Source organism: Lissotriton helveticus, chromosome 1_1 (assembly GCF_964261635.1).
Source record: "Lissotriton helveticus chromosome 1_1, aLisHel1.1, whole genome shotgun sequence".
Taxonomy (NCBI): Eukaryota; Metazoa; Chordata; class Amphibia; order Caudata; family Salamandridae; genus Lissotriton; species Lissotriton helveticus.
In genome coordinates, this window is record NC_136057.1 from 1,222,454,270 (window position 1) to 1,222,598,448 (window position 144,179).

Sequence of the window (144,179 nt, forward strand, 5' to 3'; positions counted from 1 at the left end):
CCATAGTTCCACTGATTACTCACCCTTCTATTGCACTTACGGTTTCCATCCCCGAACCATTGTAACACCTCTTTCTGACTTTTGCTCAACCCCTGCTGTTACAGACTTTGTTAAGGAATTGCAAGAGGTACACAAAAACACACAAGTAAACTTGGAATGGGCCAAGGCTAGTTTCAAGACGGGAGCGGATGTTCACAGATGCAAGGAGCCAGGATACAAACAGGGTGATGAGGTCTGGTTGTCCTCAAGAAACTTGACATTGAAAGGATCCTGCAAATTTAAACCCAAGTACATAGGTGCATACAAGATCTGTAAAGTAGTGAATCCTGTGGCTATGAAACTAGACCTTCCTGCTTCCATGAAAATACATCCGGTATTTCATGTCTCCCTCCTGAAACCAGTAGAACCGGGTACACGTCTCCCGAAAAGCTCCCATGCCGGTGATGGTGGATGAAGAACTGGAATATGAGGTTGAGGCGATTGTAGACTCACGTAGAGTGAGATGTAAACTTTAGTATCTGATACATTGGAAAGGTAACGTAATTGATGAACGTACTTGGGAGCCAGCCAGTCAAGTTCATGCCCCTCGGTTAATACGTCTCTTTCACAGAAGACATCCTGACAAACCCAAACCAGTAAGAGGGTCTATTGGGGGGGTGTACTGTCAGGCGTGCGCGAGTGCGTGTTTGAGCCAGCATTGAACTACAACGCACGCAAGTACAAGAACTACCAAAATGGCCGTAGGCTCTATCGCGCATGTGCGGGAAAGATCAAATGCTTCATATCCGGCATTTCCGTGGCGGCAAACGCTTTGCGTTCTTTCCCGGAGGGTCGCTTACTTATCTGCTGTTTCTCCAGAGGCTGTACTCTCCGGGGCAGTGCAGCAGGCGACATAGCGGTGTTTTCCTCAGTTTCGGCGGCTTCTCTCTCTCGTCTTGTTTCAGCAAGCCCACATCAGTCTTGGTTTCCTCAGGACATTTCCAGTACCGGCATTTCTTCTCTGCATCCCTGGAACTTCGGACCTGCATTTCAAGGAAAAAAGAAGACTTTTTAATCAGAATCATTTCTGGTTTATAGGGTAACAGTGCTCCTGTGCTGCCTATATTTTTGCTATTGTAATACTTACCTTATCTTGCGCTGTGGACCCGCTCTTTTCTTGTTTCTGGCACCTAAAGAAAGAATCAAAGCATCAAGCTAAATATTACCTGCATTTAAGGAAAATGTATTTACATTAATTTATTTTTCATTTGGAGATAGTTTTCAGTGAACTCCATGAGAAAAAGGTACATACACAACTAGCTTATACATACCATTAACCTGTTACAAGAAAGAAGGTTGTTGTATTTATCATTTTCTATTTTGTTTCTAGCACCAGAGATAGTTCTAATCTTTGCAGAGGCAAAAAAGCAACATACATAGAAGAAGGGAAACTCAAGGTAGTTATGCAAGAAGAAGTTAAATATACAAAGATCCAATAGATGTTATACCACTTTTGTAATGTGCCACCCTTCTCTTGTTTGCAGCATCCTACTTTCCAGACGGTTCCTGCGGTGCTGAAGAACAAATTATGTCTTATTTTCCTTTATTTCTTGTTTTGTTTTCCTTCTTCCCCGAATTACCATTTACTACCCGGTAGTTACTAGTGTCAGTGGAGAGTGGTGAATTGGCGAAGTGGAGGACCATACCCCGGATCCATGACATACCTGCGAAAACAAAATAGGTGAGATCCTTACACCCCCTTACCTCCTGGCCCACAGACACGGGACCTGGGGGGCACCTATGGTGTCCCCCTACATATTTCTGCACCATGTGACAGGCACCACATGGTGCTTGCCACGTAGTGCAGGGATATGTGTGGGGTGTTTGTTTTGTACTGCGGCGGGTGCTGCAGAGCCCAACACCCACCGCAATACAAAACATGGACAACACGACTGCCACAGTGGCGGCCTCATCCTAATTTACCCTGTGGGATCTCCGCCTTGTAGGCGGGTGGTCCTAACTATGAAATGATGGCAGATGAACTGAGGTCCGTCTGCCATTGTTATCGGGCCCTAGGTAAGGCTCTCTAATCAAAGTACCTTAAATCTGGGTTGAAAGGTCCTGTATCGAGGATGTCTTGAGTAGTTGTGGCTGGCAGGTCCTGCATCAAGGAATGTGTAGTGTAGGGGCTATTCTGAAGAGCTGCCCGTCCTGTGCCAGGGATGTGTCTCATTGTAGCAGTTCTGATGTGAGGCTGCAAGGTGATGCATCTTGCTGCAGTGGTACTGCACAAGCGACCAAAGCTAGGCTAGCAGAGAAACTTCAAGCCAATTTCACGGGGTCGAGGACTAGTGTGGCACCACTTGGGGGCCAAGACTCACAGCAGACAGAGTCCAGATGCTGGTTGGAAAATATTCTTCCCCTGAGGCACTGATCAGGAAGCCAGCCAACTAGCCTGTGGAGTCTTCTTTGTGGTTTCTATGTTCAAGATCCAGATCCAGTCCTACTCACTCAGGCAGCAGGACAGCAGAGTAGCAGAATAGCAGTCCTTCTTGTAGGGTAGCACAGCAGTCCTTCTTAGTCTTTCACATGTCCAGAGGTTTTCAGAAGAGTTGGACATGAGGGTGACATATTCATACTTGGTTTCATCTTTGAAGACAGTTCTGGAGGTTTCCACCCCACTGGTGTTTGGAGTTTCCGGTGTTCCTGCCCTTGCCACAGCTTGTCTAGGTGCACATAACGCTAGTGTGAGACCCTATATGAGTGTGCTCAGACAGAGGCTTTATGATGTTCCAGTGTGTTAGTTGACCGCTCCTCCCCCTATCAAGTCAGAGATGGCCTATCCTGCCAACACCAATTTCAGTTTTGTTTCACTGTCTGGGAGCAATACACATCGACCAACTGCCAGCTACACACAGTTCTGTGAGCTACTATACAGGCTGCAAGCACCAAATGGTTGGGTACAAGAAAATGCCAACATTCTAAAAATGGTCCCAAGAACAGATCACAATCAATGTGCAAATACACCAAGTCATCATTCTTTCAATTGTATTTAAAATACATTAAAAACAATGTGACGTCACAATGAGTGTGTGGTGAGAAACACGCTTGGTGCTCTCAAACAAGTGATTCACACATGTGACAATACGTGATCAAAAGTGTGTTTCAAGTAAGAACAACAAGTCCCATTTTATTCTTATTGAAGGATCATCATCAGGACTCTAAGAACAGAGGAATTTGAGAAAAATTGAGGATGGGAAACAATCAAACACTGTAGAAAGAACCAATTGGCTCAATTTGTCTACACCTGTGCAAGGATGGTGTAATCTCCCAAATTCATCAACAATTGACAATTAAGTTTTGATGGGGTCCAGGGGATCTGGCAATGTGAGCGGGACAGAGGGACCCACTTCTAGAATGTAAAAGGGCCTCCAGAGGAGTTTTGCATGATCTTCCTGGACAGCAGACAATGCTGCATGAAAGGAGAGCTGAGCGAAGTTGGCTGTGTGTCCTCCAAAAGATGGCTGCTTATCCAGGGTCGACCCTGCGTCTTTGGGGTCAGAAAACAGGGGGGTAAAAGCAAAATGTTTCGGGATGACCCTGTAGAAAGGACCAAGTTCAAAAGGGGCAATCCTTATGATGTGCATGGTGGTACCCATGTAACCACCCATGGGCTTTGATACAAACTATGATCTACAATTTGCCCCAAAACTCTGCACCTCCTTGAGGCAGGCGGAAGGAGGAAAAATTGTTCAATTTAAGTTCTTTTTTGTAATGGAAAGTGCCCCTTCCAGTAAAAAACTGTGCTTATCAGAATGCAGACACCCTTGCACTATGCTGCAAATGTAGCTGCACTGGTGCAGGGCAGCCAACACCGAGCCAGCACAGAGAGAGAGCAGAACAGTGCCACATCTTAGTAGGTATGGCTCCTTTCAGTACATGCAACAGACTGCACCAACCTTATTTGCCGCTCTATGTTGCATTAATTTTTGGTAAATCTTGGCCACAGTGTTGAGTACTGAATCAAACAGTGCTCCACTCTGGTAGTATTCTAGGAATTAATTATTTGCAAACTAAATTTGAGACTGGCCAAGATTTTCAATGGTGATGACAACTACTCACACTACTTTTAGAAAGTATCTAAAACATCACATTTTTATTCTTCCCTTAACTAAAGTTTTTTCATATTTTTCAAATCAAAAATCAGCAAGATCTTCCCAGCTCAATACTGTATTTTGAAAAGTTACTATTCAAATTAAAGGTCTTTTCTATGAAAATATGGAACTTCTGACTCTATCAATGGCCTCGCTGTGTTGGATACCTATGCTTTGAAATAATACTAATAGATCAGAATTCTAATTGTTTTAAATCGTGGTCCAAGTAACAATATTGCCTTGTATTCAATGTAATCCTATGAGATCCTTGTAAAGCATCCTTTTATTTAAATGGCATAGACACATTAGGAAAACACAGTTAAATAAAGAAAAAAATAGATATGTAACAAAAAACATTCTCTTCAAGTTATTCAAACATCTCTTGTTGGCCAGTGATTAGAATCCTGTGGCATCATTACCCTTGCCTTGATGAATTCTAACTGGACCCTTCAATATCCATGATAGAACTCAAAATCCTGCACTTTACAAAATATGCCCCACAGTAAAAAACATGAAGAAATATAACTTTATGAATTTATTTCTGCAGGTTCAACCTCTACTCCATTGTTAGTAAACTCTTTCAGCAGTTTCCTTTTGAGACCCTGTAGCTGATTCCCACTTTACCGGATAATTTTCAGACTCTCTGTTATTCACAGCCTGATCTTCAACGTTTTCTTCTGCTTCTAGTGGACTTGGGACTCTTCATGTATGACTTGCATGAATCCAATTTGGCAAGCCACCACACTCACTGCTGTTGTTGTCACCAATATCACTTGATATAGCCCATGCCAACTTGGTTCCAAACAAGACTTTCTCACATGCTTGTTCACCAGGATCCAGTCACCTGGACCTAGGTCATATTCTTGCTCTTGATGTGTTGTGGTTGCAACCTCTCCAACCTGATGTGTTGTGGTTGCAACCTCTCCAACCTGATGAAACAGAATGTATCACATCAGCCAGTGCTTTGAAATAATCGAATACTAGATCATCAGTAATTTTTATCAAGCCTTAGCACAAGGGGGAAGGAGGCCTAGCAGCAAAGGGGTTAAAGGCTGCATATCATCAGATTAGAGTGACAGATAAGTCAAAAGATTTAATGGCTTTCTATTCCTTACTCGTTTTGGGACTTTTACGTATCTGAAATTGCCCTTTGGGTTAGCATGGGCAACTAGCGTCTTTCAAAGACTTATGGCTGGATTGTCAAAGGGATGGATGGTGTAATGACCTACCAGGATGATATTCTTATTTTTGCTGCTAATATGACTCCGTCTGATTTTATTTTGTGCAGTGTTAAATGTCCTTCAGGAATGTGGTATGACCATATGCAAGAATGAGTGCAGGGATAAGTAAGTGAGATTGAATGTTGAGGCCACTGAGTTTCTGCGAGAGACAATAAATCAAAGGAAAGCTACCTAAGAGCAATTAAAGAGGCCCCAACACCTAAGGATAAGGACAGTTTATGTTTTTTTAAGGACTTAGTGAAAACTATGAAAGGTTTGTCTGTGGGTTCAGTGTGATAGCTGAAAGTTTGAAGAAGTTGCTAACGAAAAAAGATAAATGTTGCTGGTCAGAGGAACAAACAGGAGCATTTGAAGAGGTGAAAAAGTTGATTTTGAAATGTGATGCTTTGAAACCATTTATTCAAAGAAGACTTGAAGTCACAGCAGATGCAAGTGTGTGTGGTTTAGGTGCTGTATTAAGTAAGATGGTGAATGGAAAAGAGAGGACTATTGCTATCATTTCTCATACCCTCAGTGGTGCTGAGTTAAAGAAAAGCACCATAGAAAGGGAAACCCTAGCTTCCGTTTGGGCTATAAATACATTCAGAACATATTTGTGGGACCAACGATTCGAAATTTTGACAGATCATAAACTATGAGTGTGAGGGATGAGGGAGTTGCTCAGTCATTCTCGTGATTGGTTAGATTGATAACTTCACTATTATCGGTGCCCTGTAGTTTGAATGTTCATGGCTACCGGTGAGGGTAGTGATATACGTGATGAGAGTTTGTCAGATGAATGTGTGGTAGCTGCTGTGGCTGCAGTTGAGAGGTGTTGTGCTGCGATATCTACAGAGGAGTGGCATGATGAATGTAAGAAGGATAGTCAGTACCAAGAGCTTCCTAAACAAATTGTTGTAGTGAATTCAGAAACATCAGCAATGTTTCTGGTGACATCAAGGATTTATTCCATGTGTTACCTTAGTTGAATGTTGAATCTGGAATCATTCTCAGGGGTAATTTTCTTGAGCCACATGAACCTCTGAGGAATAGGTTGGTAAACATAGCTCATGAGGGGTATCTAGGTCTAACGTCTACAAAGAAAAGTTTGCACAGCCATTACTGCTGGCCTGGCACCGACACCATGATGAATACTCATATATAGAATCTTGTCATGAATGCCAATTATCTGATAAAAGTTGGCATTTTAGTAAAACTCCCTTGGTTACGTTTAAGTTGCCTGAATAAACTTGGGTTAAAATATTTGTTGATTTTTTGGGACCCTTTGGTTGCCTACCAAGTGATCAGAGAAAGTTAATTTCCGTTATTGACTATTTTTAAAAATGGATGCATTTTAAACCTGTGATAGAAATCACTACTGATGCAGCAATTGAGTTTCTGGAGGATATATTTGTTTGAGAAGGGGGACTGAAGATCTTAATTTCGGAAAATGGCACACAACTAGTATCAACAGAAAAGTGTGAGTTTCTTTAAAATGATGGTATAGCTAATTATAAAGTTGCTCTTTATTCTTCACATTCTGGACTTGTTTAAAGGCCAAACCGAATCATCAGAAGGGATTCAAACGGCTATCTCTGCTAATTTGGATGCACATAAATATTTAAAATGCAAAGTAGTTGTTATCACAATACCCTCCAATTGGAGCAACACCGTTTGAGCTTTTGTAGAACAGAGTAGGGTTTTCAGAAACATTTCTGCCATGGTTGGCATCTGAAAACAAATTAAACACTTAAGTATTCTTCAGAAGTGAGAAACAATGTACAAAAATGCTGTCAAAAAGAGATATGTACTATGATAAGGAACACAGGGTTAAAGAAAAGAACATTCAAGTTGGAGACTGTGTACTCATAGAAATGACCAGTTGGGTTCCTAAAGTCATTTCCAAATTTTAAAAAACTGCTTCTTGATGAAAAAGTGGGAACACGTTCAGTGTTCTAAAAACATAGGGGTTGGTGGAATTTGAACAAAGTTATTTTGATCAAAGATTCCCAGGCACATAGTTTGTAGGGTGGGTTAGATAGCAAGGCCAGTGAAATAATTCAGAAGAAATCTGGTGAGCAGTGAAGTAGCACCAGTCATTTACAGCAAGGTGACGAAGGAACCAATGTTTTAGGCAATGCTACTTGTTGTAGGGTGATGAGTTGTCTTAATAGAAAATCTTCCCATGAACAAGGCAGGGGCACAGTAAAAGAAAATATTAGTGTTAGATTTGGTAGGAGAATTGTGCTACAACAATTCCAAGATTTAGCAATATGAAGAAGAGACCATTTTATTTGTGGGGATGGGAGATGTGGTAGGCTGAAGTATTGTTATGTTATTAACTGTTGTATGCTTTTACTGTTCTGTATCTCTGCATCAGTCTGCTTGTGGTGTAACATAGGTGTATGAGTTCTGTATGTGGAATGATGGATGTTAGGATTCTGTGATGCATATGGCCATGTCTGAACTGGGGTGGCAGAGTAGGCTAAAGAACGGTGATGGATTAAACCCAGATCTGTTGATTGGGTGTGAGTATTTGATTGGTTCAGATGCTCCGTCCATCACCACCCCCTTTTGTACCACTCAAGCTCAATTCCGACAAGACTGAAGTCCTCATCCTGACCCAAACCCTTCACCTGGGATGACTCCTGGTGACCTACAGCTCTCAGGGCCCTCCCCCAACTCAGGCACAAAACTTTAGCATCATCCTAGATTTCTCGCTCTCAATGAACTGCCAGATCAATGCTGTCTAGTCCTCCTGGCTCCACATGCTCTGAAATATCTTCAAGTGGGTCCCCTTTAAGACAAGAACAACAGTCACCCACACACTCGTCAACAGCGGACTCAACTACAGAAGCTCACTCTACACAGGCACCATGAACAAATTTCAAAAGAAGCTGCAAAACATCCAAAATGCCTCAGCCAGAATCACCCTGAACATCCCTCGCCCCAGCCACATCATCGACGACCTGTGAAACCTCTACTGGCTCCTGGTCAACAAAAGGATCACCAAAAAGCTCCTCACGCATGCCTACAAAGCCCCCCATACTGCTGTACCCGCATACCTCAACCATCACCTTTCCTTCCACACCCCACCAGACATCTCCGCTCTGCACATCAGGCCCTGGCCACCATCCCACGGATCTGCAGGAACACCGCTGGAGGAAGATCCATCTCCTACCTAGCTGCAAAGACCGAAAACTCTGTCCCTTTGAATCTCAGGCAATCACCATCTCTGCCTCAATCCAGGAAGGACCTCAATACCTGACTTTTTGACTGAACAGCAGACCCCCCCCCCCACACCCCTACACCCCCCACAGCACCTTGAGACACTTAAGGGTGAGTAGTACTGATTTACAAAATCCTGATTGATTAAGGTGCAATGTGAGGAGTTAACTAACCCAAGCAGATTTCCTCCCACCCCTTCTTTTTTCAGGAAATGTCAAACACTGGTAATGGCTCTGTTGTATTAAGAGGCCTTTGATCCTCCTGCTGGCCAGCAGAGTAATTAACTTGGCCCAGTAGAGAGGACAAAGGCCCAGAGTCTGATTTTGGTTGAGACAGAAAAATATGACAATTTGCTGTGTAGTTCCTAAAAATACAGAGGATCTGTACGTTTATACAACATAAACTAAGGGATTGGTGTCCAGACTTATTCCATATACCCCCAAAGGATATGTTAGCCTTTAGACCAGCATGCTCACAGTGCCACCATAAGTCCCCTAACCTTACCAAGGAGCGAATAATTTCTGGCAACTATCGAACATGACAACCCTTGAACCTGAAAGTAGTACAGTACTTGTCACTCAGTCAATCGGGCTCATTTAATCTCAGAGATATACAGAGAATAAACGATGGGGACGCTTTCAATGAGCCTTTACTGAGCTAGCACATTCTATTATAAAACATTTTTGCCATGACAATCATAAGACAGGAACAGATATAGAAGATTGTAAGCACCAACAGAGTAAATAAAAGATAGAATTCTACCATGGTGCTAAAACAGTGACTATATGCAGACATACAGATAAATGATAGTAATCAAGCGTACTCCTAAGATGCAACCCCTACCTAATTGTACCTAAGAGTATCAGGCATGTATGTGGGTGTAAAGCATTGAATTCCCTAGGAAAGAGCCAACCCCATTACCGATGGAAGAGAACAAAGGACCCCGTCTTGGTCTCGAGTTGGACACCCGGCAAGGGATGTCAGACCCCTGCATTTTGTAGCTTCTGTAGGTAGGACCTCAGTCTCTCAGTCTCTAGTGTGAGCGTGTAGTGTCAGCCTGAAGCTTCTCCTCTGCCTATCTAGTCTTGGTATGCTTCTTTTTTACCACAAAGATAGCCTCGGGGTTCTTTTCATAATTGATGTGTTGTGAATACAAATAGGCCTAGAACAATACCTGCGAATATGCAAAGTAGTTCTTTTGCCCTAGGTTGAAAATCACTATGACTTTTATGCAGAATGTGCTCATGCTGTTATGTACGTCATGTGCAGGGACTTTTCTAAGATTGGCTCCAATTCACAACGGCATGTGTGAGCACATGAAGCAATACTATAGACCCTAACACTAAATTAACTTTTCAATTTCTGTGACTGTCCTCATTCTTTCGGCACACATGAAAACTATTTCTTCATTTTTGTCTTTATTGCAAACTATGTGGTCAATTTATTTACAAATGTATTTTTGAGTTCATGAAGTAGTATTGCAGGAGTAATACATCATGTATTCATAAATGCCTTTCTGAATGGGCCCCCTTTGTAGCTAAGAAAAGGGAGCGTGTGAATCAAAACATGTATATATTGAGCTTCTGCTTGAAAGCTTTTATTTTGTCTTTGTGGTGGTACCAGTGAAGCACATGTTCTCCAACCAATGCCCTTGGAGACCAAACATGCTCTCTTTGAATTTACTGAAATTAATCAATTATGCATGCTTCAATAATGAAGAATAATTTGGGTCACAAATCCTACCGTAGGAGCACGAGAACAACAAACTAACATAGAGGGAGTGGCTGCTTGCTACTGCTGTTAGTGACCTGTCGCATTTAGTGCTATTTGCGTGACCCAAAATGCACCCTCTGGCTCATTTTTGATGTCAATGCTTTTTGAAATAGCACGAAATGCTGGATTGCACTTCTCACATAATTATGCATAATTAAGAGTAATGTTGTGGTAATTACACTACAGAGATTTACAATAGTTACACTGGGTAGTTTGCGCTTGGGCACCCATAACTTTTTGGCCACATATGGTGTCCATGCCAAATTGGCATCCTTTTCTTCTGACATCCTGAAGATTCTAAAGGCACCCAGTTTTGTGGATTCCCTTGGAGGGGACTGAGAAATTAGCCAAAATACAACGTACTCTTGTTTTTTGGTTGGAGGGAATGAGAAGAAAGTGCTGCAGAAGAAAGTGTTTGTTTTTTTCTCTGCAAATGGTATCAATGAAGGATTTTCCCAGCTTTCAGAAACAGGCAGACCTTTGTCAGAAAACCAAATTGTGTCTACACATTTTTCACATTTTGCTGGGACATAGCCTATTTTTCCTATTTGTTGCGCTTTTAAACTTCTTCCAGTTAGTGGTAGAAATGGGTATGAAACCAATAATCTATCCTTGGAAGCTATACACTTATATAGAAAGTAACAGTGGAAATAAAAAAAAAATTTAAACTGAGTTTAAAAAGCAGCTATTTGTGCCTATACTTTTACCTGTAATGTTTTTTAACTATGGCATATTTTTGAAAGCAATATACCATTACGTCTGATAGACCCTTCTGGTTATGGGGATATATAGAGCTTGTAGGTTTACTAAGAACTCGAGATACCCAGAGCCAATAACTGAGCTGCATCTGTAATGGTTTGTCATTGTGTACAAGGAATCATATGGTAAAATATAAAGAGTGAAAAATAATCATCAAGGAAACCTATTTATTTCTGAATTGGGAACAAGATATGGAGTTTTGAAGCAGTGATAATTTGTATACCTCTGAATTTGTGGTTACCCATACCAGCAAGTGAATTAGAGGACATTTTTCAAAATGATTTTTTTTCACACTGTCTTACATTTCAAAGGCAGAAATGCATAGAAAAACAATTGGCAATAACAATTGTTCTTCTATTCCGTGTTCCTCTAAGTCTCTCAATAAAAATGGTACATAACTTGTGTGGATAGGCCTAGTGCTCGCGACAGGAAATGTCCCAAAACACAACGTGGGCACATCACATTGTTTCAATGTATCTAGCTGTGGATTGTGGGGCCTAGCTCATCCGGCACTGATGGAAACCTAGCAAACCTATACATTTTTGAAACCTAGACACCCAGGTGATCCAGGAAGGGGCGGCTTGTGTCGCTCTCTCCTGGTACTGTTACCCAGAATCCCCAATAAACCTCAAAATGTGTTTAAAAAACATATTTTCTTTACGTTTCTGTGATGGAAAGTTCTGGAATCTGCAGGGAGTCACAGACTTCCACCCACCCAGCATTCCCTAAAGTCTCCCAAAACAAATGGTACCTCACTGGTGTGGGTAGGCCTAGTGCCAGTGACAAGAAATGGGCCAAAACACAACTTGGATACATCACATTTTTCCACTGAAAACTGACAATTTTTTAGCAATGTTCCTAGCTGTTGATATTGGGCCTAGCTTAGCCGGCACCTAGGGAAACCTAGCAAACCTTCACTTTTTTTTAACTAGACACACAGGGTAATTTAAGATGAGGTGACTTGTGGGGCTCTCACTGGTTTCTGTTTCCTATAATCCCACGCAATCCACAAAAAATGTGTCTAAACAAATACATTTTCCTCACATATCTATGACAGAGAGTACTGGGATTTGAGGGGATCCACAAACTTTCTTCCACACAGCATTACCCCTAGTCTTCTGATGAAAATGGTACCTCACTTGTGTGGGTAGGCCTATTGACCACGATAGGAAACGGCCCAAAGTGCAACGTGAACACACCGCATTTTTTCACTGGAAACTGACTTTTTTTGGCAATGTGTCTAGCTGTGGATTTTGGGCCCTAACTCAGCCAGCACCTAGGGAACTCTAGAAAACCAGTAAATTATTTAAAATTATACACTCAAGGGAATCCAGGATGGGGTGACTTGTGTGTCTCTCACCCGAGCCCGGGACTAAAATGCAAGAGACCCTTTTGCAACAACGGGTTGTTTTGTGATAGATAGGGGGCACCTGGGCTTTTGTTCCCAGGCTAAGCAGCCATCTAGGGAAACCTACCAAGCCCATATATTTCTGAAAACTAGACACCCGGTGGAGTCTGAGAGGTGTGGCTTGCGTGGATCCCCCAATGTTTTCTTACCCAGAATCCCATGCAAACCTAAAATTTAGCTATAAAATCTCATTTTCCTCCTTTTTCTGTGTGGTATCAGTATGCTGGAATAAATTCCATACCACCCAGCAACCCCCTCAGTCTCCTGATAGAAATGATACCTCACTTGTGTGGGTGGGCTAAGTGTCTGCAACAGGGAAGAGCCAAACACATACAGAGATTGAAGGGGCACAAAAGCTTGTCCATAAGGGAAGTTTTTTTATACGATTTTAGGCTGACTCTGCTTTGGCACCCACATCAGTGAGGTATCACTTTTATCAGGATAGTAAGGGGAGTGCTGGGTGGTAGAAAATGTGTGCCGGTGTGGTGTTCCTTTAAGTTTCCCACACAGACATGTGAGGAAAATATGACCTTTTGACTAAATTGGAGGTTTGCAGAGGATCCTGGGTAAGAACACGCTAGGGGATACATGCAATCCACATCACCAGCCAAACAACAGTCCACACAAAATGCCAGTCAAGTGCAGGTCCATGCACACCGCCAGCCAAGCTCTATCCACACACACCGCCCGTGAATCGCCATCCATGCCAAGCACCATCCAACGCACACTGCCAGCCAAGCGCCATCCATGCACATTGACAGCCTTGAGCCAGTCATGCACACTGTCAGCCAAGTGCCAGTCCACGCACACCACCAGGCAAGCACCCGTCTAAACAAACTGCCACCCAAGTGATAGTCCACACACATCACCAGCCACGTGCAAATATACACACACTGCCAGCAAACTTCCAGTATACACACAGCCAGCCAAACACCAGTACGTGCAGACAGTCAGCCACAATCTAGTTCACACACAAAGACACTTTCCCTGGTATTTAATGGTTTATGCCTTGGGGGCAGATGAGTCTACACATAATGCTGATCTGCCCCCCAAGGGGGCAGAAAAGGTTATAGTTTGTGTATACTGAATGAGGGAGTGGCCCTTCATTATAGGCCTCTCCCTGGCATGCCCATAAACATTTCACTGTTACCTAGTTGCCATTCTGCCTCCACTTGGGGTGGGGGCAGATCGGGTGAATTAGCCACCATCTGCCCCCTCAGGTGGGAAAAAGACTGAGTAAAAATAGTTCCCTGTGTCTAGTGGGTTTTCTGCCACCTCACAGGAAAGATCCCCCCTAGGAGGGGCAGAAAGACTGTGTCCATTTTTTGGTAAGTGTGGGGTATTCGCATGCCCATTCTTGGCAGCCCTAACTCCTACACAAAATAAAAATAATCCTTGATGTCTTGTTGGCTTTTTGCCCTCCCCCCCAAAAAAATGGCAGATCAGGGGCTGTTGCCCATATTTGCCCCAGGGGGCAGAAATACTGTGCATATTTTTTCAGGTGAATGGGGGGCATTGGCATGCCTATTCTGAGCAGCCCTGACCCCTACACTAAGAAAAAACAATAGTCCCTGGTGCCTAGTGGGATTTCTGTCTCCCCAGGAGGCAGATCGATGGCTATGGTCCCCATATGCCACCTGGGAGGGCAGAAAGATTGCGCCCATTTTTTTGGCAGGTGGGGGCATTGGCATGCCCATTCTGGGCAGCCCACACCACTACACTAAGAAAGAAATCCCTGGGGCCAAGAAGGCTTTCTGACCCCCCAGGGCATATCAGGGGCTATTTCCTCACCAGCACCCTAGGATAGGTAGAAAGGCTTTGGTCCCATTTATGTGGGGTGAAGGCATGGCCATGCCCATTGTGGCCACCCCCACCTCTCTTTTATAAAAAGAAATCCTGTGGTCAAGTGGGCTTTCTGACCCTCCGAGGGGGTGCAGGTCTTACAACAACCAGAAACCTGACCCATTTTTGTTTGAGGGTGTGGAGGTATTGACATTCCTATTTTGGGCAGCCCTCGCCCCTACATATATAATAAAAGTATTCCCTGGTGCCTAGTAGGCTTTCTAGCAGAAATACTTTTGTTGCAATTCATTTTGGGTGGGGTAATGGTCTTTTCAATGTAGGCAGCCCCCACCCAAATATCTCTGGTGTCTATTGGGCGTTCTCCCCCCCCCCCCGGAAGCAGATATGGGGTAATAATCCCCATCTGCTCCCCAGGGCAGGCAGAAAAACTGTGCCTTTTCTTGTTTGGGTGTGGGGGCATTGGCATGCCGTTTTGGGCAACCCACACCCCTACATATTAAATCAAAAATAACCCAGGTAACTTGGTTGCTTTCTGCCCCGCTGGGTAGGTCAAAACAGTTTCTTCCTCAACACATGACCACTGTGCCTGAGAACGGAACAGTTCTGTCCTCAGCATGGAAGGGGTTACGTTGATGGTACTAAAAATACATGCATCTCCTATTTGTGCAAGCATCTCCTGTATTTCTGTAAGTGGATGACATTCCACAATGACGTTCTTGTTCAGAGAGCAAAGATCTGCACACAACCTGATTTCTGATTTATTTTTCTGTGCAACTACAATACTGGAAATCCATTTAGAACATTCCACTGGAGCAATGATCTTATGCTCAGACATTTTAGGTAGCAATGCTACACTCAAAGGCACATTTTTGCCCTCACGGACGACTGGTTTCGAATTTTCTTTTAATCTTATATCATGTAAAAATCCTTTCAGACAGCCAAGTTCATCCTTGAACACATTGTTATAATCTCTCAGGAAAACCTCATTGTCTTTCATGTTAATATTCAATAAAGAAGGTCTAATACTAAAAGACTCCAAATCTGGCTAGTTCATCTAATCAGGGTCCAAATGTACAGGTTCAGGTGACCCCAGTTTTAAAATTATTCCAAACCTATCCTGATCCATCCAGCCAAGCTCATCCTTGCCCCCAACAGCAACATAAATCTTCATGAGAATGTTCCTCCACTTAAACTGTAATGTATCCTCAAACCAACCAGACCATTGCATCTCAAACCCATCAAAAGCTTTAAGTGAAATATCCCATTCAAACAAGTGCTCATCGTTCCAATTCTCCTCAAAGTGCATAGATCAAAATTGTAATGAAATCCTGAAACAGCCATTACCAGCACTTGTTTGGTACCAGTGCCAATAATACAAAATGTTTCTTTACTCCTATAATCATCATTGGATGTAATAGTAAAGACAACTTCATCACACTTGTTGGGTTTCCCAACCTACAACCTTTTCTCTTTTTCAGTATCCACATGTACTGCTGCTACACTTGTTTCTTCTTTGCTAGTTGATAAAACTTTTTATGATAGAATAGATCCTTCTACCCCTTTAGTTATACCAACTTACTCAGATAAAGAGGGATTAAAAGTGCTTAAAAGTCTTTCCTGTAATTTTTTGTTGAAGCAGCCCAAGAGTAGCTGATTTTGAAGATATGTGTCTATGCTACTCCCTGAGTCACAATATGCTTCTAAAAATCCTCAAACTGGCTATAAATTCATCAAACCTTTCACCACTACTTTGCTTAAGTGAAAAGAAAATTTCAATCACCACATTTGGTTGTTCACTAAATAATTTAACCAAACATGCAACAGTTTCACACAAGCCATTCCATGGTGCGTCCTCATTCTCAGGTCACTCTATTGTAAGACAACATAACTTTATATGCAGGGATGTAGACATATTTTTTAATTGGGCAATGAGTGGTTTTCTGAAAAAGCCAGACTTACTGAATGTGCGGCCTTTTTTAGCCCTCCCATTCCTCCTTGTGATAATAAAGGGTCACTAATATTAAAACACTGCTCCATCTTGAGCTTTTCATTAAACTGTAGTTAGCTAGATGAATGTTTCACAGAGCATAATGAAGGCTTTATCCTGATGGGCAGCATCATTACAGCTTTGCCTGAGGAGCAGAGGTAAGAATAATTCCTTACTAATATTTTGATATAATGGTAGTTAGGTGTATCAAATATTTATCATGGGCAAGGATATGGATATTGGGAACTACATGAATAAACTCCTTGAAATATTGTCTGGTGGGCTCGAGATCACCACGGAGCACAAGTCTGGGGGCAGACTGCCTCTACCAGAGGTCTGATAGGCGAATTCCCACCAGGAGGTGGCCAGGCTGTTTGATTGTCCCAGGAGCTGCTTAACAACTCCCAAGCACTCAAGCAGCATGGGGATTGAGAATGCAATGGAGCACCAGTCTGATGGCAGACGACCTCTACCAGAGTTGTGAGTGGCAACTACCCACGAGGAGGCGACTAGGCCATTTTGATTGGCCCTGGAGCTTTTAACAACTCCGCAGCACTCCTGCAGTGTGGGGATCAAGAACACCACAGGGTACCAGTCTGGGGGCAGACTATCTCTTCCAAAGGTCTGAGCGGCAACGTCTCATCAGGAGTAAGCAAGGCCTTTTGGATTGGCCAGGGAGCTGATTAACAACCCTGCAGCACTCTCGCAGCACGGGACTCATGCCAGCATACCTGAACACAGCCCAGGCCAAGGTCAGGCCTGCCTCCTCCTGTCTGCAGCTGGACTAGGCTGGGCCACCCCTCTGTCAATGGCGATGAGTGGATTATCGTATTTTGAAGTACTTCCAGGTAAGTAAAATGTTTTTCCTCCTTCAGTATCATGGGAGAAGGAAAATCTGTTGGGAACTCTACATTATTACATTTGCCTACCAACGTCATTACAATGCTATGGAGAGCCATAGTAGATATTGTCAATGAAATAGAACTAAGTGAGCATAGATTGCCCCTGGGGTGCAGGAATGGTCCCTGGAAAATTATTCAGGGGCTGGTATGATGACTGATGCACTAGACAGTTTTCCGGATTACATTGAAGAAGTGGACACTAGGGGTACACTTTTGACCACATCCACAAATGGTAGCCTCCATATCCTCCCAGCCTCTGCTACTGTTACAGTTGATAGCCCTAACTCTTCACCAGAACCAATTGTAAAATGGAAGAAAACAAACTATAAGGCCTCACACATGAATATCAGAGGCAAGCAGTTACCTTCTGAGAAGGATCTGGGCCTGTTGTGTGTGGGTGGTATAAACCTTGTGAAATTGTGCACAACATTTTCTGATATACTAGAAAAGAGACTAAATCCCCTGACTGATCTCCCGACTGTTATCAAAGGCCAATTAGCAACCATAGCAACATCTTTTACCCTGCTGAACTGCGTGTCGAGGCACATGAAGGACTTTACACATTTTTTCACTTTTCATAAACAACCGGAGTCCTCCACAGGGCAATCTTCTGTGGATCCATCAACTTCCTGCAGTGGCAAATCAAAGATTTGTATCAGTAGAACTCAGGCTACTGTCACTTCCACCCATGATTTGAACCCTACAGGGCCGGGCAGCATCTGCAGATGTGTGACCAATAATCCTTCAACTGCCATAACTGGATCAAATCAGACACCCTTAGATAGAGAGGCACAGGGATCTACAAATAAAAAGGCGAGCTCGAGATCAAATATTTTGGTTCTTAATCTTAGCCCCAAGTCGTGTCGCTATGACCTGGTAATGGCAGGGGTGCAGCTCCTCAAGAAAAACCAAACTGAATCGTAGGATCAGGTACTCAATAAAATTCTTTTTTGGCTTGGTGAACTCCGGAAGTTTAACAATGTAAATGTGCATGACATTCTAATGATATGGCAAGTAGATTGGGTCGCCCCTTAGAAAAAGATATACAGGATTGTAAGGTTATTAACTTTAGGCACCCCTTTACTGTGAGGAGAATACTTGACATGAACATTGCAATGAGGCGGAAGAGATCAAACATTGTCTTATTTCCATTGGGGTACATTTACAAACCACCTATAAGGAGGGTGGACTCTATCATTATTCAAGCCACAGCACCAACTCTTCTTAAACTTACCCTGCAATAACAGATATGCAGTTCTTTCAGACTGCGGTGATATTGACTGACAAAGTGTGCCCAGACCATCCAAGGGGATTATTACGTTGAGTAGAAGTAATGTTGCAACAGACCACCCAAAGACGCCACAGCAACCTACCCCCTGGGCGTATCGAACACTAATGCTTACTGAATCCCCCAACATGCCAGTGTGTACAGTGTCTATAGAGAGCACACTTCCCAGGAGTTACTTCCTGCCAGCCAATCCCGCCCCACCCTCAAAGCGCCCACTTTGAATAGAGAGTTGGAACATAGCTGATTTACACACCAAGGTAGCCCTTCCAGATTGGCATATGTTCATAAAATCTTATGATATATTGTTTTTGCATGAAACATGTGATACAAAATCCATATTTTGCAAAGTTTCCCTCTCACTCAGGCCGAGCATCTGGTGGCCTAACTATAGGGGTCAGCCTACTGCTTGATGGACATGCAATGGCCGTAAAAATCCAACTAAGTGACATCCAGGTAATTCTTTTCAATGGGTTTCTAGCTCTTTATTTTATACATTCTTATAATAATGACCTTATCAATGTCCTGAATCATAGCGAGTGTTTTCGATTATGTTTCTGCTATTGTGGAAAAAAGGTGTTCTTAAAGGACCACAAAAATATATATGTTTGGCTGGAGATTTCAATGCCAAGTTGCCCAATAATTGTGGGAGAATATGCACGATAGTGATGTTGGGGCGACCGAAGTGGCAATGAACTGGGAGCCTTGCTCACCTCCTCAGACTTGTCTAATGTACTTGATATAGCTAGCACTAATAATTTAGCATTGCCCACTTACAGGGGAGAATCTGCTCTTCAGTGATTGATGATATATTTGTATATCAATATTTAACTAATTTGTTACATTATGGTACTCTAATTAGTCCAGATTTTGGAGACCACAACCCAATAGAAATAGCCCTTGCTGTCCCATTCAGGGAGAATTTCCTAACCCTTGCTGCACTGAGTGATCTATCACCATCGACTGACAATTTGAGACTATGTTGGAAACTAGAAACCTTCCTGATTTTCTGAGTAATAAATTGCTGAGAATATCAATCTAGTCATGGGTTGCTTGAGGGAGGAAGGTGCGCACAGGGTGATAGTTGACTCTTTTGTCGCACTGTGCTCCAGAATTCATCAGTCCCTCCCCAAATAGCCTAGACCTATGCAGGGCCGGACTGGCCATAGCGGGCACCGGGCGTTTCCCTGATAGGCTGCTAGGGTGGGGTCCATTTTTGTGCCCCTGGGGGGCCGTTTTTGTTACCGTGGTCGGCAATATCGGCCCCTGTAACAAAATCGCCCAAAACCGGCCATCGCAAACTGCTCGGCTGCATTCCCCCTCACCCCAGGGGGGGCCAGCTGAGCAGTTTGCCAGGGCCGGTTTCTGTTCCCAGTCCGGCCCTGGACCTATGCAGCAGACCCCATGGTCGTTCGACCACGACTGTTCTGTGGCTAACCGATGCTCTGTAAAGCTCTAAACCAGGGGTCTTCAAACTGTGGGGCGCGACCCCCAGGGGGGCCGTGGAGTGGTGTGAAGGGGGTCCCATTCCCAGTCACACTCCTGCCCTGGCCTCCAGGGCTTCAGCCCCCTCTTCCCCCGTCCTGCGTCTCAGCCCAGGCTGCTGCAGTGAAACTCGAGCTGCTGGGGGCTGGGCTGGGCAGTGTCTGGAGTCTTATCTCCAGCAGGCACGAGTTTTTCACAGGTCTTTAAAGACCATTAGCATATTTACATGCCTTTGTAAACTGGTTACAGAGGCTTAATGTTTTTTATGGTTCCAGTACCCCCCTGGGCCCCCACTCTGACTATTCCTTACATTTGTATTTTTACACTTACTGCTGTAATGTGAGAATGCATTTAATGAAACGGAATATAAAGTTGGTTTGCCAAAAGAAAAATGCTTGCTCTTGACACTAAATAGATTTATAAATAAAAAAGTATCTATTAATTAGCTATGTGACTTTTCTGTCTTTGTTCTCTTTAACCCCTTCGGTGCTGATGACAAAGCCAGCTCGTCATCAGCGTTACCTGCGCTGCGCGGATGACAAGCTGGCTTTGTCACAATCAAGCCATTTTTGAAATTTCAGCGCACGGCGGGAATTCGCGGTAGCGCGGAAGCGGTTAATTTTCAGTCATGGATCATTGAGGCAGCCCTAAAACACAATTAAAAGTGACACAATTAAAAGTACTTTCTATTTATATTTGCTGTTCTAAGTATTCACAGATGAGTGCTAAAAATACAGCTTTAGGTGACTGCTTATTTCTGGGCCATCAAAATAATGAGCTGGTAACCCTAATCATAAGACTGGAAGTTTGTTGCAGGATCAGCACATTATTTATTTCCTCTACCCTCAATCCCTGATTAATGCCATTATAGCAATAGTTTAACTTATATCTGAAACCCTACACTTCAGGTTTCTGTGAATGCACCCTCCTTTCAGACAACTCACTTCTCATTCTTGCCTTCACTTTCACGCTCACCCTGCACTCGCAGCGATCACAATGCACTCACTCTGATCACCATGCACTCAAAGCGATCACAATGCACTCACACTGATTGCCATGCACTTACAGCGATCGCCATGCACTCACCGCGATCACAATGCACTCACACTGATCACAACGCACTCCCTCTGATCACCATGCACTCACACTATACACCAGCTCACCCTGCACTCACACTGATCACCGTGCACTCACACCATTCACACGCTCACCCTGCACTAACACTGATCACAATGCACTCACAAAATTCACCGTGCACTCACAGTGATCACAATGCACTCACACTGATCACAATGCACTCACACCATTCACCTGCTCACCCTGCACTCACAGTGATCACAATGCACTCACACTGATCACAATGCACTCACACTGATCACCATGCACTCACAACATTCACCCGCTCACCCTGCACTCACAGTGATCACAATGCACTCACACTGATCACAATGCGCTCACACTTATCACCATGCACTCACAACATTCACCCACTCACCCTGCACTCACAGTGATCATAATGCACTCACAGTGATCACAAGGCACTCACACTGATCACCATGCACTCACAACATTCACCCGCTCACCCTGCTTTCACAGTGATCACTCTGCACTAAAAATGTGCTTGCATTGTTCACTCTGTTCCTCACCCTGCAGTCACACGAGCACACTTCTCATACTGCACTCATGTGACACTTCAATCACCTGTCCCCCCCTCACTGCTCAATCTGTAGCTCATCACTAGCAATGCACTAATTCGTCCCACTCTGCACTTACAGCCGAACCCAAATTCATATGGTCACCTCACTCAACCTGTAATCACTCCTTTTACCCTTCTCTCACACTGTTGCATTGTTCTCTGTGCAGTCACATGGGCACTCGTCACCCACACAGTGCAGAAGGTTAAAGTACCTAGTACACAGAAGATGTACCATTCACAACACAGAACTGAGTGTGAGTAAACTATGAGTATTTTGTCAGACAGGTGCTATAGAGAGATGAGGTGTATTGTTGGTGAGTGGTAGTGAGGGAATTCATGGAGAAGGTGGAAAGACTGTTGCACCGTGTGCGACCAGTGCTAGGGCCAGCCCTGGCTGGGAGTGTTAAATCCCCCCGAAGTTCGGGTTTAGTGGATCCCCTGCTTCTGCCTATTATTATTTACATTTGTAGTGCCCTACTGTTACCAAAAGGTGTCCTGGGGCTGATAACCATCTGCCTGCAATGTGAGAGAGGGATCCGGGGTTGGGAGAGGAGAGAAGAGAGGGATGGAAGGAAAGGGTGAGAGGAAAGGGGCATGGGTAAACTGCTTAACTCTACACAAGACCGCCAGGGTTTGAAGGGACCCTTGCTGCTCCCGGCCATGGCCAGGTCAGCTTCTAATGTGGCTGCGCGTATTCCTGTGGAATGGATGTTAATTGCTGTATTTTGGTTATAAACTGATACTGATGGGGTGAAATCTTACCTCAGTGTTACTGTGTTTAAAACATTTCTAAATAATAAAGCAATGCTATCCCAAAATACGCAGCATCACAGAACATTATTTAAATTTTCTACTCACACAATTTAGTCAAGCCTGTCGCATAATTTGGTCCTCACCTGCCTCATAATTCCAGTAGCCCTGCCTAGAGGTTTAGAAATTTTTGTCAGGAGGGGGTCCTTACGCCTTTAAATGTTGACAGGGGGGTCTCGGCATCCAAAAGTTTGAAGACCTCTGCTTTAAACGAAGCACCGAGGGATCATACTGCCATAGCAATTTTGAGGAAAAAATGTAAGATAGTGACGATGAAGAGGAGAAATGAAATCATTTCCCATCAGTGGGATACATTGTTGCATAAGACTCACTCTAATGACAGTAAATCCTTTTGAAGAGCAGTATCTAGCATCTGCTCCCTGTCCAGACAACTACCACTATCAGATGTCACATCAGTAGCTTGGCGTGGGAGTCTCATTTTTCCGCAGTATACTCAGACCCAGAATCACCTGCTAGCCCTGACCGTAACACCAGATTCACCCTTAACACCACAGGTCTCACTACAGGAAGTGATTGCTGCCATTCAGCAGAGTAAGTGTGCTCTCTATAGACACTGTACACCAGGGCCAGATGGCGTCCCAATTGACATAATCGAATGCAATCTTGCAATCCTGCATTTAAGCCATCAGACTGTACCAAGCTCCTGTGGGTATGCTCATTGATTGTTCCAATCTTAAAAAAAGGGAACCGGTCTAAACCACATTGTTATCGCCCCATATCACCGATAGATATCCTAGCCAAAATTCTAGGTATTATCTGAAATAATAGGATACTGGAATGGGTACTTAACTGCAATATCCTAAATACTTGTCAGTATGGGTATCACATTAGGATTGGCACTTTGGAACAATGCCTAAATGTGAACTTACTCATTGGGAGATATACAGTGGCTAAGCAATCCTCTATTGGCCTCACCTTTATGGACCTGTCAATGGCACTCGATTGTGCCAACAGGGCAAAGTTGTGGCAATTGCATCTGGAGAGGAACCTAGATAAAAAAAATGAGTGTCTACTTATTTCCTTACATAGAAACATAAAGGCAAGAGTCAGGCATGGCCAAAATCGGGTGTATCAAAAGAGATCTGAATAGGATAGGGGGCTGGGCAAGATGGGTCCTTGCATCATAGTTGTTTATTCTTTATATTAATAAATTATGCACAGAGCTGACATTGAGCACCTCCGACGTACCAAAAAAAAAACGGCATACCACAACCCGTTCTGTAGTGTGTGGATGACGCCGTGCTTACGGCCTGCTCCCCTAAGGCGCGAACTTCACTCGTGCATCGTTTGTACACTTCAAGGCCGATATCAAGCTAACAACTAATTAGTTAAATCCTTCACTTTGTCCTGTGGTCCTAAGCTCATTAAACTTACGTCCATACAAGCTGGATCCCATTGGCTAATAAGCAATTTGGCACATTTTCTTATTTGGGTGTAACCTTTAGCTCCTCTGGGTCCTGGGCTCCTCACATTGCACTATGCAGACTGAAACTGGCCAGAGCACTGGGTTCCCTTCTTAACCTCCTATGCCCCCTTGGAAGCCTGGCATTGACCCCCATATTACAGATTTATGCTGCCAAATGTGTCCTGGTATTATCATATAGGGCAGAAATATATGGAATAAGTATGTGATTGTGTGCTGTTACAGAGGGAAGAAAATCATTTACTCAGGAAAATTCCGTCCCTCCCCTTTTCTACCCGTCATTATGTTTGCCATAAGGAACTGAACTTGAACTATCTATGTGATCTTATTCATATTAAACTGCCTCTACTGTGGGTATCAATCTGGAAAAAAGAGGGGGCAGCTTTAACCAGGGACATAATAAATGGCTAACTGGCCTGCGACAAGGGGCTTACAGTACCATGGCTGACGTATGTTAAAAAATCACTTGATGAGGTAGGCCTATCCCGCATTTTTTTCAGACAGAGTATCTCATGACATCCCTGATTGGAAACAAGTACAACCTTTGTTGATAACCCAATTAAAAGTTGATAGGTTAAATGGCGAATGCCAGAAAATAACTGTTGCAAATTATTTTTTTTTTGTTCAATAAGTTTATTAAAATTTTAAAAAGTATAAGAAATAGATAAATACAGTACATAGTGATACAATCGAAATCCATAGGCACAGTGTTTATGATTGAATCAATTACAAATAATTCCCGCAAACAATATAAAGGTAAAATATAAGAAACCCATAAGGGAAATATCAGTGAACCAAAATATCCGTAAACGGTATCACTATTATGAATGGAAGAAGTAAAAAGAGAGAAAAAGGAAAAGAAGACAGAAGAAAGAAAGTAGAAAAGGAGGCAGCAAGAAGAAGGAAAAAGAGAAAGGGAAGGATCCACTGCAGTACTACAAACACACACTACACAAATAACAAACAGCAATCAAGTAGATGACACAAAAGGATACTGATCAACCAAACCCTTCGAGGCCAAATCCATATAAGCGTCCAGAGTTTTCCAAACATTACTAGAAATAGTAGGGGTAAGATGAGCCTCATCAACTGAAATGTGTGCGCTTCGTAAAAAAAGAAACCCATGCCCACCATGTATGATATGATACGGAAGAAAAAGACTTCCATTCCATAAGAATTACCTTAACAGCAACTGTCAATAAAAGATCAAGCAATTGCAAATCTAAGGTATCCAAGGGCAAAGGCACTCGGGAAGCTAAAGGGCCCAATAGGACCATGGGGAAGGAAAGCTGAAAATCAGTATTAAAAATGAATATAAGATGTTTATTTATGAGATCCCAGAAGGGTTGTAAAAGAGAACAGGTAAAAAACATATGCAGATAATCGCCAGTAGCCAGACCACAGCTCCAACAGAGATCATCTTTCTTCAAGTTTAGCAAATGCAAACGCACAGAAGTCCAATGGAGAAGGTTGAGAGAAAAAAATTTAGATTGGGTTAAAGAAGGGGCGATCTTATCACGGAGAGAAAATTTCCCAATCAACTGCCAGGTTTCCGGCGCAATATGGTCAGTAAGATCCTCATCAAAATGATGTAACCATTTTTGATGGGTAACTGTATGTAAAGCAGATAAAGTAGAAGACAGAAATTTATAAATTTTTGAAGCCACATGACCAGATCGAAGCCACAAGGAAAATAACATAACAGTAGGAGAATTGGCTCCAGGCGTACTTTAGCAAGAGCTACTTTAATTTTTAGAAAAGTATAGAAGTCCAAATTGGAGAGCGAGAACTGTCGAGTTAAAGAGGAAAAGGGCAACGGATCATTATTGGAGTCATACAAATGACGAACTAAAGTCACTCCTTTAGAAGTCCAGTAAGGGATCAACGCAGGATCAATAACAAATTTTAATCTAGGATTACGCCATAAAGAAGACCACCTCGATTTATGAATCGGGATAGCCACTTTCTTATCCACAGAGTTAACAGCTGCAATAGTATCTAAGATAATTGAGCGGGAAAAAGGAATAGATAAAGTGGATGTGGTTAAAAAGGAAGCAAGTGGTAAGGGAAATGAGAGATGTTGCTCAATAAACACCCAAGAAGGCGTGTGAATAGGAGTCGAGGAAAACCACAAAGCGCCTTGGGAAGCTAAAAAAGCCACCTAGTATCTCTCCCAATCAGGAAAATTACAACCACCCATCTCATAAGGTTTCCTCAAAGACTTATACGCAATTCTAGCCCTCTTATCACTCCAGAGAAACTTAGAAGTAATGGAGTCAATCTCACGAAAAAAGTAAGAAGACAATTTCACCGGAAGCATAGAAGAAACAAAGTTAATAATAGGAGTAGTCATCATTTTTAGAGTTTGGATACGACCCCACCAAGAGATATGTTTAGGGGACCAAGTAGCTAAAAGTTGCCGAACTTTGAGAAGAGTTTGCGCCTCATTATATGCCACCGTATCATAGAGAGTACCACAAAACCAAATCCCTAGATATTTGAGATGTTTAGATTGCCACTTAAAGCCAGCGGCACCCATATGCGCAGGGAAACAATAAGCATTCAGGGGGAACATCTCAGTCTTGTCTCTGTTAAGCGTATATCCAGAGACCTTAGAAAAACGAGCAATAATATCTGTAAGCGCGGGAATAGCTGAAACAATATCATCCGAAAAAATAAGAACATCATCCGCGTAAGCCGCTGTTTTTATGTAATGCGGACCAAAAGTAAACCCCTTGATATCTGGATGTAGATCAATTATTCTAAGAAGAGGATCAGTAGCTAATAAAAACAAAAGCGGGGATAAGGGGCAGCCTTGACGGGTACCTTGACGAAGACTGAAAAACTCAGAAGTAGCCCCATTGACACGGATATTAGCTCTCGGTTGGGCATATAAGGACATAACCTTGTTAACAAAAGAGTCACCAAGATTATGTGCACGAAGAACAGCATGGAGAAAAGGCCAAGATACCTTATCAAAAGCCTTCTCGGCATCTAAGGCTAGAGCAGCAGCTGGAAGCGTAGACCGCTTAGCTGTACCTAGAATATGGCAGAAGGTACGGATATTATCTCTAGCAAGTCTACCCTTCATGAACCCCGTCTGAGATGAATGAACTAAAGAAGGAATATAAGATTCTAACCGCTTGGCAAGAATCTTAGCAAAGATTTTAGCCTCCATATTAAGAAGGGAAATAGGGCAAAAGTTTTTAGGGTCTGAGACATCTTTCCCGTCTTTTGGAATTACTACAATAGTAGCATCTGCCGCAGTACCAGAAACCGCGCTCTCGTGAATAAACACATCAAAAACAGCTTTAAGACGAGGAACCATAGAAGGGAGAAAGGTCTTGTAAAACATGATGGGAAAACTATCCGGCCCAAGGGCTTTACCAGACTGAGTAGACTTGATAGCATGTATAATTTCAGCAGATGTGATGGGGCCACCCAATTTCTCTCTATCCGCTATAGAGACAGATTGAAGAGGAATAGTTTTTAAAAATTCCTGGCAAGCTTCAAACGACGACTGATTATGGGGGTATAGAGAGAAATATAAAAATCCCGAAACACCTCAAGAATTTCCTTAGTCTGAAATTTTTTAATACCCGATCTGTCAGTAATAGAAGACATTTGAGTGGATTTAAAGCTAGACTCCTGAAATTTCAAAGTTGCGGCTAGAATCTTACCAGCCCGATTCTTCAGGAGTAACTGTTTTTCTGGGCCTGAACCCCAATATGAACTCTCTTGGTAACGATAGTGTTGTAGGAATATTTCAAATTTGTAATGGATTGCAACAATTGTTTATCATTAGTACGTCAAAAAAGAAGCTCCTGTTGTTTAATACTATCTGCTAACTCCACGAGTTCCCTTTTGATGTCAGCAGTTCTTTTCGCCACAACTTTAATAATGTGTCCCCGGAGTATACACTTAAAAGCGTCCCATAAAACCACCGGCGAACTAACTGAGCCTTCATTATCAGAAAAGAAATGTTCAATCTCATCTTGTATATTCTGAACTTGAACAACGTCATGGAGAACTTCCGTATTAAGTCTCCAAGAGGAAGGTTTACTCTTAGAAGCGAGATTTAGGAGAGAAAAAGAAACAGCCGCGTAATCAGAGATAAGAATAGAATTAATGTACGGCGACGACGAGTGCTGCACTAAAGACGAATGAACTAGGAGATAGTCAATACGGGAAAAGCTAGAATGAGGGGGGGGGAGAAGGAAAAATCACTACCTGTAGGGTTATGGAGACGCCAAATATCTTGGAGAGTTGCAGAAGAGCACATATTTAACAATTGTTTATGAGATCTAGGAGGGCGGAAAGAGAAAGCCGAATTTCTATCCAGCACTGGATCAAGTGGTAAATTAAAGTCACCACCAACGATCAAATTCCCATTATGTGGAGTAAGAGCTAATTGTTTAATGATCTTTTGCCAAAAAGAAGTATCATCAGCATTTGGGGCATAAATGTTCAATACATAAAGATCAGCAGAGCCATTAGACAATCGAGATAACAACCAACGTCCCTCAGAGTCATGCTCAGCAGAAATGACTGACAACCCAGATTTTTTAGAGATAAGTGTTATGACCCCGTTCTTCTTGCCAAGGGCATCCGAACACATCATATCAAGAACCCACTCTTTCCAAAATAACAACGCTTCTTTATAGGAGACCTTCGTTTCTTGTAAGAATACTAAATCCGAAGACAGAGATTTACAATAATAAAGAACCTTAGCCCTCTTAACCAGATGAATTAATCCCTTAACATTAAGGGATACCACATTCAAACCAGACACAGTCTAACACAGAAATAAGATCCGAGCAAGAAACATGATGGAAGGAGCAAAACACCAAACAAAACACTCACAAAAGACCAACAGCTATCAACCCAACAAAAAAGCACTACCCGAGGATCCAAGAAGAGAAAGAGGAAGAAAGAGAAGGAGAAGAAGAGGAAAAGAAAAAGAAAAAAGGAAAGAAAAGAGAGAAGATCAGAAAAGAGAGACAGAAAAACCAGAAAAAGAAAAACCACCAGGGGAGGTCTAAAAGAAACCCTACTGTTGCAAATTATTTACATTTAAATCCTGAAGCTCGTTATTGTTCAGCTGAAGATTTGATCTTGCAAACTATTTGCTTTGTTTCCCGCTTGGGCACAAACACAATTTGAACGTAAAGTATGTATTTATAATAATACATTCAAACAAATCAATGTTACATTTCCTTTTTTTCTGTGACGCTTATAAAATTTCCACTAAGAGGTACTTAGTCCTGTTCATAAAATGTAGGAACCTTCGGCACTGCGTTCAGGCTTACTAATATCTCGACAACTTTTAGGCAAGGAGTCCTGCCTCTGTGTAAGCTTTCAGCAGTACGGTCACATGTCGCTATGCAATCAGATTAATTGCATTTCTACGATTTGTATATATACTCTGAACAATGCAAAATGTTTGAGATATTTATTTATGTGTTTGTACAATGTATTCGAGTGGCTACTGTTGATTTTATTTTTTATGCATTTTATGAGTATGTATGCTTTTATGGTTCAAGCATGGACCGAATAAAGTTATTTTGAATTTAATTCATGTAAAGTCGGATTTGTAACAAATATTTTAGAAAATATACTTTTAAAAATTCACTTTTTGCCTGACTAATGTCTCTAGAAGCCCATTTGCATGAGTCCCAACTGTCACTCAGGAGATTAATAGGCTTTTGATGAAGTGTGAAATTGCTCTCAGAGCTGAGACAAAGGCCTTGAGTTTGGGGTGAGGTTAACCTTCCCTTGAAAGGATAGCCTGGGGTTTGTTCCCAGCCACTTTCATCTTCAAAGGATGCCTATGATGTTACTGGCAGATGTAGCTCATACTTGGGCCTGCCTCTCTTTAGTCTTCCTATTCAGGCTGGTTCAAAGCCAGTGGGACGGGGAAGCTTCCCTAGAACTGTTTTAGAGTGACCTGAGGGAGGGTTTGTCAATTTCCATAGAGACACCTCTGGGTGGGCACAGGGACCTCTGCACAGGAGGACGGTTAGCCCATTTTTGTTTTGTATTGGGAGGTGCAGTAAGGAATTGTAAACGGCTGCAAATGTGAAATGGATAGGGTTGCCCCTGGGAGCTTTTTCCCTTTTGGTTGGGGAGGGGCCAGGAGTCATACCCATCCACAAGCTTGTGCCAAATATGAATGTGGCACCCCTGGGTACCTTTATTAGAACACCACTGGAACTGAGGAAGGCTGAAGATGGAATGCACCCTCTTTTGAGAACGGTGAAGAGAACTCCAAGAGCTGGACCTGCTCCCACCTGTACCCATGCCAAAAACTTGGAATCCAAGGGTGAGTTCTCCCATTAAACTACAGGGACACAAAAGCTGTATGAAGCCCTTTTTCTTAAAGAGCCCAGCTGACTAGTTTAAACTGGACCTGCCTAGAACCCTGCTTGTGGCTTCTGTTGGATTGAGCCCTAACCCTCAATTGCTGGTCCTCAGGTCCTGGAACCCTTGGCTTGTGTCAGAGCACACTCATCGCTTCTAACCTTAAAACCTGGAACTTAAAAACGTTTTTATAAATGATTTGCCTGTAGAACAGTCCAAGGACAGGGACAAACCTGCCTCCACCGGGAGTGCATCGCTGGTGGGACTAAATTTACTGTACTTACCGCTATGATTTCTGCTCGACATTAGAGTCCATCAATGTAGTGGCTCCCTTGACTCAATCCTACAGCTTCCTCAATGCCACAATTTACAAGGACACCATCCACACGATGACCTCCAAGGCACAGAAACTCAAACTTCTCCTGCCTTTGTAAATGACCGTATCGGGGCTTCCTCCTCTTGCAACCTGTCGCCATAGAACCAGGCTACAACTTAAATCTGCTGCCTTCGACACCATTTAACCCTGTTTAACCAATCGCGGTAGGCCTTAACTTTTGACTTAACGTCCAGGGTGACTGCTTACCCATCTTTGGCATTCTGCATTTTTGACACTATTTGCATCTAAAACCTTTAAAAAAACAGCCATATCTCTGGTTCCTAAAAAAATGGATTTATGATGTTTTGGTGTCATTTAGGTGGTGGGTGTAACTTGCATAATTCGCGTAGAGTAATCATGCAGAATTACTCACAAATTCACAGAGATTACTCAGAATTACATGAGTAGAGTAATTCTGCATTTAGCACTATTTTCGTAGTAAAATAAAAAAAGGCCCCTTACGTCATAATGGACATTGGAATGCATTTTGCTCTTAGAAAAAGCTCTAAATGCAACAGAACAAGCTCGCGCTGGCTAAATGTGCACTTGGGGTAGGATTTTCCCCGAACGCACTCCCAGCATTTAGTGCTAGTTTCTTAGCACAGAATGCACCGTTGCTTCCAAAATGGATGCAAGAATGCATTGTGGGCTAAGAAAATAGAGCTAATTGCAACAGAACGTAAACATCAGCACAAGCAGTGTCTTGCACCTACTAAATGTGCTGTAGCAGCAGGATTTTTATCCCCCCCATAGATTGCTTTTAATTACACAAGCCTGGGTAATCACATCATTATCAGTAATTCTGTGTCAAAGAGTAATGCAGTATTACCAAAATTACTCTCATTACTCCGAAGGAATTGAAATCCTGCCCAGGCCTTGGGTCTTTTTGTTCATTAAATATTCTCAATGTTTATATATTGGAGTTGGCTTTACAGTATGTTCATGTGTTCTATGATTTAAGTGTTTTGGTACTTCTAAATGCTTTACACATTTTCTTATGTTAGGCCTGTCTGCTCTGTGATATAGATACCAGGGAATGACCTCATGTTTAAATTACTGAAGCCTTTACTGGACCTAACAAGCATAGTGACATTGTAACTTCTGGTTGATAACCTGCACTCCAACTAGTAATCCATGTTCTCACAACGATCATGTCATATTTAAATTAACCAGAAAAATAACATATTGATCATTAGAAAGTCATCTAGAAGAAATTACACTAGAGTATATTTTGCTTTCGGAATCGTATTTAATAATACAAAATAGTCACTATTCTGAGGAATATATTATTCTATTTATCGAGTATATTTGAGACAAAGATGGATCGTCAAGGCGTCCACTTAATAACAGAAGAGCAAAAGAGGAATGAATAGGTGAAAAACACAAACTATTTAATTGTTACGTTTTTGAAAGGCAACTCCCATTTGCATACTGCATATATTATCATGCAGTTTCCAACATAATACACGGAATTCATCAATAAGAGCCAAAGTCAAGGTATTTAAAGAAATATACGTTTTTTTTAATAGGTATTGAATTTGATATGTCCGTAGTCTGTATTTTCATACACACAATGTCCAAAAACAAGTCTTCTGATAAATAGTTTGGCAAGGAAAAGACTTCAAATATTCGTGCTGAGCCCTAGTCTAGTCAAAAACCAAACTGAGATGAAAAGGATTAACAAGAGAAACACGTTTATTATTACTTGTTAAGTAGCTACTTGACTGAAATGAATTGATTCGTCGGTCCATTAAGCTGTCTGTCTGAGCAATCTTGCTTTACATTCTCCCCAAACAGAAAGGCCCCTTAAAAAGTTTCTAAGCAAGAGGAAAGAGCTTGGTAAAGTCTTCATTAAACATACAAATTCCGCTTTTCTGAAACTTTAATGAGATTCCACATTCTTCCACATTGAGGGCGTTTTGTGAAGAGCTGGCAACACTTCGGACTTTGAATCGCTGCCCTGATGGAGGAAGTGATGTAAACTCCTGTAGTCTTACTAAGTGAAAGCCCCTTTGCAAACATCGAGGGGAACAATGGAAAGTTAACAGGGAGGCAAGAGGATGAAGCCATCTCTCCCCAACACGTAGTATTTCTCTTTCATGTATGTTTTACATTGGAGCACACTACACGTTATAATTAGTTCACCTCCATTATATAGAAAGTGATTCCTTACACACGTTTGTTACTCTTTAGGTTGTGTTTCTAGAATATGTGGCATTTTCACACAATGGAACACGATTCACAAAAACAACTGAAAATAACAATATATGTGTAGTTCACGGTAACGATGTGAGCTGTTAAACTACAGTTAGAAGACGACAGTGCACCGTGGGGAAGCTACCAGTAGAGCAGAAGGTGCTGTGGTCTTGGAGCCCAGTGTACTATGGATCCCTTCATCATCATTGTGGCTTTAGTTTTTTACTCTAAAGGGGCCGGGTGGCCCAATCTCCTTGCTTGCATTATGGCTATGGCCCCTATGGCTTACTCAGTGATGGCATGCACAGAGTAAACATAAGGATATGATGGGCGGAGCTCTGGAACTTTTCAGACACTCAACCCCAGTCACAGATCTGGCACTCTCAGTCACAGATCTGGGTTGAATCCATAATCGTTATTAAGCTCACTTTACCACCCCAGTTCAGAGTAACACCCCTCATCAGCCAGGCTAGCTTGAATCCAGTGGCAAAGTGAGCAAGAGACCCACGTCTGGGCATACCCTGCCAACTTAGGGCAAACAGAGCAAACACAAGGAGATGCACAGTTTACACAACAGTGAATGCACTGTGTACTCATACATTGCTTGTATGCATGCATTTTGACATTCTTTGAACCAGGCAGAAAGGATGCATGCCTAATGTATGGCTTTTCCCGGCTTCTCCAGACGTACATTGAGAGTGTACTCCCTGCCCAATGAAGAGTAAGCTCTTACGGTAAACTAGTCGGAATATAGCATTAAAGTTATAGTGCAAAGTTGTTAGCATGTAACACAGTTTACCAACTGTTCCGAAACGAAAGGTTACAACAAGCTTTGCCACAATAGACCTGTCCTTGACAAGTCTGTCATTTCTAAAACTATTCTTAGCAAAAATTTGCTACCAGCACTAAAAGAGTACACATTAAAAAAGTAAACCATGTCACAGGCAAAGGTGGTACGCATACATTTGCACAAAAATAAGTTAAACATCACCGATCACAAAATGCACTAAATCTGAAAAAAGCAGAATTAAAAGCAGGGACTGACCCGTCAGTATAGGCACTGAATTTGGCTTCTTTTCAGGCGGATGTGCACATGTGCACAAGTTAAATGTTGTCACTCATTGTGAAGAGAGCCAACGGCTTATGTAGTCTGACCCACTGACCGATAAAGTTTACAATCTCAAGTCAAGTCAAGTCAAGTCAATAACATTTTTATTTCGGTCAATATGACCATAAAAGTACAATTAACAATACATGTAGATACATTTAAGACTACAAGGAGAGTTGGATGCATATAATAAAAACAGTTGATGAAAACAGAAGTAGGCATTGCCTGACACACGAGTTTGTAGATGGATATTGCCTGCCACAGTTTTGAAGTGCCCTCTATTCAGGTTACTTCACCAAAAGATAATCACATCAGATATAGCAGTTAATTGATCAAGGCTAGAGACAGTACTGGCATTTGAAAGTGCATAGTGCAAGGTGAATAAATAATTTAAAAAGTCAGTTTTTCCAAAAACATGGTCACAGATACTACATACAAAACATTTGTTTAAAACGGGAGTATGCATTGCATGACACCCGAGTTTGTAGATGGGTATTGCCTGCCACAATTTTGAGGTGCCCTCTATTCAGGTTACTTCACCAAAGGATAATCACATCAGATATAGCAGTGAATTGATCAAGGCTGGAGACAGTACTGGCATTTAAAAGTGCATAGTGCAAGGTGAATAAATAATTAAAAAGTCAGTTTTTCCTAAAACATGGTCACAGATACTACATACAAAACTCGGATACAACTAGCCATTGGGCAATAGGTCCTGGCTATAAGAAAGGTAGATGGATGCATACTATTTGCAGATAGATGGTGATAAAAAGGGGTCCTGAAAGGAGCCCCATATTGTTTGTGCAGAGCCATGGTCTATATTTTTTTAGATGGTTTTAAAAGGGCTCTGCGGGTACACCACATAGAAAATAGGAAACCTGCTACTGAGTATACTATCGGAATCCTACAGTCATGTTTCAGTATCCTGAAAGCCTCGCAGCAGCGCCTAGTTCCTAAATTTCTATAAATCTGTATCAGCCATTGTTTTCTTACCTTATGATAACCGGGGCAGCTAAAGAACACATGGAGGACTGACTCTACAGGGTAGTCGCATACCGGGCACTTTAAAACTGCGGACCCCCCAATTGTGTGTAAAAGAGCGAAGAGGCAATGCCCCATGTCTTAATTGTAGATAGAGCTTTCTTGCAGCTGCCAGCTTAATATCATTCAGGGCCGCCTGAAGGCTGTATCTTTCTTTAATTTCTAAAAAGGCTGAGGTCAACTTGCCTGCAAGGGGGTTACTATGAAGCTGAGCTAGTTTAAACTCCCCGTAGTGGTCTTTTAGCGATTTCCTCGAGAGTGAGGCGCAGGCGAGCTCCGGGTCACCCCAGAGTTCTCCCCGCCCCAAACTAGCTGTCATGTGTTGTATGTACGCAAGCCACGGTAGTTTGCCTGCCCCCCATAGATTCATCACCTCTTTTAGTTCCTCCCTGTACACTGCAAGTTCTGGAGTGACCCACAGGCACTGCCAGTATAGAAGGGGTCTGAGATTAGATTCGTCGGCGATTGCCCTTACTCCCAGGTACAGTCAGAGCGGGGTGAGAGGGGTGCTCTGTGGGAGGTTGAACTGCTGCCTGAGAAAGTTGTTTTCTGTCTGGGTGAGGCTCTCAGAGCTACAGTTGCCCCATAATTCTGCACCATATAATGCCCCTCCCCTGGCTTGAACCTTATATATTTCAATAGCAGGGCTCACCGGTTTGCGGCTGGACTTACGAAAAACCTGCATTAGGCCACCTGATGATTGCGCCAATTTCAGAGTTGATTTTTTGATTTGTGCCCCCTAGTCCATAGCCTCTGTGAAGGTGATGCCGAGATAATCAAAAGAGGATACTCTCTCAAGGGGTTTACCGTTTAAGGATGGATTTGCTTGGGTACTTTTGGTGGTGTTAAACGCCATGAATTTGTTTTTCTGGGGATTGACTTCTAATCCTCTTTCACTACAGAGCGCTTCAAATCTGTTAAGTACCCTCTGGATCCCCATGGGTGATTTAGATACTAGTAAGGTATCATCGGCAAACATCATTGCTGGGATTTTGCGTGATGCCAACCTAGGGGCATCAAGATCTTTCTCTGCAAGCAGAAAGTCTACTAAGCCATTTATATATAGGCTGAAAAGGGTGGGGGCAAGCACACAACCCTGTCGGATGCCGCGTTTTATCGGGATGGGGGCTGTTAGCTTTCCCACCTTGCCAAAACTGATTTAGGCATAATTATCCCCATGCAGCCGCTTTATAACTTGGGATAGGTGTTGGAACCCCCATCTCGTGGATGGAAAACTACACACAGCTTTTCCCTTTGGACCAGGTCAAAAGCTAACCTCAGCTCTACAAATATTAAGTAGAGGCTGCCACCCTCCAGACACACGGTCTTCCTGTGTAATATTTGTAGCCTGAGGATTTGGTCCAGGGTGGACATTTTTTCTCTAAACCCTGCCTGTAAGGGGGTGAGTATCTTCTGTTCCTCCATCCAGCTATGCAGCCGGAGCAACAGCACACAAGTAAAGATTTTTTACGTAATGTCTATGAGGCTAATCGGCCTATATTTAGTAGGCAATAGCAGTGAGCCCTTTTTGTGGATGAGGATTAGTTCGGCTCCAGCCCAACTGGCTGGGATCTTCATGCCTTGGAGTATGGCATTGAATAACACCCAAAGGTATGCTGTCCATACAGTCAGTTCACTACAAAATAGATCCCCAGGGATCTGGCCTAATCCAGGGTCTTTGCCTGGAGCTATTTTAGAAAGAGCGCCACTAATCTCGTTTAGAGTTATACTGGGAATATCGCCTTCATTTTTATTGGTATGCTTTGTTACGGTCGAATGGTTGGACCCCCCAGAGCATCCTTTGGTGATCTCATCTTCCAGTATTACCCCCCACTTTGAATAGAGGGACTCAAAATGGTCCCACCAAACATCTGCCTCCAGATTCGGCTCTATCGGTGATTTGGCACCAGAGCTACCTATATTAACATCTTTCCAAAAGGTCCTCATGTCCCTGGAACCCAGAGAACTTATCAAGATATCCCACTTATCACTTTCCCACCCTTTTTCAGCCTCAGTAACTGTGGCCTTATAGGCCGCTCTTGATGTTTTGATTAGGGAACGATCACTGGCCTTGATGGACAATACCAAAGTTGATTTAGATTTGCGGCTTGTTGTAGCAAGGATGGGGGGCTTCCAGTTTGGCCTGGTAATTTTTGTGGGATAAAATACATCTAATGTGACTTCTCCTAGCTTGCTATGGTTCAAGGTAACCATCTGAGGATCACCTCTGTCCCCATTGGGAGATTTTGAGTTGTTTGCAGTCAGAAGCACCGGAATGATGGCTTCATATTAGGCGCTAAGTCTATCTTGTGGCTGGCTAATATCTGACCATTGCACTCTTCTCCTACAGTTTGAGAGTGTCAACCTGTCATCAATGGGGGAATGTGTACTTGTGACAATCCTGGGATTAAGCTCATTAAGTTCTAATACTGGGGCATTATGGTCACTATCGAACTGTGGTATAACGTTAAAGTCGATTAACCTGTGCCAGGATTTGGAGTCAATTAAGATATAGTCCAATAAGGAACACTCGCTCATTACTATGGAAGGTGTAATTACTAGATATATCAGACAGTGTTCTGCCATTCTAAGCTCTTGAGGAGTGTTTAAGGACAAGACAGTTCATCTGCATCACCAGAGGGCACAATCTTTTTACTGGTGGACACCTAGTCTCCATGATGGCCCAATATCTATCCTCATCATAAAGGCTATCATGAAGCATGCCCTCAAGTGGCTTAAACTGGCAATTAATATCCCCTCCTATGATCACCATGTGATAATCTGCGATGGTGGCTAAGAAGGTCATTAGATCTTCCAGTGTTTTTGACTCCTTGCCCTGGATAGCTGGTCTGGAATACACATTTAGAAGGGCTATAGAAGTCTTTGGTGGGAAATGCAGAATGACACACAGAATATCGTTAGATGCTGAGTCAATCTGTTTAGCTGTACAGCCTAGATGGCCTCCTCCCCATGTGTTGAGCCCTCCTGATGGTCTCCCTTTTCCCCCTGATGTTGCAGGAATGTTAAAAGTGGCGAAACCCAATTTTGAAACATCCCCTCTAGCCCACATCTCCTGGAACATGCAGATCTCATGTTGCAAATAAAAAGGCCCTAATTGGGGTCATCTATCTTACTATTCAGACCTGCTATGTTCCACGATAGGACCCGTGTCCTTGGGTGATCGGGGCAGTTGGATTTGTTTCCACTACGGTGGTTAGTTGTGATGGGGTCTTGCTCCGTCCGATGTTTTCCTTCAGATCGGTCCCTTTGGTTGATGGAGATTTTTGATTAACAATCAGCACCATGTCCCATCCATTGTGGGGGGAACCTGGGGAGCCGCTCATGCTCCCACATTGTGGGGGAACCTGGGGAGCCGCTCATGCTCCCACGAGGTTCTTCTTCCCCACACGGCCTGCAAGGTCTGAGTCGATAACCCTGGCCCTAATTTCCATTTGAGGGGGCCGTGGTTGGGCTTTAATATTGGGGGCCTGGTCCTCAAGTCAATCTACTCCTTCTAGGCTACTATACCTATTTGCTGTAGGAATATTAAAAATAGGTTGCCTTGGCCAGTACTGATCCGGGGGAGCTAACTCACAGTTGTTGGTATCGTCTCTCCAACCCTGCCCATAGTGCCTTATATCTTAGTGGACCCTATTAGGGGGATACAAATAACCTAGTGGGAGGACTTGGGTAGTGCCTGATTGTTATGTTATGTTATGTTATTAAATCATTTATTGAGCGCACTAACACTGATTAGTTTCTTGGCGCTAAAATTGACAGTAACACAATCGGGGGTGAAGAGAAAAAAGTAGATTAAAAAGCTTGGCTAAAAAGCCAGGTCTTCAGTGCTCTCCAGAAAGGTAGGAGATCTTGGCAAAACTGGATCTCCAAGGGAAAGGTGTTCCATAAGCAAGGGGCACGTGTTGCAAACCTACGTCCACCAGAACGTTTAAGTTTGAAGGGGGGAGTCTGGAGAAGGCCTAGGTGGAGTGAGCGAAGGTTGCGGGAGGGAACGTATCTGGTGATTAGTTGGTTAATGAACTTAGGACTTTTGCCATGCAGCGACTTAAAAATCATACAGCCTGCTTTGAAGGTACAGCGTTGTGTGACCGGAAGCCAGTGCAGTTTGATGAGAAGGGGAGTCGCTGCCTGCCACCTTGGTTGCTTTAGGATCATCCTAGCAGCATAGTTCTGCACCATCTGGAGACGCTTGAGTAGATAGTTTGGGAGACCCAAATAGATGGCGTTCGCGTAATCCAGATGGGACAGAACAGTGGCGATCACAACCTGGGTGATAGCTTCTGGCGTTAGTAGTCGCCGGACCTTCCTGATTTTTTTTAGCTGGTAGAAGCATTTGGAAACCACCTGGCCCACTTGTGCTTTTAATGAAAGGTCACTGTCCACAATGACTCCAAGCGTTTTAGGCGATGGTGATGGTTACGGAGCTTGACCCAGATCTAATGGCCAATAATGGGGACCCCAATGCTTAGCACTATCCCCAGTCAGTACCAGTTCGGTTTTACCTGGATTTAGTTTCAACTGATTTTGATCCATCCAGGATTTAATAAACCTCATGGTTGACTGGAAATGACTAATGGATTTTTCGGAGTTGTCAATGGTGAAGAGAACTGCAAGTCATCTGCATAATTAAATACTCTCACCTGTTTGTCTCTCACGATTGTCTCCCGTCCTCTCTGATTAAAATTTCCTGGGCCATCAGAGGATTTCTAAAATTAATCACTATGTTAGGTCCACTTGTAGCGCGCACGGATACTCATGAGTGTCCCGGCACGAAGCCTGAGGGGAACAAGAGGAAATTAACAAACAAAGAAGTGGATCTTAAGTTTCTTTTTAAAAATGGAAGGGTTCTGAATCGACCGTAAGCAGAGGGGGAGGGCATTTCAGGCCAGGCTGGCCTTCACGACGAGGGAGCTGCCCCCCATCCTCTGAAGCCTGAAGCGAGGCACCCGGGCAAAACATTGAGTCGCAGAACGAAGAGCAAGAGCCGGGAAATAGAAGGAGAAACGCTTCTGAAGATAGAGGGGACCAAGGCCATGGAGGGCGCAATGGGCCAGAACTAAAGATTTAAATCTGAATCTATCCGCAACAGGAAGCTAGTGAAGAGAGCGTAGTTGAGAGGTCACACTATTCCTAGCAGAGAGGCCCAATAGCAATCTAGCGGCCGTATTCTGGATTACCTGAAGTTTTTTAAGCAGATATCCAGGGGACCCAGCAAAGAGAGCATTGGCATAATCCAGGTGGCAAAGGATCACCGCACAGGTGACAGTTTCTCTAGCCGCTTGGGGAAGGAGCGGGAAGAAGGTCCGAAGGGTCTTAAGGAGACCAAAACAGCAGCCTGCCAGGTTCTTAATATGGGTGGAAAAGGAGAGACTCTCGTCAAACCACACTCCCAGGATTTTTTGCAGGCTGTCCCGACACCGGTGGAAGTGGGGAGTCAGGGGGCCACAGCTGTTCGCGGAAATCAGTGGGAAAGCTGCCAAACAATAAGATCTCATATTTATTTTTGTTCATTACATTTCAGCTGAGCATCAGCCAGCCATTTAAAGATGGAGACTAGGCACTGTTGGGCTGCTGCAACTGAGCTGGAAGTCTTATCCCAGGTGAACAGCAACTGCGTATCGTCAGCGTAGGCCATCACCTTGGCCCCAAGCTCCTCTGCCAAATGTAAGAGAGGCGTAAAATAAATGTTAAAGAGGAGCGTGCTAATGGAAGAGCCCTGAGGGACTCCGGTGGTGACCAGCTGAGGGGAAGAAGAGAAAGGGGGGAGCCAAATTTGCTCAACTCCCTCTTCCAAGAAGGACCTAAGCCAACCCCAAACCGCTCCGCATACCCCAATCTCAGCCAGACGGGCCAGAAGAAGGGCATGAGGGACTGTGTCGAATGCAGCCGAGATGTCAAGCAAGATTAATGCAGCCCTCCCGTCCGTGTCCAGACACTCCCGAATAGCCTCCACCACCTCCACTAAGACAGTCTCAGTGCTGTGAGAGGTTCGAAACCCTGATTGTGCAGGATGCAGGAGACCCTCTGTCTCCACATACTCTGTGAGTTGGCTGTTAACAACCTTCTCACAGACCTTAGCAATGGCCGGGAGAAGGGAGATGGGATGATAGTTCCCTGGAGTAAGAGGATCAAGAGAGGCTTTCTTAAGAAGCGGCAGTATCTTCGTCTGCTTCCACCTCGGAGGAACCGCTGCAGTCTGGAGGGACAAGTTGACAGGTTCTCTATCTGGGACCTATGCTCTTAAGGCACCCGATTCTATAGACAGAGTATTTCAAAACCAATGTGAGAGGCCAATGATACAATGTAAAGTCCATACGTAACTCAATGAAAAAACACTAAAACATATGCAATCTAAAGCTATTCAGTTTCTCCAGTAAAAAAAGTTTAAAAAAATAGCGTATAGCCTTATATAAACACATCTTTCAGTCAGCTAAAAACTAGCGGGGTCTAAACCCTGAGGAAAAAAAGCGCAACGTGGGAATATGTTTAGCAGCAATAGGGTGTGAAAACACAGTCCATAAAGTGCAAGGCGCTAGATATTAACAGAGTCTGACCCGAGAGGACAAAACCACAAAGTGGTAATAAATTTAGCAGCAATAGGGCATAAAAACTCAATCCATAAAATAAGGGGTGCTAAAAGCTAGCGGGGTCTAAACCCTGGGGACATAAGTACAATGTGGGAATATGTTTAGCAGCAATAGGGCATAAAAACACAGACCATAGGGTGCAAGACGTTAGATGTTAACAGGTTCTGGCCCCTGGGGACAAGAGTGCAACAGGATAGAATATTTAGCAGCAAAGGAACAGGTGAGCACAGTCACTGGTATGCAAGGGGCAGAAGGCTATCAGAAACTGGCCTGAGGGACAAAATGTAACGAGTGTGGTGTTTAATCAGCTATGGTGGACATGTACACAGGTTACTATTGGGAAAGTACATTGAGTATTGTCCCAGTGTTAGCTGTTAAACAAGTCCAATAGGGTACAGTCATCCAGCTCCAAAGTAAATGAATATTTAAATTAGTGATATGTCCTATCGGGTAGGCTGAGAAAAATAGAACCAGATCCAACTCGCTACAAGGGTTGCACTGTTCACTGCAAACACAGGGGATGTTGCGAAGGATGGTTCACAGTACCTTTCTGCCGACTCTTGTAAGACGCGGAGACCTGGGCCCTAGGATGTAAGGGGGGGGTGGCCCTGCCCTGCCTCTTCCTGGCTATGAAGGGCAAGGACGGGCCTGCCCTTGGCCCGGGCAGGCCCATGTGCATCCCGCGCTGCGGGAGGTGGACGAGCCTTTTGACCTGCCCCCGGGCGCGAGTGCGGCGTCACTGTTGCAGGGGCTGCTATGGATGGAGTTCTGCCGTTCCCCTCATGGCAGGAAGGTAAGGCCAGTAAAGCCCTGTAGCGTCTGTATGCAATTCTATTATTAATGTTTTAGATCACGAGGTTGGAGGGACAGCCAAACATGTTTCCCGACCACCTAAATATTAGACTCATCTTACTTATTGGTACATTCCACTAGGCAATTGATCTTTATAATAAAAAGTGTACACTTTATACTATGATGACTCCAGTCCTTACAGATGAACAACCAACTAAGACAAGTGAATATTGCCATTTTATCTCACTCATCCCTAACTTTAGAAAAGTGCCAAAAACTGGTCCTAGGAAGTTTGTTTCCGGTTCAGGGAAGGCGTGGCTTGGCAGTTCGGGCTGGACTGTTCCCATGAGGCACAGGGTCAGACTGATTTGAATATGGCCATGTCTGAACTGGGGTGGCAGAGTGGGCTAAAGAACGGTGATGGATTCAACCCATATCTTTTGACTGGGTGTGAGTGTTTGATTGGTTCAGATGCTATGTCCATCACCACCCCTTTTTGTACCGCTTTGATCGCCATAAGTTGGCAGGGTATGCTCAGACGTGAGTTCCTTGCTCACTTTGCCACTGGATTCAAGCAAGCCTGGCTGAAGACGGCTGAAATGCCAGAAACCGGTCCTAGGAAGCTTATTTCTGGTCCAGGGAAGGCATGGCTTGGCAGTTTCGGCTGGACTGTTCCCATGAGGCACAGGGTCAGACTGATTTGCATATGGCCATGTCTGAACTGGGGTGGCAGAGTGGGCTAAAGAACGGTAATGGATTCAACCCAGATCTTTTGACTGGGTGTGAGTGTTTGATTGGTTCAGATGCTCTGTCCATCACCACCCCCTTTTGTACCAACAAACTTAAAAGCACCAATAATCTAATCTTTTTTGGCTCGCGATTATTCTTACTTTCTCTAATTTTTAAAATATCTTTGAGATCAGCGTCTGTTAGAAATATTCACCCTCAATTTTCATAAACGTTTTTCTAGGTCTTTACTCCAGAAAGCCTCACGTCAGACATTCCATTGTTGGCAGCAAACTTTCATTCTTTTCTTGCACCCTAAAATCCCTGTGGGGAAAATTCCCAAATACTTCTTTGGCAAGTCATTCGTTCAACACGTAGAACTTGTAAATTCTAAATCGTACCTTAACCAAGGAATTCACAGGTCCTAAGCTAAAAATTGTCTCCTAGTGAATTCTTTTCCTCTTTGGCGTTCTGTAGTCTCATAAGCTATGAAACAATCGTACTGTCACAGGCGCTGCTGGGAGATGGAGTTCTGGCGTTGCCCTCATGGCACGATTTTCAGCGTGCTGGTTGTTTCCCTCACAACGCTGTCTGGAGAGTGCTCGCCATTTCCCTCACGACGGGTGCTAATGCCAAAAACCCATTCCCCTCACGGCAGGAAGGTAAGGCCAGTAAAGCCCTGTAGCGTCCCGCACTGATGGAGGTGGCCGACCCTTTTGACCTGTCCCCAGGCACGAGTGCGACATCACTGTCACAGGGGCTGCTGGGGAATGGAGTTTTGCCGTTGCCCTCACCGCGTGATTTTCAGCGTGCTGGCCATTTCACTCACAGCGCGGTCTGGAGAGTGCTGGACGTTTCCCTTACAGCGTGTGCTAATGCCGAAGAACCGTTCCCCTCACAGAAGGAAGGTAAGGCTAGTAAAGCCATGTAGCGTCTGTATGCATTTCTATTATTAATGTTTTAGATCGCAAGGTTGGAGGGACAGCTAAACATGTTTACCGACCACCTAAATATTAGATTCATCTTGCTTATTGGTACATTTCACAAGGCAATCGATCCCTATAATAAAAAGTGTACACTTTATACTATGATGACTCCAGTCCTTACAGATAAACAACCAACTCAGACGAGTGAATATTGCCATTTCATCTCACTCATCCCTAACTTTAGAAAAGTGCTTTACATAAATGTTGCAGGTTGAATACATCAAACACTGGTTGACATCCTTCAACAGGATTGTCTGAAGCATTTTGTTTGGTTTTCTTAGAAATAAAATCACCATACATGAATACCTACGTCGTAGTCAATCGGGCATAAAGGTTCCTGAGATAGAGCCGATCAATGTTATTAAACTGCAGTTCTATATAACTGCCTAGGCTAAACGAAGTTTACTAAGTCGAGCACATGGTATCACTATAGTATCCAGGCTCACTGAATGGTATGACAAAATCCAAACTGGCTAGCTTTGCGTGCAGTTTCACTCGAGTACTTTGGACGCCCATGAGGGTTCCACGTTCTAAGCTTTAACCCGTGGACAGTCATTCTAATTCTCTCCCCTAGCATGGTCAGTCCAACTTGCTTCAGGCGACATCACAGAAATGTGTGTGATGTTGGAGGGTTCGTTAAAAGCTTCACACTTCTGTCTCTGCACTGAAGGGATCTATCTGTATCCGAAGAAACACATTAATGGGCACAGACTTGTGAAAAGGAGAATTGCTGATCAGTTTCTGCTGGGGTTTTTCAGCAGATGCAGCTCTACTATTTCATAACAGCCGCACTGTGCCTATTCCTGGAACAGTACCACACTTGTGTATCTGCATTACTAAACACAGCCAACAGTCATTGTATTTTGTGGTGGTTGTTGGCCACAGTTTTATTACTCATTACATATGTCATATTTGCACAACTCCCCCGGACACCTTCTTGGGGCCGGGGTCATAAATCGTTATCATAAATTATCTTAAATTGGGTATCACTCAGTGTTATTTGTACATCAAAAATCAGGGGTCATAAATCATCGGATATCGTAAATCATTCTGCTGCAACCACACTCTGCCTGATCATCATAAATCAGCAGCCATAAATCATGGTCATAAATCATCGGGATGTCATTAATCATTCTGTCACAAATCTGTCATCATTTTGTTGTCATAAATGATTCTGCATGAGCATCATAAATCACCAGCCATAAATCATCGGTTAGCCATAAATCACTGGTTTGTCTTTTGCTCATTTGCATCTCTTAGGGTCGTAAATCACCCTGACAGCTCGTATATTGTTCTTTGTCGTTTTCCACGACCCTTTGCATGTGGGGGTAGCCTTTCCCAGGAGTTAGGCCCCAATTCGCTACCTTGCTAGTCTCTTTTGTGCCCTGCCATCTAGCGGGGGCTGGGCTGCGAGTGTTGTCTCCGTTTGCGTCCCCGATTTTTGTCAGGCATACTCACCCACTTGTGAGGCATCCCAGAGTGAGTGGCCCTCTTTCTAAACACCGCCCTGACGGTGTAATTCCATAACCAAACCAAGACACTTTTTGTTTCCACCTTTTTTTGTTGGATGTGCACTCTCTTTTCACTCTCTTCATGAAGGGGTAGCTTCTTCTTGGATTTAGGCTCCTAACTCGCTACCTTGTTAGACTCTTTTGTACCCTGCTGTCCGGCAGGGGCTGAGCTACGAGTGCCGTCTCCATTTTCTGCCCCTTTTGTTAGACCACTTAACTCAGCCGTGAGACATCCCAAAGTGAGTGGCACCACTTCGCACAGTCGTGAGGCATTCAAAAGTGAGTGGCCCTACTCCCATACACCGCCCGTCACTGTGTCTCCATAGCCATCCAGTGTACCATTAGTTTCTTTTGTCCCTGTCAGAACTGCAATGCTGCTGTTGTAGGTGTGGGTGGGTGGGACTCAAAAATCATTGGTGCTGCTCCCCCAGCTCCCTGATGTGAAGGTGAGCTGCCCAGGGGGAGCATCGCCTTATATTCTCCTCCCCTTCCTCTCTTCCCCTTGTTCTTGGAAGGGGAGAGAGGGCCTCAGGCGTGTTTCGCTGCGTGTCCTTTCCTGGTGGCACAAATCAGCACCAACCAGATCCGTTCCTTTGTGGGCTCTGGGCGCAGTGATGGCACCGGCCCTCAAGGCCCCCTTCAGTGGCGGCCTTTGCTAAACTCTGTTCACCAATCTCTTGTTTGTCATTTCACTGCACCATCGCACCAATAGTTGTCAGTACCTACCTCTTCTTGCTCCTTTACATGCTATTGTCTCATTTGATTGATATGAGGAGGTGTGTTTGGGTCATCTATATGTATAACCTCAAGAGGTAGAATTGAAGTAGATGTCTTTTGTGGAGGACCACAGCGAGGCAGATCATTTCAAAGGAAACAGCTGTTCGTGAAAAAGGAGATAGAGTTTTTTAACCTTTTCGATGCGTCGGATGGCCCCCAACCGTCCGACGTCACAGTGGACGTGTGCGTTGGATGGCCGGGGGGCATCTGATCTGCGCACACGTCGGATTCGGCCACACCCCGGTGGCATGTCCACCGTGGTGAACCAGTTAATTTTGTTTGTTATCGATCTGTTTTATTTATTTACTTGTTTTTGTTTTCAAGTGCTTGTAACAAAAGGCCACTTCCTAGTGCTGATGACACAGAAGACCAGCTGGTTCTATCCTGTCATAGACATTGAAGGCGCCTCCCTGCTCAACACCTTTTGTATTGTGTTCGGCCCAGAACACTTATACAGAAGCAGAACCTAGCCACAAGCTGCCCGCACAATGTTAAAGCTGTTGACAGTGAGTTAGAGACCTCAACAGATTGCGCTAAAAGGGGGAGAGTGCTAAAGAAAGGATAGTTTGAGTTGTCTGCTGGTCAAATATGTGATCTTACTTTCTTTCAACTCAAACTCCTATTAAACAAGCATAGATTTGCATAGATTTGCCCCTCCCTGTTTTGAATAATTGACAGGAGTTGATTATACCAATGTACAATGTTACTGTGCACTCCCAGGGAGCAGCCATCAGCAAGAACAAGATGCCTGCTACCAACAAACCAATAATCTAATCTTTTTTGGGAAGGTTTTTGGCGGCATCTCCGCAGGCATCTCCGCAGGACGCCCAATGCCAACGACTTGGCGTTGGGCGTCCTGCGGAGACGCCGTCGAAAAACTTCCAGTGAAACCCCTGCGCCATATGGCAATTCATCAAACCGAGCAAATCCCGGGACTTTGAGCAGGAGAGAGCCTCCCGTGTTATCACCACGAGCTTAGCGCCATCATTTGTGAAAACCCCTGTCTAAAGAGATTCTGGGATTGTCAAACAAGAGAGAGCCTCCCATACTACCGTTGTGAGCTCCGCGCCATCCTTTGTGAAAACTCCTGTCCGAAGAGCTATTTCTGAAACCTGGGCAACGGCGGCCTCACAAGAGGGGAGTATTTCCTGACGAAACTTTCGGCCTCGAAACCGGTGAAACGATTCAAACCTGATTCCTTGGGAACCGAAATAAGCCTTTGAAAGCAGTATGGAGGCTGTCTGATAACTCGGGTGTATCCACGGACGGCGTGCTTGATTTTGAGACTTCCGAATGGCTCTATTTGAACCTTCTTCTTGGATTTAAAATAAGTGGTGTGTGTCCCCCACACAGTGGTACCTCCTTGCCCTGACAAAGGAGTGGTCTGAATAGGGCCTAACACCGAAACGCGCGTCGGCATGACACTAGAGAGTGGCTGATCCGCATCTGAATTAGATGTCCTGTTTCATCTTATTCTGCCCCCTATGTGTTTTTTACACATAACGACTTTATCCATCTTAGTTGTACCAACTGGCTTTGATGTACCTCTGAAATGAATGGATGTTGGAACTATTTGAGAGCGGTCTAGTGTGAAAGAGATAAATGTGATTTGAATGTGGATTGGTACGATGTGTGTGGGACTGTAATTGTTGTTAATTGAAAGTTTTGGATATGTATATTTAATGTGTCTCATTCTAATGAAATAATAGTTTTAGATGAATTTGATCAAATAACAAATAAATAAAAAGTAATATAAAGGTATTTTTGTGTGTTTGGCTCCAATTCTAGTTTGTCAGCCTTTATTTAACTTGTAGGATCCCTTTGTAGGACCTGTATATATTCATTGGGCAGGGTTTTGTGATTCTTTCTTTGCCGTGAGGAGAGTGATCTCAGTGTTGTGAACGCTTCTGAAGCCCAATTGGGAGAGGTCCAGGATGTGGTTTGTTTGAATGAACTAGGAGAGCTGGGCATCGATGGCCTTCTCCATGACTTTGGCTGGGAATGGGTGCCGAAAGAGGGGTCTGTAGTTCTTCGGGACCGTCAGGTCGGCAGAGGGTTTCTTCAACAGGGGGTTGATGTCTGTGTGTTTCCAGTCTTCAGGGAAGATGGCAGATTTGATGGAGGAGTTGATGGTGCGGCAGAGCTCGAGGTGATTGAGGTGCCGCCTCTGGTGAAGATGTGGTGAGGCAGAGATCCTAGAGGGCTCCGGAGTGGATGCTTTTCAAGATCCTGAGTGTGTCATCAGAGGTGAGGGAGATCCATTTGGGCAGGCTCTTCTGGGGTCAGGAGCCTTTGGGTGCTGTGGTTGCTGGTGGGGTGGGTGGGTATTGGGTTGCAAAGCTGTCGTAGATCTCCTTGTCCTTACAGTGAAAGAAGGTGGCAAGGTTGTTGCAGAGGTCTTGAGAGGGGGATGTCTGCTGTCTCCGTGCTGGATTTGGCAAATTCTTTGACCATGGTGAAGAGATCTTTGCTGTTGTGTGCAGTGGCGTTGATGCATTCCTGTATGGCTATTTTCTTTGTTGTTCTAATGAGATGGTGGGGTGCGGTGATAGATGTTTTGAAGGCTGTCAATCAATCAATCAATCAATCAATCATGCCATTTGTATAGCGCACTACTCACCCGGGAGGGTCTCAAGGCGCTTGGGGGGAGGGGTATGCTACTGATCAAACAGCCAGGTCTTGAGCCGGAACGTGATCCTCTTGTCGACGGGGAGCCAGTGCAAGTTCCTCAGGTGGCTGGAGATGTGGCTGCGTCGGGGGACATCCAGGATGAGTCGGGCGGAGGCGTTCTGGATGCGCTAGAGTCTTTTCTGTAGCTTGGCTGTGGTTCCGGCGTAGAGGGCGTTTCCGTAGTCCAGTCGGCTGGTGACGAGTGCCTGGGTGACAGTCTTCCTGGTCTCGGTCGGGATCCAGCAAAAGATCTTGCGAAGCATACGCAGGGTGTTGAAGCACGATGAGGAGACGGCGTTGACTTGTCTGGTCATCGAAAGGGAAAGGTCCAGGATGATGCCCAGGTTGCGTGCGTGGTCGGTTGGCTTGGGTGCGGTGCCCAGGGCTGGGGGCCACCAGGAGTCATCCCAGGCGGAGGGCGAAGATCCCAGGATGAGGACTTCCGTCTTGTCCGAGTTCAGTTTCAGGCGGCTGTCCTTCATCCACTCTGCGACGTCTTTCATCCCTTCGTGTAGGCAGGTTCTGGCGGTGTCGGGGTCTCTGGCGAGGGAGAGGATCAGCTGGGTGTCGTCGGCGTAAGAGATGATGTTGAGGTTGTGCTGGCGTGCGATGGCTGCGAGAGGTTTCATGTAGATGTTGAAGAGGGTGGGGCTGAGTGAAGATCCTTGCGGGACGCTGCAGATGACTTCGGTGGCCTCGGAGCGAAATGGGGGAGGCGGACTCTTTGTGTTCTTCTTGCGAGGAACGAGATGATCCACTCCAGTGCCTTCTCTTGGATACCGATGTTGCTGAGGCGCTGGACTAGGGTGCGGTGGCAGACCGTGTCGAACGCAGCGGAGCGGTCCAGGAGGATGAGGGCCACTGTTTCCCCCTTGTCGAGCAGGGTCCGGATGTCGTCGGTGGCTGCGATGATGGCGGTCTCGGTGCTGTGGTTGGCTCTGAAGCCGGACTGCGAGGGGTCGAGGGATCCGTTCGTCTCGAGGAAGGCGGTCAGCTGTCTGTTGACGATCTTCTCGATGACTTTAGCAGGAAAAGGGAGGAGCGAGATGGGGCAGAAGTTTTTGAGATCGGTGGGGTCCGCTGTAGCTTTCTTCAGGAGGGCGCTGATCTCGGCGTGCTTCCAGCTCTCCGGGAAGGTGGCGGTGTTGAAGGAGGCGTTGATGATATTCCGGAGTTGGGGTGCGATGGTGGAGTCGGCCTTGTTGAAGACGTGGTGTGGGCAGGGGTCGGTCGGTGATCCGGAGTGGATGGTGTTCATCGTGCGGGCTGTGTCTTCGGTGGTCACCGTGGTCCAGGTGCGAAGGGTGGCGGTGGGGGGCGTTGGTTCGACGGTTGGGTGCGTGGGTGGGGCGCCGAAGCTGTTGTGGATGTCGGCGATCTTGCGGTGGAAGAACGAGGCGAGGGAGTCGCAGAGGTCTTGTGACGGAGTGATGTCGTTGGTGCCGGTGCTGGGGTTGGAGAACTCCTTGACGATAGTGAAGAGCTCTTTGCTGTCGTGGGCATTGTTGTCCAGTCGTTCCTTCAGGGATTTCTTCTTGGTGGTGTGGATGAGCTGGTGGTGCTTGCGGGTAGCGTGTTTGAGGGCGGTCATGTTGTCGGTGGTCCGGTTGAGGAGCCAGGCTTTCTCGAGGGTGCGGCAGGTCTTCTTGGAGTCCTTGAGGTTGTCGGTGAACCAGGATGCCTTCTTGCTTCTGGGTCTGCTGGGAGGGTTCTTTAGTGGCGCGAGGTCGTCGGCGCAGGCGGTCAGCCACTGTGTGAAGTTGCGGGCTGCTTCGTTGGGGTCCGTTGTGTTGGCGGGTGGGCTCTGGCTGAGGGAGGTGGTGAGCTGGTCTGCGGTGATCTTGCTCCAATTCCTGTGAGGTACCTGTTGCGGGTGATGGTGGGTCGTGGATCTTTTGAAGGTGAAGTGGACGCAGCTGTGGTCGGTCCAGTGGAGTCCGGTGGCGTGGCTGAAGGTGATGTACTTGCTGGAAGAGAAGACGGGATCAAGCGTGTGACCGGCGTAGTGGGTGGGGGTGTTGACCAGTTGCTTGAGTCCGAGGTTGGCGAGGTTTTCCAGCAGGGCGGTGGTGTTGCGGTCCTTGTTGTTCTCCAGGTGGAAGTTGAGGTCCCCGAGGAGGATGTAGTCGGTGGAGGGGAGGGCGTGCGGGCTGATGAAGTCTGTGATGTCTTCGCTGAATTGTGTGCGTGGTCCCAGGGGTCTGTAGACGAGGGTGCCTCTGAGGGTCGTCTTAGGGTCGGTGTGAATCTGGAAGTGGAGATGTTCGGCTGCGGCGAAGGAGTCGTTGGCGTCTGTCGTGATGCGGATGGTGTTCCTGTGGACGATGGCGATGCCACCTCCGGTCTGGTTGATGCGGTCCCTCCTGATGATCTTGTACCCGTCCGGGATGGCGATGGCGATGTCGGGTGCAGAGGAGGCGTTCATCCAGGTTTCCGTGAGGAAGGCGACGTCCGGTGATGTAGCATCGAGGAGGTTCCAGAGTTCCACGGCGTGTCTGTGGACGGAGCGGGTGTTGATCAGGATGCACTTGAGGTGGTTGCTGCTGGTGTTTGTCTTGGCGGGTGCGGGGCAGGTTCGGAGGCAGGTGAACTTGCAGGTGCAGCAGGTGAAGGGTCCGTGTGTGCGTCTCGGGGTGGCTCGGCAGCAGGCGTGGGTCCGGCCGGCATTGAGTGCGTTGAGAGTGGCGTCGTCGTAGGTCAGTCGGGTCAGTGTGGTCTGTCAAGATCTTTTTTCTCCTCCATCTATTCTCGAACTGTATGCAGGTGCTCTTGTACTCTTGGAGGGCAGGAGAGAACCAGCTGGCTTTCTTGGAGGGCTGCTTGACTGAAGGTTTCCCCAGGGGAGCCAGTGTGTTAGTGCAGTTGGAGTTCCAGAGGTTGAGGTTGCGTGCCGTGATGTTGGTGTCTGTGGATGTTAGAGGTGGGGTTTTGCTGAGAGTGGTGATGAGCTGGTCATCAGTGACCATGTTCCAGCATCCGTGAGGATGGAGGTGGGCGTGGTGGTGTACCTTTGGTTTGGAGAAGGAGAAGTGGATGCAGTGGTGGTTGGTCCAATGTAGCTTGGAGGTGCGGCTGACAGAAATGTTGTTGCTTGCAGAGAACATGGGGTTGAGCGTGTGTCCTGCTGAGTGGATTGAAGAGGTGACCAGCTGTTTGAGTCCAATGGTGGTGAGGTTCTCCTATAGGTAGCGGGTGTTGTGGTCGTTGTAGTTGTCCAGGTGGAAATTGAGGTCGATGAGGCGGATGTAGTCCATTTAGGTGAGAGTGTGGTGTGCAATGAAGTTGGCTATGGCTTCGGGGGGCAGGGCTGGGAGGTCTGTAGATGAGGATGTCATGGAGGGTGGTGTTCAGGTTGGTCTGGATATAGAAGTGGAGGTGTTTCATGTCGGGTGAGTGGTCTTCGGAGCTGGATGTGAGGTGGAAGTTGTTTTTGTGTATGATGGCAATGCTTTCTTCAAGTTGGTTGACGCTGCCCTTCTGGATGATTTTGTAGCCATCGGGGATGGCGGTTGTGATATCCGGGGCTGCAGATCACAAGTTCCCACATGCAGACCCCAAGCAGCCCCCTAAGCAGCAAAAAGGAAAGCTTTGTGCATGACACACCCACAGATATAGAACATGACAGAATGGATCATTCAAAATCGCCTGCAGTTGAATTAGGGTACCCGAGCAGCACCTTAAAACTAGTACCACAAGCCTATCAATAACTACAATCATCACCTGACTAACAAAGACGAATCAAATAAGCCCCTCCACTAACCACTCCACAAAGTTACAGCCAATCACCGATCAATACTGCACAACAAAAAGAACCCCAGCTACAGGAACTCACTCTGGGTGTTGTTATGTGGCTCTGGGCCTGGTTGGATGCCCTGTGGCTCCTGGGCCATCTGGCAGGGGACCGGATGCTTTTGCCTAACAGGCATGCTGACCTATTGCTAAGGTGGGGGCTGGCAGGGCTGGCAAAAGGAGTATAAACCTATGGGAATTCAATCCTTACAGGTATCCCCAATCGCACTTGGCTCCATTAAAAACAACATTACATGCGGCAGCAAGAATGATCACAGGATGCAAAAAATGTGACCACATCTCCCCAGCACTCAAAGAACTTGAATGGCTCCCGGTGGAAATGTGTAGCACCTTCAGAACGGCCTGCCTAACCCACAAGGCCCTCCACACCGGTAAACCAGAATACTTGGCAAACAAGCTCACAAAAGCAGGCCAAAGCAGATATTTGAGAAGCTCCAACTCCCTGTTGCTCATCCTACCAAAAACCAGAAAGAAGAAAACTGCGGACTGCTCCTTCACTGGAAATGCCCCCAAAATATGGAACTCTATCCCCCCGCATATCAGAACTCTACCGTCCTATGCGGACTTCAAGAACCAACTCAAATCCTTGTTCCTCATCCATTCCCTAGGTCCTAGATAACTAGGATTTCCCTCTGAACTATGTGTTATCTCTGTATCCTTCTACCAAAAGTCCTACTGTTACGAACTTCTTCTCCTCCAATATTGTCTTTGAGGACTGCCTTTATTTGTTACGTATCTTTTTGTTCACCCTGTCATTCCTTTTACTGTAAAGCGCTCTGCTACCTTCGGGTCTTGTTAGCGCTATAGAAAACTTCTAAATAAAATAAATAAAAATAATAAACAGGGTGCGTATGATTCTGCTTGCATACTGCACAGATATGCCGAAGGTTTAGTGCGACCTGCTCTCCTCTGCCCTCCTCTGGGCATTGCTGGCTCTCTGCCTCATTCTCTCTAAGCACTGAGGGGGCCAGAGGGGGAGCCAACACTGGGGTCAATTGAGACTGTGGCTCAGGGACCACTGTCAAAGGTTCCAGTTTCTTCTCCAGGAGGTTCCTCCTTGACCCGCGACATTACCACGGGCAAGCCCAGCCATCATAGTGCATGCCTGCCTCTCCCTATCTGAACAACAAAGGGAGAGACATGTTACCATGGCTGTCCACAAGCGCTCCGAAAGTAACCAAACTCGAATCACCATGCCACTCACTTCACCACTCCAAGCTGGGCTCAACAAGTCTGCAGCACTGCTATGGGCAGCCGCGCTCCATGCAAGTGAGGGGCTGCGTGTGGGGGAATTTTGAGGGACCATGCTGAGGGGAAATAATTTATTTAATTAAATTTCTCTCAGCATCATCCCTCAAAATCTGCCCCACCGCTGTTACCTGCATGGACCACGGCTCCATAATTCCTACTGGACCACGGCTGGCTATGGGGAGACCAGTGATTCCAAAAACAGAAAATGGTGAAGTTTGGCACTGTTTCCCACTATTCTTTACTCTTCAAAACACATAAAGAAGACTGCCTAATGAAGGAGAAGTTATTTAATAGTTGTTTAGCCCTAACCAGGGGTGAGTGCACCGGTGAACTCCGCTCTGCCAGTGGTTGTGGATTTTTTGCCAAACTCCAATTCCTAGCGAAGCATGGAGTGGCAAAACTCTGTAAACTCAACCAGCAGAGTGGGGTTTGCCACCCACCACTACCCAGCACCATGTCAGAGCAACAGGCAGCAAGTGGCATTGCCAATGTGGCTGCAACAAGCCACACACCTTACAGTCACCAGCACCGCCAAAAGGTGCAGCCCCACCTAATTTTCTTCAGAGATAGAGGTGGCCATACTTTTGTCTTTTGTGTGCAGCCCCACCTCCTCTCCATGCTGGCAGAAGGCAGAAGGCCTGTGAGAGAGCACAACCTGCTGGAGCATCGGCTACTGTGGGGGAGAGTGTGCTGGTGTGTGTGCCAGAGCACTGGGGTTCAGTACATGATGCAGCAGCTGACACACCTCTGGGCTGAGCTGCTAGACGGGGAATAGGACCTGCCTGACCTGCTGGACAGCTGGGTTGCACGGCTGAGTAAGTATTCATGTTTTGTTTTCTAAAATGCAAATACATTGGTTTATTCAAATAGCATACTGCTTACACTCAGAGGTAAGTTAAGTTTACAATACGAATAATATGTGATCCAGCTTGAGCTAGCCATGTGCTCGGTGCTTCCTAATTGTAGTAATCAGTGCTCACTTGGGATGATTGTTTAGGAAGTCATACAGACTCTTCTGTCCTGTCAGTTAGATAGTGGTAGTAATGTCATTAAGTTAGCCTTCTCTGTGTCTTACTTCATGTAGCTTCTATAGTTCCAATCTCCCAGTGATGTGAAGTGTGCATCTATGCATTGAAAAGGGAGACTGAGTTGGCCTATCAAAGGGGGTTGAGAAGCAAAGAGCCTTTGTTCCAGTGCATTAGTAGCTTCAAATGTAGTTTATGTTTAGGAAATTAGCAATAGGGCTTAGGTTTAGAAAATTATGAATAGATCAATTCAATGCTAGTACTATGCAAGATATGATTTGGAAACGTACAATGCTACTGTGTCCACCAGTCAAAATATTTTTGGAAAGATTAACTGTACCACTAATCTATTTTTTTAATCTTTTTTATTTCTTACATCAGCACCCAAGGGCAAGAGGGCATCTAAAGTGGACGAAGGGGCTGCTACTACCAGTGCTGTGGCAGGTGAACCACCAGCGTCATGATCATGGCAGATGCTTCTTCTGGCCCCAGTAAGTGCTGTTAATTCCCTAACTTTTACATCTACCCACTATTAGTATTATGTTGCCTATTTTTTATGCTGTCTCCTTTTTTTGAATCTCTAACTAATTTGTTCTTGCTATCCCTACATTATACTTTTTTTTAATATTTCATGTTTCTGTAGCTGATTTCTTCCTGCCTGTACTAGTCCGTAACTTTCTTCTGCTTTGTTTGTAAGCATTGCTCTTCCCCTTACATATCTTGTGGTACTGTACGACTGAAAGAACAGATTTTTGGTATTCTACTGTGAGGATTGCAGGCTTAGGTAAGTGATTCTTCACCAGGCATGTTTGTTGAGAAGGCTTTCTTTTTCTTGCTCATACTCAAACAGTCAAACAGTCAAAATAAAAGAGTGGCCATGGTCATGGTGAACCCCCCACCCTAATGTTCTGTTATCATTCTTTTATACCGTATGCCAGCAGTTTCCAGAAAGGCATGAGGTCCTCTTGCATTTGCTAACTAAGACCATATCTCCTTCATTGACCATACCATCCCTTCATTACGCTTTAATGACCCAGTTGGCTAAACTACTTGGCTTTTTTTAACACTGTCAACCAAAAAGGTGACCAAAATGAAAGTTTGGATAGAAGATATTGCTGACGAAACTGTAGTGAGGTATTGTGGTTGTACTTTGTTAAAAAAAAATTATTTACTAGGAGGTGAATTTGATTGTATTTTTTTTCTAGCATAACAGAACATCACTCCCGGAGCCAGCAGCAGTGCAGTGTGCTGGAGGCGGCAGAGGAAGCGGTTGGAGGAGAAGTCCTAGCGGTGGCAGGGAAAGTTGGTGGTTAATCAAATTGCTTGCTTTTGACAAATGAGTATATTCATGGTATTTGTTAAGCGAGGCAGACATCTCACCAATCATCATTCATCATCTTCCTGCCAATGACATTTCACCACATGACCTAACTGCAGCATGGTTTAATTCTGCACTACAGTGTTGGCTGTGCAATTTGCATCTGCTTCAGTAAATTTTGGCATTTACAATGTTTTCAATGCATTACAAACCAAAAACAAGGTGTGTGTGCCAGTGCCCAATCAGTCACCGGCTACTAGTACTTCACTCCTTTATTCATTCCTAAGTTCTGTCCCAATCTACCAAAACATTTTTTTTAAATCCATTCTTATCATGTACCACATTTTTTTGGCCAAGAGATTTATGTAGATCTATTTCATGGCTTCCATAACGGAATTACGCCTGTTCAACTACAGTGACTGACTAAGCCAAAGCTTAGCGCATGATGACCAGTGACACTGCGCTATTCTATAGCAAAGCCTCTACCTACCCTAATCCTTCTAATGTACCCTGCAGTAGAGTAACTTTAATTACTGCCAAGCAAAGGTATTTCTGGAAAATAATTTGTGGTGGATGGTGAAGCCAGCAAGTAAAGTGAGACGAAGTGCCTGATTTAGAGTTTGGCGGATGGGATACTCTGTGACAAATGTGCCAAATATAATCTATAGCCTGTCCCTTTTCCTGTACAGCAGTGCATCATTTTTCCTACTGTTTACATATGGCAGACAGGATGTCTGTGTTTTATACGTGATGTGTGTGATGAAGTATTATTATTGCTCATCTGCCTCTTTGGAGCCAGGGTACAATTGGAAAGTCAGTCCGAGATGAGCAAGCCATTGGAATTAAAGTAGGAAAATAAATTGTCCACTACATCTGCCTCTGCTGCAGACTGCATAGAGACGAAAAGAACCCGATGATCTAGCATGCCTCCATTAATTTAACTCAACAACAACAAGAATACTATTACCTGTGCTGCATATTCATTAATAAGAGGTAATTTTATTTCCTTTTATACACAAACTGGCTTATTTATGGGAGCCCTGCATCACTTTTGCACCATGTAAAGTGGTACATGCATGACGCAGGGCTCTCATAAAGATTTATGAAGCCACGCAAAGCCATTCTACGTGGCTTTGAATGGCCTCATGAATCATGAGTAAGGCTACGCAGCGCAAATCTCGGTGTCACCTTACTCTGTGCCCAGGAGGTGTTCCATGGGCATTGCACTGGGTTCTACGTTCTACCACTCAACACTGATGGAATTTGACTCTTCCCCAGATTTACAAAAACATTTAAACCTGGGGAAGCACTAAATCTGTACACCTCCCAAGGTGAGGTGCAACGAGGAGCAATAACTTCATTTCTCCTCATTTATTCCTCTTTGTATGAGTGCTGCTGCATTTTACAGCACACATAGAAGGAAGAACATGCCACATAGTAATGTTTTTGTGCAAGAAGGTGCCCCTCTCTGCACAAAAACAATCCTGCCTGCAATGGAGGCACCCTTGCACTATGTTGTCAGGGTGCCTATGTTGGTGTTAGGATGCTGAAATGGAGCAAGGCTGTACCATATTGCTTAGATATGGTGCATTCCTACTCTTTCCCTTTGGTGTAGAGCAGTGCTGCAAGGTCTCTTGCTGCACGGTCCTATGCCAAAATGCCATGAATGAGGCTTAAAGTGTCTGTTAGTGATTTTACTAGGAAATTTTAGATTTAATCTGGTGGTATTCTGGCTTAATTCCTTTTAGCCAGTCACTGGTTGTATGTGACACATGTTTACAGAAAACCTGGCCCTGTGACTAATCACATCAAAAATTCCAATGGCCTTAGGGGGCCATCAATATACTTTTACTGCGCCACTATCAACATTATTTTTTTTTAAGTTTCATTCTTGATAAAGCTATTCTTTCTGCTCCACCATCTCTGCAGGAAATAGCAGCACAGCTGTTGTGACACCGGAAAGAGGAAGAATATCGCTTGCTGGTGGCTCAGAAGGTGGAGGCATCTGCCACTGCCCCGGCTGCCAGAACCTTCAGACAACCACCAGTGCCTCCATCCCGGCCACAACATCCACAGCACTGCTGGGAGCTGGAATCCCGATCCACTACTGCTACCCCCTCACACCCAGACCACTTCCAACACGGCATCCTTCACGAGTTAACACTGCTTTACAGAGAGGTGGATTTGTGCCCCCATTGATGATGCACTCTGAGGCCCTTTTTTATTATTTGTCTTGGTGGGAGGGACTTTTGTTGTGGGCGGAGAATGTGCGAATTAGAAAGGAAAATGGGAATGGGAAGTTGGACTTTGGATATTCTTTTGGACATTAGTTAGGGTGATTTATTTGGGCAGAGGGATGGGCTTGTTGAGGTTGGAGAGGGTGGGTTTCAAATTTTTAAGAAAATTAAAGGGGCATTCTTACTTTTTGCATGAAATCCTTTTTTGTCTTTTACTTTGTGATGCTGTATTTTAACACAGCCTGTTGTTTTTTAAAATCTGTTTATTAAAGTGTATAGCATTTAGTTATACCCTCTGCATCTATATTGACCACTACATGGGTATACCATTGCCTATACCTTTATTGGCTACAGCAACTTATAAACAACTTAGTCTTCAGTAAAAATTAGTTACTAACTAGATTAGTTAACTTCACTCCTCCTAGTTCTCTTACCTGAATAGATGAAGTAATGGCCACTACCTCTCCAAATCTTCCAAGATCTCAAAGATTCAAGACAAACCACTCTCTCTCTCAGCTCTTCCCAGTACTATGGGGGTCCCCCAAGGATCCGTACTTTCTCCCATCCTCTTCAACCTTTTCCTGGAACCTCTTACTAACTTACTTAACTCTAAGAACATTCTCTTCCACATGTATGCCGATGACACACATCTCTATTTGAAAATGTCATCCCCGGATAACATAATCTCACTAAATTCTATCCTCATGTTGACTCAAAATTGGTTAACAGAGAACCTTCTCCTGCTCAACGCTTCCAAAACGGAATTCTTGCTCATCTCCCCGCTGAACCACACCCCCAAGATCGACCTCTGGATGCCTCACCCCACGGCTCTCAACTGCACTCTGCTCATCATAGACTCAGCCAAATCGCTGGGAGTCACAGTGGACAAGCACCTGAGTATGAAGACTCATATCAGCAATGTTGGTAAGGGAGCGAACCACTTGATGAGGATAGTCAAAATGATCAAACCCTTCCTGCCTCAAATTGATTTCAAGCAGGTGCTACAAGCTCTTGTCTTACGAAGGTTAGACTATGGCAGTGCAACTCTCTGTGGCCTTCCTAAATATGCCTTGGCTCCACTTAGGGCCTCGCTGAAATCTGCAGCAAGACTGATTACAGGCTCCAAACGAAGTGAGCATATATCATCAGTCCTTAAATCTCTCAACTGGCTACCCTTTGAAGCGTGAATCCATCTTAAGATTGCAATCCTCACGCACAAAGCCCTTCACTACAATACTCTCAGGTATCTGGCGCCAAAACTTGAATTTTCCTGTGGGGTGAGGGCATCTAGAAGTGCCTCTACTCTCCTCCTGAAACCGATCATCCTTATCAAATATAGAACATGTCACTGAGCCTTCTCTGGTGCTGCCCCTAAAATATGGAACTCTCTTCCTCCGGGCGTACGCAAACTCGCCTCGACGACGGCTTTCAAACTGGAAGCCAAAAGATTCTTAATGAGCAAATTCTTACCTTAAGGGGTGGTGGCACTTATAAGTCACTGATCGTATCATCTGCATTTTATTATACCTTATATGTGTACCATGGTTCACTGTTTAGCATTGCATTTTTTCCCCTCTTCCAAGTTATTGTAAAGCGCTCTGATATCCTTTGGGATCTTGTTTGCGCTATATAAAACTTTATAAATAAATAAATAAACCAACCAGTGTTTCCCAAGGTGCCTTCTTAATAGTGGCAGTAGTAGTAGCAGTCTAGCATGTAAAAAAATAAAATCCGTATTGGTAATGCACAAACTACTCACCCTTACGGGTCTCAAGGCACTGGGGGTCATCGTGGAAATTAAGTGAGCCATTGCCCAAAGTTACATGGTGCTGAACTGAACTGCCACCGGATCAAGGGATCAAGCCAGGAACCCTGTGCTCCGAAGGCAGCTGCCCTGGCCTCTGCACCACACCTCTCCACTAATGCATGCTAACAAACAGGGAAAGACATCACAAGTGAGGTCCCACTCCCACCTAGGGGAACTCCAACTACAGGGTAAATCAGAAGGATTATCCATTACAGGCAACTAGATCGAAAGAAAAAGCAAAGTTAGTGGGTTATTTATTTATATCACAACTGACACCTTGCTACCACGATGACACAAAGACTTGATATTGTAACAATAACTAGCAACAGTAACTTCTTCAGAGGAATGGGAAGCTAGTATTTAATTACAACTAAACTTACAAAATCTTTGAGACTCAAAAGTGTACAAGGTTAAGTGTTTACTCAACGCAAGTCCTGAGTGATTATGTTGATAAATTATGTTATATATGAAAATTATGGATCTCTTTTATGTGTGAGGTTGTAAGTGGGGCTGGTGTGGGCTATTACACCGGTAATAGAAGATCCTGCATTGAGTTGGGGTAGCTTTCACCACATCTGCCACACCAAGTGTGTGATCCATTTATGGTGCCAATTCACAAGTAACACCTACACATACATCACACAGCCTGGGGAAGAGAGTTAAAGGTTTGATAAATGGATGGGAATTGGTAGTTTGGGAAAAGTATGACAAAGACAAACACTAGACAAAAACAATATTTATCAGGTAGCTGAGCAGCACGTCATCATCATCACATCTGTGGTGGAAGGAAGTGAAGGATTGACGGTGCAATTAAATGCATTGCAAACAGTCCTCAAGCCCCAGAAACCCAAGTTTTTATATATATCTACATGTTCTGTCACCTCGGTTTGAAAAATACAAATTTTTGGAGGCTTGAACCCGCACAATAATGAAAATTATGATTGTTAAAGAGAACATTTATACTGTATAAATGCCAAATTGGGAGGTGCATCTGCCTTCTTATCAGAATGTCTTTCTTTTTGGGTGCCCAGCTGAAGCGGTCTGGTAAGATAAGCAGAAGTGTTACTGAACATTTGATTTTCATGCAGGAGAAGAGAAGGCCTACGAATTGTAAAACCAAGTCCAGCAGAAGGACAGAAGCCAAGCTTCATGACGAGTGTACCTCAGACTCGGAGGCAGACCAAGAGCAGAGGCTGCTGCAATTATTCAATATGATTTATGTTTGATTAACTGAGATGTGAGAGTGATTGAACAACTAATGCTAGACAACTATCTGCATGTACCTGGCTGATCAATCTCACAACTGTCAACATAACATTTAGCTGAGTGCATGCATCATGTGATGATGTGAAATCACATGTCTGAAACTGTCTCCAGTTACAACAGCCACTCTGACCACCACAGCCACACAATAGAGGAGTTTCACATGTGAGCCAGCACACAGACTCAGCAGCATCTTCCAAATCAACACAACTCTTCCAGTCCACAGAGCTGAGTATGCCTCTTAGATTAGATCACCATGTTGGTTTCCTTTTGTAGTTAATAGCTTGCTTTTTCTGGCTGTTGAGAAGTCTCGCCCTGAGTTTTTCCTGACACCAAGTAACAAATCAATCCGACTCTGTCAAAACCCAATGGTGATTGAGAGATATAGACCTGTAGTGCACTGCTGCTGATGAATAAGAAGAAAAAAAGAATTTTAGCATATTTTGTAGATTTGTGTTTGTTAACTAAACTGACTGGTCTGGTCTCTCAAGAACCAAAACAACAAGTACAAAAGGAGTGGACTTTGCAATAAATCTCACTAAGTGTGAAAGGGCCAATCACCTTCAGGAAAAATTACCCATCAGACGCCAAAAATTTCAAATCCTTGAAATCAAGTTTAAAAATTAGCTAAACACCCCTCACTGGCTGCCACCACATGAATCATTAATCATTACTCACAATTATTCAATAATATTTCACTCATCGGTGCAGTAAATACCTGTTCCAATCCAAGTATGGTGTTACACAATTGTGTGACCTCTTTTGATGGCAGCAACACATTGGCAGCTCAGTAAATCAAATAATCTTTACTGGGGCAGCCCTTTTAGAGAATGAAAAAAAAGGATAGGCATGGGACAGAGGCAGGCATTGTCTCCCTTCAATGTCCTTGAAGGAACTAGGGAGGCTTCCTCATTCTACACTGGTCCAAGTTCAATCCGGCCATGCATGTGCCTAAAATGGCGGGGCTGCACAAGTCAGACACAGACCAAATATATAATGTTCCTCTAGCTATATCCAGTTTTTTTGGCAAAGCAGTTCGGCAATCAATTTTTAAAAGGTTCTATGGTAGCATACTCAGTAGGGAAAGCAGAGCTTGTCCTCAAACTCAGAAGATTTACCCAGATGTTGGTCACCTAATACACTTGAGTCTGACCAATCACCCTCATCCTTCTCGTCCTATGGTATTTCAGGCACAGTGTAAGTATGTGGTAGGAAGTGTTGGTTCATTTGGATCATGGTCAATCTCTCTATGTTTTGAGGTGGGAGACTGGTCCTTCTCACTGTGACAACAGTGCCAGCTGCACTGAATACATACTCAGCAGACACCCTGGCTACCAGACAAGTCAGATACCATATCGCCAACCTGTTGAGCTCTGGCCAATGGTGCATCTTCCAATACCAACAGACCAACAGACCAATGGGTTTTGATCATCATAGACCTCTTTTGGGTCATCCAGATAGTCCTGGAACATCCTCTGAATGGTCATTGATGCTGCCACTTGCTAACCCTCTTTTGTGTTTGCCTCTGCACTTAAGCCCTATCACTTGAAACCAAGACATTGCAGGGATTGGGTCCAATTCTTCTGTTCCTGTTATTGTGGTCGGTGGTTTTGTTGCTGGCATTGGCTGCTGTCAGACAACAGCACTGCTCTCTTTGGAAGTTGAAGGCTGCACCCCAGAACATCTGGCCGGACCTCTAATTCCCAGCCTTTCTTCTTCTAGGCCTCTTGATTGATCAACAATCCATGTCTTGTATAGTGAAACATCCAATTCTGAAAATAGAATAAAAGTGGCCTGCGTGTTTTGTACCGTGAATCAAGTATTGTAGCACAGATGTACTCTTTGGATGATTCAGTCTCTCTTTGTATCTTGAATTAACAACCAAGAGAAGGGTTAGCGCTCTCAACCAAGCAATGCGCATCTTCATTGCCTTCTACATCTTCAAACCTTTGCAACATCTTTTTTAACTGTTCCTCTTGCAGATGCATTAATGGGATAGCTTGGCTTATCATGCTGTCCCATGTGAAAACCTCAAAAGGAAGTAGCATCTGTGTCAGGCATTTGACTAAGCCCCAGATGTTCACATCGATGGTCAAGCTTCTTTTCAGTTGCATCCCCTCCTCTTTGTATGACATAGTCATTGATCGGTTTGTACTGCTCAAACAGACATAGCAACATGCAGTAGGATGAGTTCCAATGTGTTGGCACCTTCTGTTTGAGGGCTCCAGCTTATGCTCTATTAACACACTGAATGATCCTCAACTGCTTCTGGGCTATCAAACAATGGCTGAAATGAGTGCAGATTCTTCTGCAGGTGGTCAGTATGTTGCTGGCTATGTCTTATCTTTTGAGAAAGTCCTGCACAATCAGGTTGACACAATGCACCAAACACAGGACCATGAAACACCCACCATCTGCCATTAACTATATTATTGCCATTATCCATGGCAACAAATCCAGTTCTGAGAACTCTGGGTTGCAGCCATTCAAACACCTTGCTGTTAAAGTCTTCCAAGATATTTGCAGCTGTTTGGGATTTCTCCATGGTGAACATGGCTACTCTTGCATGTCGCCAAACACACTTAAAGGTTTCTTCACTGCTGAGACCAGGTGGATAGTGTGAACAGCACTCTGCTGCAAAGCTTGTCTAACCAATTGCAGCACATTGTGATGGAGTGCTGGATCAGCAACTCTGGCAAAATAGGTCCAGCTAGGAACATTCCATTTCGGGCATATGGTCACCAAAAATTCTAGAAATCCCACTACTTCCATGAAAGAAACTGGGAGGAGGCCTAGCACTAACATTTTAGCCAGCTTCCTATTGTACAAACGTACCAGTCGGTGGTTGCATTTAGAAGGGCCTTCCTGCCTAAACATTCCCGTAATAGTAGCCTGAACCCTTTTATTTTCTGGTGCCACTGATGCAGGTGACTTTCAGAGAGAAGAGCTAGGATGTGGTACACTCAATGTATGTCTGAGAACAGTTACTGTATGCTGTGGTTTCTCCATCTGACTCTTGTGCTATTTAGAGATTGAATGCATATTGCAATGTAATCCTCATGCTTGTTAAGCATAAAGAAGTCCCAAACTGTGGAGGAGATTTTTTTTGTGGGCCACTGGTACCTCTACCAATGCCAGAACAGCTGGAGTTTGGTGGGTTTGCCGATGATTCCATCTCTGCAGTGTCTACTTCAACTGAGGCAGTGGTGGAATCAGCTCTCAGTGGGGGATCTAAAATATGGAAGCTGGCAGTGTTGGTACCAGTGCCTCATCCCTCAGAGAACGTTGAATAGGAGAGATAATGTTGGTGTCCTTTGAGACAGTTTCCATGACAATGAATGGCTCATCCACCTCACCCCTTTCCATAATTGTAATGCTTTCAGGAAATTTCTCTTTTCTCACATGGTGGGTCTCTGGCTCAGCCAGGGTCCAATTCATATCCAAATCATCAGAAGGGCAGCCTGTAGAAGATGGTGGAAAACCCTTCCTTTTTCTTGCTCCAGATGTGGAAGCCAATGGATCAAGAAGAGGTATATCTTTCTCAGCAGGAAGCTCGACCTCCTGTTCTGCCCCTACCTCAGGAAGATCTACTATTGCTGGCTGTGGCTCCTGTTGTCAACTTTACTCAGTTTCCTGTGGTGATTGGGTACTAGTTGCGGTTGAGACAAATCCAGTTCCGGCTCACTGCCTGTTGCCATGATTGCAATGGCTGCCTAACTGATAGACATGGCCTAGGTTGAGGTGGGTAATCGATATAAAATAACAGGGACCCCCTGATTCCAAATTGGAGTTCCTAGGACAGGGTAAATTCAATTATTGTAGAAAATTCCTAGGCAACCACAGGGCCTGTCTAAAATCAGGCTTAGCATGAACCTTTGATAAATCAAGGGAGAGCCTCAATATACTGACACACAATACAATTGTTATATAAAAAACATATGTATATATTTATTACACAATAAAAACAGTACACATCAATTGTTCAATGACATTAAAAAGAGGGGGGAGGTAAACACAACATATATAGTACAGCCTCCGTAATAAATTAAAACATTTTCAAAAGAAATGACAATTTATCATACATATATTACTGGTCCATTCATCAATCTAAATTCACAATGAAATTCACAATTGTTCTCGACGCGCGTTTCGGCGAGGAACCGCCTTCTTCAGGAGAACCATTAGATATTTCTAAAAAATATATGTAAATGGCATGTGTTTCAGTGCACCAAATCAAAAAAATCGGATATTGAGGCTCTTGAACGAACATACATTGAGGTACAGCATAGACCAAAGTGAGGGAAGAGAGAGAGAGCGAGACATGTCCTATTTCATGATCACCTGTATATATTTATTAAGAGCCAGAAGACGGTCTCTGAAGGATACCAAGGCTGAAGCAAATCTAAAGATTATAAGTGAGGGTACATGGAATTGAGAAAGAGAACGAAAGACAGCTTCCGTGGTCTGAAAAAAGGGGCTATATAGTGTGACACAAAATATGACCATCGTATAAATTTTAATAGCATAATTATGTTGAAAAAATGACAATAAAGACGGAAAATAGACAAGGGTATAACCTCCGTGATCAGAATAGAGAATGAAAATTGTGTCCAAGAGTACCATCTTCCCGTACATGTGAGATACAAAGATACAACATCTTACCAGTGCAGAACACGTTAAATGTGCTCTCTGTCTTATGATGTCGGCACAATAAAAAGAAGAACAGCTGTGTGGCTGCACAGATAAGGAAAAAAGGATAAAAATAATAAAAGGATATATTTACTACAGGTGACAAGGAAAAAAGCATATTGTGTACTTCCTAGATTCTGCTAGCTGTAGACACAATGTATTTGAAGGTATCTACTTAAAAACTCTAAAGTAACTGCGATCGATTAAACGGCAATGCAAGATGCAGAAGTGCTGCTCCCAGCCTACTGCCCTGTGGACAGTGCAGCGGGCACACATCTCCTGCAAAATGTTTCTGGCAACACACCAATGGTGGAAGTCTGCTTCTTCTTCTCCTCCTCACTGGTCATCTTCTTGGCAGCACTGTTGTGTAGTTCCTACAAATCTATACAGGATCTGCACGCTTAGACAAAATAAACTAAGGAATTAGTGTTCTGAGTGATTCCATACACCCCTATAGGATATGTTAGTCTGTAGACCACCTAGCTCACAGTGCCACCACGATCCCCCAACCTTACCAAGGAGTGAATTGTTTCTGGCAACAATCATACATGAGAACCCTGACCCCTCATGGATCGTGGAAACGGTACAGTACTTTTCGCTCAGTCACTAGTGCCCACTTTGTCTCAGAGAGATACACAGAATAAATGATGGGGATTTTTTCAATAAGCAATCATTGAACCAGCGTCATTCTAGTGTAAAATACATGTGCTACAACCACTATTAGACAGGAACAGATATATACGATCATGAACACTAACAGAGTAAATAAGAGGGAGAATTTTACCATAGAGCTAAAACAATGGATATATGCAGGCATATAGATAACATAAACATAACATATGTATATGTAAAGCGCACGTTCAACCCTAACGGGGTATCTTGGGGCTTAATAACAGATGTTTATTGTTACCCAACTCAATGGTACTCATTTTATCGACCTCAGATGGATGAAAGGCTGAGTGGACCTGCCGGGATTTTAACCTATGACCATGAGGTTGAATACAGGCCCCTGCAGTGGAATCATTAGTCCACTGAGCCACCAGACCTGGCTCAGTGGACCAAGGCACCAGTGAGAGTAATACTGACAGTAATAATGCATACTCCTACAATGCTAGTCCTAACTAGATGTACCTAAATCTACCTAGCATGTATGTAGGTGTATAGACAAGACTCCCCCTAGGAAAGAGCCAACCCCATTCCCTGATGTGAGAGAGCAAAAGGACCTCATCTTGGTCTCAAATTGGACACCCCACAAGGGATATCAGACCACAGTGTGCTGGAGTATCTGGGACAGGAACCTCAGCGTCTCATGTCAGAATGGAAGTCTATCTCCTCTGCCTTGCCGAGCGAAGATGTGGTGGTTATTTACACAAAAGATACCCTCAGGGGTTCTACCTAGATGTGTCATGGTACTGTGGGCATATCCGACAAGGATGATGATAGTGGTGAACCTTATATTATGCAGAAGATGGCAATCCTGCTGTGATAGTGAGAATCCTCATGCATAATAAATGAGGCTAGTTTTCGGAGAAGACCACACAACATTTATGTATCACCTAACTAGGTAAAAGATCAGCACCAACCCCTTTATGTAGAACAATGGTAGGACGAATTTAGGTAAAAGGTTGTGTAACTATCTAGGCCTATATTGGGGTACATTGTGGTTCATAACACCCAGTCCTCTTCTGACTGGATGACAAAGTAACACATGCTAAAATATGTCTGTTTAAAAAGCATAAAGGACATTGCTAATATGTGAGTATTAAAAAACTTCTGAAAACATGGCGTGTGTTACGAAGTGATGTAAAATGTGAAAAAGGTCGATAAGTCCTCTAAGTAGTCAATATATTGTTAGGCTAACTGAGCACACCGAAAGCCATAGTGCTCAGCTAAAGCAAAAGAGCAAAAATAAAACAAAAATGATGTTTTCGAATTCCAATTTATGTTGTTTTCAAAAAAGGCCGAATTGTTCCAAGCCCACGGAGTACAGAATGTATATATGGCCTGTGTGGGAGACACAACATCATTGCCGCTTGCCTCTGCTGACGACGGTCCCTGTAACACCTCTTGGATTAGGTCAATGGAGCAAAGGTGATCTTCTTTGAATCCCACAGCAGTTGCTGAGGAAGCACTTGATGCCTGTAAGCAAGATACAGAGCCAGTGTCCGTTCCAACAGGAGCTGAAGCATCCTGTGGTGGCTTTAAGAATGCAGACAACAGGATTGGAATACGCTGAGGACACTGCATTACATGGTCCTTTAAGGGGTACAGCAGTACTTTCATATCTGGAGGCGCAACCGATGAAAGAGCTAGACAGATGTCCAACATGCATTCATGTCCGCAGAATAAGCAGCGGAGTACAAGCAGGACGCAGTCAACACAGACTGATCTGAATGACAGAAACTAATGCTTGCTTAGCTCCCAAAGCAGACTAGTGCCCAGATGGAGTACCATGTGTTCACTGAAATGTCGCTCCAAGAGCACTTTTACCATCTCCTTGGAATATGGGAACCCATTGCATAGCAGAACAATTAAAACAAAGATACAGACTACAAGTGGTAGGGCCAGCTGAAGCCCTGAAAAAACACTTACCAATATATAGTGTCGGAAGCCCTCAAAAAACACTTACCAATATATAGTATATTAATGATGGAATTATTTAGAAGGTCATCTGAAAGGTGCTTAATAGCCCAGAATCTATTTACTTAAATAGGTGTACTATCCCACTCTTATCATGCATGTTAAACATACGATGTACCATTTCCCTAAAATGTAGCAGGAAGTTAGTTTGGACTAGAGCCTGTATCTGAGCTGAAGATGTTTCAACCTGGAGATCAAAAGCCTCTTGAGCTGAGGTTAAAACCACCTCCTTTTGTAAAAGTATGGCTTTCAGTCTGCTCAGAGAATCAAACCATATAAGTAAAACATTCAAAAAACGCCTTAGCAGCACCTCCCTGACTGTGTGGGTAGGTGGAAACAATACTTGCATACAACAAGTTACCCTGGAATTTACAGGGACCAGGTATGTGATGCCTGGTAGCATCCCACAACAACCTTGATCATTCAACATCAAATAACTCCTGTACGAGAGCAGTTTGAACACTGGATGATGCATGGCACCTGGTGATCCATTCAAGTGGCAAGATAGGTTTGCAACTAAAGAGTTGCAAGCTCCGTGAAGCAAAATATCCTGACAAATTAGAGACCCACTTAACAAACTCTCAGTCTGTACCGCTGAGAAATCAGCGCCCCTATTCCTGCATCTAAATCTGTACCGTAATTCCCAAGATTCATGGATGTATTCCTTCCCCCAATGTTTCATACCTGTCTACTTGGTGGTATTGCAGACAATATTGCAATTGGAATGTTGACACTGGAAATGTTACATGGCCATGGAGTAACCATTCAGTGGAACGTGACTCACCAACAGTGAAAGGTAATTGGTCCAGTTCATCAATGTGCCATTGTTTGTCTTCCTTTCTGTTAAATTATAAGCAGAGAACAGTGACGTACTATTAATATATCAACAGGGCACGTAACCAGAGTGCAATGATTGTAGCGCCCAGCTTAATAATAGAATGGATCGTAACTGCGATTACCCATGTTGTAGGATGGACAGATCCTGTTCCATTATATCTATAGCAGAAGATACAATGCTGCCAAGTGAATACATCCTAGATGTTAGTGTGGTCATGACATTGTCGACCACTGCCAAAGCTTGTAAATAGCATATAAGAAGTGTTTACGACGTGGTTTGTGGGGTTCTAATTCATCTGAGAATAAGGACAAGTGTTGTTTCACCTGGGACTGTGTTGAGGTTCTTAGCCAATCTAGGCATAACTTCCCAACACTGTAGGATGTTCTTGTTGTACATAGTGTTGGTCCAGCCTACGGATACTAAACCCTTTAGTGGTACCCTCGAATCTTGACAGACAGCAATTTGTGTCCATTAACCCTGGTTGTAAAATCTGCCCCGCTCGTGGAGTTTGTGGATTTCTGGCAATTCTGCGTTCCGCGTAGAACACGAAGTTACCGAAAAACTCTGCGCTCCGCAATGGAGCAGAGATTTTTTTGTGTTTGCACACTCACAATGCATTTTTGCATGCATGGGAGCAACTTACCGGGATGCCTGCATTTGCCGACGAAATTTCCTATCCGTTTGTGAGTGCCACGAGATTTGGTAGCCGCCCGCACGGTCCCGCGAGAGTGTGCAATCGCGAACATGTCATTTGGGTGCTCCATCGGACTTCCGCCGGAAGTTTCGTGAAGATCGAGATGAGGAACACGCAGAATTTGCAATCTGGAGAAGAATATCTCTCGAGCAGCATAAAACCTTCTCAAAAATGATGATTTGGATTAAAAAAATCCTTAGATTGACATTTGGCTGTACATTTTGTCCAAGGAGTCCTTTTTATTTTTTTACTTTTTTTGAAGAGGAAGAAAGCGCTCCAGAGTCTCCAACTTCCTGTTCCTGTCCAGCAGGCTCCTCCCAGTGGTTTGTCCATTTCCTGTTCACTTTTCATTTGGATATGGAGCTGGAAGGATCACTCATTTTTGTCTGCTGCATCATATATCATTGGATTTGAGGACTTTTAGATTTGGGATTTCACAAGTAAGTTGGAAAATTGTTGTTCTTTGTTTGATTGAGGCATTGCACCTACATTATTGTGTACTTTCCATCCTTTTTAAAACATTTATTGTTGTGGGTGGCCTGTAGTTTCTGTAGAGGCCTAGTTTGTTGTTTCTTTGTATGCAATTTTTCTACTAGTTTTCTTTTATAAAGGAAATATGTTGCAAAGTTCACTACATTTTCTCCAACTTTTGTAATCAATTTGCAATATTTATTTAATTCGATAGCCCAGTAGTCTGCCAATTGGCCTTTCAGCCAGTAGGCCAGACTTACTCATGGGTGCATGAAACAACTGTTTCTGTGATGTCTGTTGAATTTAAACATCCTTTATGGTATGATGGCATTGGTTTGAATTGCAAAATGTGTTTTTGAGGGGTATTTCACTTTTTTGTGTGTGTTAAATACATGCAATTAATAAAAGTGAGAAGTACAATTAACTTGCACAGTGCCAGAGTGATTAAAAAACAATCATATTTGTGGTGGGTGAAAGCGCAAGAAGGTATGCCAAGGGGTGGATATCACTAGTGTTGTACCTTGCTGGGCTTAAATAGGGCACTGTGTGTTAATGCACAAGGGCCCTCAGGGAAAAGATAATCCAAGAATGCATCAAAAACGAGGGGGTTGTAGTGGTGGAGGTATGGTCTAGTGCCCAAGTGTGTGTGCTCCATAAAAAACGAAGGAATTGCTTAACACAAAGGACTCTGGGTTAAGCCCACTTTGGGTCCAATTAGAAAACAAAAATTAGCTGTACTACAGAAAAGGCTGTGAAGTGAAAAAATAGTAATATAACAAAAGAGGAAGGGGCAGATCCATACTGGTCTGCTGGGTGGCCGCTTTAACAATGTGGTCAAAAAGAGGTGCTGAGAGGAGTATTGCCATTGTGTGGGGAAATGATGCTTGAATATACTGAGAACCAAATTGATTTCAAATAAGCAAAGAGTACCAGGATGTCAATGGAACACATAACCAATTTTGAAAGTGCAAAAATGGCAATGATTCTTGTTTGCTTAACCTAAATGAACATGTAGGTCCTCATCATGGTTGACGCCTCCTAGGGTCTTGCTTTGAAGTATCACAATATATTCAGATTCCAGGCGTCGCAGATGACGTTCCCAATCTCCTCTCGCTGATGCAAGGACCCTTTCAATGCAAAAGTACGAGATTTTAGGACTAATATCTCTGACATTAGAATGTATCAGTTCGCAATGCTTCGCTATGGCGTAGGACATGTCACCATTCCTAATGGCACGCAAATGCTCTGGGACGCGCTTTCTCACTGGGAAAATTGCACTTCCCACATAGCTTAAGTCACAGCTACAGGTTAAAACATAGACAACAAAATCAGTATTGCAATTGATGAAATTGTAAATCTTCCAAGTTTTCCCATTGGGCAGATTGAAAGTTTTTACATTTGTGCTGCTACTACAGGCTTTGCACCTATCACACTTGTGGAAACCTGGGAGTTCCCTCAACCAGGTCCCACGTGTCTTGTTCTTGAAGGAAAGGTGACTGTGTACTAGCATGTCCTTCAAAGACTGACATTTTCTGTATGTGATATTTGGTGATGGACTAACCAATTTGCCTATTATGACATTTTTCTTACCTATGTGCCTTATGAACTTCGTGTGAGGCATGGTTAAAAGTGGTGATGAGTCTTACTTCTTGTTTCCCACTGTCCTTCTTTTTTGGCATAAGCAGGCAGGCTGTTCCTATTTCTGATGGCAGCTTTCTCTGTGGCTAATCTGATGTTTCTCCCAGTGTAGCTTCTGCTTGTGAAACGGCTCCGAATGTTTTACGCTTCTTTCTCATAGGAGTCAGGGGAACTGCAGTTATGCTTTGCTCTTAAAAGTTCCCCAGAGGGGATGCTGTTTTTCAGACCTGTCGGATAATGGCTATGTGCATGTAAGATACTGTTGCCAGATGTAGGTTTCCTATACAGACTGGTATGTAGTGTCCCATGTTTGACCTCAACTAGAATATCTAGGAACTCAATACTGGAATGGTCGGTCCTATTTGTAAATTTCAGATTCAAGTTGTTAGACGAAAGGCCCAGAATAAAATCATCAAGGGCCTCCTGTGGACCATCCTATAACAGAAAAATCTTGTCTATTAGCGGTTCCATAGGATTACATTTTTCATATGAGTGATATTGCCATCATGCCGCAGATGCTACGCCGCTTACCACCCCATAAAGAAACAGGCGTAGCTGGGAGCGAAGCAACTACTCATAGCAGTACCAGTGTACTGTTCATAACACTCATCCTCAAACAGGAAACAATTATTGTGTAGGTAAAAATGCAATATCCACATTAATAGCATGGTGTGGTCAAGCCTGTCCCTCAGGTAATAATTACATGCTTCCAGGCCCAAAATGTGCTCAATACAAGTGTACAAAGCAACAACATCTATTGTTGCCAAAATGTAAGCATCCCTCCACGGAATCTCCTGTATTTTAGACAGGAAGTCCATGGTGTCTCTGCAATACGAGGGTAGATTGAGGATGTATGGGCAAAGAAAGTAGTCTAAGTGAATGAAATGATTTCAAGGAGGCTTTGGTTGGCGGAGATGATTGGTCTGCCTGGAGGATCTGTGGGATGTTTGTGCACCTTTGGCAGCATATAAAAAACAGTGGTCACTCGTTTATGCACCAGCAAGAACAGGAACTCGTTTTGACTCAGCATATCATTCTCACATCAGTCATGTAATATGCTATGATATTCCTGTATAGTTTTGTTATACCTCACCAAGCTGGATCTCAGGTAGCTTCTAGAGGCACGTGTCTAGACAGGAACCCATTGTCTGCTCCAATCTAATACCGTAAAGATAAATCAATATGGAGATCAATTTAGCATCCTCCGTTTCACTTTCATAAGAGATCCTATTTTTTCTTCAAGTTTCAAAAACCTTTGTGTCTTTTTGCACAATGTTACAATGCAAAGAAAAGAAGATATTACAATCCGAGTACAAGTGTCATTGATATATGCAGTACAATATCGCACGCAATTATATACACAAACCAAACTTGCCCCTACCCCAGTCATCCTGCAAAACAGCTTAATTTAAAAAGCCGATCTGTCCAGTCTTTGGCATCATTGTCCATAGACGTAAATGGAATTGTAGCAATACCTTATGGCTTGCTTGCTTGCCTAGCCGGATAGATTAGCGCTCTATTGTTATGATATAGTCAGAATTTAGCGGCTAAGGGCTTGATGGCCAGGGCAAATAGGATGGGATACAGGGGGCAGCCCTGCTGCGTGCCTCTGGATACAGGGAAAGGAGAGGATTTGGTCCCATTCAGGAGTACTGAGGCCACTGGGTGAGTATAGAATAATTGGATTAATTGGAGGAAGGCAGTAGGCATCCCCATATATCCCAGAGTGCCCAGCAGGTAGTCTCACTCTAGGGAGTCAAACGCTTTGGTAGCGTCGAGGAGTACAGCAACTGCCGAGCACTTCGGATTGATATCTTGTAATACTGCGGCCAAGGTTCCGAGATTATGCGATGTGGCTCTGCTCTGAATAAAGCCAGCCAGGTCGGGTAATACCAGGTGCTGCATTAGTAGATTGAGCCCTGTCGCCAAAACCTTAGCTAGTATCTTAGTATTGCAATTTAAAACAGAGAGGGGACGATACAAGTCACAGCAGTGTGAGGGTTTCCCCGGCTTTAATAAGGATGTTATAAGCGCCTCTCGCATCGTCATAAACAGACCACCCTCCTCCAGCGCTGCGTAGTAAACCTTCTTCAGGATCGGGGCTAGAACTGGGGCCCGTCCTGACTTCATCTGCATGATACCTTCTGTTATTTCATCAAGTTCCAAATCTAGGCTGAAAATTTTCTGTTGGGTGTTCCCTAACCAGGCAAGGGCAGTGTCTTCAAAGTAGTCGGGCAAGTCGAGAGGAGTGCCTCTATGGGGGGTACAGGGCACTATAGTACTCTCTAAGTGTACGTAATTGGTCAGGGAAATTTCTATGCATGTCACCTTGTGCATCCTGCAGTTCCGTCACATAATTGGAGAATCTAGGTGGTCTGACCGCAGCTGCCAGAGCCTTCCCTGGGCGATCTCCTTCGCCATAAACCATTGCTATATGGTGTTTCCCCCGAAATTTGCACTCACTATCAGCCAGTTCTTCATATTCCGTATGTTTACAGCGTATGGTAGCCCTGATGTCATTCCCGTCTGGATCAGAGCCTAGTCCGCTTTCCAATTGTTTGAGTTCTCTCTCCAGTGTGGACAAGCTAGTGCGCAGCGACTTAAGTATACCCCCACCCTTAGATATGCACACAAACTAATCGTGACTTTGAATGCCTACCAAACAGTTGTGATGCTGGGAACAGAGTATAGATTGCAGTAAAAAAAGTATTGCTTGTCCTGCTCCAATTCAGTTCTGAATACCGCGTCCTGAAGGTGCAGCGGGTTGAGGCACCAACTATTATATGGAGAGTGGTCGAGGGTTGCATGCAATTCAGCGACGACCGGGGAATGATCAGAGTGAGTACGAGCTAAGTGCGTCACCCGTCCTAGCCAGTGCGCCATACCCGTGGATAGGAATAGATAGTCTAGTCTGGCCCAGGTTGAGTAAAATGCCAAGAAATATGGGGTGCATAAGTCTCCAGGAGTCAAGCAAATAGTTCTAATCAATAATAAAGCATGGGCCAAAAATCCGTTACGCTTGCGAAATTCGCAAATTTTCGGCAATTTTGCGAGATCCGCGAATCTCGCAAAATTGCCGAAAATTTGCGAATTCGCGAGCGGGTTTTTTTTTATGCCCAGCTCACTCAAGGGACCCCTGCGCCCTTTGGTGCGATGGCATAGTAACACACAAATGGTCACTGGAGACAACTCTTCTGGCACTTTACGCAGCTGTAGTGTAGGAAAAGCACTATACATTTACCCGAGGTAGCACGTGCTGATTAGCCAGTAGAAAGTACTCCAGTTGAGTAGAGGTATCGCAAAAAACAATGGCGTCTTCTTGGATAAATAAGGGCAGGGTTCATTCCTCAACAGGAATCACTTACAGACATAAATAAAGCAGGTGCCCGAGTTGAAGCTCAAGTTCATCAGCCCAAAAACAATCGTGAGCTTTGTCAAGGATGGGCAGGTGTGCTTTCTCCCCATATCTACCATTGAAAATTAGCTGTGATGCTGGATAGAGGCCTCTGCATCCTTCATTTTCATGAGCACAATCCCCGTGCAGTTCCTGTGTCCAGGAGCTTCTTTCTCCTCATCTGCTGCTCTGATCGGTCTCTGACCTTTTTTACACACAAGAGGCATGTGAACTCACATAGAATCCCGCCCGTTTGGCCCCGCCCACACACTAGCTGTGTGCACCGTCTTCCCGCCATTTACCCACTATGATGGACAGCTCACTCAAGGGACCCCTGCGCCCTTCGGCGCGATGGCATAGTAACACACACATGGTCACTGGAGACAACTCTTCTGGCACTTTACGCAGCTGTAGTGTAGGAAAAGCACTATACATTTACCCAACGAGGTAGCACTTACTGATTAACCACTGTAGACAGTGGGAAACAGTCTTTTTGGGCAAATCCGCGAGTTCGCAAATTTTGTCGCGAACTCGCTGATTTTTTTGCCGATTTTGCGCGAATTTGCAGATCCGCAAAATTCGCCCATACTTATCAATAATGTCGCGCAGCACTCTCTGGGTGGTCGTGTAATGTGTTGGGGTATCTCAGGACCTATCCATACAGGGGTACAGAGCAGTATTAAATTCCCCGCCCCAGATAATGTAGGTGGTACCTATCTACTGAAGCCTGCTCCATAAACGAAGGAGGTCCTGCGAGTTGTCAGTATTGGGTCCATAGTAGTTAGCAAAGGTCACATTGTGGGAGTGAAATCTGCCCAAAGCAGACAGAATCTGCCTTCTGTATCAACTTTCGACCCACTGGGAACAAATGCAACCCCTCTCTTAACCAATATAGCCACTCCCCGGTAGTACGTAAAGTATGATGCAAAACAGCGGTACGAGGCCCAACTCGAGGCAAACTGGGGAATAGTGCCGGGACTCAAGTGTATCTCCTGCAACATAGCTACTGTAATGTGGTGCATATTGAGGTAACTCAGGATCTGCCGTTGTTTCCTAGGGTTGTTTAGACCTCGTATATTCCATGATGCTACAGTAATGCTATTAATGCCTCCTGGGTCATCAGCCATTGTACCGTGTGTAACATTCAGCATAAACCCATGCAGTGATGACCCCAGTAGACTAGACAAACTGTAATGCAGTCAGAAACGGGAACCCTCCCTCCACCCACACCGGCTTCCCCATCTTGCCGGGTACAGGACCCACCCCTCCCAAAAACACAACATAATGTAACTACTTGTATTCCCCGTAAATATAGCTTTTGGGGGTTTGCTCTCCCCGGAACACGTTAGGGGCTCACGATCTGCCCACTTCCTTCCATACTCTCACCCTCCTACTACACCACCAGCAGGTTGGCAGTTGACGCAGGACGGAGACAAGTAGCCGAGCCAGACATCATACCATATAGTAAGTATATTTATACGTCACCAACATAGTTAATTTCACCCTGAGTAAAGAGGTAGTGAGAGTTCCAGCAACTGCCAATGTCCATTATACAGTTAAGCTGGGGTCCGACCGAGGCGACGGGAACCTGCGATCTCTCATTTCTGACTTTGTGGTAGCCGAGCTGCGGTAGCGTCGAAGGTAATCTTTAGCCTGCTGTGGGTTCAAGAAGAAATGCTGCGATCCATGATGGGTTATCTTCAGCTTCGCCGGGTACAACATGGCGTAGGGGATTTGCTGCGACTGTAATTTTTTCTTGACTGTTGCAAACTTTCGCCTGGCGTCGTGTACCGATTGTGTAAAGTCTGGCAAGAAGGACAATGTCATGTTTTTGTATTGTATCTGTTTCTTTTCCCGGGCAAGGCGTAGCACCGCATCCCTGTCGCGGTAATTTAAGAAGTGGGCTATCACAGGTCACAGCGCCGTCCCCGGATGCGGGCAGCCGCAAGGGACCTATGAGCTCTCTCAACCGTGAGATGCGCAGAGAAAGCTTCTCTGCCAAACAGATCCACAACCAGTTTCTCGATGAAGTCCTCCATGCGCCCTGTATTTGTGGATTCCGCCAGGCCAAGAATTCGAACATTGTTCCTTCGGGAACGGACCTTCAAGTCCTCATTTTTATCAGCAATTACCTTGAGTAATTTGTCCATCTGTGACATCTGGTTATTGCTCATTGTGACACCATCCTCCAGATCAGACACCCTAGTCTCTGCTTCCTTAAGGCGTTGTTCATGTTGCCCCAGTTTGGTGACCACTGAGTCCATCCGAGCATTCATCATATCTATTTTAGCATCAATAGATGTAAGACTCTGTTGCATGCCAAGTAGGATCACCTTCCAATCCTCCTCAGGTGGGTCTGTGGCATCTGTGTCTTCATGTTCCTCAAAGTGTGACTTGGGAGTCTTGCGCGCCTTGAATGGGATTTTCGTCTGTTTGGTATCAGTGCGTCCCATTGCGATAGCTGATGAGTAGAACAGTGGAGGGCAGCGCAATATCTGGCAGCACCTGCTACACTTAGTTAAGTTTTAGGAAGGCAGTACTGTAGGACTCAGGGGGGGCAGAGAAGGCAACACCTGCGGAAAAGGCCAGAGCGCAAGCAGCAACACCGCGGGTCGTGGCAGCACGATGGGAACTGAGTGGTATGAGGTACAGCACAGTCAGGGCCTACCAGTATTGTGACCTCCGGCTCCGCTCCATGTGCTGATATGGGCATAGAACAAAAGCAGGATCCCAAATCCAAAAGTACAGACGTCCTGAAGCAAAGTAAGGAGGGTATAGAAACGATACAGAGGAGGCACCTACTCCGCCACACACCCCGCAATGGCCCCGGGACCGCCTCTGTTCGTGCATGCACATCCGTTCGCTGCAGCAACCCTCAGCATTTCCCTCCGCAGGATGGTCCCACTCAGCTTCCACAAAATGGCTGCTCCTGGCAGTGAACGAGTAGCCCCAAGAGCATCCAGGGCAGGAAGTGAACAGTATGTCCTCTATTAAGCTGGGGGGTGTTGGAGCTGATGTCAGTCGGGCAGTGATCTCCGCGGGCAGGGAGTAGTGTACTCGGCAGCTCCAGGCACCTCTCTCTGCAATATCCAAAATGGCGGCCATCTCTTTCAGCCAGCTATCTGCAGTGTCGGTGTTTGCAAACAGGGCTGGCTGTGGAGTGTTCACCGCGGGGGAGGGAGTCGGGCGGCACTCCGGATCAGGAAAAGTGCAATGAAGCTCTCTTGCATGGCCCCAGAATGCCTCTAGTTGCCGGGCAGCCGCGCACTTTAATAATGGCGGGTCACGGTGCATCTCCACATCGCGGTGCGCCCGTTGCCGCAGATCAATGGGACTGGGTGTGAGCAATTTCTACGCCGGCATACTCACCACCGGAGCCACAGGTCACCACCGCGCTTTGCCGACTTTCCTGATGAGGCAGCTCCCTTCCGTCAATCACCTCCCGCTCCTCCGGCTCGGAGGCCCACACAGCCGCGGTGTTTCCTAGTCCGGCACCAGGGGCAGCACAGCGCTCACCGCTTCTATCGTCAGCTCGCTCTTCCTCTGCCACTCTTCAGGCAAGATCCACAAGTTTAGTATTGTTGTATCAGCAGGGAAGCCGGTTTCGCGTGATGGGCTTTAAAGCGTGTATAGTTGGTGCAGGATAGGCATTATGAATATTTTCCAGCTCGGCTGGGCTGGAGCCTCACAGGCGTGTGGCCATCTTGGTCGTGCGCCACCTAGCACCCCCCCCATGAGAGATCCTCTTGTCTTGGATGTGTATGCCCTTTCAGGGCTTAATGGTTTGGCATAATAGTCCCATTTTCTAAAAAACATGGTGCACATATATCAAATAAAAATAGCTGCACACACGATATTGTTACTTTGAAGCAGTAAAGAGAAAAAATATTTCATGTAAATAGAAGGAGAAACAAATATTTATTTCTCTTTTAAATACTATTTGAAGTATACATGTTTATTCATGAGATCGGGATATTATTTTCCTTGTGAGGAAGAAAATAATGTTGCTTTACTCTCTCAATAACGCTGCACTATATGTTAGGATGGCCAACATGAAAACAGAGCACTCAGAATGTATTATGCCGTCTTTTGTGTTTACCATTTTCTTTATTTGCACTTGCACTTTTTTATTTTATATTGGTGGTACTTTACGAAAGTCACTGACATCGACAAAGCCTGAGCGGCGAAACGCGTCTTTCAGTGCTGAGGAAATGTCGGAAATGAAATAAATATATTTTTCATGGACCTGGTTTGAGCGTGCTCCTGCTTGTGTTGGCTGACACGAAATTTTGTCTACGACTGTGGAACGATATATATATATATATATATATATATATATATATATATATATATATATATAGATATATATATAGATATATAGATATATATATATATATATAATTTTATATGTCCAAGCTTCCAAGTCAACCAGGCTGCCGAACTCCTGGACGGGTGCTTTCTTCCGCCAGCGTGAGGGCAAAATCACATTCAAAATCAAAGCTACCACACAAGGGACAATAGATTAAAGATAAGCAAATGCATTTTGGCACATAGCCTTCTTCAGTGCTTTTCCATGGCAAAAAACACAGCACTCATTTAAATAATGTCCAAGTTGATTTAATTATTTAATTGGAGCACCACAGAGACATAGCCAGTAACGAAGGACTTACAAACTCCTTGGTCTGGATACCGGATTCACTGGCTGCCATGTTTGTGTGTGTTTATTCACATTTTGATCGCTCCTTAACTATCAGATAGGACCACCCTGGAATGTCCTAAGAGATTCTGCTCCCCGCCCGGACGGGGATGGCCAAAAAACCATGTAATGGATTTCTCCCTCTTCCTCCTACTGTGACTCGCACCTTGAATGTCTCTGTGCACTTTATTGTACCTTGCTTTGCTCTGATTGCTTTCTTTTTGAACAGCCTTGTAATTATGTGAAGCGCTCCAATACCTTGCGGTCTGGCTAGCGCTATACAAAACTTCTTAAATAAAAAAATAAAAAATTTGAGCCCTAATGCATGTTTTGTTTTTCTCACTTCGTTTTTAAAGTCTCTCATAGGCAATTCAGATTTCAAAAGTGTTGGATGTCACTTACATGCATGCTTAGTGTAAGCAGTCCTAAGTTAGTTACTTGGCCTCTGTGTCTCCCAACAAAAGTGCAATGTTCGCCACTTCTCTGTTTGTGTATTACATGACTGTCTTTTGGATGACAGGGGCTGGAGAGGGTCAGTGGCTCCAGAAATCTGATGAGTAAGGGCTGGGCTGAATAGACCCGGAATGCATTTAGAGTAGTGGGAGGAGATTTTCGGCTCTTTGGCTGAGCGCCTGCCACCACCTACCTGTATCCAGCGCTGACCTACTGTCTACTCACTCCCCTATGCCATCCACCCCGGGGGGAGCCGCTACAGTGCTTCCTGGGACTTGTGGTTTGGATGTGACGACTTCATTAAGGGGAGGAGACCCAGGCGCTGGGGTGTACTTTACACAGGTGGGATTGATATTTGTGGGAAGACAAGCCACAGTGATTGGGCGCTGAGGAAGGCCAACCAGGCCGAAATGCATTCGCCGCCTCTGTGAATCGGCACGCCGCCTTTGTAAACCGGCCAATAAACGAGCTGTTTTACCAGAACTCCCCTTGGCCTCTGAGTTCTTCGTTTGGTGGGGAGCTGTTCAGTCATGTAATCTGCGCCAGCCTGCGACGCAGTACGGATGGCCCTGCTACCTAAAGAGTCCCGGAGTAAGACTGGCACCATGCTGCTTGCAGCATATACATGAATCGAGGGATCGATAAACTCCGGTGACCGCCTGGATTCACACAGCACCCGTGGGGAGATATTGGTATTTTACCGAATCGGGACTCCAGTCCGCATTGACTGCCCCTGCCCATTGGACTTTCTGTGTGATATTGCGGGCTGTAGCAGTCATGAGGGGATGAAGGTAAACGGCCGTGGTTTGTCCGGCTCTTTGGCTGCGCGCCTGCCACCACCTACCTGTATCCAGCGCTGACCTACTGTCTACTCACTCCCCTATGCCATCCACCCCGGGGGGAGCCGCTACAGTGCTTCCTGGGACTTGTGGTTTGGATGTGACGACTTCATTAAGGGGAGGAGACCCAGGCGCTGGGGTGTACTTTACACAGGTGGGATTGATATTTGTGGGAAGACAAGCCACAGTGATTGGGCGCTGAGGAAGGCCAACCAGGCCGAAATGCATTCGCCGCCTCTGTGAATCGGCACGCCGCCTTTGTAAACCGGCCAATAAACGAGCTGTTTTACCAGAACTCCCCTTGGCCTCTGAGTTCTTCGTTTGGTGGGGAGCTGTTCAGTCATGTAATCTGCGCCAGCCTGCGACGCAGTACGGATGGCCCTGCTACCTAAAGAGTCCCGGAGTAAGACTGGCACCATGCTGCTTGCAGCATATACATGAATCGAGGGATCGATAAACTCCGGTGACCGCCTGGATTCACACAGCACCCGTGGGGAGATATTGGTATTTTACCGAATCGGGACTCCAGTCCGCATTGACTGCCCCTGCCCATTGGACTTTCTGTGTGATATTGCGGGCTGTAGCAGTCATGAGGGGATGAAGGTAAACGGCCGTGGTTTGTCCGGCTCTTTGGCTGCGCGCCTGCCACCACCTACCTGTATCCAGCGCTGACCTACTGTCTACTCACTCCCCTATGCCATCCACCCCGGGGGGAGCCGCTACAGTGCTTCCTGGGACTTGTGGTTTGGATGTGACGACTTCATTAAGGGGAGGAGACCCAGGCGCTGGGGTGTACTTTACACAGGTGGGATTGATATTTGTGGGAAGACAAGCCACAGTGATTGGGCGCTGAGGAAGGCCAACCAGGCCGAAATGCATTCGCCGCCTCTGTGAATCGGCACGCCGCCTTTGTAAACCGGCCAATAAACGAGCTGTTTTACCAGAACTCCCCTTGGCCTCTGAGTTCTTCGTTTGGTGGGGAGCTGTTCAGTCATGTAATCTGCGCCAGCCTGCGACGCAGTACGGATGGCCCTGCTACCTAAAGAGTCCCGGAGTAAGACTGGCACCATGCTGCTTGCAGCATATACATGAATCGAGGGATCGATAAACTCCGGTGACCGCCTGGATTCACACAGCACCCGTGGGGAGATATTGGTATTTTACCGAATCGGGACTCCAGTCCGCATTGACTGCCCCTGCCCATTGGACTTTCTGTGTGATATTGCGGGCTGTAGCAGTCATGAGGGGATGAAGGTAAACGGCCGTGGTTTGTCCGGCTCTTTGGCTGCGCGCCTGCCACCACCTACCTGTATCCAGCGCTGACCTACTGTCTACTCACTCCCCTATGCCATCCACCCCGGGGGGAGCCGCTACAGTGCTTCCTGGGACTTGTGGTTTGGATGTGACGACTTAATTAAGGGGAGGAGACCCAGGCGCTGGGGTGTACTTTACACAGGTGGGATTGATATTTGTGGGAAGACAAGCCACAGTGATTGGGCGCTGAGGAAGGCCAACCAGGCCGAAATGCATTCGCCGCCTCTGTGAATCGGCACGCCGCCTTTGTAAACCGGCCAATAAACGAGCTGTTTTACCAGAACTCCCCTTGGCCTCTGAGTTCTTCGTTTGGTGGGGAGCTGTTCAGTCATGTAATCTGCGCCAGCCTGCGACGCAGTACGGATGGCCCTGCTACCTAAAGAGTCCCGGAGTAAGACTGGCACCATGCTGCTTGCAGCATATACATGAATCGAGGGATCGATAAACTCCGGTGACCGCCTGGATTCACACAGCACCCGTGGGGAGATATTGGTATTTTACCGAATCGGGACTCTAGTCCGCATTGACTGCCCCTGCCCATTGGACTTTCTGTGTGATATTGCGGGCTGTAGCAGTCATGAGGGGATGAAGGTAAACGGCCGTGGTTTGTCCGGCTCTTTGGCTGCGCGCCTGCCACCACCTACCTGTATCCAGCGCTGACCTACTGTCTACTCACTCCCCTATGCCATCCACCCCGGGGGGAGCCACTACAGTGCTTCCTGGGACTTGTGGTTTGGATGTGACGACTTCATTAAGGGGAGGAGACCCAGGCGCTGGGGTGTACTTTACACAGGTGGGATTGATATTTGTGGGAAGACAAGCCACAGTGATTGGGCGCTGAGGAAGGCCAACCAGGCCGAAATGCATTCGCCGCCTCTGTGAATCGGCACGCCGCCTTTGTAAACCGGCCAATAAACGAGCTGTTTTACCAGAACTCCCCTTGGCCTCTGAGTTCTTCGTTTGGTGGAGAGCTGTTCAGTCATGTAATCTGCGCCAGCCTGCGACGCAGTACGGATGGCCCTGCTACCTAAAGAGTCCCGGAGTAAGACTGGCACCATGCTGCTTGCAGCATATACATGAATCGAGGGATCGATAAACTCCGGTGACCGCCTGGATTCACACAGCACCCGTGGGGAGATATTGGTATTTTACCGAATCGGGACTCCAGTCCGCATTGACTGCCCCTGCCCATTGGACTTTCTGTGTGATATTGCGGGCTGTAGCAGTCATGAGGGGATGAAGGTAAACGGCCGTGGTTTGTCCGGCTCTTTGGCTGCGCGCCTGCCACCACCTACCTGTATCCAGCGCTGACCTACTGTCTACTCACTCCCCTATGCCATCCACCCCGGGGGGAGCCGCTACAGTGCTTCCTGGGACTTGTGGTTTGGATGTGACGACTTCATTAAGGGGAGGAGACCCAGGCGCTGGGGTGTACTTTACACAGGTGGGATTGATATTTGTGGGAAGACAAGCCACAGTGATTGGGCGCTGAGGAAGGCCAACCAGGCCGAAATGCATTCGCCGCCTCTGTGAATCGGCACGCCGCCTTTGTAAACCGGCCAATAAACGAGCTGTTTTACCAGAACTCCCCTTGGCCTCTGAGTTCTTCGTTTGGTGGGGAGCCGTTCAGTCATGTAATCTGCGCCAGCCTGCGACGCAGTACGGATGGCCCTGCTACCTAAAGAGTCCCGGAGTAAGACTGGCACCATGCTGCTTGCAGCATATACATGAATCGAGGGATCGATAAACTCCGGTGACCGCCTGGATTCACACAGCACCCGTGGGGAGATATTGGTATTTTACCGAATCGGGACTCCAGTCCGCATTGACTGCCCCTGCCCATTGGACTTTCTGTGTGATATTGCGGGCTGTAGCAGTCATGAGGGGATGAAGGTAAACGGCCGTGGTTTGTCCGGCTCTTTGGCTGCGCGCCTGCCACCACCTACCTGTATCCAGTGCTGACCTACTGTCTACTCACTCCCCTATGCCATCCACCCCGGGGGGAGCCGCTACAGTGCTTCCTGGGACTTGTGGTTTGGATGTGACGACTTCATTAAGGGGAGGAGACCCAGGCGCTGGGGTGTACTTTACACAGGTGGGATTGATATTTGTGGGAAGACAAGCCACAGTGATTGGGCGCTGAGGAAGGCCAACCAGGCCGAAATGCATTCGCCGCCTTTGTGAATCGGCATGCCGCCTTTGTAAACCGGCCAATAAACGAGCTGTTTTACCAGAACTCCCCTTGGCCTCTGAGTTCTTCGTTTGGTGGGGAGCTGTTCAGTCATGTAATCTGTGCCAGCCTGCGACGCAGTACGGATGGCCCTGCTACCTAAAGAGTCCCGGAGTAAGACTGGCACCATGCTGCTTGCAGCATATACATGAATCGAGGGATCGATAAACTCCGGTGACCGCTTGGATTCACACAGCACCCGTGGGGAGATATTGGTATTTTACCGAATCGGGACTCCAGTCCGCATTGACTGCCCCTGCCCATTGGACTTTCTGTGTGATATTGCGGGCTGTAGCAGTCATGAGGGGATGAAGGTAAACGGCCGTGGTTTGTCCGGCTCTTTGGCTGCGCGCCTGCCACCACCTACCTGTATCCAGCGCTGACCTACTGTCTACTCACTCCCCTATGCCATCCACCCCGGGGGGAGCCGCTACTGTGCTTCCTGGGACTTGTGGTTTGGATGTGACGACTTCATTAAGGGGAGGAGACCCAGGCGCTGGGGTGTACTTTACACAGGTGGGATTGATATTTGTGGGAAGACAAGCCACAGTGATTGGGCGCTGAGGAAGGCCAACCAGGCCGAAATGCATTCGCCGCCGCTGTGAATCGGCACGCCGCCTTTGTAAACCGGCCAATAAACGAGCTGTTTTACCAGAACTCCCCTTGGCCTCTGAGTTCTTCGTTTGGTGGGGAGCTGTTCAGTCATATATATATATATATATATATAATTTTATATGTCCAAGCTTCCAAGTCAACCAGGCTGCCGAACTCCTGGACGGGTGCTTTCTTCCGCCAGCGTGAGGGCAAAATCACATTCAAAATCAAAGCTACCACACAAGGGACAATAGATTAAAGATAAGCAAATGCATTTTGGCACATAGCCTTCTTCAGTGCTTTTCCATGGCAAAAAACACAGCACTCATTTAAATAATGTCCAAGTTGATTTAATTATTTAATTGGAGCACCACAGAGACATAGCCAGTAACGAAGGACTTACAAACTCCTTGGTCTGGATACCGGATTCACTGGCTGCCATGTTTGTGTGTGTTTATTCACATTTTGATCGCTCCTTAACTATTAGATAGGACCACCCTGGAATGTCCTAAGAGATTCTGCTCCCCGCCCGGACGGGGATGGCCAAAAAACCATGTAATGGATTTCTCCCTCTTCCTCCTACTGTGACTCGCACCTTGAATGTCTCTGTGCACTTTATTGTACCTTGCTTTGCTCTGATTGCTTTCTTTTTGAACCGCCTTGTAATTATGTGAAGCGCTCCAATACCTTGCGGTCTGGCTAGCGCTATACAAAACTTCTTAAATAAAAAAATAAAAAAATTGAGCCCTAATGCATGTTTTGTTTTTCTCACTTCGTTTTTAAAGTCTCTCATAGGCAATTCAGATTTCAAAAGTGTTGGATGTCACTTACATGCATGCTTAGTGTAAGCAGTCCTAAGTTAGTTACTTGGCCTCTGTGTCTCCCAACAAAAGTGCAATGTTCGCCACTTCTCTGTTTGTGTATTACATGACTGTCTTTTGGATGACAGGGGCTGGAGAGGGTCAGTGGCTCCAGAAATCTGATGAGTAAGGGCTGGGCTGAATAGACCCGGAATGCATTTAGAGTAGTGGGAGGAGATTTTCTTTCACCTGAATGGGCCTGGTCTGCTTTCAACAATGCTGTTTCCACCTCCTGCCAAAAAGCTACACCAGTGAGGACAGAACTGGTTTTGGCTGGTTACAGATACTTTCTGCCTTAGAGAACAAAGGATTTTTGTGTATAAAAAGTGGGGCCCAGAACCCAGACATTTAAAGCACTTCTGGGAAATCAAGAGGAACCATTACCAAGGAGAAGAGCCGGATAAGCTGAGGAGGAATACTGCCCCTGGGCTGTTTGCTGTCTGGGGCTGGCCTACAGTGGCTGCTTGCTACCAAGGAAAGGAGAAAAGGACTTTGCTGTTTGCTTTGTCATCTTGAGGAAGATCTCCAAGGGCTTGGAATTGAGCTTGTCTCCTTTTCTAAAGTCTCAGGGACACAAAGACTTCACCACCAGCTCCCCTGAACTGCCCTGCTGGGAGTTCTGACCTGCAAGAGGTGTCTGCTGTTGCTTTGGACCTCTAGGGAACTCTTTCTGCAGGAAGCTGGAAAATCGACACAACGTGGAAGAAGCGAGACCCATCCGTACCCGTTTTCCAGTGCTTCGCCAAAGAAACTGTCTCAGCGCATGCCACGGCTCGAGACATCGCTGCACATCACAGACGCACCGATTTCAACGCAAGACCTGCAGTGTGGTTGCAAAAGTTCACGCATCGTACCGTATTGTTGCATCGCATCGAGGCGCCAAGTTTGTTGTATTGTCGTAGGACGCAGTAAGAAACAGACACATCATCTCCCCAAGCAGTAAAAAATCGACGCTTCACCTCCTCTCTGGTAAGGGTCAGAGGCATCACCTCCCCTGCGCTGCAGGAAGGAATCAATGCATCACCTCCCCTGAAGCAAGGAATCGACGCATCACCTTCCCTTCATGTAAGGAACCAACGCATCACCTTCTCTGCGGCCATTTTGTTTGTTTTGTGTAACGCATCCAAGGTAATTGCATTGAACGGAACTATTTCTACCATTTGAAAGCCTTATTTGTAATACTGTATTGTGGATTTTTGTTGTTTGGTCTTGTTTTGGTTTAGATAAAGGTTACTTATTTTTCTAAACTGGTGTTGTGCCCATTTGTAGTGTTTTCACTGTATTACTGTATGTGTTCACACATGCTTTACACACTGCCTCTGAGATAAGCCTGTCTGCTTGTGCCAAGCTACCAAGGGGGTGAGCAGGGGTTATTTTAGAAGTATATCTCCCTTACCCTGACTAGAAGCAAGGGTCCCTATTTGGACAAAGGTACCTACCTCTGCCAACTAGAGACCCCCGTTTCTAACAGGAATTAAATGCAAGAAAATGTTATTTGCTTCAACGTGCCGATCTCATTCCCAATCATCTCTCAGTCTCAAATCCAACAACTCCCTTTGATGGGCCAATAATTACTAAGTCTGCATTTATTCTTCTTAATGTATAGATGGATGCATACATATTGCATAGACCAAATTGGTTGGTTGCTATTCACTCACTATAAAAACTACAAAAGGCTTTACTAGGACTGAAGTCATGTGAGAGGATACGTCATGCAGGCTGTTAAATTACCAAATAATACTAACTAACTAACTACTACCACTATCTTAGTGACAGGAGACAGGACAGCCTGACAGGACAAAGGAAAGGATTGGAGTCTTTGCTATCTGCATTACCTACCTAACTTAAATTCTCTAACCTCTCTTACATAAACAGCCCAAGGGATCGCAAAGTACAAAGAAGTACGATTAGTTAGTAGCACCAAGCACCTGTCTGGAAGTGATAATCACATAATATAAGATTTTTAAACATGTTACCTGCATGTAAGCAGCAGCATGTTATTTATTTGCAAAAAAACCAATATTCACAATAACACAGAACAGAAGAACACAATAGTAATATAAATAGCTACTCACCAAGCCCCAGGACCTCAACACCTAGCAGGTCCAGCAGGTCCTGCTTCCGGTCCAGGATATCGGCCCACCTGTGCGTCAATCGGTTATGGGTGTACTTGGCCCCAGATCACCGAAACACTGACAGACGCCCCTTGCCCACCACCGGTGATGCTCCCGGAGCCTGTATGCAGACCCAGGCCTGCCGCCTGCTGCCAGAGTTAAGGGAAGGTGGCTCTGGATAAAAAAAAAACAGTGTGGCTACCTCATCTCTGTGAATAAGGCCTGTGGCTGCACCTCTCATGGGCATTGCCTTCCGCAAGGAAGGCAGTCGCAGATCGCACTCCTCTTCCCCTGGCCCTTCCTCTTTGCCATGATTCTGGGTAGACAGGGGCGGAAAAGAAAAGGTAGGAAGTAAGAAAGTAAAAAAAAATGAAATTAAAAAGGCAAGTGATAGAAAAAGAGTGAAAAACGCACTAAAACACACAACAAGTAGGAAAAAACACAAAATATACAATCAAGAATAGAGAGGGATAGATAATAAATAAAAAAGATAAAAAAAGTTTCTAGAAACAAAGGATTGAAAAGATATAGGGAGGATAGAAAAAAAGGCCCAGCACCATAGCAAAAAGTGAAAAACAAGATGGCCGCGCCCACTGGATTTCGTGTGGAGAAGTTCACACTATATTTCACCCCGAGCATGCAAAAAGAATCCCTGAACATGCAATACGCGTTCCCGAACAGGAAAAACGTATCACAAACGGGTGGAACAAGCAAGCAAGCAACTCCGCGCGGTTGCTGATCTTTGAGTAGTTGCAGAATTCTGAGAAGCGCGACTAAGCAAACTCCGCCCAGGGTGTTGATAGACCAAACTAACCATCCCTTCCAATTGGGGTCTGATGAATTGTGTGAAACTTCATGCATGATATCACTATGGGGCCGTTTCACAGAACTAATCTGAGATAAAATCCTAAACTTACTACTTTTGGTATTCAGAGAAGGCATTTAGTAGTAGTAAAGTTAGGACTCCTAACTTTACTATTACTAAACTGGGATAAATCCTAAACCTACTACTTTTGGAGTTCACAGAAGGCATTTAGTAGTAGTGAATTTAGGACTCCTAACCTGTAATCTCCATATTTGCTATTACTCTATTCCTCACTCCTGGAATTTGCGTATACAGTATATTTTGTGCATCTAACTTGTAGGAGTACTTGAGTGGAAAGCCTATTGGCAAGGCTGAGCTGTTTTTTTGTGAAGTGATGACAGCTACCATTATCTGTCCATCTACCCTTGTGCTAGATCGAGTTATTGCAGGTATGGCAGCAGTTCCCACTGTCCCCTTGGCAGCTTCATCAGCCAATGAATTCCCTTCAACGTGCATGCAAACACATTGATGACTCAACGTATGAATCATGTGAGACCGCTGCAAGCTTTTTTTCAGCTCTGCCACTTGTTCCAAAAGCAAATTGTGATTTATTGTGCAACCTTTTGATTATCTGAACCCATTTTGGCCCCAGTAGTGAAGATATTCATTTTAATACCGGACACAATAAACTGAATCGCACAGAATAAGTGTTGGGAATTCTTGATCCATATTTTTTAGTGCCAGTGATAGAGCAAGATTTCGCATATTACGCGACTTGCTTGAAATCAAGAACCTCGAATAACTTATAACCCCATAACTCAACCTGTACGTCTTACTAATTTTCCTTTATCTTTATATTTGAGTGTCTTAGTGACGCTTGCCTATGTGTTTACTAACTCGATAACTCTTGTTCCTAAAATGGCCGCCGCTTGATGGGTTTCTTCTGCGCATGCGTTAGTCACACTCACGTGACGTGACGTAGTTGCAGTTCTGGTGGGAAACTGTGCGCCTGCGTACTTGCGTCTAAAATGGCTGTCTGTGTCCTAACGTGGTGAAGCTTGCGCAGATGCTTTCGTGTTCTTGTCTGTTGCACTAATTATAATGCCATAGTATATTTTTCAATTTAAAGAGTATAAAATAGCTACTCATAGTATACAGTGAATTCATTTATTTCCATGTTTTAATTTGTTTTCGCTTACTTTTCATGTACCGCGATATTGGGGGTCTGAGGGAGACGCGAACCATCTTGAAAGTCTCTACTGCGCATGTCGCGCAGGCAGAGAGAAGGCAACCTTGAGCAGTGGAACTCAGCCAGCTGGCAGCCACAGTCAAGATGCTCCTGTGAACGCAACCTCTGACCCAGCAAGATGGAGCTGAACTATTCCTAACTCGCTACAATTGTTATTTTCTATTGTATTCTGTCAAATATCTTGTGAGAACCCCAAAATCACTAGGCGGTCCCAGAGTATGCAAATTTAGGCTTGTAGACGTAAATTGTGATTGGTGTGTTAACCTATCCTAGGTGGGGACCAATCGAAATTGGGGATTCTGACACTTGCAACATTTGGGGGGTGGTACACGGACCGAAAAACAGTATAACTAGCCTAGGTTTAGCTAGGGAAATTGTCCGACTTGTCCGACTAGCTGACCTGTCACTGACCCAACGCACTCAATAGGTGATTGAATACAGAGCGCTGCGGAGCACTCTGTCCGAATTTGACCATAGACTCAAAGGTTTTACTAAACCTTAAGTGCTGGCGGAGCACTTTGCTGGGGAGTTCGCTAACCCAATTGGGGTGCTGACTGATAGCTGCAGAGAGGGTGGAGCGCAGGCGTTGCTTCCGAACTGCGGGTGCTGGTCGTGCCTTGGTGGTCCTGTCCTGATCCTAATCTGGTTTTCCTGTCCTGTCCTGGGGTGTCCATTCTGCACCTGCTGTCCCATTGATGACTGTCCTTCCTTGGGGTATTTCCTGTCCTTGACTAATCCGTGGCCAGGGTTGGTCTGCACACCATTCTAGGTAAATATATAGTGCTAAGAACTCTATACTGCACTCTCTATTTTCTGTCTTTGCTTTAATAAAGACATACCTTTGCATACGTTAATTTTTCATGCTTTCCGCAATCTACTATAAAAATTCATACATTATATTTTTCCTTAGCATGTCCCTATGTTTCCCTACCTTTTAGAGCACATTCTTTCCATACCGTTTATAAATTATAGATGTGGTTTATAATTTTCTCCTGCAATCTGATTTGAAGTAATGATGCTAGAACTATAGCGTGTTCCACTTTTTCCCCCTCCTATAGATGTATGGGATTTCCATATCTTTTTACTCTTGAAGTATTTCCCAAACAGTAAAATTCTAGTTCGTGATCCATTCCCGAATCTGTTTAGCATATTTCACTTTGTTATTACTTTCCTATAGACTCATAAATGGTTGCCTTAGTTTTCTTTCTTTACGGTTATGTGCTGTTCGTTATTTTGATCATTGACTGCCTCTTGGTGGTAAATTGTATGCTCTCTGAATCTGAATTCTAGATAAACTTTTAAAACTTTCCAGTAGTCTGTGGTTATTTGATGAATACAAGAAATAAAAGTCGGTATTGTATTTTGCCTGCCTTTCTTTTAAAGCTAGCTCCCTGATCCGTTGTGGTCATAGGTACCCGTAACGGTGGATTGGTAAGTTGGGTACAATAGAAATAAATAGGAAGGAACCAGGGTTACTGGTAGTAGAGTGTTAGGTCACCCGATCAAGGTATATGATAAATTGAAACTAGTATATGGGCCTGGTACGTGTATGGTGAAATTATTTGGCCGGGTGACCTGCGATCTCTATCAGTAATTTTCTGGTAGCAGAGCTATGGTTTGGGACTAGTTAAAGTTAGGTAGGACTAGTTAAGCTAGATAGGTTGGATGCTGTTAACATTTTATTGCTGCTAAAAGGGTAAACAATTTTTGTGACTTGATCAATCACGTGAAATGTTTGCTTTGAAAAATTATGAAATGTTTTAAATTGTTTTTCTTATTATTATACTGATATATGTATTAACCCACTCGTTAGTAAAGTGTTTTATGTTTGTTGGGAATCCCCGGGGAATTGAATAGCGAGTGGTGAAGAGAATCCACTTCGCTTTGAGGTCACTGGCTTAAGGAAGGTTAGTGCAGGTTAGGCAGAACTGGAAGCACTAATTAGGGTTTTTCTGAATGTATGTCTGAATAAATGATAGCAACGAGTTCGCTGGCAAAACTTCTATTGTGATATAACCTAGTAAGGGTCGCACCGGAAGGAGTAGCAGGTTCGTCGGAGCTTGGGTGATTGCAAAGGGGTTCGCTGGTGAAACTTTAGACTTAGTATATATCCCGGAAAGAAGTGGATAAGTCTAAGAAGTAGCAGGTTCTCTAATGCTTGAGTGAAGGGTAGGCAGAAGAGATCTATCCGTAGTGTGTGAAAAGTAAATGGAAGTAGTTTACTTGCAGTGAAACAAATCTTTACTGTCTAGACACTTGAGTACAGTGGCGAATGTGTATTCGTTGTTAAATAACAAAAAGCACTTGCACTTTTAGAAAGAAATTAAGTTTCCGTTACCTTGTGAGGGAGGGAGTCAGTTGCGGAGCTGCTCTGACGTCACTCTGTGCCGCGCTGGGATTGGTAGACGCAGCGGGTGTGTAGCGGAGCTGGAATTGTAAAGGAGGGGTGAGTGCCGAAGCGTGAGAACCTGTCTCGCGAAAAGGCCGCGCACCCATTGGTCGAGATTATTTGAACCCGTGCACTTCACTGGTTGCACGAAAATAAAAGCCGCATTTGGATTGGGAGTGATTTGTAAACAAAGTCACTCGCAGAAATCGTATGTGGCACACGTATAGACCGCATACTAGACCTGATCCACGACATTTAGGGTTTGAAAACGATCAGTGGAAAGGGCATAACACTAGCATTATGTACGGAAATAAGAGAAAATTGTCCCTTGTAAATAAAGTGAAGAATTACTTCAAAAAGGACAAACCTATTAAAACCAGAGAAGGTGTTGTCATTCCGCCACCTAATACTCCTGCATCGTTCATGATGTTTGATAAAGGGTACCACTCGTGTGTATGGTTGGAAAACTGGGCGGAATACACAAAGGATGACGGAGTTTTGGCTTTTCCGTTAGAGGGTACATTCAATGGCAGAATTCTATTTAATTTGAGAACACGAATGAATGATTTACATCCCAGACCAAGATTAACGCAGTACGAAGCATTAGAGGAATGGGAGATCGAGGCTTTTGAGAGAGATAAGCCCCGAATGAATAAATGGTTAACAAAATGTTATCCGAAGTTAAAGCAAGAGACCCGAGATAAAAAGATGAAACAGTGGAGACAGAATATGATTGTAGAAGGACTGTTTCCAATTATGTCAATGGGTGGTCCTCCTGCGGGGGAGAAGAAAACAGAAAAATGCAAACATTGGGTGCCCATTGGGGAGTCGGATGATGAATTATTAGATGACATGTTTATGAGAAGTCCGCCTCCTTATAATGAAGGACACAGACCCTCTAGTGAAGGGGATAACTCTCAAAGACCTCCTCCCCGGGAGGAGGGCAGATCTGCAAGTGTAGGAGAGGGTTGTCAAATACCTCCCTATAACGAGGGTTTAGGACCCGTAGGTGCTAGAGACATCTGTCAAAGAACACCATTTAGTGGGGAGTCAAGATATTCGAGAGAAAGAGACTTCTGCTCTAGACCTCCCTACGAAGGTGAGGCAAGACCCTCAACTTCAGGAATTCAGTTCTCAAGACCCCCGTATGAGGAAGAACCAAGATCCCTAGGCACCGGAAGTTTATTCCCAAAACCTAATTATGGTGAGGGACCAAGTGAGATGCATCCCACTGCCCCGAGTTATGCTCCAACTTTGACCCCGCAGGTATTACATGAAAAATCATTAGACAGGTTACTGGAAGAAAGGGAACGAGAGGCTCTAGCCAAGCAGAGGGCCGAGATAATTCAGAAAATCTCCCAGTTAAATACAAGTCCTGAAGCTTTGACAATCCCAGTAACTATTGGACCAGTGGTTCCGCTGTATGGGGACCGACAAGGGAGTCCAAAGACTCCAGTTATTACCCCAGATATAGCACAGCCGAGACCAGAGCCCTTAATCGTGGATGATCAGACAAGTGAGTGCGAGTCTGAGGTCTCGCTAATGGATCTGCCCATTAGGGATGCAGGAAAAAGGATGCAGAAAAGACATAATCCTTTCAACACGAGGGAGATTCAAATGGAATCGACTTCAGGTACCAAGAGTGTCACGTTGGTGACTCCTGAAGAGATTGAAAGATGGAGTCGAGAATTAGAAAAACAAACTCCTTAGTTGAAACCTTTAGATATCTTCAAGCTGAGAGTAGAAATGGAAGAACTGATGTCAGGAAATGTGGGGTTAGACAGATTAAATACCTATTCCGAGGAAGAGCTACTATTTATCTGCAAGAGTCTTACCCGTAATACCAGAGTACTCCATGAAAAGTTAACAGACACTGCAGCTAGTATGGGAATAGATATTTCCAAATCCAAGCCATTGCAAAAACCCTATAGAGCTGATTTTTCGGACAAAGATCTGGAAAATATGAATGTGTCAGGGAAAAAGGCGCAGGTCAAAGAATTATTGACTGTGTTGCAAAAATGGGGAGACGTAGAAAAATGGAAAGCCCGGTGGGCAAGAAAGAAGGATGAGGCTAGATCTAAACAGACGTCTTCTGAGTTCGTTCTAAAGGAAGCTGAAAAAAGGGAGGCTGACAAACCAGAGCAGTTATACCCTATGCGTGAAGTGCCAGGTGGACAATACGTGCACGTTCCATGGTCCAGACAGGATATTGTGTCTTTTACCAATGACTTTCCCAAATTACGAGAGAAGCCTGTGGACTGGTACAGGCAGGTGGAAAGGTTTGTAAAAGTGCAAAAATGCCTGTGGAAAGACCTGGATGGGTTTTTCGACATAGTGGTTCCTGTGGATTTATGGACCGAATGTAAGGTTGCCATTGATTGGCCCAACAAAGAGTATACAAGGGACCCTGTTACAGGTGCTCCCTCTGATGAAGTGATGAGAAAATATGACCAGGTCATGTTGCACCTGAAGAAGAAGGTGCCTTTGAAGGAAACTGATTGGACCAAAATAGATAGAACCACGCAGGAAAGGGATGAGTCTGTGCACTCCTTTTATGAAAGACTGTTACAGGTGTTTAAAACTTACAGTGGTATAGATAACATCGAGATGAAGGATATGACCCACTTCATTTACAGGTTTGTAAACGGTTTAAGACCTGAAATTTGCCAGCGGATCAAAGACAAGTAAATTTGTTGGCAGTCTAAGAAAATGGATGAGGTTTTACGCTATACAAAGTATTGCGAGGATGAGATGGCAGACAAATGAAAGGCTCTGAAAGAGAAAGTCATGTGGGCACAGGTAAAGTTGGCAGAACAACAGGAAAAGCAACTGAATAAAATGAATAAGAATTCCCAAAATCAAGGCTCAGGGGGTGGAGGGAAGCCCAAAGTAAAAATGAGCAGAGAAGAAGCTAAAAAGAAATTCCCCTGTCACCAGTGCGGAGAAATCGGGCACTGGAGAGACGAATGTCCATATTTACAACATGGTAACACCCAAACTACTGATTTAACTCCACAGACGCAGAATGAAAAACAAAGAAAGACCCAGCATCAGGTAAAGGCAAGTCAATTGCCCTGAGCGCCAAAACCAAATTATAAAGGGAAAACACACCAGGGTGATGATATAGAAATCTGGGGAGGCAATGAGGATAGAAATGCGGCAATTTCGCAATTTTTGTTGAATGACACTTTTCTCTGTGACGATCAATACTGACGGGGCCTGAGAGGGGAGGACAAGGAGTGTGTGCTTGGCGCCTCCTTGCCGGTAGACCAGTCAGGGCCATACATTGAAGGAAAGGTCGACGGAAATGATGTCACCTTTCTATTGGACACTGGTGCTACCCGTTCTACTGTGAGAACAGCGGATGTTCCAAACCTACCCCTCTCGGGAGAAGCAATCCAAGTAGTGGGCGTGTCTAATCAATTGATTAGTACCCCAGTTACTGAGCCCATGGAGATCACAATAGGGAATTTCAAAGAAATGCATAGATTTGTAGTCTGTGATACCAGTCCAGTAAACTTACTGGGACGTGATTTGTTGTGCAAAATGAACTGCACCATCTTTTGCACACCAAAGGGCGTTGAAATTCAAACCCCAGACGAGGATGGCATATACAAATAATGTTAATTAGACCAGACTCAGAAATTAAACAAATGACTATACAAGACTTACCTGAAGAACTCCAAAAGACAGTGAAACCAGAAGTAGGGGACTTTACTGGAAAGGATGTAGGTTTAATGGCAAATGTAGACCCAATCAAAATAGCCATGAAAGAAAACGCAGTTTACCCCAATACCAAGCCATACAAAATGAGTGCAGAAGTGAGAGCAGGAGTTGCCATTGAAATAAAAAGACTGCTAGAAGCAAACATCATACAAGAAGTGATGAGTAGCCCATGTAACTCACCGATAATTGGAATCAAGAAACCTAGTGGCAAGTACAGAGTAGTGCAGGACCTGAGAAAGGTAAACAAAATAGTTGTTCCTTGCTGTCCTATTGTTCCAAACCCCGCAGTGATCCTATATCAGATTCCCTGGGATGCTGAGTGGTTTACTGTAATAGAATTATGTCACGCATTCTTTTCGATCCCATTGCATCCAGACAGCAAATTTCTTTTCTCATTTGCTTTCGACAGTCACGTGTTCGTTTGGAATCGTGTCCCTCAAGGGTACACGGAAAGTCCCTCTATCTTTAATCAGATTTTGAAAAAGTGTCTTGAATCTTTAGTCTTACCTGGAAAATCTGTTTTGGTGCAATATATAGACGACCTCTTGGTGGCGTCTAAAAGTCAGAGAGATTGTGTTGTTGACACCATTGCCTTATTGAATCACCTAGGTGAAAAGGGACATAAAGTATCTCCTGACAAATTGCAATTCTGTAAAAATTCAGTAAAATATCTGGGGCACCAGATAGAAAAAGGCATCAGAAAAGTCACCTCAGAGAGAGTCAGAATAATTCGGAACATGCAGTTACCCCGTACTCAGAAAGAAGTCAGAATGTTCCTGGGGGTAGTAGGTTACTGCAGGCAATGGATTGTGGGATTTGCAGTCCTGGCAAAGCCGTTGATAAAAATGACAAAGAAAGGAGCAAAGGACCCAGTGGAATGGGATGATGAAAGCTTAACACCATTTACTAAATTACGAGAATGTCTGTGTACAGCCCCTGCTCTAGGGATGCCTGACTATTCCAAGGAGTTTGCACTGTTCTGTGACACACGAGACAATTGTGCACTATCCGTCTTAACTCAGGAGCATGGGTTAACTAGACGTCCAGTGGCATATTTTTCTGCCACTTTGGATCCAGTGGCTGCTGGATTACCTGGATGTCTGAAAGCAGTAGCTGCAACTTGCACGAGTTTAGAACAGAGTGGATCCATGGTTATGGGACATCCTGTAACTGTGTATGTTCCACATGCAGTTGTAATTTTACTGACCAGAACTAAGACCCAGTATCTCACCCCTAGTCGGCTGACTAAATACGAGAGGATTCTCGTGGGTGCTGCGAATGTAGTCATTGCTCGGTGCAACATTCTGAATCCAGCCACCTTACTGCCTGACTCAATGATTGCAGAAGCAAAGGGGGAGGTCGAGCATGATTGCATTGACCTGACAGAGTTCAGTACTAAACCACGCCCAGACATTAAGGAAGTGCCTTTGCCTGTGGAAGATAAAGAGCTGTTCGTTTATGGCTCATGTATGAGACACGAACTTGTAGGCCTAAGCGCTGCTTATGCTGTAGTTTCAGTAACAGGCATTGAAGAAGCTTCCTGTATATTTGGAGTGAAGTCTGCACAAGTAGCTGAATTGATTGCATTGATAAGAGCCTGTAAAATTGGGAAAAACAAAAAAATAACAGTATATACTGACAGTCAATACTGTTTTGGGGTTGTGCATGACTTCGGCCAATTGTGGCTACAGAGAGAGTTCCTGACTTCCTCAGGTACTCCCATCAGAAATGGAAAAGTTGTACAAGATTTACTAGAGGCAATCCAATTACCAAAAGAATTGGCAGTGGTCAAATGTACTGCTCACAAAACTGGCACTGACCATGTGACATTAGGAAATCGATTTGCTGATGAAGTGGCCCAACATTGTGCCAGAAATCGCATGTCTGTAAATGTTAAATTGGGGGGACCTGGAAACAGCTGCCAACTTATGGTGTTTGAGGATGTGCCTACCTGGGAAGAATTGAGAGATTGGCAGCATGCTGTGCCATCAAAAGAAAAAGAAAAATGGAGGAAACTTGGTTGTCGCCAGAGAAGTGAGGATGGTGTCATTGTGGGCCCAAATGGTATGCCTTTGTTGCCTAGACATCTGCTTGCTTCAATGGCCAGACTGATACATGGAGATTCACACACTGGTAGGGACGCCATGGTTCTGGTTTTCCAACAAACATGGTATAATCCGAAGTTCAGGAAAGTAGCAGAGTCACTCTGCCAGAGGTGCTTAACATGTCAGCAGTTCAATGCTGGGAAAAGAACGGTAGTTGAATTAGGAAAAATTGGGAAATCAGGGGGTCCCTTTGTGAGAGTACAGAATGACTTCATCACCATGCCTCGTTGTGAGGGAATGAGATATGTCCTTGTCATTGTCTGCCTGTTTTCAAAATGGGTGGAAGCCTACCCTGCTAAAAAGAATGACGCCATAACTGTAGCAAAATTGTTACTGTGAGAATTAATACCTAGGTTCGGGGTCCCAGTCACAATTGAATCAGATAGAGGCAAACATTTTCAGAATGAGGTAATCGATCAGCTCTGTAAAGCATTTAAGATCACACAAAAGCTGCACTGTGCATATCGTCCAGAGGCTTCTGGAGTGGTGGAACAGATAAATGGCACTTTAAAATCGAGATTAGGAAAGATGTGTGAATCTACTGGCATGAAGTGGATAAATGCTTTACCTCTTGTTCTGATGGGACTCAGAAGTATTCCAGAATGAAACACAGGCCTGAGCCCCCATGAAATCATGATGGGGAGAGTGATGAGACAAGCATGGGTACCAGGACATAAACTGATAAACATTTCTGATGATTTGGTACTTGAGTACAGCAAGCAACTAGGTGACCAAGTGCGTTCTATCTCTCGCCAGATTGGGGAAGACGCCGTCGCCAATCCAACAACTCCAGTCCATAAATTGGTTCCAGGGGACTGGGTTGTAATCAGGAAGCATACTCGTTCAGATTGCCTTGCACCGAGGTGGGGACAACAACGCCAAGTGATATTGGTGACCACGACAGCGGTGAAGTGTGCCGGCGTCCCGAAGTGGATCCATGCCAGCCATACCAAGAAGGTAATAAGAGACGAAAAGAAGACTGACGCTGAAGGTTGTCCAGCTTAGGGGTCTCCAGACGATGGTCCTGAAGTAGCTGATGACGAACAACCAAGCACCTGTCGAGATGAGTGGATACCTATAATCGATCTGACTGACGACCCCATCAGAACACGAAGTCAAACCTATGCAGACAGAGAGTGGGATAGAGAGGAAGAGATAGGCACAGGCGAAGATCCTCAGATTATTGAGATTCACGTCAAGTCTGAGGAAGAAGAAGGTCAGACAGGGACAGAGCAAGTGATCGACACACCTCCACAAACTCCTGAAATTGAAAAGGGACAGACCAGAACTAGTGTGAAAGTTCGAGCAGAAGAATATCAAGGGTTCGAAGTGCTTGAACAGGATCAGATAGAACTAGAAGAACGTGTTCAGGATAAAGAAACTGAAACACCCAAAAGACTAATCCAATATACACCTGAACAAGGCCAGCTTAGTAATCAGGCAGAAGAAATAGAGACAAGACCTGGACCTAGTCAGACAGGAAGGGAAGAATCAGAAGTGCAACAAGCAAATGAAAATAAAAGAACATTAGAAGAAAGCCAAAACACAGTGCCAGCTAAAAGACTCAGGAAAAAGAAAAATATCGAACCCAGATATATTAAGAGACTGAGACTAAGACTAAAAACAGTGGAAGAAAAACTTGAGGAAAGAAGGAAAAGTTCCCGTATTGCAGAGCAAGCTGGAGAAAGTTCCAAAAGAAGAAGTGATCGAATAAAAAGACTGAACGAGAAATATCAAGATCCTGAATGGACATATTTGATCTTGGAGGAATTTGAGGATCTTGATATAACTGCCGAAAGTGACAAAGAACAGACAGCTGATCATTCTGCCGAAGAGGACGAACCACCCTGAAGTTGCGCAGTGTAAGCTACCCGTACAAAGTTACAAAGAGGGGTTGAAATCTGCTTCTGAACGAAAATGTCTGATTCAAGTGTGAATGGAAGGCCTAGACGCAGTTGTTGTAAAACATGCTGCAAAGTATGTATATGTAGTATAGCTATAGTGTTAATAATTTGGATAGGACTAACAGTTTTTATTCCTTATATGGTGAGCAAAAATACTAATATTGACCCTACACAGACTGTGACCACTGACACAGAAGAACTGACAACACGAAGTATAGAAAGACGTGAAAAAGCACTCAGACAAACAAGATCAGAATTAGAAGCACCAGATGAGGAAGGACTACATTATCATGGAGTTAAGAACCAAACACATCTAAATGTATTCGCAAACCTGTTAGTGCATTATGTAGAAACTATGGAAATAGAAGACTGCTATGTCTGCATGAAGCTACCTACTTCTGTAGCTGAAGGCGTGACTTATCATCACCTACCTTTGACCTATGGAATTTCCTGTAGTATTTTAGCTAGCTTATTTTACAAAAAAGGACCGTTACAGTACTACTACTCTAACTCCGACGTGATATTTTCTGAACTTCCAATACGTGGAAATCTGAATCCTGTACATACTAAAAGTGACGTTACACGTTATATGGGAGAATACTTCAAGGAAGCACACAGAGATAACTTGACCTGTTCATTACATGAACAAGAAAAAAAAATTGTAAACATGGCAGAGAAATGAAGGGAGAGTTTCCAAAGAAAGGCAAATGATAAAAGACAGAAAACTCCTAAATGGGCTGAAAACATGGAAAGCACCTCAAATGGTGGGAGTGGTCCTTCTTTGTTGCTGGATTTCGAGAGAAAAGGGAAACTCTGTCTTCACCGCAAGAAGACTAGTTATTATAATAACATTTTCATTGGTTCCAGTCAAGGTGAGCACAATTATAAGGTAATTGGAGGTTGGGGTTTCAAAAATGGGTCAGAACCTGTGTTTCCCGGAATTTATTACATATGTGGAAACAAGGCTTATTTCAAATTGCCGGATCACTGGTATGGAAGCTGCTATTTTGGCATTGTCTTCCCGAAAATATACCATGTGAATGAAATTGCTGGAAGCAATGAAAACACTAATGGCTTAGTGCGTAGTAAAAGAGAAAGCGTAGGTGAAATAATGGGTAGTATTTTTAGTGCACTAATACCTGGAGTGGGAGTGGTTCTGAACACACACAGAATTTGGAAATTATCCACAATAGTGGATGTGTTGTCTACTGACACAGCTCATGGATTCCTGCTGGTCAATACCGAAATGGTTGCAATCAGATCAATGGTTTTGCAGAACAGACTTGCTCTTGAGACCTTATTAGCAAAAGAGGGCGGAGTCTGCCGGATGTTGAAAGCGCAACATTGTTGCACTTACATACCGGACAAAAGTATACAAATCAAAAAGTATGTGAAGAACATTACTAATTTGGAAAAAGAACTCAAACCACTGAAGGTTGATAGTGCCTGGAAGAGACTTACTGATGGTCTCTCCGCTATAGGTCATTGGTTTGCTAATTTAGGTAAAGGTTTATTGTTTAAGGTACTGATGCCAATTGGAGTGATAGGTTTCGTCATATTTCTCATATTTGTCTGTTGCAAATGTCGCAAACACACAAAGAAATACACTGTGAATAAGAGAGGTGTGAAACGGAGTGTGGATGAACTTGAATTGGAAGACTTAAATAATAAAATTTACAAAAAGATGAAAAATTCTCACCCTGATAAAGATGTGAAAGAGAAATTGAATCGAATGTTGGAAGAAATGGAAATGCACAAAGTTTGAAAAGTTGGCATCTGGTTCCATTAGTTGTGATGATAGTAAATATCATCAAAGAGGGGATTGATAGAGCAAGATTTCGCATATTACGCGACTTGCTTGAAATCAAGAACCTCGAATAACTTATAACCCCATAACTCAACCTGTACGTCTTACTAATTTTCCTTTATCTTTATATTTGAGTGTCTTAGTGACGCTTGCCTATGTGTTTACTTACTCGATAACTCTTGTTCCTAAAATGTCCGCCGCTTGATGGGTTTCTTCTGCGCATGCGTTAGTCACACTCACGTGACGTGACGTAGTTGCAGTTCTGGTGGGAAACTGTGCGCCTGCGTACTTGCGTCTAAAATGGCTGTCTGTGTCCTAACGTGGTGAAGCTTGCGCAGATGCTTTCATGTTCTTGTCTGTTGCACTAATTATAATGCCATAGTATATTTTTCAATTTAAAGAGTATAAAGTAGCTACTCATAGTATACAGTGAATTCGTTTATTTCCATGTTTTAATTTGTTTTCGCTTACTTTTCATGTACCGCGATATTGGGGGTCTGAGGGAGACGCGAACCATCTTGAAAGTCTCTACTGCGCATGTCGCGCAGACAGAGAGAAGGCAACCTTGAGCAGTGGAACTCAGCCAGCTGGCAGCCACAGTCAAGATGCTCCTGTGAACGCAACCTCTGACCCAGCAAGATGGAGCTGAACTGTTCCTAACTCGCTACAATTGTTATTTTCTATTGTATTCTGTCAAATATCTCGTGAGAACCCCAAAATTACTAGGCGGTCCCAGAGTATGCAAATTTAGGCTTGTAGACGTAAATTGTGATTGGTGTGTTAACCTATCCTAGGTGGGGACCAATCGAAATTGGGGATTCTGACACTTGCAACATTTGGGGGGTGGTACACGGACCCAAAAACAGTATAACTAGCCTAGGTTAAGCTAGGGAAATTGTCCGACTTGTCCGACTAGCTGACCTGTCACTGACCCAACGCACTCAATAGGTGATTGAATACAGAGCGCTGCGGAGCACTCTATCCGAATTTGACCATAGACTCAAAGGTTTTACTAAACCTTAAGTGCTGGCGGAGCACTTTGCTGGGGAGTTCGCTAACCCAATCGGGGTGCTGACTGATAGCTGCAGAGAGGGTGGAGCGCAGGCGTTGCTTCCGACCTGCGGGTGCTGGTCGTGCCTTGGTGGTCCTGTCCTGATCCTAATCTGGTTTTCCTGTCCTGTCCTGGGGTGTCCATTCTGCACCTGCTGTCCCATTGATGACTGTCCTTCCTTGGGGTATTTCCTGTCCTTGACTAATCCGTGGCCAGGGTTGGTCTGCACACCATTCTAGGTAAATATATAGTGCTAAGAACTCTATACTGCACTCTCTATTTTCTGTCTTTGCTTTAATAAAGACATACCTTTGCATACAATAATTTTCCATGCTTTCCGCAATCTACTATAAAAAGTCATACATTATATTTTTCCTTAGCATGTCCCTATGTTTCCCTACCTTTTAGAGCACATTCTTTCCATACCGTTTATAAATTATAGATGTGGTTTATAATTTTCTCCTGCAATCTGATTTGAAGTAATGATGCTAGAACTATAGCGTGTTCCACTTTTTCCCCCTCCTATAGATGTATGGGATTTCCATATCTTTTTACTCTTGAAGTATTTCCCAAACAGTAAAATTCTAGTTCGTGATCCATTCCCGAATCTGTTTAGCATATTTCGCTTTGTTATTACTTTCCTATAGACTCATAAATGGTTGCCTTAGTTTTCTTTCTTCACGGTTATGTGCTGTTCGTTATTTTTATCATTGACTGCCTCTTGGTGGTAAATTGTATGCTCTCTGGATCTGAATTCTAGATAAACTTTTAAAACTTTCCAGTAGTCTGTGGTTATTTGATGAATACAAGAAATAAAGTCGGTATTGTATTTTGCCTGCCTTTCTTTTACAGCTAGCTCCCTGATCCGTTGTGGTCATAGGTACCCGTAACGGTGGATTGGTAAGTCGGGTACAATAGAAATAAATAGGAAGGAACCAGGGTTACAGGTAGTAGAGTGTTAGGTCACCCGATCAAGGTATATGATACATTGAAACAAGTATATGGGCCTGGTACGTGTATGGTGAAATTATTTGGCCGGGTGACCTGCGATCTCTATCACCAGTATCAGGGTTTTTAGTTCTGCCGGCTGTGCCATGCAATATCCTAGAGACTGAGTCTGTGTATTGCTAGGATAGAACATACCATCCCACATACATCCGTTTGCAATCGCACACGCGGCACTGTATTGCTGTGTTCTTACTACGGCATGTTGAGCAGAACCATCAATGTAAATAATATATTCATACTGATCCAGAGGCATCATTTAATTTTTAAGAAGATGTTCTTGTTTTTACTGCAGAAATGCTTGTGTTTTTCAGGTAGAATTAAACTTGTAGTCTACATCTGTTACGGGGAGAGAATTAGCCCATTGTATTCATCATGAATTCAATGTCTTCAGTAGCGGTCGGTGGTGGGAGTAGCTGCCGGGCGGTGACGTGGGGAGGGGGAGGGGCAAGGTGGGGGTAGTAATCTATGGATTATGGAGAATTGCAGGTAAGTAAACATATAAATAAATAAAACTAATTTTGTTGTGCGCACTGCAACCCCAAATGCGATGCAGTGCACGCAACAACATTTTTAAAATGTATTTATATGTTTATATACTTCTGGTATCTCTGCTATTGAAGGGGTGTCATGAGTCATGGTATAGATGGTAGTGAAAACGGTACCCCAAGTCATAAAATTGTCTATCGGGCAAGCAATTCCCTATGGCAAGCAAATAGTCAGTATTCTGTGTTTTTCTTGTGGGCCTGTGTGTGGAATCACTGCCTCTAACTGTGCTATTTTCTGTGCTATCCAGAATGGCATTTGCTCATGTATAGTGGGCATTTTTCCCATAACTGCGTTCAGTGTTTGTGGGGTAATTTTAGTTGTGATCCCCTCTAATTGACCTGCTGGAGTAACCTTTGCAGTTTGAAGTGTGAGTGTTCTCATAATGAACTGTGTCATATATCTATAAAGTCTTATTATTTCTTTGTGAAGTGTACATAGGTCTGCTACCAGTAGTGTGTCAATGTCTGGATGCGGTGTGTAAGCAGCCAGGACCAGCCAAGTTGCTCCATCTCTGCTGAGCAGACCGAGTCACACTTTTTCTTCATTACCTGGGAAGGCACCTTTAAACCAATTTATATGCCCTTCGTAAGTTAGCAGAACTTCAATGTCAACCTATGGATAGTATTCCTCTTGTATTTCATCTGCAATGTAAGAATGAAATGTATGTGTGCGTGCATCTACAGGTGAGGATTCAAACCATGAATGGAACACCTCTGTTCTGTATGCCTTGTGTGCCTCATCATCATCAAAGAATCTTTATTCGGCACTGGAAAACACCATAAAAGTACAATTTAAAACAATATCATATATATATACATTCTTCATTCTAAAATGCTTTCACAAGCTGATCTATTTACAATATATTTACTTCATTTAATTCTGTCCCCTCCCCACAGTTTTTACTCGTGTTTACCTTGGGGCGATACTTCAACAGATCTCTCTTGTCTCTCTTAGCTTGACTGCCAATCTTAAATAACTTGTGATAGAGAGTAAGGTCAGGGGGTCTTGGGCCATTTGCAAATATAAAAGGGCCCCCTTGGCCTGTTTAAATTTGTTCTTCTTCAGCAACTCAACTAAAAATCGGCGCCTTGATAATGAATAAAAAGGGCACAGTAATACAAAATGAAGGGTATCCTGCGGAGATCGTTGATCGCAGCCGTAGGGACCCTTTGGCTCCATAACAGTACTAAAACCCGCAGGATCGGCTAATAAATAGTGTAAAAGGTTGAGTCTAAAACGTGTTATTAAAAATCTGTCCTGAGGATTATGTATAAGTGCCAGGTATGGGTCTATTCCATCACATGTCCTCATAAGCCCATAAGCTTTGACCGACTTTTTACTCCAATCTCTCTCTTCTCTGGAGGCGGCTTTATACATAAAAAAAATCTTTTTTACGTTCACCTAATCCCCACCTGTAATTCCATCTGGGTTAGAGAAGAGATCTTTACGGCCCATAGCTTCAAAGGTGACCTTCAAGTATTTTAGATGGGATGTTCATTCCCCTATCCCTGCCCTAACAATCCTCAATATTTGTCTGGTTAATTCCGCTTCAGGATTGTTCCAGATTTTTAACCAAGCTAGCAGGGGTCTAACCTGAACCTTATACTCTATATGGAGCACCGCACCCAGTTCTTTGTGGACAATGTGAGAGGGAACCCACTGTGGCACTTTAAGCAATCTTCTCATGAAATTGTTTTCCTCTATCTGTAGCTTGTCTACCCCCGCAAACCCCCAGAGTTCCGCCCCGTATGTCGCTTTGCCATAACAGATTGAGTTGTATAGACTCATCATTTGTTCTGGGGACCAGCATCCGAGCCTGCTACCAAAGTTCATGATTGCCCCTGTGCTGGATGCTAGCTTATTACCTCGTTCTACCATTAGAGCTTTAAAATTTAAGTGCCCATCAAATAAAATGCCCAAGTATGAGAAGGTCTGGACCTTCTCTAGTTTATGGGCGCCTATTCTATAGTTATAGCTTTTCCTTGCTTTGCTCCCTGTTTCTGGTACATTCGACTTGGACAAGTTGGCACATTAGTCTAGGTTATTCATAAAATCCACGAAGCCGTTTATCAGTCTCTGTAGGCCCAGTGGAATACGTGCCAGCAAGACCGCTTCGTCTGCATAACGCAGAACCGGAATTGCTCTATTTCCTACTCTGGGAGAGTCTACCTTTAAATCTAGTAGGGCTTGTTTTAAACCGTTTATGTCTAAGGAGAACAAAAATGAGGCCAAAATGCACCCCTGTCGTACACCGCTGGTGCAGGTAAAAGGCTCAGTGCATTCCCCCTCCGTATTATACATCACTTTTGCTGAGGTATTCCAGTGCATGGCTTTCATGATCTTCATGAGTTCTTGATCTGCCCCTAATTTTCTCATTAGATCCTACAGCTTCTCCCTATTGATGCAATCGAACGCTGCTGTGAGGTCCATAAAGGCAAGGAAGACCGTCTCAGTGCTAGAGATGGTATATTTTGCCACCAATAGGTATAGATTTAGACATTGATCTGTAGTCGATCTACTTGCCCTGAACCCATATTGGACATCTGTAAAGACCTGCTGGTCCACCGTCCAGTCTGTCATGTGGTTAAGAACAACATGGCCTAGGACTTTAGCGGTAACATCCATTAATGAGATTGGACGGTAACATTGGGGACTATCCCTATTCCCTTTTTTAAAAATAGGCACTATCGTGGCCGTAGACCATGACCGGGGGAGTCCTGTTGCTATAGTGGCATTTATTATTCTTGTAAGAATTGGTTCCCATAAATTTACCTTACTTAGGAAGAGGTCCGGCGGGATCCCATCTAGGCCTGGTGCTTTGTTTCTAGTGAGTCCACTGATTCCAGCTGTGATCTCTTCCAGCGTAAATTCAACTTTAGCATTCCACGCCGCCCTCCCTTCACCGATATGAGGCTGCATGGCATCATGCAGCTGCTCACTGTTCCCCCGGTTATACAGCCCACTGTAGTGCTCCACCCACTGTTCTGGCAGGACGTTAGAGTCTATCTGATTACTAGGTGCCTCTCGAAAGCAAGTATTATTAATTATTTTCCAGAAGGTAGTCATATCTTTCTTTTCCGAGGCTTCTCTTAAGTTCTCCCAAGTTTGGGTTCGGAGAGCACACTTCCTTTGCTTAACTGCCTGCTTATAATTTGTTCTGCACTGCATGATCCTGTATTTGTCCCTAGGGGCAAGTCTTAGGGCACTTCTCAGCTTTTTCTGTGCAAGGGAACATGCCTTGTCAAACCATTTGGGGTCATTATTGGACTTGCCCTGTCCTGTGGTTTTTAATAGGCCATCAATAAGCCGGCCTAATCCTTTAAATTGCTCCACCAGGTTTGTCCATTTTACTGCTAAATCTAGGCAGTCCTCCAGAAGATGTTTACCCTCTGCTACTAGTGATCTGTAAAAGTCCTCACCATTAATACAGGTCCATTTTAATCGTCTGCCCTGGTCAGTGACCTTCTCTAAATTAGCCTCACTCCTCTTTTTCCTAGTTTTAGATGGATTTAGATCTGCTAAAGACAATGTTAAGGGGTTGTGGTCACTAAAACCACTCATTTCGATAGAAAAACCCCGTAGTCTTGTCTTCAGCTGTTGGGACACTATGATAAAATCAATAAATAATCTACACCCATTTCCTTTGAAGGTCGAGGGTATCAATTTGTTAGAATTGACCTCCAATAGATCCATTGTGTGTTCTAAGTTATGGGTTTTCATCATCCGAGTCAACACCCTACCCTCTGGTGTATGCTCAAAATGTGGCCCCTCCTCAAAATTACAGGAGGCCCAGTCTTCCTTGATGGGTAATCGATTGGGGCACAAATGACAGTTAAAATGCTCCATAATTAAAAGCACGGGTACTATGGACCCCTGCCTCTCCTCGGTTAGGTCACATAATCTTTCTTCAAGCTCCTTTGAATTCTGACCTCCCGGGTTATAAAAATTTACCTAAATTATGTAGAGACCCCTCATTTTAAGACCTAGGCCCATCATGTTTTCCGAATTCCATTTCAGATCGACCCAAGTCCCTTCTATACATAAATCTACAAATACTAGGAGACCTCCCCTTGCCCTTCCTGCTGCGGATTTGCTTGCCGGGGTCCCAAATGATTTATACCCCACAAGGTGAAAGTTAGAATAGTCTGTCGCCCACGTTTCCTGAACACAGATTATTTTAAATTGACTAATATATTCTAACCATTCCTGGTTCTGGAACTTGGATGCTAAACCTGCCAAGTTCCAGGATAATAAATCAATTATGTTCACTGGGGCTTTACCCTCACATCCTTGGATTGCTTCAATTCTGGGGGGTGTTATCTTATCTTGAGCTAGCTGATTCCCTTCCGTCAGCACTTCCACAGCCTGTTCCTCCCCACTTGGTTTTAGGTTTGATGTTACCACCCTCTTGACTTGTTCTTGTCCTTGTCCGATATTCTCATCCCAAAGTCAATCCACTTCACTGAGATGCCTTCCCCAATTAGGTGCTACATCTCTGCTATATTGGGTGAGTCCCTTGTCCCGTCTCTCCATGGTGTCGGCAGTTGGCCAAACCTATCTCCTCCTCTTGATTCAACAGACCATTGCATGTTCCTTGCCCCCATCTCCCCCCCTCTTGTCATTCCTAAATGGCCAGTCCTATCATCGCCCTTTTGTGAATAACCTGGGTTTGCCAAGAAATTTTGGGGGCTATAAAAATAACTCAAATCTCGTGCCTGGATGTACGATCGTGAGTGTATCCAATTTCCCCTACAGATATGATCTGCCACCTTGGGATCATTGAAATTAATAACGATGCAATCTCTGGCTATATTTTTTGTACTCCCACCTACCCAGTTAACTCTCCTTACATGAAGAATTTTGCATTTTTCATCTCGGGGCAGTGGTCTATTATTGTTTAGCCAGCGAATTGCCTTGTTTTTCAGCTGGTCATAAGATTCAGTTGTACTGTCTTCCAACACCGGGACACCAGTCAAGACAGCCACATACGGTGTACAGTCTGGGGGTAGATCTAGAGTTGGGTACAAGTTCTTATCTGTGTTTTTATCCCTTCCCCTTTCATTGCTGCTTCTAACTCCACCCAGGATTGATGTGGCATATCCATCACTCGTTTTCCCGCCCCTAGGATCTTCTAGGTGTGCTAGGGGCGCGATCTGGCTTACAGTTAATGACACAGTAGCAACAGAATTGGGGCATGTGGGCAAATCCCTTCCTCCCTCCCTCCTTTCTCCATTTGGCAAACCAGAGTTCACTATTTTGTTTTCAATCCCCCCCAAGGTGGACATTACCCGACTTTCTGTTTCAGCAAGTCTGTTTTCGATAACTGAGAGTCTTTTCATTAGAGGTTCCAGTGAGGCCGCTATTAATGCCCCTATTTTCTGCCAATATAAATCCTCTGGTACAGGTAGACACATAGTGGTTCTGTACAAATTTGAGGGGATTATTGCGCTAACTAACCCATGTGATTCTTGAACCACTGGCAGCGCTGCTTGTGGTAGTTCTTTATTTCCACTCTGTTCAACAGTTTTAGACTTCTTTCCCCTTTGCTGAGTGCCTCCTCGCGTACCTCCTCCTTTCCTTTGCAGACCCTCCATGCATATGAGTTTGCGAGTTGGAAGGGTCAGTGGGCTGCTTGTGGATTTCTACCACACACTCACCCGTTGTCTTTGGCAGATGTGGCAGACTGCTACTTTGTAACATAGCAGAATCTGCATGCTCATACGCACTCGTTGATGGTACCAATATTGGGTGTGCGTTTATAATAGTTGGTGTGGGGCACATATCATGTGCAGGCTGACGGAGTCTTTCCGGTGAGCGTGCATTTGTAATGCCCCACAGGGACGACCGTTTTGCAAACAACGGCTCAATTGAGAGATGCCGCTCTGTAACCGCAATCTCGTGTGCTAGCACTGATGACGCCCTAGTAATAAACTGGTCGAGTGTCCCCGCCACATAACCAACACCCGTTACTTTCCTTCCCCTTCCTTCCCGTGCCGACATTCTAACTGAACTTCAATGTCAACCTATGGATAGTATTCCTCTTGTATTTCATCTGCAATGTAAGAATGAAATGTATGTGTGCGTGCATCTACAGGTGAGGATTCAAACCATGAATGGAACACCTCTGTTCTGTATGCCTTGTGTGCCTCATCATCATCAAAGAATCTTTATTCGGCATTGGAAAACACCATAAAAGTACAATTTAAAACAATATCATATATATATACATTCTTCATTCTAAAATGCTTTCACAAGCTGATCTATTTACAATCTATTTACTTCATTTAATTCTGTCCCCTCCCCACAGTTTTAACTCGTGTATACCTTGGGGCGATACTTCAACAGATCTCTCTTGTCTCTCTTAGCTTGACTGCCAATCTTAAAAAACTTGTGATAGAGAGTAAGGTCAGGGGGTCTTGGGCCATTTGCAAATATAAAAGGGCCCCCTTGGCCTGTTTAAATTTGTTCTTCTTCAGCAACTCAACTAAAAATCGGCGCCTTGATAATGAATAAAAAGGGCAGAGTAATACAAAATGAAGGGTATCCTGCGGAGATCGTTGATCGCAGCCGTAGGGACCCTTTGGCTCCATAACAGTACTAAAACCCGCAGGATCGGCTAATAAATAGTGTAAAAGGTTGAGTCTAAAACATGTTATTAAAAATCTGTCATGAGGATTATGTATAAGTGCCAGGTATGGGTCTATTCCATCACATGTCCTCATAAGCCCATAAGCTTTGACCGACTTTTTACTCCAATCTCTCGCTTCTCTGGAGGCGGCTTTATACATAAAAAAAATCTTTTTTACGTTCACCTAATCCCCACCTGTAATTCCTTCTGGGTTAGAGAAGAGATCTTTACGGCCCATAGCTTCAAAGGTGACCTTCAAGTATTTTAGATGGGATGTTCATTCCCCTATCCCTGCCCTAACAATCCTCAATATTTGTCTGGTTAATTCTGCTTCAGGATTGCTCCAGATTTTTAACCAAGCTAGCAGGGGTCTAACCTGAACCTTATCCTCTATATGGAGCACCGCACCCAGTTCTTTGTGAACAATGTGAGAGGGAACCCACTGTGGCACTTTAAGCAATCTTCTCATGAATTTTTTTTCCTCTATCTGTAGCTTCTCTACCCCCGCAAACCCCCAGAATTCCGCCCCGTATGTCGCTTTGCCGTAACAGATTGAGTTGTAAAGACTCATCATTTGTTCTGGGGACCAGCATCCGAGCCTGCTACCAAAGTTCATGATTGCCCCTGTGCTGGATGCTAGCTTATTACCTCGTTCTACCATTAGAGCTTTAAAATTTAAGTGCCCATCAAATAAAATGCCCAAGTATGAGAAGGTCTGGACATTCTCTAGTTTATGGGCGCCTATTCTATAGTTATAGCTTTTCCTTGCTTTGCTCCCTGTTTCTGGTACATTCGACTTGGACAAGTTGGCACATTAGTCTAGGTTATTCATAAAATCCACAAAGCCGTTTATCAGTCTCTGTAGGCCCAGTGGAATACGTGCAAGCAAGACCGCTTCGTCTGCATAACGCAGAACCGGAATTGCTCTATTTCCTACTCTGGGAGAGTCTACCTTTAAATCTAGTAGGGCTTGTTCTAAACCGTTTATGTCTAAGGAGAACAAAAATGAGGCCAAAATGCACCCCTGTCGTACACCGCTGGTGCAGGTAAAAGGCTCAGTGCATTCCCCCTCCGTATTATACATCACTTTCGCTGAGGTATTCCAGTGCATGGCTTTCATGATCTTCATGAGTTCTTGATCTGCCCCTAATTTTCTCATTAGATCCTACAGCTTCTCCCTATTGATGCAATCGAACGCTGCTGTGAGGTCCATAAAGGCAAGGAAGACCGTCTCAGTGCTAGAGATGGTATATTTTGCCACCAATAGGTATAGATTTAGACATTGATCTGTAGTCGATCTACTTGCCCTGAACCCATATTGGACATCTGTAAAGACCTGCAGGTCCACCGCCCAGTCTGTCAGGTGGTTAAGAACAACATGGCCTAGGACTTTAGCGGTAACATCCATAAATGAGATTGGACGGTAACATTGGGGACTATCCCTATTCCCTTTTTTAAAAATAGGCACTATCATGGCCGTAGACCATGACCGGGGGAGTCCTGTTGCTATAGTGGCATTTATTATTCTTGTAAGAATTGGTTCCCATAAATCTACCTTACTTAGGAAGAGCTCCGGCGGGATCCCATCTGGGCCTGGTGCTTTGTTTCTAGTGAGTCCACTGATTCCAGCTGTGATCTCTTCCAGCGTAAATTCAACTTTAGCATTCCACGCCGCCCTCCCTTCACCGATATGAGGCTGCATGGCATCATGCAGCTGCTCACTGTTCCCCCGGTTATACAGCCCACTGTAGTGCTTCACCCACTGTTCTGGCAGGACGTTAGAGGCTATCTGATTACTAGGTGCCTCTCGAAAGCAAGTATTATTAATTATTTTCCAGAAGGTAGTCATATCTTTCTTTTCCGAGGCTTCTCTTAAGTTCTCCCAAGTTTGGGTTCGGAGAGCACACTTCCTTTGCTTAACTGCCTGCTTATAATTTGTTCTGCACTGCATGATCCTGTATTTGTCCCTAGGGGCAAGTCTTAGGGCACTTCTCAGCTTTTTCTGTGCAAGGGAACATGCCTTGTCAAACCATTTGGGGTTGTGGTCACTAAAACCACTCATTTCGATAGAAAAACCCCGTAGTCTTGTCTTCAGCTGTTGGGACACTATGATAAAATCAATAAATAATCTACACTCATTTCCTTTGAAGGTCGAGGGTATCAATTTGTTAGAATTGACCTCCAATAGATCCATTGTGTGTTCTAAGTTATGGGTTTTCATCATCCGAGTCAACACCCTACCCTCTGGTGTATGCTCAAAATGTGGCCCCTCCTCAAAATTACAAGAGGTCCAGTCTTCCTTGATGGGTTATAGATTGAGGCACAAATGACAGTTAAAATGCTCCATAATTAAAAGCACGGGTACTATAGACCCCTGCCTATCCTCGGTTAGGTCACATAATCTTTCCTCAAGCTCCTTTGAATTCTGACTTCCCGGGTTATAAAAATTTACCTAAATTATGTAGAGACCCCTCATTTTAAGACCTAGGCCCATCATGTTTTCCGAATTCCATTTCAGATCGACCCAAGTCCCTTCTATACATAAATCTACAAATACTAGGAGACCTCCCCTTGCCCTTCCTGCTGCGAATTTGCTTGCCGGGGTCCCAAATGATTTATACCCCACAAGGTTAAAGTTAGAATAGTCTGTCGCCCATGTTTCCTGAACACAGATTATTTTAAATTGACTAATATATTGTAACCATTCCTGGTTCTGGAACTTGGATGCTAAACCTGCCAAGTTCCAGGATAATAAATCAATTATGTTCACTGGGGCTTTACCCTCACATCCTTGGATTGCTTCAATTCTGGGGGGTGTTATCTTATCTTGAGCTAGCTGATTCCCTTCCGTCAGCACTTCCACAGCCTGTTCCTCCCCACTTGGTTTTAGGTTTGATGTTACCACCCTCTTGACTTGTTCTTGTCCTTGTCCGATATTCTCATCCCAAAGTCAATCCACTTCACTGAGATGTCTTCCCCAATTAGGTGCTACATCTCTGCTATATTGGGTGAGTCCCTTGTCCCGTCTCTCCATGGTGTCGGCTGTTGGCCAAACCTATCTCCTCCTCTTGATTCAACAGACCATTGCATGTTCCTTGCCCCCATCTCCCCCCCTCTTGTCATTCCTAAATGGCCAGTCCTATCATCGCCCTTTTGTGAATAACCTGGGTTTGCCAAGAAATTTTGGGGGCTATAAAAAAACCTCAAATCTCGTGCCTGGATGTACGATTGTGAGTGTATCCAATTTCCCCTACAGATATGATCTGCCACCTTGGGATCATTGAAATTAATAACGATGCAATCTCTGGCTATATTTTTTGTACTCCCACCTACCCAGTTAACTCTCCTTACATGAAGAATTTTGCATTTTTCATCTCGGGCAGTGGTCTATTATTGTGTAGCCAGCGAATTGCCTTGTTTTTCAGCTGGTCATAAGATTCAGTTGTACTGTCTTCCAACACCGGGACACCAGTCAAGACAGCCACATACGGTGTACAGTCTGGGGGTAGATCTAGAGTTGGGTACAAGTTCTTATCTGTGTTTTTATCCCTTCCCCTTTCATTGCTACTTCTAACTCCACCCAGGATTGATGTGGCCTATCCATCACTCGTTTTCCCGCCCCTAGGATCTTCTAGGTGTGCTAGGGGCGCGATCGGGCTTACAGTTGATGACACAGTTGCAACAGAATTGGGGCATGTGGGCAAATCCCTTCCTCCCTCCCTCCTTTCTCCGTTTGGCAAACCAGAGTTCACTATTTTGTTTTCAATCCCCCCCAAGGTGGACATTACCCGACTTTCTGTTTCAGCAAGTCTGTTTTCGATAACTGAGAGTCTTTTCATTAGAGGTTCCAGTGATGCCGCTATTAATGCCCCTATTTTCTGCCAATATAAATCCTCTGGTACAGGTAGACACATAGTGGTTCTGTACAAATTTGAGGGGATTATTGCGCTAACTAACCCATGTGATTCTTGAACCACTGGCAGCGCTGCTTGTGGTAGTTCTTTATTTCCACTCTGTTCAACAGTTTTAGACTTCTTTCCCCTTTGCTGAGTGCCTCCTCGTGTACCTCCTCGTTTCCTTTTGGCAGACCCTCCCTGCATATGAGTTTGCGAGTTGGAAGGGTCAGTGGGCTGCTCGTGGATTTCTACCACACACTCACCTGTTGTCTTTGGCAGATGTGGCAGACTGCTACTTTGTAACATAGCAGAATCTGTATGCTCACTCGCACTCGTTGATGGTACCAAAATTGGGTGTGCATTTATAATAGTTGGTGTGGGGCACATATCATGCGCAGGCTGACGGAGTCTTTCCGGTGAGCGTGCATTTGTAATGCCCCCCAGGGACGACCGTTTTGCAAACAACGGCTCAATTGAGAGATGCCGCTCTGTAACCGCAAACTCGTGTGCTAGCACTGATGACACCCTAGTAATAAACTGGTCGAGTGTCCCCGACACATAACCAACACCCGTTACTTTCCTTCCCCTTCCTTCCCGTGCCAACATTTTAACTGAACTTCAATGTCAACCTATGGATAGTATTCCTCTTGTATTTCATCTGCAATGTAAGAATGAAATGTATGTGTGCGTGCATCTACAGGTGAGGATTCAAACCATGAATGGAACACCTCTGTTCTGTATGCCTTGTGTGCCTCATCATCATCAAAGAATCTTTATTCGGCATTGGAAAACACCATAAAAGTACAATTTAAAACAATATCATATATATATACATTCTTCATTCTAAAATGCTTTCACAAGCTGATCTATTTACAATCTATTTACTTCATTTAATTCTGTCCCCTCCCCACAGTTTTTACTCGTGTTTACCTTGGGGTGATACTTCAACAGATCTCTCTTGTCTCTCCTAGCTTGACTGCCAATCTTAAAAAACTTGTGATAGAGAGTACGGTCAGGGGGTCTTGGGCCATTTGCAAATATAAAAGGGCCCCCTTGGCCTGTTTAAATTTGTTCTTCTTCAGCAACTCAACTAAAAATCGGCGCCTTGATAATGAATAAAAAGGGTACAGTAATACAAAATGAAGGGTATCCTGCGGAGATCGTTGATCGCAGCCGTAGGGACCCTTTGGCTCCATAACAGTACTAAAACCCGCAGGATCGGCTAATAAATAGTGTAAAAGGTTGAGTCTAAAACGTGTTATTAAAAATCTGTCCTGAGGATTATGTATAAGTGCCAGGTATGGGTCTATTCCATCACATGTCCTCATAAGCCGATAAGCTTTGACCGACTTTTTACTCCAATCTCTCTCTTCTCTGGAGGCGGCTTTATACATAAAAACAATCTTTTTTACGTTCACCTAATCCCCACCTGTAATTCCATCTTGGTTAGAGAAGAGATCTTTACTGCCCATAGCTTCAAAGGTGACCTTCAAGTATTTTAGATGGGATGTTCATTCCCCTATCCCTGCCCTAACAATCCTCAATATGTGTCTGGTTAATTCCGCTTCAGGATTGTTCCAGATTTTTAACCAAGCTAGCAGGGGTCTAACCTGAACCTTATCCTCTATATGGAGCACCGCACCCAGTTCTTTGTGAACAATGTGAGAGGGAACCCACTGTGGCACTTTAAGCAATCTTCTCATGAATTTCTTTTCCTCTTTCTGTAGCTTCTCTACCCCCGCTAACCCCCAGAGTTCCGCCCCGTATGTCGCTTTGCCGTAACAGATTGAGTTGTATAGACTTATCATTTGTTCTGGGGACCAGCATCCGAGCCTGCTACCAAAGTTCATGATTGCCCCTGTGCTGGATGCTAGCTTATTACCTCATTCTACCATTAGAGCTTTAAAATTCAAGTGCCCATCAAATAAAATGCCCAAGTATGAGAAGGTCTGGACCTTCTCTAGTTTATGGGCGCCTATTCTGTAGTTATAGCTTTTCCTTGCTTTGCTCCCTGTTTCTGGTACATTCGACTTGGACAAGTTGGCACATTAGTCTAGGTTATTCATAAAATCCACGAAGCCGTTTATCAGTCTCTGTAGGCCCAGTGGAATACGTGCCAGCAAGACCGCTTCGTCTGCATAATGCAGAACCGGAATTGCTCTATTTCCTACTCTGGGAGAGTCTACCTTTAAATCTAGTAGGGCTTGTTCTAAACCGTTTATGTCTAAGGAGAACAAAAATGAGGCCAAAATGCACCCCTGTCGTACACCGCTGGTGCAGGTAAAAGGCTCAGTGCATTCCCCCTCCGTATTATACATCACTTTCGCTGAGGTATTCCAGTGCATGGCTTTCATGATCTTCATGAGTTCTTGATCTGCCCCTAATTTTCTCATTAGATCCTACAGCTTCTCCCTATTGATGCAATCGAACGCTGCTGTGAGGTCCATAAAGGCAAGGAAGACCGTCTCAGTGCTAGAGATGGTATATTTTGCCACCTATAGGTATAGATTTAGACATTGATCTGTAGTCGATCTACTTGCCCTGAACCCATATTGGACATCTGTAAAGACCTGCTGGTCCACCGCCCAGTCTGTCAGGTGGTTAAGAACAACATGGCCTAGGACTTTAGCGGTAACATCCATTAATGAGATTGGACGGTAACATTGGGGACTATCCCTATTCCCTTTTTTAAAAATAGGCACTATCATGGCCGTAGACCATGACCGGGGGAGTCCTGTTGCTATAGTGGCATTTATTATTCTTGTAAGAATTGGTTCCCATAAATCTACCTTACTTAGGAAGAGCTCCGGCGGGATCCCATCTGGGCCTGGTGCTTTGTTTCTAGTGAGTCCACTGATACCAGCTGTGATCTCTTCCAGTGTAAATTCAACTTTAGCATTCCACGCCGCCCTCCCTTCACCGATATGAGGCTGCATGGCATCATGCAGCTGCTCACTGTTCCCCCGGTTATACAGCCCACTGTAGTGCTTCACCCACTGTTCTGGCAGGACGTGAGAGGCTATCTGATTACTAGGTGCCTCTCGAAAGCAAGTATTATTAATTATTTTCCAGAAGGTAGTCATATCTTTCTTTTCCGAGGCTTCTCTTAAGTTCTCCCAAGTTTGGGTTCGGAGAGCACACTTCCTTTGCTTAACTGCCTGCTTATAATTTGTTCTGCACTGCATGATCCTGTATTTGTCCCTAGGGGCAAGTCCTAGGGCACTTCTCAGCTTTTTCTGTGCAAGGGAACATGCCTTGTCAAACCATTTGGGGTCATTATTGGACTTGCCCTGTCCTGTGGTTTTTAATAGGCCATCAGTAAGCCGGCCTAATCCTTTAAATTGCTCCACCAGGTTTGTCCATTTTACTGCTAAATCTAGGCAGTGCTCCAGAAGATGTTTACCCTCTGCTACTAGTGATCTGTAAAAGTCCTCACCATTAATACAGGTCCATTTTAATCGTCTGCCCTGGTCAGTGACCTTCTCTGAATTAGCCTCACTCCTCTTTTTCCTAGTTTTAGATGGATTTAGATCTGCTAAAGACAATGTTAAGGGGTTGTGGTCACTAAAACCACTCATTTCGATAGAAAAACCCCGTAGTCTTGTCTTCAGCTGTTGGGACACTATGATAAAATCAATAAATAATCTACACCCATTTCCTTTGAAGGTCGAGGGTATCAATTTGTTAAAATTGACCTCCAATAGATCCATTGTGTGTTCTAAGTTATGGGTTTTCATCATCCGAGTCAACACCCTACCCTCTGGTGTATGCTCAAAATGTGGCCCCTCCTCAAAATTACAGGAGGTCCAGTCTTCCTTGATGGGTAATAGATTGGGGCACAAATGACAGTTAAAATGCTCCATAATTAAAAGCACGGGTACTATGGACCCCTGCCTCTCCTCGGTTAGGTCACATAATCTTTCCTCAAGCTCCTTTGAATTCTGACCTCCCGGGTTATAAACATTTACCTAAATTATGTAGAGACCCCTCATTTTAAGACCTAGGCCCATCATGTTTTCCGAATTCCATTTCAGATCGACCCAAGTCCCTTCTATACATAAATCTACAAATACTAGGAGACCTCCCCTTGCCCTTCCTGCTGCGAATTTGCTTGCCGGGATCCCAAATGATTTATACCCCACAAGGTGAAAGTTAGAATAGTCTGTCGCCCATGTTTCCTGAACACAGATTATTTTAAATTGACTAATATATTATAACCATTCCTGGTTCTGGAACTTGGATGCTAAACCTGCCAAGTTCCAGGATAATAAATCAATTATGTTCACTGGGGCTTTACCCTCACATCCTTGGATTGCTTCAATTCTGGGGGGTGTTATCTTATCTTGAGCTAGCTGATTCCCTTCCGTCAGCACTTCCACAGCCTGTTCCTCCCCACTTGGTTTTAGGTTTGATGTTACCACCCTCTTGACTTGTTCTTGTCCTTGTCCGATATTCTCATCCCAAAGTCAATCCACTTCACTGAGATGCCTTCCCCAATTAGGTGCTACATCTCTGCTATATTGGGTGAGTCCCTTGTCCCATCTCTCCATGGTGTCGGCTGTTGGCCGAACCTATCTCCTCCTCTTGATTCAACAGACCATTGCATGTTCCTTGCCCCCATCTCCCCCCCTCTTGTCATTCCTAAATGGCCAGTCCTATCATCGCCCTTTTGTGAATAACCTGGGTTTGCCAAGAAATTTTGGGGGCAATAAAAATAACTCAAATCTCGTGCCTGGATGTACGATCGTGAGTGTATCCAATTTCCCCTACAGATATGATCTGCCACCTTGGGATCATTGAAATTAATAACGATGCAATCTCTGGCTATATTTTTTGTACTCCCACATACCCAGTTAACTCTCCTTACATGAAGAATTTTGCATTTTTCATCTCGGGCAGTGGTCTATTATTGTTTAGCCAGCGAATTGCCTTGTTTTTCAGCTGGTCATAAGATTCAGTTGTACTGTCTTCCAACAATGGGACACCAGTCAAGACAGCCACATACGGTGTACAGTCTGGTGGTAGATCTAGAGTTGGGTACAAGTTCTTATCTGTGTTTTTATCCCTTCCCCTTTCATTGCTGCTTCTAACTCCACCCAGGATTGATGTGGCATATCCATCACTCGTTTTCCCGCCCCTAGGATCTTCTAGGTGTGCTAGGGGCGCGATCGGGCTTACAGTTGATGACACAGTAGAAACAGAATTGGGGCATGTGGGCAAATCCCTTCCTCCCTCCCTCCTTTCTCCGTTTGGCAAATCAGAGTTCACTATTTTGTTTTCAATCCCCCCCAAGGTGGACATTACCCGACTTTCTGTTTCAGCAAGTCTGTTTTCGATAACTGAGAGTCATTTCATTAGAGGTTCCAGTGAGGCCGCTATTAATGCCCCGTTTTTCTGCCAATATAAATCCTCTGGTACAGGTAGACACATAGTGGTTCTGTACAAATTTGAGGGGATTATTGCGCTAACTAACCCATGTGATTCTTGAACCACTGGCAGCGCTGCTTGTGGTAGTTCTTTATTTCCACTCTGTTCAACAGTTGTAGACTTCTTTCCCCTTTGCTGAGTGCCTCCTCGTGTACTTCCTCGTTTCCTTTTGGCAGACCCTCCCTGCATATGAGTTTGCGAGTTGGAAGGGTCAGTGGGCTGCTCGTGGATTTCTACCACACACTCACCCGTTGTCTTTGGCAGATGTGGCAGACTGCTACTTTGTAACATAGCAGAATCTGTATGCTCACTCGCACTCGTTGATGGTACCAAAATTGGGTGTGCATTTATAATAGTTGGTGTGGGGCACATATCATGCGCAGGTTGACGGAGTCTTTCTGGTAAGCGTGCATTTGTAATGCCCCCCAGGGACGACCGTTTTGCAAACAACGGCTCAATTGAGAGATGCCGCTCTGTAACCGCAAACCCGTGTGCTAGCACTGATGACGCCCTAGTAATAAAGTGGTCGAGTGTCCCCGCCACATAACCAACACCCGTTACTTTCCTTCCCCTTCCTTCCCGTGCCGACATTTTAACTGAACTTTAATGTCAACCTATGGATAGTATTCCTCTTGTATTTCATCTGCAATGTAAGAATGAAATGTATGTGTGCGTGCATCTACAGGTGAGGATTCAAACCATGAATGGAACACCTCTGTTCTGTATGCCTTGTGTGCCTCATCATCATCAAAGAATCTTTATTCGGCATTGGAAAACACCATAAAAGTACAATTTAAAACAATATCATATATATATACATTCTTCATTCTAAAATGCTTTCACAAGCTGATCTATTTACAATCTATTTACTTCATTTAATTCTGTCCCCTCCCCACAGTTTTTACTCGTGTTTACCTTGGGGTGATACTTCAACAGATCTCTCTTGTCTCTCTTAGCTTGACTGCCAATCTTAAAAAACTTTTGATAGAGAGTAAGGTCAGGGGGTCTTGGGCCATTTGCAAATATAAAAGGGCCCCCTTGGCCTGTTTAAATTTGTTCTTCTTCAGCAACTCAACTAAAAATCGGCGCCTTGATAATGAATAAAAAGGGCACAGTAATACAAAATGAAGGGTATCCTGCGGAGATCGTTGATCGCAGCCGTAGGGACCCTTTGGCTCCATAACAGTACTAAAACCCGCAGGATCGGCTAATAAATAGCATAAAAGGTTGAGTCTAAAACGTGTTATTAAAAATCTGTCCTGAGGATTATGTATAAGTGCCAGGTATGGGTCTATTCCATCACATGTCCTCATAAGCCCATAAGCTTTGACCGACTTTTTACTCCAATCTCTCTCTTCTCTGGAGGCGGCTTTATACATAAAAAAAATCTTTTTTACATTCACCTAATCCCCACCTGTAATTCCATCTGGGTTAGAGAAGAGATCTTTACGGCCCATAGCTTCAAAGGTGACCTTCAAGTATTTTAGATGGGATGTTCATTCCCCTATCCCTGCCCTAACAATCCTCAATATTTGTCTGGTTAATTCCGCTTCAGGATTGTTCCAGATTTTTAACCAAGCTAGCAGGGGTCTAACCTGAACCTTATCCTCTATATGGAGCACCGCACCCAGTTCTTTGTGAACAATGAGAGAGGGAACCCACTGTGGCACTTTAAGCAATCTTCTAATGAATTTGTTTTCCTCTATCTGTAGCTTCTCTACCCCTGCAAACCCCCAGAGTTCCGCCCCGTATGTCGCTTTGCCGTAACAGATTGAGTTGTATAGACTCATCATTTGTTCCGGGGTTCCAGCATCCGATCCTGCTACCAAAGTTCATGATTGCCCCTGTGCTGGATGCTAGCTTATTACCTCATTCTACCATTAGAGCTTTAAAATTTAAGTGCCCATCAAATAAAATGCCCAAGTATGAGAAGGTCTGGACCTTCTCTAGTTTATGGGCGCCTATTCTATAGTTATAGCTTTTCCTCGCTTTGCTCCCTGTTTCTGGTACATTCGACTTGGACAAGTTGGCACATTAGTCTAGGTTATTCATAAAATCCACGAAGCCGTTTATCAGTCTCTGTAGGCCCAGTGGAATACGTGCCAGCAAGACCGCTTCGTCTGCATAACGCAGAACCGAAATTGCTCTATTTCCTACTCTGGGCGAGTCTACCTGTAAATCTAGTCGGGCTTGTTCTAAACCGTTTATGTCTAAGGAGAACAAAAATGAGGCCAAAATGCACCCCTGTCGTACACCGCTGGTTCAGGTAAAAGGCTCAGTGCATTCCCCCTCCGTATTATACATCACTTTCGCTGAGGTATTCCAGTGCATGGCTTTCATGATCTTCATGAGTTCTTGATCTGCCCCTAATTTTCTCATTAGATCCTACAGCTTTTCCCTATTGATGCAATCGAACGCCACTGTGAGGTCCATAAAGGCAAGGAAGACCGTCTCAGTGCTAGAGATGGTATATTTTGCCACCAATAGGTATAGATTTAGACATTGATCTGTAGTCGATCTACTTGCCCTGAACCCATATTGGACATCTGTAAAGACCTGCTGGTCCACCGCCCAGTCTGTCAGGTGGTTAAGAACAACATGGCCTAGGACTTTAGCGGTAACATCCATTAATGAGATTGGACGGTAAAATTGGGGACTATCCCTATTCCCTTTTTTTAAAATAGGCACTATCGTGGCCATAGACCATGACCGGGGGAGTCCTGTTGCTATAGTGGCATTTATTATTCTTGTAAGAATTGGTTCCCATAAATCTACCTTACTTAGGAAGAGGTCCGGCGGGATCCCATCTGGGCCTGGTGCTTTGTTTCTAGTGAGTCCACTGATTCCAGCTGTGATCTCTTCCAGCGTAAATTCAACTTTAGCATTCCACGCCGCCCTCCCTTCACCGATATGAGGCTGCATGGCATCATGCAGCTGCTCACTGTTCCCCCGGTTATACAGCCCACTGTAGTGCTCCACCCACTGTTCTGGCAGGACGTTAGAGGCTATCTGATTACTAGGTGCCTCTCGAAAGCAAGTATTATTAATTATTTTCCAGAAGGTAGTCATATCTTTCTTTTCCGAGGCTTCTCTTAAGTTCTCCCAAGTTTGGGTTCGGAGAGCACACTTCCTTTGCTTAACTGCCTGCTTATAATTTATTCTGCACTGCATGATCCTGTATTTGTCCCTAGGGGCAAGTCTTAGGGCACTTCTCAGCTTTTTCTGTGCAAGGGAACATGCCTTGTCAAACCATTTGGGGTCATTGTTGGACTTGCCCTGTCCTGTGGTTTTTAATAGGCCATCAATAAGCCGGCCTAATCCTTTAAATTGCTCCACCAGGTTTGTCCCTTTTACTGCTTAATCTAGGTAGTCCTCCAGAAGATGTTTACCCTCTGCTACTAGTGATCTGTAAAAGTCCTCACCATTAATACAGGTCCATTTTAATCGTCTGCCCTGGTCAGTGACCTTCTCTAAATTAGCCTCACTCCTCTTTTTCCTTGCTCATTGCACCATCAGGATTCAAGCAAGCCGGGCCGAAGACGGCTGTAATGCCAGAAACCGGTCCCCGGAAGCTTGTGTCCTTTCCAGTGAAGAATTGGCTTGGTAGTTTGGTCTGCCCTGTTCCCATGATGCACTGGGCCAGGGACAGACTAATTTGCATATAGCCAGGTTCTGAACTGGGATGGTGCAGTGAGCTAAAAAACGGTGATGGATCAAGCCCTGATCTGTTGACTGGGTAGGAGTGTTCTGATTAACTCAGATACTCTGTCCATCACCACCCCCTTTTTGAAATTATTTTGGCCACCATGAGTGTGGAAGGGTATGCTCAGACATGAGTCCCTTGCTCATTGCACCATCAGGATTCAAGCAAGCCGGGCCGAAGACGGCTGTAATGCCAGAAACCGGTCCCCGGAAGCTTGTGTCCTTTCCAGTGAAGAATTGGCTTGGTAGTTTGGTCTGCCCTGTTCCCATGATGCACTGGGCCAGGGACAGACTAATTTGCATATAGCCAGGTTCTGAACTGGGATGGTGCAGTGAGCTAAAAAACGGTGATGGATCAAGCCCTGATCTGTTGACTGGGTAGGAGTGTTCTGATTAACTCAGATACTCTGTCCATCACCACCCCCTTTTTGAAATTATTTTGGCCACCATGAGTGTGGAAGGGTATGCTCAGACATGAGTCCCTTGCTCATTGCACCATCAGGATTCAAGCAAGCCGGGCCGAAGACGGCTGTAATGCCAGAAACCGGTCCCCGGAAGCTTGTGTCCTTTCCAGTGAAGAATTGGCTTGGTAGTTTGGTCTGCCCTGTTCCCATGATGCACTGGGCCAGGGACAGACTAATTTGCATATAGCCAGGTTCTGAACTGGGATGGTGCAGTGAGCTAAAAAACGGTGATGGATCAAGCCCTGATCTGTTGACTGGGTAGGAGTGTTCTGATTAACTCAGATACTCTGTCCATCACCACCCCCTTTTTGAAATTATTTTGGCCACCATGAGTGTGGAAGGGTATGCTCAGACATGAGTCCCTTGCTCATTGCACCATCAGGATTCAAGCAAGCCGGGCCGAAGACGGCTGTAATGCCAGAAACCGGTCCCCGGAAGCTTGTGTCCTTTCCAGTGAAGAATTGGCTTGGTAGTTTGGTCTGCCCTGTTCCCATGATGCACTGGGCCAGGGACAGACTAATTTGCATATAGCCAGGTTCTGAACTGGGATGGTGCAGTGAGCTAAAAAACGGTGATGGATCAAGCCCTGATCTGTTGACTGGGTAGGAGTGTTCTGATTAACTCAGATACTCTGTCCATCACCACCCCCTTTTTGAAATTATTTTGGCCACCATGAGTGTGGAAGGGTATGCTCAGACATGAGTCCCTTGCTCATTGCACCATCAGGATTCAAGCAAGCCGGGCCGAAGACGGCTGTAATGCCAGAAACCGGTCCCCGGAAGCTTGTGTCCTTTCCAGTGAAGAATTGGCTTGGTAGTTTGGTCTGCCCTGTTCCCATGATGCACTGGGCCAGGGACAGACTAATTTGCATATAGCCAGGTTCTGAACTGGGATGGTGCAGTGAGCTAAAAAACGGTGATGGATCAAGCCCTGATCTGTTGACTGGGTAGGAGTGTTCTGATTAACTCAGATACTCTGTCCATCACCACCCCCTTTTTGAAATTAGGGTAATAGATTGGGGCACAAATGACAGTTAAAATGCTCCATAATTAAAAGCACGGGTACTATGGACCCCTGCCTCTCCTCGGTTAGGTCACATAATCTTTCCTCAAGCTCCTTTGAATTCTGACCTCCCGGGTTATAAAAAGTTACCTAAATTATGTAGAGACCCCTCATTTTAAGACCTAGGCCCATCATGTTTTCCGAATTCCATTTCAGATCGACCCAAGTCCCTTCTATACATAAATCTACAAATACTAGGAGACCTCCCCTTGCCCTTCCTGCTGCGGATTTGCTTGCCGGGGTCCCAAATGATTTATACCCCACAAGGTGAAAGTTAGAATAGTCTGTCGCCCACGTTTCCTGAACACAGATTATTTTAAATTGACTAATGTATTCTAACCATTCCTGGTTCTGGAACTTGGATGCAAAACCTGCCAAGTTCCAGGAAAATAAATCAAATATGTTCACTGGGGCTTTACCCTCACATCCTTGGATTGCTTCAATTCTGGGGGGTGTTATCTTATCTTGAGCTAGCTGATTCCCTTCCATCAGCACTTCCACAGCCTGTTCCTCCCCACTTGGTTTTAGGTTTGATGTTACCACCCTCTTGACTTGTTCTTGTCCTTGTCCGATATTCTCATCCCAAAGTCAATCCACTTCACTGAGATGCCTTCCCCAATTAGGTGCTACATCTCTGCTATATTGGGTGAGTCCCTTGTTCCGTCTCTCCATGGTGTCGGCTGTTGGCCAAACCTATCTCCTCCTCTTGATTCAACAGACCATTGCATGTTCCTTGCCCCCATCTCCCCCCCTCTTGTCATTCCTAAATGGCCAGTCCTATCATCGCCCTTTTGTGAATAACCTGGGTTTGCCAAGAAATTTTGGGGGCTATAAAAATAACTCAAATCTCGTGCCTGGATGTACGATCGTGAGTGTATCCAATTTCCCCTACAGATATGATCTGTCACATTGGGATCATTGAAATTAATAACGATGCAATCTCTGGCTATATTTTTTGTACTCCCACCTACCCAGTTAACTCTCCTTACATGAAGAATTTTGCATTTTTCATCTCGGGGCAGTGGTCTATTATTGTTTAGCCAGCGAATTGCCTTGTTTTTGAGCTGGTCATAAGATTCAGTTGTACTGTCTTCCAACACCGGGACACCAGTCAAGACAGCCACATACGGTGTACAGTCTGGGGGTAGATCTAGATTTGGGTACAAGTTCTTATCTGTGTTTTTATCCCTTCCCCTTTCATTGCTGCTTCTAACTCCACCCAGGATTGATGTGGCATATCCATCACTCGTTTTCCCGCCCCTAGGATCTTCTAGGTGTGCTAGGGGCGCGATCGGGCTTACAGTTGATGACACAGTAGCAACAGAATTGGGGCATGTGGGCAAATCCCTTCCTCCCTCCCTCCTTTCTCCGTTTGGCAAACCAGAGTTCACTATTTTGTTTTCAATCCCCCCCAAGGTGGACATTACCCGACTTTCTGTTTCAGCAAGTCTGTTTTCGATAACTGAGAGTCTTTTCATTAGAGGTTCCTGTGAGGCTGCTATTAATGCCCCTATTTTCTGCCAATATAAATCCTCTGGTACAGGTAGACACATAGTGGTTCTGTACAAAATTTGAGGGGATTATTGCGCTAACTAACCCATGTGATTCTTGAACCACTGGCAGCCCTGCTTGTGGTAGTTCTTTATTTCCACTTGTTCAACAGTTTTAGACTTCTTTCCTCTTTGCTGAGTGCCTCCTCGCGTACCTCCTCGTTTCCTTTTGGCAGATCCTCCCTGCATATGAGTTTGCGAGTTGGAAGGGTCAGTGGGCTGCTCGTGGATTTCTACCACACACTCACCCGTTGTCTTTGGCAGATGTGGCAGACTGCTACTTTGTAACATAGCAGAATCTGTATGCTCACTCTCACTCATTGATGGTACCAAAATTGGGTGTACATTTATAATAGTTGGTGTGAGGCACATATCATGCGCAGGCTGACGGAGTCTTTCCGGTGAGCGTGCATTTGTAATGCCCCCCAGGGACGACCGTTTTGCAAACAACGGCTCAATTGAGAGATGCCGCTCTGTAACCGCAATCTCGTGTGCTAGCACTGATGACGCCCTAGTAATAAACTGGTCGAGTGTCGCCGCCACATATTCAACACCCGTTACTTTCCTTCCCCTTCCTTCCCGTGCAGACATTTTAACTGAACTTCAATGTCAACCTATGGATAGTATTCCTCTTGTATTTCATATGCAATGTAAGAATGAAATGTATGTGTGCGTGCATCTACAGGTGAGGATTCAAACCATGAATGGAACACCTCTGTTCTGTATGCCTTGTGTGCCTCATCATCATCAAAGAATCTTTATTCGGCATTGGAAAACACCATAAAAGTACAATTTAAAACAATATCATATATATATACATTCTTCATTCTAAAATGCTTTCACAAGCTGATCTATTTACAATCTATTTACTTCATTTAATTCTGTCCCCTCCCCACAGTTTTTACTCGTGTTTACCTTGGGGCGATACTTCAACAGATCTCTCTTGTCTCTCTTAGCTTGACTGCCAATCTTAAAAAACTTGTGATAGAGAGTAAGGTCAGGGGGTCTTGGGCCATTTGCAAATATAAAAGGGCCCCCTTGGCCTGTTTAAATGTGTTCTTCTTCAGCAACTCAACTAAAAATCGGCGCCTTGATAATGAATAAAAAGGGCACAGTAATACAAAATGAAGGGTATCCTGCGGAGATCGTTGATCGCAGCCATAGGGACCCTTTGGCTCCATAACAGTACTAAAACCCGCAGGATCGGCTAATAAATAGTGTAAAAGGTTGAGTCTAAAACGTGTTATTAAAAATCTATCCTGAGGATTATGTATAAGTGCCAGGTATGGGTCTATTCCATCACATGTCCTCATAAGCCCATAAGCTTTGACCGACTTTTTACTCCAATCTCTCTCTTCTCTGGAGGCGGCTTTATACATAAAAAAAATCTTTTTTACGTTCACCTAATCCCCACCTGTAATTCCATCTGGGTTAGAGAAGAGATCTTTACGGCCCATAGCTTCAAAGGTGACCTTCAAGTATTTTAGATGGGATGTTCATTCCCCTATCCCTGCCCTAACAATCCTCAATATTTGTCTGGTTAATTCCGCTTCAGGATTGTTCCAGCTTTTTAACCAAGCTAGCAGGGGTCTAACCTGAACCTTATCCTCTATATGGAGCACCGCACCCAGTTATTTGTGAACAATGTGAGAGGGAAACCACTGTAGCACTTTAAGCAATCTTCTCATGAATTTGTTTTCCTCTATCTGTAGCTTCTCTACCCCCGCAAACCCCCAGAGTTCTGCCCCGTATGTCGCTTTGCCGTAACAGATTGAGTTGTATAGACTCATCATTTGTTCTGGGGACCAGCATCCGAGCCTGCTACCAAAGTTCATGATTGCCCCTGTGCTGGATGCTAGCTTATTACCTCGTTCTACCATTAGAGCTTTAAAATTTAAATGCCCATCAAATAAAATGCCCAAGTATGAGAAGGTCTGGACCTTCTCTAGTTTATGGGCGCCTATTCTATAGTTATAGCTTTTCCTTGCTTTGCTCCCTGTTTCTGGTACATTCGACTTGGACAAGTTGGCACATTAGTCTAGGTTATTCATAAAATCCACGAAGCCTTTTATCAGTCTCTGTAGGCGCAGTGGAATACGTGCCAGCAAGACCACTTCGTCTGCATAACGCAGAACCGGAATTGCTCTATTTCCTACTCTGGGAGAGTCTACCTTTAAATCTAGTAGGGCTTGTTCTAAACCGTTTATGTCTAAGGAGAACAAAAATGAGGCCAAAATGCACCCCTGTCGTACACCGCTGGTGCAGGTAAAAGGCTCAGTGCATTCCCCCTCCGTATTATACATCACTTTCGCTGAGGTATTCCAGTGCATGGCTTTCATGATCTTCATGAGTTCTTGATCTGCCCCTAATTTTCTCATTAGATCCTACAGCTTCTCCCTATTGATGCAATCGAACGCTGCTGTGAGGTCCATAAAGGCAAGGAAGACCGTCTCAGTGCTAGAGATGGTATATTTTGCCACCAATAGGTATAGATTTAGACATTGATCTGTAGTTGATCTACTTGCCCTGAACCCATATTGGACATCTGTAAAGACCTGCTGGTCCACCGCCCAGTCTGTCAGGTGATTAAGAACAACATGGCCTAGGACTTTAGCGGTAACATCCATTAATGAGATTGGACGGTAACATTGGGGACTATCCCTATTCCCTTTTTTAAAAATAGGCACTATCGTGGCCATAGACCATGACCGGGGGAGTCCTGTTGCTATAGTGGCATTTATTATTCTTGTAAGAATTGGTTCCCATAAATCTACCTTACTTAGGAAGAGGTCCGGCGGGATCCCATCTGGGCCTGGTGCTTTGTTTCTAGTGAGTCCACTGATTCCAGCTGTGATCTCTTCCAGCGTAAATTCAACTTTAGCATTCCACGCCGCCCTCCCTTCACCGATATGAGGCTGCATGGCATCATGCAGCTGCTCACTGTTCCCCCGGTTATACAGCCCACTGTAGTGCTCCACCCACTGTTCTGGCAGGACGTTAGAGGCTATCTGATTACTAGGTGCCTCTCGAAAGCAAGTATTATTAATTATTTTCCAGAAGGTAGTCATATCTTTCTTTTCCGAGGCTTCTCTTAAGTTCTCCCAAGTTTGGGTTCGGAGAGCACACTTCCTTTGCTTAACTGCCTGCTTATAATTTGTTCTGCACTGCATGATCCTGTATTTGTCCCTAGGGGCAAGTCTTAGGGCACTCCTCAGCTTTTTCTGTGCAAGGGAACATGCCTTGTCAAACCATTTGGGGTCATTATTGGACTTGCCCTGTCCTGTGGTTTTTAATAGGCCATCAATAAGCCGGCCTAATCCTTTAAATTGCTCCACCAGGTTTGTCCCTTTTACTGCTAAATCTAGGCAGTCCTCCATAAGATGTTTACCCTCTGCTACTAGTGATCTGTAAAAGTCCTCACCATTAATACAGGTCCATTTTAATCGTCTGCCCTGGTCAGTGACCTTCTCTAAATTAGCCTCACTCCTCTTTTTCCTAGTTTTAGATGGATTTAGATCTGCTAAAGACAATGTTAAGGGGTTGTGGTCACTAAAACCACTCATTTCGATAGAAAAAACCCGTAGTCTTGTCTTCAGCTGTTGGGACACTATGATAAAATCAATAAATAATCTACACCCATTTCCTTTGAAGGTCGAGGGTATCAATTTGTTAGAATTGACCTCCAATAGATCCATTGTGTGTTCTAAGTTATGGGTTTTCATCATCCGAGTCAACACCCTACCCTCTGGTGTATGCTCAAAATGTGGCCCCTCCTCAAAATTACAGGAGGTCCAGTCTTCCTTGATGGGTAATAGATTGGGGCACAAATGACAGTTAAAATGCTCCATAATTAAAAGCACGGGTACTATGGACCCCTGCCTCTCCTCGGTTAGGTCACATAATCTTTCCTCAAGCTCCTTTGAATTCTGACCTCCCGGGTTATAAAAATGTCCCTAAATTATGTAGAGACCCCTCATTTTAAGACCTAGGCCCATCATGTTTTCCGAATTCCATTTCAGATCGACCCAAGTCCCTTCTATACATAAATCTACAAATACTAGGAGACCTCCCCTTGCCCTTCCTGCTGTGGATTTGCTTGCCGGGGTCCCAAATGATTTATACCCCACAAGGTGACAGTTAGTATAGTCTGTCGCCCACGTTTCCTGAACACAGATTATTTTCAATTGACTAATATATTCTAACCATTCCTGGTTCTGGAACTTGGATGCTAAACCTGCCAAGTTCCAGGATAATAAATCAATTATGTTCACTGGGGCTAAACCCTCACATCCTTGGATTGCTTCAATTCTGGGGGGTGTTATCTTATCTTGAGCTAGCTGATTCCCTTCCGTCAGCACTTCCACAGCCTGTTCCTCCCCACTTGGTTTTAGGTTTGATGTTACCACCCTCTTGACTTGTTCTTGTCCTTGTCCGATATTCTCATCCCAAAGTCAATCCACTTCACTGAGATGCCTTCCTCCAATTAGGTGCTACATCTCTGCTATATTGGGTGAGTCCCTTGTCCCTTCTCTCCATGGTGTCGGCTGTTGGCCAAACCTATCTCCTCCTCTTGATTCAACAGACCATTGCATGTTCCTTGCCCCCATCTCCCCCCCTCTTGTCATTCCTAAATGGCCAGTCCTATCATCGCCCTTTTGTGAATAACCTGGGTTTGCCAAGAAATTTTGGGGGCTATAAAAATAACTCAAATCTCGTGCCTGGATTTACGATCGTGAGTGTATCCAATTTCCCCTACAGATATGATCTGCCACCTTGGGATCATTGAAATTAATAACGATGCAATCTCTGGCTATATTTTGTGTACTCCCACCTACCCAGTTAACTCTCCTTACATGAAGAATTTTGCATTTTTCATCTCGGGGCAGTGGTTTATTATTGTTTAGCCAGCGAATTGCCTTGTTTTTCAGCTGGTCATAAGATTCAGTTGTACTGTCTTCCAACACCGGGACACCAGTCAAGACAGCCAAATACGGTGTACAGTCTGGGGGTAGATCTAGAGTTGGGTACAAGTTCTTATCTGTGTTTTTATCCCTTCCCCTTTCATTGCTGCTTCTAAGTCCACCCAGGATTGATGTGGCATATCCATCAATCGTTTTCCCGCCCCTAGGATCTTCTAGGTGTGCTAGGGGCGCGATCGGGCTTACAGTTGATGACACAGTAGCAACAGAATTGGGGCATGTGGGCAAATCCCTTCCTCCCTCCCTCCTTTCTCCGTTTGGCAAACCAGAGTTCACTATTTTATTTTCAATCCCCCCCAAGTTGGACATTACCCGACTTTCTGTTTCAGCAAGTCTGTTTTCGATAACTGAGAGTCTTTTCATTAGAGGTTTTAGTGAGGCCGCTATTAATGCCCCTATTTTCTGCCAATATAAATCCTCTGGTACAGGTAGACACATAGTGGTTCTGTACAAATTTGAGGGGATTATTGCGCTAACTAACCCATGTGATTCTTGAACCACTGGCAGCGCTGCTTGTGGTAGTTCTTTATTTCCACTCTGTTCAACAGTTTTAGACTTCTTTCCCCTTTGCTGAGTGCCTCCTCGCGTACCTCCTCGTTTCCTTTTGGCAGACCCTCCCTGCATATGAGTTTGCGAGTTGGAAGGGTCAGTGGGCTGCTCGTGGATTTCTACCACACACTCACCCGTTGTCTTTGGCAGATGTGGCAGACTGCTACTTTGTAACATAGCAGAATCTGTATGCTCACTCGCACTCGTTGATGGTACCAAAATTGGGTGTGCATTTATAATAGTTGGTGTGGGGCACATATCATGCGCAGGCTGACGGAGTCTTTCCAGTGAGCGTGCATTTGTAATGCCCCCTAGGGACGACCGTTTTGCAAACAACGGCTCAATTGAGAGATGCCGCTCTGTAACCGCAATCTCGTGTGCTAGCACTGATGACGCCCTAGTAATAAACTGGTCGAGTGTCCCCGCCACATAACCAACACCCGTTACTTTCCTTCCCCTTCCTTCCCGTGCCGACATTTTAACTGAATTTCGATTGCAGTCAGCAATTTTCAGGGCAAATTAACAGAGGCAGATTCCCCTCTTGTACAATTCTTAAGCCCCTTACTAGTTGATGATCAGCTATTTAGGGGGGTGTCCCAGCCCAGCCTCTCCAGTCTCGAACGTGCTCAAACGGGCGCGCCCTTGGCCCGGGCTTCGCCCGGCACGCGCCCCGTGTGGTGGGAGGAGCTGGTTGTTTAAATCTGTTCAGGTGAAGCAAGCAGGAGGGGTAGCGACCTGTGACTCAGCCCCTGCTGGCTCCTGGGGCGTCTGGTAAGTGCAGTCCTGACAGTAGCCCCCGCAGTGAAGGCGAAGCGTCTCCCGTGAAGCGGGAGGCACAAGCAGTAGTTAAGCTTCCAGGTGAGACAAAGGGAGGGGTAGCGACCTGTGACTCAGCCCTGCTTGCTCCTGGGGCGTCTGGTAAGTGCAGTCCTCACAGTAGCCCCCGCAGTAAAGGCAAAGCGACTCCCGGGAAGCGGGAGGCGCGAGCAGTAGTTAAGCTTCCAGGTGGGACAAAGGGAGGGGCAGCGACCTGTGACTCAGCCCCTGCTGGCTCCTGGTGCATCTGGTAAGTGCAGTCCTCACAGTAGCCCCTGCAGTGAAGGCGAAGCGTCTCCCGTGAAGTGGGAGGTGCGAGCAGTAGTTAAGCTTTCCGGTGAGACAAAGGGAGGGGCAGCGACCTGTGACTCAACCCCTACTGGCTCCTGGGGCATCTGGTAAGTGCAGTACGCACAGTAGCCCCCGTAGTGAAGGCGAAGCGTCTCCCGCGAAGCGGGAGGCGCGAGCAGTAGTTAAGCTTCCTGTTGAGACAAAGGGAGGGGCAGCGACCTGTGACTTAGCCCCTGCTGACTCCTGCTGGCTCCTGGGGGGTCTGGTAAGTGCAGTCCTCACAGTAGCCCCCGCAGTGAAGGCGAAGCGTCTCCCGCGAAGCGGGAGGCGCGAGCAGTAGTTAAGATTCCAGGTGAGACAAAGGGAGGGGCAGCGGCCGGTGACTCAGCCCCTGCTGGCTCCTGGGGCGTCTGGTAAGTACAGTCCTCACAGTAGCCCCCGCAGTGAAGGGGAAGCGTCTCCCACGAAGCGGGAGGCGCGAGCAGTAATTAAGCTTCCAGGTGAGACAAAGGGAGGGGCAGCAGCCTGTGACTCAGCCCCTGCTGGCTCCTGGGACGTCTGGTAAGTGCAGTCCTCACAGTAGCCCCCGCAGTGAAGGTGAAGCATCTCCCACGAAGCGGGAGGCGCGAGCAGTAGTTAAGCTTCCAGGTGAGACAAAGGGAGGGGCAGCGACCTGTGACTCAGCCCCTGCTGGCTCCTGGGGTGTCTGGTAAGTGCAGTCCTCACAGTAGCCCCCGCAGTGAGGGCGAAGCGTCTCCCGCGAAGTGGGAAGCGCGAGCAGTAGTTAAGCTTCCAGGTGAGACAAAGGGAGGGGCAGCGACCTGTGACTCAGCCCCTGCTGGCTCATGGAGAGTCTGGTAAGTGCAGTCCTCACAGTAGGCCCCGCAGTGAAGGCGAAGCGGGAGGCGCAAGCAGTAGTTAAGCTTCCAGGTGAAACAAAGGGAGGGGCAGCGACCTGTGACTCAGCCCCTGCTGGCTCCTGGGGCATCTGGTAAGTGCAGTCCTCACAGTAGCCCCTGCAGTGAAGGCGAAGCATCTCCTGTGTGCCTCAACCACGAGGGTAACAGTGCCACCTAATGCTTGGACTCCAAAATCTGCTAGCTTTAATCTAAGTGCATTTATGACATTTTCTGAAATGTTTATTGCACCTTCCTGCTCTCCGTCTTCCTCTGCATTCAGCCAATACATAAGGTTTACCTACTCAGCCGTGGTGGATTTTCCCTTCACACTCCATGTGTAGGAGTCTAAGAAAAGCACGACTGAACTACTGAGATTTGACTGTTAAATAAGAACCAAACCATAGTTGGCGCCGCCATGTCATATAGTTCCTATAAATCCATAAAGGATCTGCACGTTTAGACACCATAATCTAAGGGATTTGTGTTCAGACTGATTCCATACACCCCCATAGGATATGCTAGTGTGTAGGCCAGCTAGCTCACAGTGCCACCATAAGCCCCTCAACCTTACCAAAGAGTGAATAGTTTCTGCCAACTATTGAACATAACAACCCTGACCCCTCAGGGATCATGGAAACAGTACAGTACGTTTCGCTCAGTCATTAGGGTTATCTTTGTCTCAGAGAGATATACAGACTAAACGATGGGGACGTTTTCGAAAAGCATTTATTGAACCAGCGTTATTCTAGTGTAAAATACGTATGCTGCAACAACCATTAGACAGAAACAGATTTACATACAATGATGAGCACTAACAGAGTAAATAGAAGATAGAATTCTACCACAGTGCTAAAACAATGGATATATGCAGGCATATAGATACATGACAGTAATAATGTGTACTCCTATGATGCTAGTGCTAACTCGTTGTAACTAAATGTACCTAGCCTGTATGTAGGTGTATAGACAAGAATCCCCCCAGAAAAGAGCCATCCACAATACCTGATGTGAGAGAGCAAAGGCCCCGTCTTAGTCTCAAATTGGGCACCATGCAAGAGATATCAGACCACTGAGTGCTGGAGTACCTGCATGCAGGGACCTCAGCCTCTCGTGTCAGTGTCAGCATGGAAGTGTTTCCCTTCTGCCTTGCCCAGCACAGATATAGTGCTTATATAATCAAATGGTACCCTCTGGGGTTCTACCTAGATTTGTCAGGGTACTGTGGGCATGTCGGACACGGATGATGATAGTGGTGACCCTTATACAGAGTTATTATCTAGAAGATGGTAATCCTGCTGTGATACTGGGAATCCTCATGCATAATAAATTAGGTTAATTTTCAGAGAACACCACACAACATTTATGTAGCACCTAACTAGTTAAAAGGTCAGAACCAAACCAGTTATATAGAACAATGGAGGATGAATCTAGGTAAAAGGTTGTGTAACTACCTCTGCCTATATTGTGGTATATCATAACAGCACCTCTCTTTGGTGTCATTTTGAAATTTTGTCAGTTGACATTGGCACTTAGCTGCACAAGCAGAAAAGTCTGAGGATTCACATGTGATCATGTCACATTTTGCTGGCTTTCTGTCTGGCAGTACTGTGGGTAATGTCCCTTGTGCACCAAAAAACAAGAAAGCAAGTAAAATATTTACTGAAAAGTGGAAATTTTGGTAATTTGAATTATTCATGGTACAGACAGTATAACTTAGTGTGGGTACTCATTATCCTAAATATTCACCAACAATAGTGTATCCATTCCAAAGTCAACCCACACCACCAGAACATAATATTTAATTTTTCATCAGGATAACAACATATAGATGTAACTGTTTGCTTTATATGCATCTGAATGCTGGTGTGCGGCAGGTGACTATGGCAGACAGAGGGTTGATGGATTGAAAATGTAAAATGAATAAGTACATTAAAATAAAAAAGATAATACAATAAAATATTTAAATGCTGCTGTACTAGAGGACTTTGGGAAACCCATTGGGAGGCAAGGAGATCCAGTGAAAAATATATAACAATAAACACTGTTCACATACACATGTACTATATTGATTCGTAAATATATATAACGGATATCAGGAAAAAGGTGACAAAAATAACAAAACAAAAAGGCATAGCCTTCTCCTATCAATCTCCCTAGAATATGGCTTGGAGAACTTGTTTTTATTTGGCTGCTCATTGGAATTGCGGAAACTGCACTTTGGCAAAGCGCTGTTCTTTTTAAAAATAAGACTGTGTTGGAACTGTTCACTATTTATTATCACCAATTAAAATGTTGTTTTACCTGGCATTGCACTGAAACTGCTAAAACAGCACTCAGAAATCTGCTGCTTTTTAAAATTAAGACTGTGTGTAATTTATCTGCTTACTTTTTAACTCTGCCTTTTTGCACACTCAAGTCCGGGCCCAGCTACTTCCGGCTGGTGCGCCCAATCACTGAGAAGGGGGTGGAGTCTAGGCTGCCACCGGCTATTTCATGTCAGTCGCAGCGCGGGAGCGGGAACTTTGATTTCGGTACCGCTGCCCTGTTTTGTCTCTAAACTTGCTCATTATTAAAATGTAATACTTGTTTTTATTTGGCTATGTGTTGGAATTGCGGAAACTGCACTTTGGCAAACCGCTGCTCTTTTTAAAATTAAGACTGTGTTGGAACTGTTCACTTTTTAATATCGGCAATTTACATTTTTTTTTACCAAGCATTGCACTGAAACTGCTAAAACAGCACTCAGAAATCTGCTGCTTTTTAAAATTAAGACTGTGGGTAATTTATCTGCTTACTTTTTAACTCTGCCTTTTTGCACACTCAAGTCCGGGCACAGCTACTTCCGGCTGGTACGCCCAATCACTGAGAAGGGGGTGGAGTCAAGGCTGCCACCGGCTATTTCATGTCAGTCGCAGCGCGGGAGCGGGAACTTACCAGCGGCCCATCACTGAGCTGACCATGTGATACCTCACCAGCGGCCCATCACTGAGCTGACCATGTGATACAACCTCAACTGTGACAAAGCGTCACACACGAATAAGACAACCTAAACAGCGACTACAAAATTCTAAATGAATATGGAGTAATGAGGCTACTGCCTCGGTATCCAAAAACTCATCACTGTCAGAAGGTATCTGACAGGAGAAGACATGACTCAGACGGGAGCGGGAACTTTGATTTCGGTACCGCTGCCCTGTTTTGTCTCTAAACTTGCTCATTATTAAAATGTAATACTTGTTTTTATTTGGCTATGTGTTGGAATTGCAGAAACTGCACTTTGGCAAACCGCTGCTCTTTTTAAAATTAAGACTGTGTTGGAACTGTTCACTTTTTAATATCGGCAATTTACTTTTTTTTATTACCAGGCATTGCACTGAAACTGCTAAAACAGCACTTATAAATCTGGTGCTTTTTAAAATTAAGACTGTGTGGAATTTATTTGCTTACTTTTTAACTCTGCCTTTTTGCACACTCGAGTCTGGGCCCAGCTTCTTCCGGCTGTTACGCCTGCTCGGGTGCCAATCACTGAGAAGGGGGTGGAGTAAAGGCTGCCACCGGCTATTTCATGCCGGTCGCAGTGCCGGTCCGCGCCTATCCAGGACCAGGGGCCAGTCATTATGCACAAAAAGCAATTTACTCTGCTGTGGAACTTAAACAACTACACACTGACAAACTCAATCCTAGCCCTCTCGTTCATCACAGTTTGGTTGAACATGGGATTATGGCTACAAGAATATCTTACCCTGAACTGGTTGACCTCACCCAGAGTATAGGCCCTCTCCAAACCCATGTAGGAATAGGAGCTCAGAGACTTTCTGTCATCTATCTGAATACCCTCTCTATGATTAAAACATAAGTTAGATATTTTTATGTTGCTTAAGTTTGAGCAGCCAGATATCCTTCTGCTCACAGAAACCTGGTTTTCCCAGGACTCTTCACCAGACATCCTTGCAGCCTTACCCTCAGACTACTATATCCTCCAAGGCAACGTCCACTGGAAAAAGTTGGGGAAGGTGTAGCTGCAATTAGGCACAAGGACTGGAAATTCACTACCTCAACGTCGCTTGATCTACCACTAGTAGATAACCTGGTAGTGAAATTAGAATCCGAGGACGCCCCTGTAATCTTCGCCTTGCTCCACAGGCCCCCCCACAATATGCCTCTCTTCCCCCACTCTTTCTGTGAGCAGGTCACTCATTTAGTAACTAACCATGGAAAAATTCTGCTGATCGGTGACTTCAATTACTGGGCCAACAAAATATTGTTATATATAGTACACTCTGCCACACATATCAAAGGGCACACTCTAGACCATGTTTGGACAGCCAACCTGACCATATCTACTATGTCAATCATACCTTGAACTTGCTCAGATCATCCTTTCATTAAATTCACTATCGATGATAGTCCCATGCTCAAAATCTCCACTTCTGAAGGGGGATTACGAAGAAATTGGAATCAAATTTATAAACCTCTATTTCTCAACACACTTGCCAACTCTGTTCCATTGCCAAACCCCTCTATAAATGTGGCTGATGGACACTTAACCACATGGCTTATAACAGCCAGTGACAAGTTCGCTCCCCTTAGGAAGATACATTCCACCCTCCGCCATGATGCTCAGAATGGTTTTCTACTGATTTAAAAAATCAAAAATTGGCCCTGCAACAACTCGAAAGAAAGTGGAGACACAATTATCTAGCTGAAGACAAAAGGATCTACCTACACACTATGAAAGCATATAAAAAGTGCATTATGAATGCCAAAGCAGCTTATTTTCCATTGTGAATGAACTGTCCAATCCCGAAAGAGTTTCAATTAAACCTACCCATTCTCAAACACTCTGCAACGCTCTGAACTCTTTTTTTATAGATAAGATTATTAAAAATAAGGCCAGTATCCCCGCCTGTCTTACCTCGGAAACTAGCTCCAGTACAAACAAAAACCCCTGCATCTTCACGCAATTTCCTACTTTCAGCAATCAAACTATTGCCGATCTCTTATCCAAAGTCAAATCCGGCTCCCCTAGGCACTGTTGACCCCCTACCATTTTAACCCCTTCCCTGCTGCCGTCGGCGGTTGGCCGTCGCGAGCACTACCTTGCTGGTGCTGTGAATGTCCAACGGCCGACGCAGCCCCGCCCAGCGAAATCGCGGCCGCGGCAAAGAGGTTAAAAGAAATATTTACTGCCTTTCTTAGCCCGGCTCTAAATCTTCTGAATGATTCACTGTCCCAGGGCTTTGTCCCTGCAACTTTCAAGGAGACAATTGTTGTCCCTCTCCTGGAAAAACCAGGCTCAGACCCCCAGGTCCTGATGAAATACCACCCTATTTTCCTTCTCTCATACCTAGCTAATGTTTTAGAAGCCTATGTAACCAGATGCCTTTCTGGGTTTCTAGAGGGGTCTGAATATCTCAATCCTCATGAGCTGGTTTTTCCCAGCACATTCGACTGAGGCAGTGATATTGACAGTGTTTGACACTCTCCGTGGTGATGCGACAAGGGCTCCCCGCAGGCTCTTGTCCTGCTTGATCTCTCCGCAGCCTTTGACACGGTCGACCATGGTTTATTGGTTGACCATGTGAGAGACGCTGGGATTCAGGGACCCGCATTGGGTTGGATTAGTTCCTTCCTGGAAAACCGTTCTCAAGCGGTTTGCACCGGCGAGTTCACTGCTCCCAAGATTAGGATCTCATGCGGAGTCCTACAAGGCTCCTCACTTTCTCCCCCGATGTTTAATCTTTACCTCCTTCCCCTCATCCGGGCCCTGAAGAAACATCAAGTCTGCGTGTTCCACTACGCTGATGATTTCCAACTTATATTTCCCATGAGCAACTCTCCTGACTCGGTCCATGCTTTTCAGTCCACCATTCTGTTCATTTGTGAATGGATGAACAGCAACCATCTAAAACTTAACCCGGATACGAAAGAGCTGGTACTAACAGGAGGCATTCATAAAAATTCCTGGGGCCCCCATTTTTGGCCCAATGAACTGGGTCAACCTCCCTCTCCTTCTAGTTCGGCCAAGAGCCTGGGGGTAACAATTAACCAGGATCTCACTATGAAGTCCCAAATTGGCTCAGTAATTTTCACTTATTTTTTCCATCTGATGAAAATAAAAAAGATAAGAAGACTACTTACCCAGGAAGCTCTGATTCAGGTGACTCTTGCCATGGTTTGTCACATATTGATTATGCCAATTTGTTGTATTTTGGCATCCCTTTATACCTATTAAAATGCTTGCAGCTGGTACAGAACCAAGCCAAGTGCCTGATTTCTAATCAACCCAGGAACTGCCATATCACTCCGCTTCTGAGGAAACAACACTGGCTCCCGATTACTCAGCTCTGCGCCTTCAAGGTTTGCTGCCTTATTTTTAAATCTCTTCATGGAAGAAGTCCCAAATTTTTGAACAGCCTGATTATGACATGAACCCAGACGCAACCTGCACTCGGCCCATAAGCAATTCCTGTCCACTCCCTTATTTAAACTGAAGCTTATAGGTGGCCCCCAAACTTTGGAACTCTCTTCCTTCTGAAATCTGCTTTTGCACTGACCTCTCAGGTTTCAGAAAACTTCTCAAAACCTGGCTGTTTTGACGGGCTTATGACTAATTCCTTAGGGCACAGGTATCTATCAGGGTAGCGCCATGAAACCAACCCGGTGTACGCGCGCTATGTAAATTTCTTCTAACATAACATAACGTAACGTAACATAACATAACATAACATAACATAACATAACATAACATAACATAACATAACATAACATTGGAGAACTGGTAAAAAAAAGGATTTAAGCAGTGTCTGGCTGCATAAAATGCCCGCTGGTCACATGGATAAACAACAACAATAAGCAAGGAGGCATGGCCACAAAAAGAACACATGCAGGCCTATGGCAAAAACACACTGGCTGGCTATACAACATGGCCACTGGCTACATGGTTAAACAACAACAGTAAGCAAGGAGGCATGGCCACAACAATGAACACATGCAGATCTATGGCAGAAGCACACTGGTTGGATACACAAAATGTTTGCGGGCCACATGGTCAAACAACAAGCAAGGAGGCATGGACAACAATGAACACATGCAGGCCTAACGACACTGACTACACAAAATGCCCTTGGCCACATGGCATGGAGAACAAAGACAAAAAAGAGGCATATGGCAAACACACACAAACACACTGGCCAGACAAATGTGTCATGGTAACACTGAAGAAAACATTGATGCCAAAAATGAAAATTATGTGAGCCATGACAATTTTACAGCAAACACACATCCTCCCACGGTATCAAATATTAACCAAGCAAAATACGTTTGCAAAAAAAACTGAAATACAAAAGAAAACATTTTTTATGTAATCGAATTACATCCCTGCCCTAAACGATATTTTAAAACAAAATATATCACAGAAACAGTTGTTTCATGTACCCATGACTAGTACTGGGACTACTAGCCAGATTGCCAGCAGGCAAACTAGTTCATATAGTAAAAGAAATGAATAGTGCAAATTTAACAAAAATGGAGGAAATGTACTGAACTGTGTGACCTTTTTCCCTTACAACAATAAAACATTAAATGTAATAAAATATTTGGCCCCTAACAGGCAACCCACCACAAACGGCAACCTCTATAAAACAAATACCACACATATACAAATGTTTTTCAACTTATTTGTGAGACCACAAAAACAAAGTCCTTAAATCTAATGGTCTATATGCAGCAGGCAAAGAGAATGATTCTTCCACCTCGAAATCTAAGTAAAAAGTGACCAGGAGATGAACAAAGCACCGGGAGCAGCCTGCTGGGCAGGAAGAGGAAGTAGGAGACTCTGGGGCATCACATCTGTGACCTGACCACTGCCTGTGACCTCTGTAACCAACATTCATGACTTCCTGTACTTCTGATCCAGGTACGACCTGACTGCCTGTTGTACCTAATTCCTGGACACCTAAGGACCTTCATCCCTCCAGTGAAGACAGCCTCTGCCCTTTCAAGGACACATGGTTATCTGAATTCCTTTGCAGAGTTCTCCTTCCAGTGACCGCAACGGTAACTGAG